Genomic DNA, 124,131 nt, shown 5'->3' on the forward strand with positions numbered 1-124,131 from the left:
TACTGTTGTGAAGAAGTTTAAAGCCGGATTTGGATACAAAAATATTTCCCAAGCTTTAAACATCCCAAGGAGCACTGTGCAAGCGATAATATTGAAATGGAAGGAGTATCAGACCACTGCAAATCTACCAAGACCTGGCCGTCCCTCTAAACTTTCAGCTCATACAAGGAGAAGACTGATCAGAGATGCAGCCAAGAGGCCCATGATCACTCTGGATGAACTGCAGAGATCTACAGCTGAGGTGGGAGACTCTGTCCATAGGACAACAATCAGTCGTATATTGCACAAATCTGGCCTTTATGGAAGAGTGGCAAGAAGAAAGCCATTTCTTAAAGATTTCCATAAAAAGTGTTGTTTAAAGTTTGCCACAAGCCATCTGGGAGACACACCAAACATGTGGGAGAAGGTGCTCTGGTCAGATGAAACCAATATTGAACTTTTTGGCAACAATGCAAAACGTTATGTTTGGCGTAAAAGCAACACAGCACATCACCCTGAACACACCATCCCCACTGTGAAACATGGTGGTGGCAGCATCATGGTTTGGGTCTGCTTTTCTTCAGCAGGGGACAGGGAAGATGGTTAAAATTGATGGGAAGATGGATGGAGCCAAATACAGGACCATTCTGGAAGAAAACCTGATGGAGTCTGCAAAAGACCTGAGACTAGAACGGAGATTTGTCTTCCAACAAGACAATGGTCCAAAACATAAAGCAAAATCTACAATGGAATGGTTCAAAAATAAACATATCCAGGTGTTAGAATGGCCAAGTCAAAGTCCAGACCTGAATCCAATCGAGAATCTGTGGAAAGAACTGAAAACTGCTGTTCACAAATGCTCTCCATCCAACCTCACTGAGCTTGAGCTATTTTGCAAGGAGGAATGGGAAAAAATGTCAGTCTCTCGATGTGCAAAACTGATAGAGACATACCCCAAGTGACTTACAGCTGTAATCGCAGCAAAAGGTGGCGCTACAAAGTATTAACTTAAGGGGGCTGAATAATTGTGCACGCCCAATTTTTCAGTTTTTGATTTGTTAAAAAAGTTTGAAATATCCAATAAATGTCGTTCCACTTCATGATTATGTCCCACTTGTTGTTGATTCTTCACAAAAAAATACAGTTTTATATCTTTATGTTTGAAGCCTGAAATGTGGCAAAAGGTCGCAAAGTTCAAGGGGGCTGACTACTTTCGCAAGGCACTGTATCTAATTTACAGACATATGCCACTTTGGAGAGGTTTTGCCACTTGGAAATGTCCAGTGACCAAATCTGACACCACTTACTAAAACATCTGCCCATTTCTAGTTGTTAGGTCTATTCTGATATTGTTCACATGTTGTGTAAGCCATCTGATATGTTTTCAGCTATGGGCATCAATAATTTACTTATAGCTTGTCAATGAAAGATTACTTTCAAAATTATTTTGTGTGTGCTTGATCTTGTGTATTCTGAACTATCTTCTGATCATTTCCTCATAATATCCCAGATGTCTTCTTTCTAAATATACCAAGTTTTGGCATGTCAGAATCATGTAATTAGACATGAATAGCAGTTACATATGGGTATGTCTATTTAGGCGAAAATTACATTTTTGCCATTACATCTAAGAGGAAAGCGGGTACATTTTGCTCAGAGCTAGGAAAAAAATTGGAGGGAACATTGCTCAGCCTCCCTCACTCTCACTCACTCATAGCAGAGATGTGTCCTGATATACAGTTGAATATGATGCACCTGACATTTAACATTTACATTTAAGTCATTTAGCAGACGCTCTTATCCAGAGCGACTTACAAATTGGTGCATTCACCTTATGACATCCAGTGGAACAGTCACTTTACAATAGTGCATCTAAAACTTAAGGGGGGGGGGGGTGAGAGGGATTACTTATCCTATCCTAGGTATTCCTTAAAGAACAGGGATGTTTTTGGATTACACCTGCAGGGAATTCTAATGAGTGGCAGCGACTTTAAGATAGCTGGGAGAGAAAACACTCACAAACAACAACAGACTCTCCAGTGTGCCACAAGTGTTAATTAGCATGTACAGCCATATTGTGGTTATCTTTGACATTCTGTCCATGTACAAGAGTTGGCTTGTGTGTGTGTGTGTGTGCGTGCGTGCGTGCGTGAGTGAGTGAGTGAGGTAGGTAGGTAGGTAGGTAGGTAGGTAGGTAGGTAGGTAGGTAGGTAGGTAGGTAGGTAGGTAGGTAGGTAGGTAGGTAGGTAGGTAGGTAGGTAGGTAGGTAGGTACCCACCCACCCACCCACCCACCCACCCACCCACCCTGCAGGGCAGTATCAAAAGATACCATTTGAAAATAAACAGCATTTCTTGTCAGGTTTCCAAATTACGGTATTTATCCGCCTTTAGAAACAGTTTCAGCATGGACCCGTTGTTTTAACCTTCTCTGCCAGCTGCTTGCTGTTGAAACATAGCAGTGTTTTATGTGAGTTTGTATTTCATGCATTTATAGGCAGCCTCACATAGCCAAGCAGAATCCCACTATCTGAATGAAATAGGACACCAAAGTGGGAGAGAGGGAAATGGAGGGATAGAGAAATTGTTCCTTTGGCATACTGACCTCTCATACATATATATACACAGACGCACACCCACATACCCAGGCCTGAGTGCTAGTCAGACAAATGGGCAGAGAGATACAGTGTGACAGGCTTTTGAGCCCTGAGCAGCCTTAATGAGGCTTTGAGCCAATGGGGACTCACTGGAGTAGGTACCAGTATGTTCCTATTACTATTCCAGGCCCACTACAGACTGCCCTCTGACTGGGGTATAGGGGGACTAGTGACACAGGCCAGACTCCCCCTGTGAGGGTACTAAAGGATGTTGAATGGAGCTGGCTGGGGGCCGAACATGGAGATGGTAGTGCCCTACTGCCAGGAAAAACTGTGGACGACACTATAATAATCTATAGCTAGGGCCCAGAGTGTTTCCTGGTGAGGATATGTAGTTAGCAAAAAAAAAACGTTGCGTCCTAAACTGTATGGCACAGAGTTTATCAAGTAACCAGTAATAGTGTGTGGCTAGAATCACTGGGGCAGCCAATCCAGGAAAAAAAAGCCATATTACAACCTATGTGTTGTGATAATTGCGTTGTTTGCTCTATAACCTGTTAGTTCATATGCCTTGAAACTTTGATATATAGACCTAACGCCGAGACGATAAGAAGACATGGAGGCAGAATGAATTCAACCACATATTTGTTTCATCGCAAACAAATATGCAACATCTGTTCGGTGAAGTCCACTAAACATATTGCATGTAACAAACAGTTACATGGCATACAGTATGGTCAGGCAAGGTCATTTTTCAATCATCAATGATTTAGAACCACGGCGAGTTACCGAAAGTCGCAAAGAAAACAGGAGCTGCCTCCACTATTCCAGCACTATTTCAGCTTCAACATCATCTAATCACCCATGCTAATACAGTGACAACTAAAAGATATCAAAAACAATTTTGTCCAATCAACCTAAATGTGATGTGGCTGTCCATGGTACTGATTTCTGTGTATGTACAGTGCATTCAGAAAGTATTCAGACCCCTTGACTGTTTCCACATTTTGTTAGGTTACAGCCTTATTATAAAATGGATTAAATATTTTTTTCCTCATCAATCTACATACAATACCCCATAATGACATAGCAAAAACAGTTTAGACATTTTTGCGCATTTATTAAAAATAAAAACTTAAATATAACACTTACATAAGTATTCAGACCCTTTACTCAGTAATTTGTTGAAGCACCTTTGGAAGCAATTACAGCCTCAAGTCTTCTTGGGTATGAAGCTACCAGCTTGGCACACCTGTATTTGGGGAGATTCTCCCATTAATCTCTGCAGATCCTCTCAAGCTCTGTCAGGTTGGATGTGAAGCGTCGCTGCACAGCTATTTTCAGGTCTCTCCAGAGACGTTCGATCAGGTTCAAGTCCGGGCTCTGGCTGGGCCACTCAAGGACATTCAGAGACTTGTCCCGAAGCCACTCCTGCGTGTCTCGGCTTTGTGCTTAGGGTCTTTGTACTGTTGGAAGGCGAACCTTTGCCCCAGTCTGAGGTCCTGAGCGCTCTGGAGCAGGTTTTTATCAAGGATCTCTCTGTACTTTGCACCGTTCATCTTCCGCTTTATCCTGACTGGTCTCCCAGTCCCTGTTGCTGAAAAACATCCCCACAGCATGATGCTGCCACCATCATGCTTCACTGTAGGGGTGGTGCAGGTTTCCTCCAGATCTGAAGCTTAGCATTAAGGTCAAAGAGTTCAATCTTGGTTTCATCAGACCAGAGAATCTTGTTTCTCATGGTCTGGGAGTCCTTTAGGTGTCTTTTTTTGCAAACTCCAAGCGGGCTGTCATGTGCGTTTTACTTCCAGTTAAAGGGCTTGGCTGAGAGGCCTCAGGTGGTGGCTCCTCAATTTCCCCTGGCTCCTTGATCTTATTTTCTTCACCCTCGTCTTCTCAGAGTAGCTCAACCTCAAGGGCATCTTCCTCTAAGAAGGCCATGCCTTCATGGTCCTCCTCATCCAGCAGGCCTTCCGCAGCAATGACCCATAGCTCAGCTGCTGTCAGTGTCCTGCTCAAGGACAACTGCATTATCCTTTGGTACATTTCTAAAACATAAAGACAAAGCATGAAAATTAACATTTCAAATGTAAACCAGTGACAGCCCCTCCAAAGAATAGCCCAGGAGTGACAAAAAGTTATATTCATAATACATTTCAGTACATACAAATGAGAATCATCAATGAAAGTGAATAGTGTATCCACAAGTTATCAATTGCATATCTGATCATCTATAACTGAAATAATCTGCCTGTAAGTAGCAAAATCACTAACCAGCTAGACCAGGATAATTTAGTTGCCAAGCTGACCACCACTAAGGCATTGTTTATAAGCTTTTATCATAAGGTTTAACCTATAACGTTACATTCATTCTTGCAATCAACAGCCACAATGCTTAATATTTCATAGGAATAATATCACATATAAACAGACGAGGGAATATGACTAACTAGTAAAATATAGCCATCCAATTTTCCTTCACAGCACCCTTCTCTATTTTGGCTGGCTAGCTAGAGACTAAATATAATCACTGGCCAGTATAAGGGAGTATAACTCCCTTATTCTTTGCTTGAAAAATTATTATTTTTACTTAAAACAAAAAAATACCCTACCATCTAACCCTACACACCATCCTACTCCACTATTTAAATCAAATTATTCCTACTTCAGGCCAACAGCTTGAAAGGATGGGACACCACCACTTAACACACCCTGTAACTCTTCTGACATCATACAATCTTACTGAAACATATATCACTTGTTGGGCTATCCTTCTGTACTGGTACAATTCTACTACTCAAACCACTCTTCTCAGGATCCCTGAGCATACGACAACTTCTGCACTACTCTAATCCTGGAAACCTCAACCTGCCTCACTCACACCAGACATTTCTGATCCCCAGCCCCGTGGGCACCCCTACAATTAACACATACCACTACTTTTCCCTAATGCAACACATTCCTTTGTCTCATGCCCTTCTGCACAATTCTCACACCTATGAACCTCCATCCTACACACTGCTGCCACATGCCCATAAGCTTAAACCCTGTAACAGCGTAATGTATTCGGTACAAAAGCTTGTACGAGATAACTTATACATCCTAACATCCTTTTGTTGGGCAAAGATTCAACATCAAAACTCAAAATGACAGACAGCGACTTGTGTTTCACCATTCACACCACCCTGCCTGCGTTGCACCAAACAGCGAGCATCACAAACACAGGGAATCTTCCCCTTCAGTTGGTCAACTTTCATATTTATCCCTACCCAAGTAATCACTCCTCTCAATAGCACCCTTTCCTTGAGAGTGAAAAAATTACCTCTTTTGTCCCCATTCTTTTAACGTGGAGCACCTCCTCACTCTGACCAGCAGAAACAAAAACAATTATCACAAGACCACTTCTGGTTACCTTCACTGATTCCACAGCACCTGTTTTCACCCACCCTGAAACCACAAATTGATCAACCAAAAGGCAAGGGTATGCTTTTTGCAAAAAATTGCACTCTTACTGTCACAGACTCATCTTCTTCCTGACCTTCAGTGCAAGCCTCGGGCTCTGAGAACTTCACCAAACCTACCAGCTCTGATACTTTGCCCTCATTCACTTCCATTTCTCCTCCTGGCTTCAATCTGGCATACAGATCACTCTGCTTACACTTTCTACCATGCTTCTTTAACAAATCATCTCTCTTTACTCCGTAATTTTTTACAGGCTCAAGTTCACCCTCTTTCTCCATCTCTCTCTTCGACCTCCTCTATCTCACTTTTTCCCTCCATTCCTCCTCTGTATTCCAAATATGCGTCTCCTTATAATAATATTGCACTTCTCCTGACATAGTGTATTCGGACAGTATTCAGAACACTTGACTTTTTCAAAATGTAACTTTACAGCCTTATTCTAAAATGGATTTAATATTTTTTTCCTCATCAATCTAAAAAAACAGAAATACCTTATTTACATAAGTAATCAGACCCTTTGTATGAGACTCGAAATTGAGCTCAGGTGCATCCTGTTTCCATTGATCATCCTTGAGATGTTTCTACAACTTGATTTGGAGTCCACCTGTGGTAAATTCAATTGATTAGACATGATTATGAAAGGCACACACCTGTCTATATAAAGGTCCCACAGTTGATAGTGTATGTCAGAGCAAAAACCAAGCCATGAGGTTGAAGGAGTTGTCTGTAGGGCTCCAAGACAGGATTGTGTCGAAGGTACAGATCTGGGGAAGGGTACCAAAACATTGGCCTCCTTCATTCTTAAATGGAAGACGTTTGGAACAACCAATACTCTTCCTAGAACTGGCCACCTGGCCTAACTGAGCAATTGGTGGAGAACGGTTCTGAATACTTTCCAAATGCACTGTATGCCCCAGAAAAGTTTTATTATAATTCTATAAAGTGAGAATGGATGAAAGTTTTGAACCACTTCGTGCTACTCCTTCAAAAGGTCACTGGCTTTATTAAAACTAAATAACTTAATTTTTCTGTTCCATAAATCGGGGGCCTCAAGGACAGAGTAGCCTGAGGGAAGAAGAGAGGCAGAGAAAGAGAGAGGAAAAGATATTGAGTGCAGATGATCAAATAAAATCAAATGTCATTTGTCACATGCGCCCAATACAGGTGTGGACCTTACCATGAAATGTTTACTTACAAGCCCATAACCTCTCTAGGGTAGGGGGCAGCATTCGGAATTTTGGATGAAAAGCATGCCCAAATTAAACGGCCTGCTACTCGGGCGCAGAATATTTGATATGCATATAACTGGTAGATTTGGATAGAAAACTCAATATTTTTAAAAACTTTTAAAATAGTGTGAGTATAACAGAACTGATTTAGCAGGCAAAAACCTGAGAAAAATCCATTCAGGGAGTAGTTTTTGGTGGTTTTCTAGTTTTCTATTCAATGCCATTACAGTATCCATTGACTTAGGACTCCATTTGCAGTTCCTATGCCTTCCACTAGATGTCAACAGTCTTTAGAAATCGTTGCAGGCTTGTATTCTTACAAATGAGGGAGTAAGACCAGACTGAACGAGTGGATCCTAAAGTGACGCAGAGTTTTTTTCAGGCGCATGTGCATTTCTTGTTTACCTTTTATATTGAGGACGTTATTGTCCGGGTTGAAATATTATAGATCATTTAGGCTAAAAAACCTGAGGATTGAAAATAAACATCATTTTACATGTTTCTATGAACTTTAGGGATACAATTTGGATTTTTTGTCTGATTGTTTTGACTGAGTTTGAGCCTGTGGATTACTGAAGAAAACTTGCTAACAAAACGGTTTTTGGATATAAAGAGACTTCATCGAACAAAAGGAACATTTATTGAGTAAATTAATGTCTTCTGGTTGCCACCATATGAAGATCATCAAAGGTAAGGGATTAATTTAATCTCTATTTCTGAGTTTACTGTTTGTAATAATTTGTCAACTGGGCTATGTTCTGGGCTAGGTATGTTCTGGGCTAGGTATGCTTTCGCCGAAAACCATTTTATAAATATTACACTGTGGTTGGTTTAACAAGAAGTTAATCTTTAAAACTATGTAAAATATTTTTGTTTTCTGAATTTTTATAATGAGCATTTCTGTAATTGAATTTGATGCTCTGCAACCTCACTGGATGTTGGCCAGATGGGATGCTAGCGTCCCACATACCCTAGAGAGAGAATAGATTTTTAAAATAATAATAATCATAAATAAATAAACTAAAGCAACAAAAAAAGTAACGCAATAAAATAACAATAAGGAGGATAGAGTGCCTTGCGAAAGTATTCGGCCCCCTTGAACTTTGCAACCTTTTGCCACATTTCAGGCTTCAAACAAAGATATAAAACTGTATTTTTTGTGAAGAATCAACAACAAGTGGGACACAATCATGAAGTGGAATGACATTTATTGGATATTTCAAACTCTTTTAACACATCAAAAACTGAAAAATTGGGCGTGCAAAATTATTCAGCCCCCTTAAGTTAATACTTTGTAGCGCCACCTTTTGCTGCGATTACAGCTGTAAGTCGCTTGTGGTATGTCTCTATCAGTTTTGTATATCGAGAGACTGACATTTTTTCCCATTCCTCCTTGCAAAACAGCTCGAGCTCAGTGAGGTTGGATTGAGAGCATTTGTGAACAGCAGTTTTCAGTTCTTTCCACAGATTCTCGATTGGATTCAGGTCTGGACTTTGACTTGGCCATTCTAACACCTGGATATGTTTATTTTTGAACCATTCCATTGTAGATTTTGCTTTATGTTTTGGATCATTGTCTTGTTGGAAGACAAATCTCCGTCCCAGTCTCAGGTCTTTTGCAGACTCCATCAGGTTTTCTTCCAGAATGGTCCTGTATTTGGCTCCATCCATCTTCCCATCAATTTTAACCATCTTCCCTGTCCCTGCTGAAGAAAATCAGGCCCAAACCATGATGCTGCCACCACCATGTTTGAAAGTGGGGATGGTGTGTTCAGGGTGATGCGCTGTGTTGCTTTTACGCCAAACATAACGTATATATGCCATTTAATAATATAATAACGTATATATGCCATTTAATAATATAATAATATAATAATATAACGTTTTGCATTGTTGCCAAAAAGTTCAATTTTGGTTTCATCTGACCAGAGCACCTTCTTCCACATGTTTGGTGTGTCTCCCAGGTGGCTTTAGGCAAACTTTAAACGACACTTTTTATGGAAATCTTTAAGAAATTTCTTTCTTCTTGCCACTCTTCCATAAAGGCCAGATTTGTGCAATATACGACTGATTGTTGTCCTATGGACAGAGTCTCCTACCTCAGCTGTAGATCACTGCAGTTCATCCAGAGTGATCAGGGGCCTCTTGGCTGCATCTCTGATCAGTCTTCTCCTTGTATGAGCTGAAAGTTTAGAGGGACGGCCAGGTCTTGGTAGATTTGCAGTGGTCTGATACTCCTTCCATTTCAATATTATCGCTTGCACAGTGCTCCTTGGGATGTTTAAAGCTTGGGAAATCTTTTTGTATCCAAATCCGGCTTTAAACTTCTTCACAACAGTATCTCGGACCTGCCTGGTGTGTTCCTTGTTCTTCATGATGCTCTCTGCGCTTTTAACGGACCTCTGAGACTATCACAGTGCAGGTGCATTTATACGGAGACTTGATTACACACAGGTGGATTGTAATTTATCATCATTAGTCATTTAGGTCAACATTGGATCATTCAGAGATCCTCACTGAACTTCTGGAGAGAGTTTGCTGCACTGAAAGTAAAGGGGCTGAATAATTTTGCACGCCCAATTTTTCAGTTTTTGATTTGTTAAAAAAGTTTGAAATATCCAATAAATGTCATTCCACTTCATGATTGTGTCCCACTTGTTGTTGATTCTTCACAAAAAAATACAGTTTTATATCTTTGTTTGAAGCCTGAAATGTGGCAAAAGGTCGCAAAGTTCAAGGGGGCCGAATACTTTCGCAAGGCACTGTACCTAATTTAAGTAAGTATTGTCTTGTAATCAACATCGGAGAAGGTGTGTTTGCAGAGGGACGTGGTTTATATAGCTATAAAGCTACTCTACTGGTGCAACAAATTTAACTGTAGGTGTCAGCAAATCTAATTAAAAGTTTACCCTATTCATCTATGGATACCGATACTGTATGTTTTCCCTTTCATCTGTGTCTGGTGTTTGCTAGTTACTGGCTAGCTAGGTCTTCAGCTAGCTAGGTCTTCAGCCAGCATGGAACAAAAGGGTGGGAATTGGCATTAAAAACTCCAATGCAGTTGTCATCATCACAAGAAAGATATCAATGTTGTTTAATCAGCTTCTTGATTGGCCACACCTGTCAGGTGGATGGATTATCTTGGCCATCGAGAAATACTTAATGACAGAGATGCAAACAAATTTGTGTACAAAATTTGTCAGAAATAAGCTTTTTGTGCATATGAAAAACGTCTAGAATCTTAATTTCAGCTCATGAAACATGGGACCAATACTTTACATGTTACTTTTATATTTTTGTTCACTATACATACAGGGGTGTTACATGGCTGGTGGCGTTATAGAGGAGCTTCAAAGAGGTGCGCTAGGCCGACATATACAGGAATATTATATCACAGCTAGAGGTAAAGCTAGAGGTAGTGGGGTATTACATCATAGTAACATTCATCATAGATGTGAGTCCTCTAAAACAGGGGTATTCAACTCTTACACTACGAGGTCTGGAGCCTGATGGTTTTCTGTTCTACTTGATAATTAATTGCACACACCTCGTGTCCCAGGTCTAAATCGGTCCCTGATTAGAGGGGAGCAATGAAAAAATACAGTGGAACTGGCTTTCAGATCAGTATATTTCAGGGATAATGTATATTTTAATTATTTCCCTCTAGAAAAAAGCAGGACTAGCGGGCCACACAGAACTAAAGCAGCCCACATGGTCAAAGTCCAGACACATCCCTTCTGCCTGTCACCACAAAATGAATAGGTCATTAGCTCGGAGCATCTTGTTCATGGTGCCTCTGCTAGAAAGTCTCCTGTAGCAAGTCCCAACGCAGCAGAGGGAACAGGAGGTGCCAAGAAGGCCTTTTCTCAGCCTTAAGCATTGCCTGCCTTAGCACCCGAGCCCTTCCTGAGCCCTCAACCAATGGGTTGCAGACCAGATACAGTATTACACAGGGAGCCAGGTAGGTGACACCTTTCTCTAAAAACAAAAATGCCCCGCGGCAAAAGACAGAAATGGAGAGCGAGAGAGAGAGAGAAAGACATAAGATGAGTGTTTTTAGCCTCTACTGTCTGTCTGACGTCACGCACAATGTCTCTTTCACAGGTTTCAATCGCACCGCCAATGCCAGTTTTAATGAACGAGTCAAAGGCCTTTTGCGAAACGAAGGAGTCTGGGATCGATCGGACCGGCATGTCGGATAATCTACACAGGCACTACAAGTCCATTTCATTGACAACGCCCCACTCCCCTTTTGGAAATACATTATTTGGGATTATGCATGGGGTAAAACTAAACTGTCAACGTCTTTGTTCACAGACGTAGAAACCTTATAATGAGAAAGAGATGAGAATAGAAGAAAGGAGAGAAGGCATGAGAAGAGAGAGAAGGTGAGGCGAAGGTAATGCAGTGCTCAATGGGGCAACCTGAGAGACAGAACACTACTGGCCCTGTCTGGCTGAGATCTGAACTGCTGTGAAACAATAGATCAGGCAAATCTAACATGTAGCAGAAATTATCCTTTAGGTGGCTCTTCTCTCTAGTCACTCTTTTACTCACACAATCTTCTCTTTCCATCTATCCTAAACCTCTTCTTCTCTTCTCCTCAAACCACTTACGAAATGTACATACTTTCACATGTAAAATCAAAATTTTACATTGACATTTTAGTAATTTAGCAGACGCCCTTATCCAGAGTGAATTACAGTTAGTGCATGCATCTCAAGATAGCTAGGTGAGACAACCACATATAAAATCAAAGTTTATTTGTCACGTATGCCGATACAACAGGACCTTACAGTGAAATGCTTACTTACAGGCTCTAACCAATAGTCATAGTAAGAACATTTTTACTCAATCAAGTAGACATCAGCAAAGTCAGTGCTAGTAAGATAAGACAAGTGCGTGTTATTCCCTTTTTTGTGGGATTTAATCAAGATACTTTGTGAAGAGTTATGTTTTTGGAAGATGGACAGGAACTCTGCTATCATAACATGAGGGGAAGCTCATTCCACTATTGGGGTGGCAGGACAGAGAACAGCTTTGACTGGGATGAGCGGGTGCTGGATAATCTATTCTAAATCGTAATCCCAAATAAATTACACATTCATTCCAACACTTGAACCAAATAATGTTATAGTACTAAATGTTCCATTCAGCAGCTGCACATATTTGACGGAAAGCAGATTTTCCTGCAGTTCAATTTTGGAATCAGTCCTTACAACACAACATTCAGATTTTTAGCTCTAATTCCCCTGGTGAAGTCAGGAGGCCTCCAGAATGACAGAAAGTAGAGCCTAGATACCTGAGGCCCCGTAGTCTCCTAGCAACCATGGCAAGGTAATACAGCTTCCACAGAGAAGTAAGACTGTCCTAGTAGAATGATTTAGTCTGTAATAGTTAATATGTCTAGTGCCCCTAGAATCTCTGCTGGCAACCAATCACAAAATATTGTTCTGTTTGTGGTGGTACACAGTACAAATTACAGAGTCAATTTTACTCTAATTGAAGAAAATGTTGCTCTGCCACAGATAACATTTGGTCCCATGCTGTCTAAAAAGAGTCAAACGTACTCTGGCTACAGAGTTATTTTTTCAGAATTTAGTGTTGATATTTAACTCTGCGTAATTGCGTTTCACTCTGTATAGTATTAATTGACAATAACTCTTGCTTTTAACTCTCTGCTGTGTTGTTCAGTATTCTAGAGTTAATGATTTAGAGTAATGTTTACTCTCACAATATAATCGCAAGAGTTAATTCAACTCCTGTGGAGTCAAACTCATCACTATTTTGGGGTTTATATGGCCCTATTTAAAGGTGTGAAGTAATTTACGTATTCCTTAATGTTTCATGTTAAGGTGCCTTGCAGTGTGTTATCCAATCTCTATTGGTATCCATTTAAGAGGGAGGATTGTCCAGCAATTTTACATCACACACAACTTACATTTAGAATGCATGTCAGAACAGAGAGTACTTCTTCTTCTTCTTTACATTTGTATTGGCAGATTGCAGCGAGAGGTGGATACATCGCTACCTACGGTACTGGAGTGTCACGCCTCCCTATTTATCAATTTCTCTTTTTTAGCCCTGTGTTGCCACCTACTGTTCTGGAGGGTAATTTCATTACACTTTGTGACACAAAAAGGGGAGAAAAAAACAACTAACCATTCACCCTGTAAAATATTCCACTACTTGGCCCTATCTGATACTACACCGGGCCGGAAGCCTGGGAGGACAGGACACTAATTGCATTCTAAATAGGGTTGCACTGATAAGACATTTTTGGCTGATACAGATATCCAATATTTTCCTTGCCAAATAAAACTATACTGATAACCGATATTTAAGCATTCTAGTACAGTTAAATAGTTAACACACACACACACACACACATGGACGCAGCAGTCTAAGGCACTGCATCTCAGTGCAAGAGGCGTCACTACAGTCCCTGGTTAGATTCCAGGATGTGTCACATCCGGCCGTGATTGGGAGTCCCATAGAGAGGCCCACAATTGGCCCAGCGTCGTCCGGGTTTGGCCGCCATTGTAAACAAGAATTTGTTCTTAACTGACTTACCTAGTTAAATCAAGGTTACACACACACACACACTCACCACACACATACCACACCACACTGACCAAACAGTTATTTTGTTGGCATTTAAGTATCTCCCCTTTACCAGTTTAAACATAATCAAAATCTTTTTCTTTACTTGCTGTGCTGTTTCATTGTTCATTTGTTCAGGCTCAACCAGGATTTCATCAACATGTCAAGCAGTGAAGTTTCAGCTCTGTCTGTCCGGGGCCTCTCTTAATTGGCGCACACTGTCACTGTGTCCGTTTCCATCTTGTCCAGCTGTGTATGAAACATTTCACGTAAACCCTGTTTCTTGTCTGCATCGAAGTAGCGGTCCTTGTACCTCGCATCGAGCATGGTGGCGATACAGTAAAGAGGCTCAGAGAGAATGACGTTTTCGCGTTATGAGTTCATTTCGGTAGCACATCCCCCATATACGAATATCAGCTTTTGTCAAAGTATCCGTACGACATCAGTATAACACCATTTAAAGTATATTTGATTTTAGAAAATGTCACATACTTGTTTTGCATACTCAAACAGCTTAGTATTTAGGACACAAGTACGGGTATTCGGACACGGCCACTGTCTCTGTTTACTCTTAATGGATTTAAAAGTACTCAGTCCCAATCAACTTAAGTTATCAACACTCAATTTAACTGTAAATGTTTTTACTCTGTGATTTCCACTCTCCTTGATTTACTGTGTACTTCAAAGTGCCATTCTAATGTTTGTTACTGTCTTTGGGGTTCTTGTGTTCTGTTGTTTCTGAGAAAATTGGGTTGCTGGCAGTGGGAGAGTCATACTTCTCCCACAGTATACATGGGTTCAATAATGTACCATTTGATAGTATACCGTCTGCTGGTTTTTTGTTGAAACATTTTTTCACAGTCAGTAGGATCTAATAGAGACATTGAATTCCCCCTCCAATTTCAGATGTTGAACTTGTTTCTTGTGGCCAGAGAATGTAAAAGGAAAATGATACTGCATGACAGTATTTTCTGTAAAGTACATGGCTCACTGCTCCACTCATTATTTACCTCTTCATCTCTCTCTCTCTCTCTCTCTCTCTCTCTCTCTCTCTCTCTCTCTCTCTCTCTCTCTCTCTCTCTCTCTCATACAATCATAAGAAATCTTACAACCATTGCTCTTTCATTGTAGATTTGATTAGATTTTATTTTTCATTTCCCCAGCATGTCGGTTGTTAAACCTAGAAATAGCTAGGGTTTTTAGAGTTCACTTCCCACTGTGAAAGATAATTGTGTGAAAGATAATTGTATAAATAGCCTCCATGCTAAGCTTCCATCCTCTGAAGTCTATACAGGGTCTGAAATGGCACCATATTCAATATATAGTGTGCACTACACTGTACCAAATTTATGTAAATACACAGTAAAAAAATACAGTTATATACTCTAAATTGCAGCACAGTACTGTAAAGAGAGATGCATTATGGGGGCTCAGTGGCATTCTGCAAATGTTCCAAAATAATTTTACAGAAAGTATTGTATTACATGTTTTGCTGCATATTTACAGCAGCGTTCTGTAAATGATGGTGCATTGTGTAAAACATTTTTGGGAGGGGAAGAATCACTTGCTCATTAACATATACAGTACCAACAACGCTGGTTTCTCTTTATTACACACAACCCTGCGTGGTGGAGATTTTCTGTGGTTGTGTCCCTCTCTCTACCCTCTCTCTTCTATCCTTTTCTTTGGACGGACCAGAAGGCAACAACGGTGTCAGTGTCTTGACAGCGTCATGCGCTGTCTTTCTGGTCCTGCGGATAAGGTCAGAACCGCCTGAAGGACTGGGGAACACAGAAGGTTAACAGTGGCCCGATCTGACTCCCCAGTCCATGGACCACACGAACACCTCCTCTGCATCCAGAACTAGTACCGGACCAACTGCCTGAGGAGGAAACGACGGACTGCAGGCCATCGAGGCTAGTAGTGCTTCCAAGGTGAGCCTTACTCCCTCTACCCTTGGCATGCAGCCCTCTTCCACCTCATTTTTTTCCCATCTGCCCTCCTCAGGCCACCACCAAAAAATGCCTTCCTCACCATCTTAAATAAGCATGCCCCATTCAAGAAATGTAGAACCAGGATTAGATATAGCCCTTGGTTCTCTCCAGACCTGACTGCCCTTAACCAGCACATAAACATCCTGTGGCGTTCTGCATTAGCATCGAACAGCATCGAATCGAATATGCAACTTTTCAGGGAAGTTAGAAACCAATATACACAGGCAGTTAGAAAAGCCAAGGCTATCTTTTTTCCAGCAGAAGTTTGCTTCCTGCAGCACAAACTCAAAAAGGTTCTGGGACACTATAAAGTCCATGGAATAAGAATAAGAACACCTCCTCTCAGCTGCCCACGGCATTGAGGATAGGAAACTCTGTCACCACCGATAAATCCACTATAATTGAGACTTTCAATAAGCATTTTTCTACGGCTGGCCATGCTTTCCACCTGGCTACACCTACCCCGGTCAACAGCACTGCACCCCCCACAGCAACTCGCCCAAGCCTTCCCAATTTCTCATTCACCCAAATCTAGTCAGCTGATGTTATGAAAGAGCTGCAAAATATGGACCCCTACAAATCAGCCGGGCTAGACAATCTGGACCCTTTCTTTCTAAAAATTGATCTACCGAAATTGTTACAACCCCTATTACTAGCCTGTTCAACCTCTCTTTCGTGTCATCTGAGATTCCCAAAGATTGGAAAGCAGCTGCAGTCATCCCCCTCTTCAAAGGGGGGGACACTCTTGACCCAAACTGCTACAGACCTATATCTATCCTACCCTGACTTTCTAAGGTCTTCGAAAGCCAAGTTAACAAACAGATTACCGACCATTTCGAATCCCACCGTACCTTCTCCACTTTGCAATCTGGTTTCCGAGCTGGTCATGGGTGCACTTCAGCCACGCTCAAGATCCTAAACGATATCTTAACCGCCATCGATAAGAAACAATACTGTGCAGCCGTATTCATTGACCTGGCCAAAGCTTTCGACTCTGTCAATCACCACATCCTCATCAGCAGACTCAACAGCCTCGGTTTCTCAAATGATTGCCTCGCCTGGTTCACCAACTACTTTTCCAATAGAATTCAGTGTGTCAAATCGGAGTGCCTATTGTCCAGTCCTCTGGCAGTCTACAAGTAAAACTAAATGCATACTCTTCAACCGATCGCTGCCTACACCTGCCCGCCCACCCAGCATCACTACTCTGAACGGTTCTGACTTAGAATATGTGGTCAACTACAAATAACTAGGTGTCTGGTTAGACTGTAAACTCTCCTTCCAGACTGACATCAAACAAATTGGATGCAGTCTATCACAGTGCCATCCGTTTTGTCACCAAAGCCCTATATACTACCCACCACTGCGACCTGTACGCTCTCGTTTGCTGGCCCTCGCTTCATACTCGTTGCCAAACCCACTGGTTCCAGGTCATCTACAAGATCCTGCTAGGTAAAGTTCCACCTTATCTCAGCTCGCTGGTCATCATAGCAGCACCCGCCCGTAGCATGCGCTCCAGCAGGTGTATTTCACTGGCCAATTACTCATTTGGTCACGCAATGAAATGATAAGACCTGGACCCACCCAATAACCCATCATCATGACCCTGAAAACAAACTCAGAAGAGAAGGATTTTGCTCAGACATATGTTCATGGTTCCCTTCCCACTAGGAAATTCATCTATCGATGGCACAAGGTACATACAGAGAACTGCCCTCATGGAGGCACTCGCACTGAACTCACCCACCAACTGTTTGTGAGTGCTCTGTGACCAGGTGGGTCTGGGCCCTGTTTGTTCCCTCCAGCCTCCAGCGTCCACACTTGCCACCACATCGCTCCTCCTGCACCACCAGCCCAGGCCGATGGACATACCCTCCATCACCCCTACCCCCCTGCTCCCTCTACATCACTTTCCCCATTCCTCCCTCAACACTTATCCCTCTCACAGAACCAGAACCAGAACCAGACCAGAACCAGGCACCATTCATCACCATACCAGAAGTGGCGTGGAGGAGGGACCAAAGATCAAGACATATGCCCGGAGAGAGCAGGCCACAGGGGAGTACTATCATGCTAGTTCCTCAGGTTGTCCTTCCTTCCCTCTGCAGATCCAACACCAGTCCCAGTTCTAGCACTTGACCCAGTCACAGCACTAGTCACAGAACCAGACCACCAGAAGAGGCACAGAAGAGGGACCAAAGACCACATCTTCATCCAGAGTGAGCAGGACATAGGGAAGTACCACTATAGACCTCTGGATCTGATCTTCCTCCCCTCTACAGACCCAGATCCCAACTCTGACCCTGTCAGAGTTCCTGGTTCCCAGTTCCTGTTTCTCCCATTTGATTTATACAACATGCCTACCACTTTGAAGATGCAAAATATTTTTTATTGTGAAACAAACAAGAAATAAGACAAAAAAAACAGAAAACTTCAGCGTGCATAACTATTCACCTCCCCAGTCGAGACTTTGTAGAGCCACCTTTTGCAGCAATTACAGCTGCAAGTCTCTTGGTGTATGTCTCTATAAGCTTGGCACATCTAGCCACTGGGATTTTTGCCCATTCTTCAAGGAAGAACTGCTCCAGCTCCTACAAGTTGGATGGGTTCCGCTGGTGCACAGCAATCTTTAAGTCATACCACAGATTCTCTATTGAATTGAGATCTGGGCTTTGACTAAGCCATTCCAAGACATTTCAATGTTTTACATGTACATTTTGGTAATTTAGCAGTGCATTAAACTAAGGTAGATAAACATAAACAAGTCATAGCAAATAGAAAGATTATATTACCATTACTGAGAATGTTGTTGTAGTTAAGTGGGCCACTTGCATGCGTCTTTTTGTATTAGAAAATAAGAAGTAAATGTACTATACTGCATAAAATATAAACGCAACATGTAAAGTGTTGGTCCCATGTTTCATGAGCTGAAATAAAAGATCCCAGAAATGTTACGTAAGCACAAAAAGCTTATTTCTCTCAAATGTTTTGCACACATTTATTTACATTCCTGTTAGTGAGCATTTATCCTTTGCCAAGATAATCCATCCACCTGACAGGTGTGGCATATCAAGAAGCTGATTAAACAGCATGATCATTACGCAAGTACACCTTGTGCTGGGGACAATCAAATGCCATTCTGAAATGTGCAGTTTTGTCACACAACAATGCCACAGATGTCTCAAGTTTTAAGTCATCAATTGGCATGCTGACTCCAAGAATGTCCGCCAGAGCTATTGCCAGAGAATTTAATGTTAATTTCTCTACCATAAGCTGCAGTGCGTCCAACCAGCCTCACAACTGCAGATCATGTGTAACCACGCCAGATCAGGACCTCCACGTCTGGCTTCTTCACCTGCGGGATCGTCTGAGACCAGCCACCCAGACAGCTGATGAGTAATTCTGTCTGTAATAAAGCCCTTTTGTGGGAGAAAATGTATTCTGATTGGCTGGGCCTGGCTCCCCTGTGGGTGGGCCTATGCCCTCCCAGGCCAACCCATGGCTGTGCCCCTGCCCAGTCATGTGAAATCCATAGATTAGGAAATTTATTTAAATTGACGGATTTCCTTATATGAACTGTAACTGAAATTGTTGCATGTTGCATTTATATTTTTGTTATATATATAATTAAACTGATTACAAAATACATGAATTGTACTGCAGGTCAGTAAAATTACAAAATAGGAATTAAAACTATTGAAATACTGATCCTGCTTTATTTGAAGTGCATCTTATGAAGGCTTCATAAAGCATTCATATAGGCTTTATAAGCACTGCATAAATGGGTCACAAATCATCTATAACCGTGTTTCATGCTCTATAAAATATGAATTAATGTGAACAAATAAATTGATGGTTATGTTACACAGTTTTGCCACATTATTAATATTTATCGAGCATGATCTATGTTTATAGAGGATTTGTGAAGAATCTATGTAGTGCGTATGAAGCCTATATGAAGGTGCACTTCAAATAAAGTGGGGCCGAAATACCTACATCAAATCCATGTAACAGAAATACTGCCCATCGTTGACGCTATGCAACCTGCAATTTAATTTTGCAACAGTAATGCAATGCATGGTTCGTTTACTGTCTGTATGTTACCACTTTGTCAAATTGTGAGAACCACAGACGGGTGGTTCAAGCCAAGTCAGATGAAGGTCTCTTTGTTTTCCTGTAAGAACCTTCCTGTCAGTGCTGTGTGTGGTTCTGCTAACAGACTAGAGTGTGTTATATTTTAGTTCCAGTGGCCAATTGTGGATGACATAATTAGCTCTCAGGCTTTGGCTAAGTGCACCTCTGAAAGCCCTTTTAAATCAGTTTCTTAGCATAACTCGTTATGGAAGTCTCCTTGCCCCTCACACACACACACACACACACACACACACACACACACACACACACACACACACACACACACACACACACACACACACACACACACACACACACACACACACACACACACACACACACACACACACACACACACACACACACACACACACACACACTCAAAGAGAAACACATGCCAGCATGCAAACACACACTCAGAAACACATGCACACACGCAAACACGCACACGCAAACAGACACACTTTACTTCAGGCCCTCCCTCCCGTAGCATGCATATTTTATAGACAACCTTTCACTGTGATCCCAGCTCTGAACCCCATGGGGTTATTCTGGGTAAAAGTCACATCGAATACGCAAACATTTTCTTCTCGACTGCCGAGAACTCAGCAGGATGTGCCATAAACCTCCTTCAATGTTAATCCTGCCATTTATACAGCAACTGTCATAAAGGATCGGACAGTTGCTGTGTGTGAAATGCCACACCAACAGAGGGTTGATATTCTCACTGACTTCTGAAATTAAATATTGACTTCGAGATGTCAATCAAGATGGGAAAATGAGGAGAGATTGAAAAAAATGGTATGATGAGGCTATGAAACTAGTTGGAAAATAACTGATCGATCGCATTTTCAAGGTAGTTTTAGAACTGGAGGCAGGGGAGTTTCGTCATTTAGAAACTTTTCTATTACCCCTGGACTTCCCAAAGCTCATCCAGACATTGGATGCTTTTCTCCCTTGAACAATAAGAGAGGGAGGGATGGGACAAATATAAATGTATTAAAGGAGACAAATGCGATGTGAGGACGTTCACACCATTACTTTAACTTCCACGTAAAAGTTTACTGTTATGACGTTGTTGACCTATTCTCCAAGTCCTTCATCTTACTGGAGTTCTGAAGTTCAGTCAACAAGAACAAGGCAGTTATAATGAAGTCCAACTACCTTCCCTATTCAAGAACACACACACACACACACACACACACACACACACACACACACACACACACACACACACACACACACACACACACACACACACACACACACACACACACACACACACACACACACACACACACACACACACACACACACACACACACACACACACAGACAAGGGCTGTCAGAGGCTGAGAGGAGCTACAGACTAGGCTACAGTGGAGATGACTGAAATAGATTGGCTTGTGCTTTGTGTGGAGTGTGAATGAGGTGGATGTGAGCTGCTAGTGCTTCACAAGCTGCAACACACTCACACTGGTGACCCAAAAATAGCCTTCCATTATTTTCCAACACCACTCTCACTTGTTGATATCTCCTCCCCATTTTTTACTTCCTCTTGTTATCTCAACTTTCCTTTTCTGCTTTGTTCTTGCCTCTCAATTGCTCTTCGTCCCTGTTTCCTCACAATCCCTTCTACTTTCTACTTTCAAGGCCAAGACTTGGATATCCCTAATCCAGATATTTAAAATGAGTCTCAGGTGAAGAGTGAGACAGGGAAGATCACTGTCATGGGTCGTCCAATGTCTTTCTCCTTCCCAGGAACTCTCACCTGGAACCTGGGGAGATGGGGTGAGAGGATTCCTGGTGTTGAAAATACACCAGTGTTTCCCTGTTGTTGTTGTTGTGGAACAGAGGCCTGAGGCTGCCATTGTGAATGTTACACTCTTAGAAAGAAAGGTGCTAAGTGAAACCATACATGGTTCCTAGGTTTGTCCCCATAGAGGATCCTTTTTTGGTGCTGGGTAGATCCCTTTGCAGAGGGTTCCCTCTGGAACCCTCTATGTATGGTTCTTCAAGCTGTGCTTATGGTCGTTGTCCAGTTTTAACGGTGAACCTTCGCCCCAGTTTGTTGTCCTAAGCACTCTGCAGCAGGTTTTCATCAAGGATCGCTCTGCACTTTTTCCATTAATCTTTTCCTCGATCCTGACTGGTCTCCCAGTCCCTGCTGCTGAAAAACATCCCCACAGCATGATGTTGCCACTACAATGCTTAACCATAGGGATCATGCCAGGTCTCCTCCAGACGTGATGCTTGGCATTCAGGCCAAAGAGTTCAATCTTGGTTTCATCAGACCAGAGAATCTTGTTTCTCATGGTCTGAGAGTCTTTAGGTGCCTTTTGGCAAACTCCAAGAGGGCTGTCATGTGCCTTTTCCTGAGGAGTGGCTTCCGTCTGTACACTATCATAAAGGCCTGATTGGTGGAGTGCTGCAGATATAGTTGTCCTTCTGGATGGTTCTCCCATCTCCACAGAGGAACTCTAGAGCTGTCAGTGTGACGATTGGGTTCTTGGTCACCTCCCTGGCCAAGGCCCTTCTCCCCAGATTGCTCAGTTTGGCCAGGCGGCCAGCTCTAAGAAGAGTCTTGGTGGTTCCAAACTTCTTCCATTTAAGAATGATGGAGGCCACTGTATTCTTGGGGACCTTCAATGCTGCAGAAATGCTTTGGTACCCTTCCCCAGATCTGTCGTCGACACTATCCTGTCTCGGAGCTCTACGGACAATTCCTTCGACCTCATGGCTTGGTTTTTGCTCTGACATGCACTGTCAACTGTGGTACCTTATATAGATAGGTGTGTGTAGGGTTGCACATTTTGGGGATTATTCAGAGGTTGAAACTTTTATGTCAGGTTGAAACGGTTATGTCAGCAGACCAGACGTGATGGATCAGCGGGGCTCCGTGTCGGCAGCAAAGGGTCCAGGCCAATTTTGGCAAAAGAGGTACTGAAGCCCAGGAAATGTCTGATGGATCTCTTCGGCTAGCCAGTAGATGGGCCTAGGCTAACTGATGCTTGCTTCGGGCCAGAGACGTTAGCCAGGAGTAGCCACTCGGATAGCAGCTAGCTAGCTGCGATGATCTGGAGTAAAGGTTCAGAGCTTGCGGTAGGAATCCAGAGATGTTGCAGAGAAAAACCAGTCTTATATGCTCTGGGTTGATATTGCGTTGTGCAGACTGGTAGGAATTGACCGGGCTGAGGCTGGCTGGTGTTCGTGTTAACGGTGATGACCGCTAACTGACTGCTAGCTAGTAGCGTGTTAGCTGGCTAGCTTCTGTAAGCGTTTCAGGTTATAAAGTATAAAAAATAGCAGATCCAAACCACATTGGGTGAGGCGAGTTGCAGGAGAGTATGTTCAGTCGGTAGATGGAAATTGAGATTAAAAATATATACGAAATATATACGAAGAAAAACAATATATACAAAGGACGGGAAAAGACAAACAAAACAGACATCCGACTGCTACGCCATTTTGGAAGATGACAATGTCTTGGATACAAAAGCAAAGTGCATCATGACTTTTTTGGACAAAAACCCATCACCTCAATATTTCCACTGGAGAGTAACATGTTTAGGGGGCATATCTCCCTCTCTCGCTCTCTCTCCTTTTTTTCACTCTCTCCTACTCTCTCCTTCCTTCCCTCCCTCCCTGCCTATCTCTTCCTCCCTCTCCCTCTCTCTGTGTAATATTCTATTAAAATAAGTCAAATGTGGGCCTCAAGGACAGTTGGCCACAACAGACAACCTGCTGTGAGAGAAATTAATTGTATTTTCTCCAACAATCAATATCACACTGTGGGGCAGGGAGTGGACTGGGAGAGGAGCCATAAGGAGAGGGCCGTGGGGTGAAACACACACACAGTGGGATGAAGAGACACTTTGCCTCTTATCTGACATGAAACTGTCCTCACAGCCAGCCAAGGGTCACTTTTGTTTGTGTGTGTGTTTGACAATTTTTTTGCAAACTTTGGGCAAATAAATGGAACTTTGCTAAATCAGCCCTTCTCACATCTGTCTCTGAGTGACCTACAACAAAGTAATCTGTCCACGAGAGAGGAAAATAAATGTATGTTTTCTCGCTCGATGTGCAAACTCATTAATTCACTAACGGCCATCAAGGATTTTCAAGGGCGTCCTTGTCAACAAACAATGACAAGTCCGCAGGAGCAAACATTTTATAACTAATCATTATGTAATTTATACGTTTAATGAATAATTCATTCATTAATGCTGATGGCATGCTATCCTCAAATATTATTTCTGTGGTGTCACACTAACAAGTAATGGAAATTGCAACAATGTGTGTGTTGCATTCTTATAAACACAGCAACTTAACTCCTTAACTAGAGCCCATTCAGAGCAGAGAAAAATGCTAATTTGACTAAATCATCACCATGATACTCCAGGTGTGTGTAACGGCTGTTGTAAGGAGTGGAGGACCAAGGTGCAGCGTGGTACGTGTTCATCTTTAATATTTGAACTGAACACTGATTAACAAAAATAACAAAGCGACTGAACAAAAACCGAAACAGGTCTGTCTGGTGCAGAAAGACACAAAACAACTACCCACAAACACCCTGTGGAGAAAAGCTACCTAAGTATGGTTCTCAATCAGAAACAATGATAGACAGCTGTCCCTGATTGAGAACCATATCAGGCCAAAACAAAGAAATACAAACACATAGAAAAAGAACATAGAATGCCCACCCAAATCACACCCTGACCAACCCAAAATTAAAGACATAAAAAGCTACGGTCAGGGCGTGACAGTGTGATTGGAAAACATGGAAATGTGTAGCTTATTAAAGCATAGTTTAGCACCTTGATTGAAGTGTGTGCTATTGGTATGTAAGCTTATGTGTATTGTCTGAAGTTTATATTATTATTTATATTTTCATTCAATGATGTTCTTGCTCATTTATGCCTAATGGAATATCCCATGGTGAAATGCATTATGGGTCAAATGCATTACTGAGGCCTGGATTAAGTCCGTGCTATGACTTGTTGCTCTTCATCCTGTTTATAATTTTGTAAATATTGTAAGTAGTAGCCTATGTTTGGATGTTTGGTGCCTATTTATTTTTCCACTTTTGTTAATAACCGCCTCGACTAGAGCAGATTTTTTGTAAAATATGTCTGCCTCTTCACTGCTACATCCAATGTGACTGCCTACCAAACATTGTATTGATGCAGCCTTAAATAACAAATGTGTATTCTAATACTAAGGCTCATCCTCCTGAAAATTCATGAGCCTTAGTATTAGAATACCCATTTGTTATTTAAGACTGCATCAATACAATGTTTGGTGGATCTCACAAACACAGTTCGGGAAAATATACAGAAGGGGTAAAGGTTTTTGGGGCGGTAGGAGACTTTGAGAAGTTTTAAATGGAGATACTAACAGTGGAACTCAAGAAACTGCTCGACCTGAATATGAAACATTACTCATACTGGGCCTAAAGATAGAAAACTGCTCCCAACTCCCTAATCAGGCCCTCTTTTTCCCAAATGTCACCATATTCCCTATGGTCCCTGATCAAAAGTAGTGCGCTATATAAGGAATAGGTTACCATTTGGGACACATCCTCACTACTGAGTTCCTGGGAACCAATCGGAATTTGTCGTCATTAAAGCTACAATCTGAGATTCGTATTTCAGCCAAATTGCAGCGCCGGCACTTATTTTGGTATTCATCTGAGAGAAGGGGTTTAGGTGGGAAATGTAACCCTTCTCAAATTCAAAGACATCACTCTAGATCCAAGGACTGTGCTAATCTCATGAGTCATGAGGCATATATTTTGTTATAGTATTCAAGAATCAATGGGTTTTGGCTAAGAATTGTAAAGATTCCCAGATCCCAGACTGTAGCTTTAAGATATTTTAAGCTGGTGTGTGAGATAGTGTCTGCCTCACAAATGTCACCCTATTCCCTACAAAGTGCACTACTTGACGAGAGGGCTAAGTAGTGCACTTTGTAGAGAATGGGGTGCCATTTAGGAGACAGCGGTGATTAATTACAGAGAAGAGAGAAAGTGACCGACTCCAATGAGAATCACTGTGATAGAAGCATGTTAAGGTTACTACAAGCTCCACTCTGTTGATCTACGTGCATGCTTGCACGTGGGAGGAGTGGGATTTTTGGAGTAGCGAACACCTTTTGGTAACATGATATCCTCACCGGTCCCATTCCCATTCACAAAGGGGTGATAGCAATGTTTTTTTTCATTCTGTAAACAACAAGGAAGCGTTGACTTCCTTTGCTAGTAGTATCCAGCCAGTGAGTCATTAATAAAGAGGGAGGAAGGAAGGAGGGAGGAAGGAAGGAGGGAGGAAGGGGATAGAAGGAGAGAGGGGTTGTTCCCATAATCTCTATTTTCTCCTGAAGTATGCACTTGTTTCTTACCTTCATGGATTTAAAGTAAATGACTGGTATGACTGGAGATCTTTATGGGCTATACTCGGCCTTGTCTCAGGTTAGTAAGTTGGTGGTTGAAGATATCCCTCTAGTGGTGTGGGGGCTGTGCTTTGGCAAAGTGGGTGGGGTTATATTCTTCCTGTTTGGCCCTGTCTGGGGGTATCATTTGATGGGGCCACAGTGTCTCCTGACCCCTCCTGTCTCAGCCTCCAGTATTTTATGTGTCGGGGGGCTAGGGTCAGTTTGTCATATCTGGAGTACTTCTCCTGTCTTATCCGGTGTCCTGTGTGAATTTAAGTATGCTCTCTCTAATTCTCTCTTTCTCTCTCTTTTTCTCTCTCTCGGAGGACCATGCCTCAAGACTACCTGGCATGATGAGTCCTTGCTGTCCCCAGTCCACCTGGCCGTGCTGCTGCTCCAGTTTCAACTGTTCTGCCTGCAGCTATGGAATCCTGACCTGTTCACCGGACATGCTATCTGTCCCAGACCTATTATTTGACCATGCTGGTCATTTATGAACATTTGAACATCTTGGCCATGTTCTGTTATAATCTCCACCCGGCACAGCCAGAAGAGGACTGGCCACCCCTCATAGCCTGGTTCCTCTCTAGATTTCTTCCTAGGTTTTGGCCTTTCTAGGGAGTTTTTCCTAGCCAACATGCTTCAACACCTGCATTGCTTGCTGTTTGGGGTTTTAGGCTGGGTTTCTGTACAGCACTTTGAGATATCAGCTGATGTACGAAGGGCTATATAAATAAATGTGATTTGATTTGTATGGGAAGTCCCCCAAGTCTAGACCATGCCTACACCAATCAAATACTTCTAAATGTGTGCAAAGTAGTGAACAAGTGTTCACTTCACAAAGAAGGAGAGATTATTGGGATGCGCCCAGAGAGAAAGACAAGCAGACAGACATTAAGAAATAGCGGAAAGAAGCTAAAGGAGACTAGAAGAATCAGTATTTTGAACATCAGGTGAAACTGCACCTGAGGAAGAGAGCGTGGTGAGAAGATGGAGTAAGAAAAACAGAGGAGATATGAGGAAAGGTGGGAAGAGAGGGAAGTGAGAAGAGCTGGAGGAGAGAGAGAAAGAGAGGAAGGGGAGAGTTGAGGAGAGGGGAGGAGAGGGGAGCGGATGAGAAGAAATTAAGATATGTTTTATGTTTGCATATAGCACCATCTGGTGGCATTTGAAACAACTGCAGATACAAAATATGTATAGTATAAAAATCTAATCAAATCAAATGTATTTGTCACATACACATGGTTATCAGATGTTAAACGTGAGTCTAGCGAAATGCTTGTGCTTCTAGTTCTGACCATGCAGTAATATCTAACAAGTAATATAACCTAACAATTTCACAACAACTACCTTATACACACAAGTGTAAAGGAATGAACACGAATATGTACAGAAAATATATGAATGAGTAATGCCCGAACGGCATAGGCAAGATGCAGTAGATGTTATAGAGTACATTGTATACATATGAGATGAGTAATGTAGGGTATGAAAACATTATATAAAGTGGCATTGTTTAAAGTGGCTAGTGATACATTACATCAAGATGGCAAGATGCAGTAGATGGTATAGAGTACAGTATATACATATGAGATGAGTAATGTAGTATTCATCTATCCACTGTACCTTCAACAACCTACAGTAAATGCATGGAACATAATAGACATGACATATTTCCATTTTTTAATGAATTATAAACATCAAGGATTAACCATTACTTTCTATTAGGCTACTATTACTACTTTGAATTGCACTGAATGTATAATTGTATAATGTTTGACCCTGCAGCTTTGTTGGAATAAAAGTGGAATCAATTTATCATACTATTATGATTATTTACTTTTTAACTTGAGGTGTTCTTCAATGTGCTTTTCAATGTGCTTTTCACATTGAATAAGGTGTAATTATTACAAAATATAATTAGCCACAATATTTCTTAAAATGTAAGTACATCGTGCACTCTTCCATGGGGCAGAAGTCAGCGTGTTGTTGTTGTGATTCTGTATGATAGCAGCAGGTAGTAACAATTACAAAAATCTGCAATGTGGGGAATCGTAGGTGAAATAAAAATATAGCATACACGTTGTCAACAACCCAAGCCATAAATTGTGCATGCTAAACAGCCAACCCCTCTGTGGATATAATTTGTAAAATCATACTATAATTAAATTAGGCCTCCCTGTTTAATGTCTCATATATCTGTCCATATCAATTAAATCTGAATAAAAAATGGTTTGTAGTGTAATATCAGTGTAATATCAGGAGGAGCTGTTACATAAGCTAACATAGTCCTTACGGTCATTGGTCAACTTTGAGAGTTAGGCTATGTTCCTTTACTGTTCCTTTAAAATAAAAAGCTGACCGAGGTGGAGAGGAAGGGGTGCTAGAGACCGTGCACTGTTTGCTTGTGTCAGTTCTGTGTGTGAATACTGCTGAAATCAATAGAATTAGCTAATAGCTACTAGGAAAACTAGCGAAACTGGTGGACATTTAACGCGTACGAGCGATTCAACCATAACCAGGTAAGTTGATGTCCTGATATATCTTGAGCGGACAGCGACAGTTCCGTGTGACGACAGAGGTTGTTGAGGAGCACAATACAAAGGTTTTCTTCGCAGACAAATGCCGGTTGTTCAGAAGAGGCCCGCAAGTATCTTATTTCTCAAGACAACGAATAGGTTCAATGAGATTTCCTTATACATTTTTAAATGCATATCGTTTTTAGTGAGAATATATTGTCGAGTAAATCGTGTCCGTTGAGAAGACGACAACGTAAAGTGAAGGTTTGGAAGATCAGTGGCCGGGTAGCGAAGGAACATTGGTTGGTCTGCGGTGTCTCCTAGTGATACACACCGGCCATAAGTGCAGCCTGGGCCGCTAGAGGGATACGGGGACTGCCGGGGGTGGCGTTGCGACAACCGATGTATTGAGGTACGGAGAGAATGCCCTCGACGTCCGTGAATGATTTTGTTGGAAAGAACCGTCCTATTTATCAGGTATAGCCTTATGCAGACTAAGTTAATGTTGTCACAGGTAAAGTTCAATTTTAATAAATCATTTTTGGATCCAGTGTGAAGTCGTGTTAAATTATGTATGATGATGATGATGGCCATCACAATTTGGACAGATTGTCGTCTATTTTGACTTTCTACCGTCATACACTGGCTGTACATTGACTCATATATCCCAGTTCTATTCGTGTATCCCATGATATTGTGAAGTGTTATTTAATTAAACAGTAGCCTAGGCTTGGTCTTCGAGCTTGCGGCCCTTCCTCGGCGGTTTACTGCAGCCTTGGAAGTCGGCAACGTTGTTTATCATTCATTGGTAGGCTTCAGACAGTGGGAGATACAGTATGGCGGGTTTGAGTATCGCGCTACACATTACAGCCCCTCCACCTGCTGCTAGCTTAATACAGTGTATTTGTGCATGCCATAGTCTCTGTAGAATAACCCTAATTGGTTGAGTTAAATTATAAGCAATTCATATTCTGGCAGATTTGGGTGTTTTTTTGTTGTTGCCAATTTCGGCCTATGCCCTTACTGCATTGCTAAGGCTCTAAAAAACATTGTAATAATCATGATATTCAATAAAGGAGCATTTCAGCATTAATGTGATGTAGTCATTTTTATAGGTCCATAGTCAAAATACAATGATAGCCTATAGCTTACAGTAACTATCTGAACCATATACAGTTGAAGTCGGAAGGTTACATACACGTAGGTTAGAGTCATTAAAACTTGTTTGTCAACCACTCCACAAATGTCTTGTTAACAAATTATAGTTTGGTCGGTTAGGACATCTACTTTGTGCATGACACAAGTAATTTTTCCAACAATTGTTTACAGACAGATTATTCCACTTATTATTCACTATCACAATTCCAGTGGGTCAGAATATACATACACTAAGTTGACTGTGACTTTAAACCGCTTGGAAAATTCCAGAAAATGATGTCATGGCTTTAGAAGCTTCTGATAGGCTAATTCGCATAATTTGAGTCAATTGGAGGTGTACCTGTGGACGTATGTCAAGGCCTACCTTCGAACTCTGTGCCTCTTTGCTTGACATCATGGGCATATCAAAAGAAATCCCCCAATACCTCAGGATTTTTTTTTTTAGACCTCCACAAGTCTGGTTCATCCTTGGGAGCAATTTCCAAACGCCTGAAGGTACCACGTCCATCTGCACAAACAATAGTACGCAAGTATAAACACAATGGGACCAAGCAGCCGTCATACCGCTCCGGAAGGAGACTCGTTCTGTCTCCTTAAGATGAATGTACTTTGGTGCGACAAGTGCAAATCAATCCCAGAAGAACAGCAAAGGACCTTGTGAAGATGCTGGAGGAAACGGGTAGAAAATATCTATATCCACAGTAAAAGGAGTCCTATATCGACAACCTGAATGGCTGATCAGCAAGGAAGAAGCCACTGCTCCAAAACCACCACAAAAAAGCCAGACTACGGTTTGCAACTGCACATCGGGACGAAGTTCATACTTTTTGGAGAAATGTCCTCTGGTCTGATGAAACAAAAATATAACTGTTTGGCCATAATGACCATCATTATGTTTGGAGGAAAAAGGGGGAGGGTGGCAAGTCGGAGAACACCATCCCAACTGTGAAGCACGGGGGTGGCAGTGTAACAGTATAATTTTAAACCGTCCCCTCGCCCATACCCGGGCGCGAACCAGGGACCTTCTGCACACAACGACAACAGTCACCCTTGAAGCATCGTTACCCATCGCTCCACAAGAGCCGCGGCCCTTGCAGAGCAAGGGGAAACACTACTTCAATTTCTCAGAGCAAGTGACGTAACCGATTGAAACGCTATTTAGCGCACACCGCTAACTAAGCTAGCCGTTTCACATCCGTTACAGCAGCTTAATGTTGTGGTGGTGCTTTGCTACAGGAGGGACTGGTGCACTACACAAAATAGATGGCATCAGGAGTCAGGAAAATTATGTGGATATATTGAAGCAACATCTCAAGATATCAGTCAGGAAGTTAAAGCTTGGTTGCAAATGGGTCTTCCAAATGGACAATAACCCCAAGCATACTTCCAAAGTTGTGGCAAAATGGCTTAAGGAAAACAAAGTCAAGATATTGGAGTGGCCATCACAAAGTCCTGACCTCAATCCCTTAGAACACTTTTGGGCAGATCTGAAAAAGCGTGTGTGTGCAAGGAGGCCTACAATCCTGACTCAGTTACACCAGCTCTGTCAGGAGGAATGGGCCAAAATTCACCCACTTCCCACTTATTGTGGGAAGCTTGTGGAAGGCTACCCAAAATGTTTGACCCAAGTTAAACAATGAAAAAGGCAATGCTACCAAATACTAATTGAGTGTATGTAAACTTCTGACCCACTGGGACTGTGATGAAAGAAATAAAAGCTGAAATAAATCATTCTCTCTACTATAATTCTGACATTTCACATGCTTAAAATAAAGTGGTGATCCTAACTGACCTAAAGACAGGACATTCTTACTAGGATTAAATGTAAGGAATTCTGAAACTGTGTTTTAAATGTATTTGGCTAAGGTGTATGTAAACTTCTGACCTCAACTGTATATAAAGAATGTTGTATGATATGCATACAAAAGCTGTATTTTGACCCCTTCTCGTTTCTCTTTGTTTCAGATGTAAAAATGTGAGTATTGTCAGAGGCAGATGTGCTCCCACCCACCCCAGCACCACACTAGAATGTACTTGATGAACGTGCCTCCAGTTGCGGCTATTCACACAGAATGGAAGTCATCGTGCGGCGGTCCGCCCGGAGGCTTTAGCGGTCTGCCCATCTGCTTCAATGACTCTGACAGCGACTTGTCCACCACTGGAACACCCATCCCAGAGAAGGTCCAGATGATCATAGAGAGCCTAAGGAGCACCCATTCCTCACTCGACATGGGCAATGAGACGGAGGGGAACCAGTTGCTGTCAGGACAACCAGGACAGGATGTCGGAGCCCGCAGCTCCCAGGGCCAGGGCTTCAAGGCCCGGAGGGGGCTTCCTGTGTTGATGGGGCCAAAGCCCAAATTCAGAGGACCTCTTCCTGCCACTCACATTAATAACTTGCTGGCAGTGCCAGAAGTTTCCTCAAATGTTGATTCGGAGAGCCAGAGTTCTGACAGCGATGACTCGGTGGATAGAGGGATTGAGGAGGCCATACAGGAGTACCTGAAGGAAAAGGACGACCACAAACGCAAGGCAGAGCCAGAGCCATCCACTAATATTCTACAGCCACCCAAGATGCCGCGGAGGGAGCCTCCTCCAACCGTTCCAGAACCTCCCAAACCACAATCTGACAGCAATAAGGTTTTAACTGCCAGCAACCAGGTCCCGAAAAGTGTCAAAACAGAAACGCAGGACACCACACCCCCAGCCATGAAAAAACGTGTAAAAAGTAAGACACCCACCTGCAAAGAGAATCCCTTTAAGAAATTGGGCACAACAAGCAAAGCAGCGGTGGTCCAAAAACTGTCCTCTTTCGAACAGAAGAGAGGCCCCTCTATTTCGAACCCTCTTTCTGGCATACTGAAGTGTCCCTTGGTGAAAGCAGTGGAGGAACACTTGTCTGACAGTGACAGCAGTAGTGATGACGGTATAGAGGAGGCTATTCAACGCTACCAGCAGGAGAAGAAGAGAGAGAGACATGAAGGAGGAGGCAGACAGTCCTCCAAGCCCCTTATTCTCCTCAAAGAGGAGTCCGACTCCAGCAGCAGCGATGACGGAATTGAGGAGGCTATCCGCCACTACCAGCTGGAGAAGCAGAAAGAGAAAAAGAGTGTCCCCAAACTCTCTCTATCTCTACCCCCTAAACATGAGCAAGTCAGTAAAGCAGCCGCTTCCCTGTACTGTCCAGAGAGCATCAGCTCTCCAGCAGGGGCCATGAAAAAACACAAACTGTCTAAAAATAAAAAAAAGAAACCTGAGACTAGGGATGTAAAATCCTATCTACCCTCCCAAACTCCAGGTTCCTCACTCTCTCTTATCAAGACGAGATTAGCAGCTAGCAGTCCCCAGGGGAACGGCCTCATCCTGTTGACTCATGTGGAGCCCCTGCGAGAGAGAGATCAGGAGCAGCACACCACCCCAGGCCCAGCCACCCTGAAGGTGAACACTATCACTACCACCACAGCTGAGCTGATGTGTGCTGAGGCCATTCTGGACATCTCTAAAGCTGTAATTACAATTCCAGAGGCCTTTAACCCTAATGCAGTGGACCTTATCAATATCAACAGCAGTTCCACAGAGTCCTCCACTTCCCTCCTCATCTCCACAAACTGTCCTGATGATGATGATGATGATGATAATAATAAAAGTGATGATGAGAGCTCCGTTGACAGTGAGGAGGGGATAGAACAGGAAATCCGGAAGTTTCTCGAGCAGAAGGCCCAAATGCACAAACTGTTGCCTGGTTCAGCTGTTGGTACTACAAGTCAGGGTGGAACTAACACTATGACTGAACCAGAGAAAAACACCAAACTGAGTCTGGCCCAGAAGAAAACACTGAGGCTGTCTTTGACGCAGAGAAGAAAGCGCAAAGAGGAAGGCGGCAGCAGGAACGGTTCCAAGGAGGAACGAGAGACTGATCTCGGAATGAAAGAAGAGGCCGTCACAAAACCCTTGACTGAGCATGACAGAGGGTCAGGCTCATCCTTGTCGTCCCTGAAGAAAGCCCCACTGAAATCAGTGAAGGGCTCAGAGAGGAGGAGGGAACAGAGTGGAGAGAAGAGTAGCTCACTGGACAGTGACGAAGACCTGGACACTGCAATAAAAGATTTGCTCAAGACCAAGAAGAAGTTGAAAAAGAAGACTAGAGATATGAAGTTGAAGTCAAGGAAGGGCCTCAAGGATGATGAGTATTTGTCTAGAAAAACAGCATCACCGCTGAAGAAGCTCAGAACAGAGTCTGAGCCCAAGACCAGCAGTCTTTTGAAAACGACCCTTAAAGTCACTACTACTACTACTACTACTACAGCCCAAAGTGGCAACGACAACAGAGAGAAGTGCAAAGTGAGTAAGAATGTGTCAAAGCATCCACAGAGCAATAAGAAGAAAGAGCCCCTTAACCAGGCATATGAGACAGACCGGTCTGAAGGGACAAAATGTGTAGAATGCCTGTTGGGAGTTAATGACCCAGGGGTGTTTCAGATAAAGGAAGATAGTAGTTCAGTGGACAGCGACGACAGCATTGAACAGGAGATCAGAAAGTTCCTGGCGGAAAAGGCTAAAGTTTCTACTACCGCAGGGAACACGGGAGATGGAAAGGAGATTGGGAATGGCAAGGGCAAAATCCCTCTCACAGAGAAAAGCATCAAAACGGAAAATCAGCTGGCTGATATTCCAAGAATGGATGTTACCCAATTCTCTGACCCGCCTCGTCAGAGCAGTTCTGAGCAGAGAGGAGTTCCGGACAGAGGAGTCTTTCCCAACACACCTCCAGGAAACCCCACCTCCATCCTAGGAACAGCCAGGGGATCGTGCCTCCTTTCAGCCTTCACCCCCAGCTCCTATCCTACAGCCCTGGAGCCTGCTGATGGGGCTGCCAGAGCTGACAAGAGGAGTTCGGGTTCAGGAAGCGGTAATGCCCACCAGTATGCCAGCTCAGAGATGGCAAGGGGTCACAGCCACAGGTCATTTCCAAGCCCCAGCACCCACTTGCCCAGGACTGACTCGGAGCAGTGGCTTAAGAGCCAAGCGTTTGAGACAAAAGAGAAGATCCATAACCGGAACCCATTCCAGTACAGCTCACCTAGTTTTGGTGAGAAGACAGCCACCACGCATGCGTATCAGTGTGGAGTACCAGCCAGTATCTATCAACATAGGAGAGCTGAGCCTGCACCTGCATTGGACACACCTGTCTCCACCTGTCCTGATGTTGTACGGATTGGGAGGATCGTAAAATCACCACTGGTTCCTTTCCACTGCCCCTCATCCTCAGAGACAGCCGTCGTCTTCAGCTCTCCGTTCCCAAGCCTAACCAGGAGACCTGTGGAGACGGGGCCGTCCGGGAGGTACTTCCTCCAGGGTCATGGGTCAGGGCCGGGCAGCCGCTGGGGTCAACCTCCAACCCTGACCCCAGGGCCGTCGGAAAGCAGCGTGGTACACGTGGCCAAGAACCAGACCACGTTTGTCGAACTGTCTGAGAACAAGACCAATCATGTACAAGTCAGGAGCAGGGAGGTGACAGTGTTTGAGGGAAAGAAGGAAAGGAGAAGTGACTTGCCAGCAGGAGAGAAGGAAAAAGAAAGGGAGGGCAGAAAGCCAGAGGAGAGAGGAGGAGAGCAGATAGAAAGACAAGGAGAGGAGGAGTGTGTAGATGAGACCGATGTCAGCGAGTCAGAAGAGAGGACGAGCCCAGAGAAGAAGCAGGGCTTTCCTACTTTGTAAGTTCAGGCTTTTTCCTTGTAACTTCACATAGTAGCATCACATAGCCTTTTTTTTAACCTATTGCGTGTGCCCTCCTTCCTAGTGGAAATCATGTGCATTCGTTCATTTGACGGTTCCAAGGGATAGTTTGTTTGTTGATACACAAAATGAGCATAGTGCAAAGCTTATTTTTTATATGTTTGTACATTTTATACATCTATTTAAAATACTATAACACAATGTCATCAAGGATTTAAGACAAACCTTTTTTTTTCATTTGTTCTGTGAGATTCCATTTTCTGTTACGTTCTTATCATTCAAGCTCTTAAAAGCAATATGAATCACCACCCTGAAACAACGAGCCCCCGTGCATGAAGGCTCATACCACCAATGCACAGCTGTGTGTGTCTGGTCATTTAATACAGGAACTGGTTATTTTTGTCTCCCTTGACGTTTAAAAAAAAAAACTTTCAAACCCTATCAAATATATAAACCTAACCACTAAAATACTACACTAGTACTATAAAATGTTAGGTCAAATACAGAATTATAAAGACAATTTTAACAGGGAGCAGTGAGGTAGAAGTGTTTTGTAGCTCCATGGATGAATGGCTTAAGGGACTCCTTTTTATAATGCAAATACTTCATACTCTGCATTCAACTAGCCTAATATTCCCATGTGTGTGTCTGTGTTCCCTTTCCCTCTTTGTAATGTTTTAATAGACTAAAATCTTCCCTGTGCATTCTAACAGTCTTCCCCATTTTAATGACACAAACGCACGGAAACAAAAAGTATCATTGTCATAACAAGCCCTTACCATAAGCTACGTTTCTGTTCTGAAGGATCCTGTCAGCAGCGGTTAAATTAGCAAAAGCGACTAACACCCGTTCAGATGCTGTTTTTACACCTGCTTTTTGTATGTTTGCTCTGTTTTGTGTCTGAAAATATACAAATACTTTCTGAATTTGTGGCCTATCATGAAGAGATTGTCCTCTACACAATCATAGGCACATTGCCCATATCAATGGTTCATCTCCCGCTCACAAGTTGTCAACAGCACACACAAACTCATCGGGCTCTTCGGATTTCTCCACTTGCCATTTGGTGTGTTTTTTTCTTTCTTTTCTTTCTTTGTTTGCTTGTTTTATGTTCCAGTAGTTTTCTTGAATTTTCATATGTGAAAAGAATTATTTATTTTTGTTTATGGAAGAAAAGGAGGAAAAAATACTTACTGAACATGCTGTGCATCGCCAGTTTTCATAAATATTTTGCAAAAATGGAACTTTCACCGGTTTTCCCTGTCAGAGGAAGGATACTTTGACTGTATCTTTAAAGTGCAACTGTATAATAAAGAGTGAATTTCAACAACAGTGGTGCCTCTATGTGATTTAACAATTCAAGATTGATATGGTCAATATGAGTGTGTGCGTGCGCATGTAATTGTGAACCAATGAGAAAATGTCAAAAGACAATCATATGGTATTTTTTTAAATATAGTTTAAAATTAAAATGTAGCCTCAACAATATAAGAATCATAACTTGATTATTGCTCAACCGAGAAGGACCATGCATACATCACAGAAGAGCTCTTCGAGATGTACCTACCAGCTGTTACTCCTCAGGACACTTGCCCCTCAAGGAATGTGGATTGCTGTTAAACAGCCATATCTACAGTGCCTTCAAAGTATTCATACCCTGTGACTTATTCCACATGTTGTGTTACAGCCAAACACAAAATACCCCATAATGGTTTGAGACATTTTTGCAAATTTATTGAAATATCACTTCAGTATTCACACCCCTGAGTCAATACTTTTTCGAAGCACCTTTGGCAGCGATTACAGCTGTGAGTCTTCCTGGGTAAAGGCATCTGCATGCTTCCCAGCCAAAACAGTTCGGAAGAGTTCATGCATATATTATGATGACATTTTGACTGTTTTGGTGAGGATTTTTTTGGCTGTTCAAGCCCACAATTTTTTGGGTGGAGGCAAAGTTTGGAGCTGAAGTCTACGGTCCTGCACCAAACATTTTAGATGTACAATTGCACAACTAAAATCTCCTGGGCAAAAACGTTGAAAGTAATGACAGATTTCTTGAGTTATCTTAGATTAATAAATACTATTTTGAGAAAGTGTGTACTGTTTACCGCTTCCCAAAATCGACAAACGATACTATTGCCATTTTTTCTCATTATACAAGCAAAGGTCTTTAAATGGAGTATGCGAGCAGACTCGTTCCGTTCGGCTAGGCACCACCCGAACTGAAGCATAATGACGTCTTAAGTCTAAGAGCTTTCCACACCAGGATTGTGCAATATTTGCCCATTCTTTTCCAAATTCTTCAACCTCAGTCAAATTGGTGGTTGATCATTACTAGACAACCATTTGCAGGTCTTGCCATAGATTGTCAAGCAGATTAAAGTCAAAACTGTAACACGGTCACTCATTAACACTGTCTTCTTGGTAAGCAACTTGAGTGTAGATTTGGCCTTGTGTTTTAGATTATTGTCCTGCTGAAAGGGGAGTTCATCTCCCAGTGTCTGATGGAAAGCAGACTCAAGCAGGTTTTCCTCTGGGATTTTACCTGTTCTTAGCTCCATTCTGTTTTTTTTTTGTATCCTGAAAAACATCACAGTCCTTAACAATTGCAAGCATACCCATAACATGATACAGCCACCAGTATGTTTGAAAATATGGAGTGGTAATCAGTAATGTGTTGTATTGGATTTGCCCCAAACATAACATTTTATATTCAGGACAAAAAGTTAATTGCTTTGCCATATTTGTTTCTGTATTAATTTAGTGCCTTGTTGCAAACAGCATGCATGTTTTGGAATATTATTATTTGGTACAGGCTTCCTTCTTTTCAATCTATCAATTAGGTTAGTATTGTGGAGTAACTACAATGTTGTTGATCTATCCTCATTTTTTTCCGATCACAGCCATTAAACTCCATAACTTTTTTAAAGTCACCATTGACCTCATGGTGAAATCCTTGAGTAGTTTCCTTCCTCTCCGGCAACTGAGTTAAGAAGGACGCCTGTATCTTTGTAACGACTGGGTGTATTGATATACCATTCAAAGTGTAATTAATAACTTCACCATGCTCGAAGGGATATATTCAATGTCTGCTTTATTTACCCAGCTACCAATAGGTGCCCTGCTTTGCGAGGCATAGGAAAATCTTGCTGGTATTTGTGGTTGAATCTGTTTGAAATTCACTGCTTGACTGAGGGACCTTACAGATCATTTTATGTGTGGGGTACAGAGATGAGGTAGTAACTCAAAAATCATGTTAAACACTATTATTGCACACAGAGTGAGTCCATGCATCTTATTATGTGACTTGTTAAGCACATTTTTACTCCTGAACTTATTTAGGCTTGCGATATCAAAGGGGTTGAATACCTATTGACCCAAGACATTTCAGCTTTTAAATTTTAGTTACTGTGTAGACATTAAAACATAATTCCACTTTGACATTATGGGGCATTGTGTGTAGGCCAGTAACAGACAATATCAATGTAAACCTTTTTAAATAAGGGCTGTAACACAACCAAATTTGGAAAAACTCAAGGGGTTGCTAATACTTTCTGAAGGCACTGTATGTAACCCTTGCAATATTGTCCATGTACATGACTCATTTAGCTAATGTTAAAGGCCTCAGTCTCCTCCTACTTCTCCTTTCATTATCGTATCAAATCAAAGTTACTCAGCAGTGATTAGTACAGCAGTACCTTGGGCCCAGAAATGTTTTTATCAGTCAGACCGATTGGAAGACATGATTGAGAAACTTCAAGGTCTCTGCTTGATCTCTTATCATTTCCCTCTGGCAACCGCATGCAATTCTGTTCTGCGGCCTGACTATTTCGATTTCTCTAATGTTGAGATTGAGAATGATATGATCATACTTTTCATAACGTGTAGTGCATAAGCAGTCACTGTTTTAAGGAGTATGGAAATTAGGCTGTGTTCGATTATTCTTGAGCAGATTGTCCGATCTCCAAATTATAATGAGTAGTCATTGAAGATGTAGGGTGATGTGTAGGTCAGTCAGTCTGCTGTTGCCGGCTGACATGTAGCCAGTCTTAAACATGCACTGATGCTACTTCCCCTACCTTGCCCCAGGTCTCTATCCAGCGCCATTGACCCTGGTGTCGACCTCAGCCCTTACATAGCACTGAACACAGAGGAGAGGAGCAAGAGGAGAGGATTGATGTATAAAGCAGTCGCTGTAAAGCAGCCAAAGGTACAGTGACATACAGGAACAGTTAAGCCTGTTGCACACTGCCCATACAATGCCAAACAAACACCAACAGAAACTGAGTTGGCTAGGTGTGTCTATGTGTTGGGTATTGCATGGGCATTGTGCAAGGGGCTTTAGTGTGTGTTCTGATTTATCTGGAATAGGTTTGTGATGCATTGGGGTTTGTTGGCTTGGTTTGTTGACAATGGAATCTTTTCGGTTGCTTTTTTTCATTAGACCAAGATTAAAAAACCTGTCAAGAGAGTGCTCCAATTTCTACCACTGTCCAGGTACATTTTGTCAGTCTCATCTTGTCATATTTACCATACTTGATAGCACAATAGTACAATAAGGAGATAAATAAAGGAGTAGGAAATTACATGATTAGAATCTAAGGGGTTCCTTGAGTCCAATCAAATTTTATTTGTCACCTGCTTCGTTAACAACAGGTAGACTAACAGTGAAATGATTACTTATGGGCCTTTCCCAACAATGCAGAGAGAAAATTAGTGTAATGATAAAGGATTCTGCTTTGCAGGAAAAATGAATCAACTTGGAAGTGAAGCACATCTTCAAGAATTCTTATCAAATATTGAAATGTTGAACTGTTATTGTTGGTTGAATTGTTTGATTGGGAAGTATGTTCGTTGTGTTGAAATTGCACTTCAGCTCTTTGTTGGTTTGTTCAACAATATTTGTATTATTTATATTTGTTTCATATTTGCATAGTAGGCTATTTTGATTAGGTATTGATCTTCAATATTAACATTTTGAGAGTTGTTGAATGTTTTAAATATCAATAAATGTTCTTCTACATCATGTTCATATTAATGTTGAAATATAATTTCTTGACACTTTTGGTAAAAACAAGGTTATGAAATCAACAGATCCAGAAAATCTGGCTAGAATTTGACCAGAAAGAGGAATGTACAGGTAACTGCCAAAGTAAAGGAAACACTTGAGTAAATGAGGGACACGAAGTATATTGAATGCAGGTGCTTTGACACAGGTGTGGTTCCTGAGTTAATTAAGCATATTAATACATCATCATGCTTAGGGTCATGTGTAAAAATGCCCAGCTACCCATTATTTTGGCTACCATGGCTAGAACAAGAGATCTCAATTACTTTGAACGAGGGTTCTCAAAGGTACATAGGGGGTTTAAAGTATGTGTATTTTACTATACTGCTGAGTACCAGAAGTCCTCACAATTGTACACCAAGAAAGATGCTAGCAAGTGAGGACATTTTGCAGGGCCTCACAAGGAAAACAGTTACTTTAGGGTTAGAGTTTGGGGTTAAGGTTAGGGGAAATCATTTTTAATGGGAATCAATTGTTGGTCCTCAAAGTATAGAAAAACAAATGTATGTCAGTCACCAGATCTCAACCCAATTGGACACTTACGGGAGGTTCTGAAGCAGCACCTGAGACAGCATTTTCCACCACCATCAACAAAATATCAAGTGGATGGAATTTCTTGTGGATGAATGGTGTCACATCCCCAGTGGTGTATATTCATGGATGTCAAGGAAAGCCAGGCTTCCCCAAATATTAGACTAATTAACAAAATATATACAGTACCAGTCAAAAGTTTGGGCACAACTCTTTATTTGTAATATTTTCTACATTGTAGAATAATAGTGTAGAGCAAAGGAAACTGCGCCCCTCTGCCTCAGTGTGTGTAGCCCATTTATCTGATGCTGTCTGGATTAAAATAGTATGACATGTTGCCACCGTAGCATTTCATTGATTGAACAAGCGTTTGGCCTCTGATTGATAAAATAGTTTATATAAAATAATTAGCCAATCAGCTTTCAGCTGAGTTCAACTGTGGGTTGTCCTGCTGCAGCACCCCCCCCCACCCTTCACAACAATCAAATCACATCCGTCAATAACGTGTCTGTTTCTGGTCTGCTTGTGTTGATGTCCTGCAGTAGCTAGCTTGCTAAATCAACCATTTTCTAAGCCATCGATGGAGATGTGGATTTGGACTTGTGGTTTTGAGGTTTTGACTTAATTATCTGTACAGGAAAATGATTATGATGGCGATTCTGATCTAACCATGGATTAATATTGGCTTGAGACGATTGAAGTTCAATATGTAGCATAGATGTAGACTCACATAACTAGCTAGTTAACATAGCTGATTAATTATTGCCCATGCGAAGAAGTTAGGCTAGCAAGCATTTTAGCTTCGTAGCCTATGACAACAAAAACTAAAAGTGTACTGTATGACAGAGCCATAGACCGTTTTGCCAACATGAAAGAGGAGGATGGCATTGGCGTTCAACTAGTCTAGAAGTAGAGTCAGTCAGCTTCCTATTTCGCAACAAAGCATCCTTCACTCATGCTGCCAAACATACCCTCGTAAAACTGACCATCCTACCGATCCTTAACTTCGGCGATGTCATCTATAAAATAGCCTCCAACACTTTACTCAACAAATTGGATGCAGTCTATCACAGTGCCATCCGTTTTGTCACCAAAGCCCCATATATCACCCACCACTGCGATCTGTACGCTATCGTTGGCTGGCCATCGCTTCATACTCGTCGCCAAACCCACGGGCTCCAGGTCATCTACAAATCTCTGCTAGGTAAAGCCCCGCCTTATCTCATCTCACTGGTCACCATAGCAGCACCCACCCGTAGCACGTGCTCCAGCAGGTATACAGTGCCTTGCGAAAGTATTCGGCCCCCTTGAACTTTGCGACCTTTTGCCACATTTCAGGCTTCAAACATAAAGATATAAAACTGTATTTTTTTGTGAAGAATCAACAACAAGTGGGACACAATCATGAAGTGGAACGACATTTATTGGATACTTCAAACTTTTTTAACAAATCAAAAACTGAAAAATTGGGCGTGCAAAATTATTCAGCCCCTTTACTTTCAGTGCAGCAAACTCTCTCCAGAAGTTCAGTGAGGATCTCTGAATGATCCAATGTTGACCTAAATGACTTAGGATTAGGAATTGGCCACCTTTCCTTCCAGTTCTCTGCTGCCAATGACTGGAACGAACTGCAAAAATCACTGAAGCTGGAGACCCATATCTCCCCCACTAGCTTTAAGCACCAGCTGTCAGAACAGCTCAGAGATCACTGCACCTGTACATAGCCCATCTGTAGACAGCCCATCCAACTACCTCATCCCCATACTGTATTTATTTATTTATCTTGCTCCTTTGCACACCAGTAGCTCTACTTGCACATTCATCTTCTGCACATCTACCATCCCAGTGTCTAATTGCTATATTGTAATTACTTCGCCACCATGGCCTATTTATTGCCTTATACCTCCCTTATCTTACCTCATTTGCACTCACTGTATATATATATTTTTTTTTCTACTGTATTATTGACTGTATGTTTGTTTATTCCATGTGTAACTCTGTGTTGTTGGTTGTGTCGAACTGCTGTGCTTTATCTTGGCCAGGTTGCAGTTGTAAATGAGAACTTGTTCTCAACTAGCCTACCTGGTTAAATAAAGGTGAAATAAAAAATGTAATAAAAGTCAACTTGTTTTTGTTTTTTATTACTTGAGCACGAAACAAATCATTACCATGGACAACAACAATGATTGGACTAAATCGTTTTTGGTATCTTTAAGTTTGTTTTCACGTTATTAAACTAATGATATATAGCCTTGTTGATTTGATGATGATGAAATGATGCTGGAATAGCGGAGGCAGTGCTCCTGTTGTCTTTGTGCTGATTTGCTGGTAACTCTGTGGGTTCTATACTGAATAAAAATCTAAATGCAACATGCAACAATTTCAATGATTTTATACATTTAAATATATTATTATTTACAGTTCAAAAATATATTTACAGTTCATATTGACTGACTTTGTTGTCAGTCAATTAAAATAAATAAATTAGGCCCTAATCTATGGATTTCACATGACTCGGCAGGGGCACACCCATGGGTGGGCCTGGGAGGGCATAGGCCCCCACCCACTGGGGAAGCCAGGCCCAGCCAATCAGAATGAGTTTTTCTTTAAAAAATTGGCTTTATTACAGACAGAAATACTCATCAGTTTCATCGGCTGTCCGAGTGGCTGGTCTCAGACATCCCGCAGGTGAAGAAGCTGGATGTGGAGGTCCTGGGCTGGCGTGGTTACATGTGGTCTGCGGATGTAAGGCCGGTTGAAAGTATTACCACATTTTTGTAAACTACGTTGGAGGTGGCTTATGGTAGAGAAATTAACATTCAATTTTCTGGCAACAGCTCTGGTGGACATTTGTGCAGTCAGCATGCCAATAGCAAAACTTGAGACATCTGTGCTGTTGTGTGGCAAAACTGCACATTTTCAAGTGGCCTTTTATTGTCCCCAGCACAAGGTGCACCTGTGTAATGATCATGCTGTTTAATCAGCTTCTTGATATCCCACACCTGTCAGGTGGATGGATTATCTTGGCAAAGGGGAAATGCTCACTAACAGGGATGTAAACATATTTGTGCACAACATTTGAGAGAAATACGCTTTTTGTGTGAAAGGTACATTTCTGGGATCTTTTATTTCAGCTCGTGAAACCAACACTTTACATGTTGCGTTTATGTTTTTGTTCAGTATGGTTGTTTAGGAAACAGTTAAAAACATTAACTTGTTTGATCACGCTGTAGGTCTAACTGTTTTTACATGCAGTATTTGTTTTGTGGACCTCACCTGACAGATTGCCCCGGTTATGTGATTAAACAAAGGTATGTGTCATTCAATTTATTCTGCCACTGTGTGACAGTTGTCTTTTTGTTGTCTCACGGTGGCTAATAAAGGGATGCAAACAACACAATTATCACAAACTAACTTGTAATATGGCTTTTTTACTAGCTTGACTTCCCCAGTGATTTTACACAGGCACCGCTACTGCACATCTCACAAATGGAGTTGAAAACACTTGTAGAATATACGCCAATGCGCATTGATGCTGTTCTGGCGGCTCGTGGTGGCCCTTCGTGCAATTTAAGATGCTTTATGTAGGTGTTTCCATTATTTTTGGAAGTGGTGGCGGCAAGGTAGCCTAGTGGTTAGAGCGTTGGAAGTTCAAATCCCTGAGCTGACAAGGTACAAATCTGTCGTTCTGCCCCTGTACAGGCAGTTAACTGACCTGCCTAGTTAAGTAAAGGTAAAATAAAAATAATTTTAAAAATGTGGAAGTTACCTGTACATTGATTTTGTAACACATTTCAATAAAGTTTTTGAATAAACATTCAAATGAATGAGTGTTCGTGGGAGTTGTGGTCCAATAGAAATTATTGACGCTTGATCTAGCGCGCACGAAACATCCAATGGACTACAAGTACTCAGTCACATTTTTATTTGACCTTCAGTGGGAGGGTACAGAGCCGAATCAAGCATGGCAGCCGGAGTTTTTACCAAAGGTACAGTTTATTTACATTATACAATACATTTATGTACGTTGGTTATGCTTCTAAAGAAAATAGGCGTGGGCCTGATTTCTTTGTCTCGCTTCCGCCCGCACCCTCTGGCTTTCTGTCCGACTCCCACCCACTACCGCAAGGATTGTCCAAAGCCCGACCCAGTCCCAGCAATTTTACACCCTATAGGCAGTAACAAATGCGCAAAAATAATTTAAGAAATTGGTTAAATTACCCGAGATTCTCAGGTGGCCCATTATTTTAGGCTATCTGTATTACTGGGCTACAGTATACTAGTATTTGACATGCACAAGTACGGTGAAATGACTTAATTGCAATCTCAAAACCCAACAATCCAATAATCAATAACAATGTATTACTAGAAAAAAAGACGACGAATAGAAAATATGAAATACACAAAGCAAGTAAGTAAGCAAGCATACAATATACATGAAATATTTAAAAAGTCAGTTCCAATACCATATTTACATGTGCAAGGATACTGGAGTGATGGAGATACACATGTATAGGGGTAAGGGGACTAGGCAACAGGATATAAGAACAGTAGCAGCAGCTTGTATGTGAGTGGGTGTGTAGAGTCCGTATAAATTTAGGTGCATATTATGTGTGAGTGAGCAAATTATGCAGGGAGTGTTGGAGTGACAGTGAGTGCATAGGGCCCTGTGAGTGTGCATAGAGACAGCGCAAATATTGAAATAAAAGGCCAATAAAGATACAAGGTAAAGAGTCCGTGTAGCTCTTTTTTTATAGCTATTTATCAGTTGTATTGCTTGGGGATGAAGCTATTCAGTAGCATTTTGGTGTCAGACTTGATGCACCGGTACCTCTTGCCATGCTGCAGTAGAGAAAATAGTCTATGGCTTGGGGTCTTTGACAGTTTTACAGGCATACTTTTCACACCGCCTGATGTAGAGGTCCTGGATGGCAGGGAGCTCTGTCTGCACATAAACTCAACAAAAAAATGAACGTCCCTTTTTCAGGACCCTTTCTTTCAAAGATAAATCCAGATAACTCCTTCATTGTAAAGGGTTTAAACACTGTTTCCTATGCTTGTTTAATGAACCATAAACAATTAATGAGCATGCACCTGTGGAACTGTCGTTAAGACACTAAGAGCTTACAGACGATAGGCAATTAAGGTCACAGTTATGAAAACCTAGGAGACTAAAGAAGCCTTTCTACTGACTCTGAAAACACCAAAATAAAGATTCCCAGGGTCCCTGCTCATCTGCATGAACGTGCCTTTGGCATGCTGCAAGGAGGCATGAGGACTGCAGATGTGGCCAGGGCAATAAATTGCAATGTCTGTACTGTGAAACGCCTAAGACAGAGCTACAGGGAGACAGGATTGATCGTCCTCGCATTGGCAGACCACGTGTAACAACACCTGCACAGGATCAGTACATCCGAACATCACACCTGCGGGACAGGTACAGGATGGCAACAACAACTGCCCGAGTTACACCAGGAATGCACAATCCCTCCATCAGTGCTCAGACTGTCCACAATAGGCTGAGAGAGGCTGGACTGTGGGCTTGTAAACCTGTTGTAAGGCAGGTCCTCACCAGACATCATCGGCAACAACGTCGTCTACGGGCAAAACCCACCGTCGCTAGACCAGACAGGACTGGCAAAAAGTGCTCTTCACTAACCAGTCATGGTTTTGTCTCACCAAGGGTGATGGTCAGATTCACGTTTATCATTGAAGAAATGAGCGTTATACTGTACTCTGGAGCAGGGTCGATTTGGAGGTGGTGGAGGGTCCGTCATGGTCTGGGACGGCGTGTCACAGCTTCATCGGACTGAGCTTGTTGTCATTGCAGACAATCAACGCTGTGCGTTACAGGGAAGATATCCTCCTCCCTCATCTGGTACCCTTCCTGCAGGCTCATCCTGACATGACCCTCCAGCATGACAATACCATCAGCCATACTGCTCGTTCTGTGCATGATTTCCTGCAAGACCGGAATGTCAGTGTTCTGCCATGGCCAGCGAAGAACCCAGATCCTCAATCCCATTGAGCACGTCTGGGACCTGTTGTATCGGAGGGTGAGGGCTAGGGCCATTCCCACCAGAAATGTCCGGGAACTTGCAGGTGCCTTGGTGGAAGAGTGGGGTAACATCTCACAGCAAGAACTTGCAAATCTGGTGCAGTCCATGAGGAGGAGATGCACTGCAGTACTTGATGCAGCTGGTGGCCACACCAGACTGTTACTTTTGTTCAGCGACATATTCCATTACTGTTAGTCCCATGTCTGTGGAACTAGTTCAGTTTATGTCTCAGTTGTTGAATCTTGTTATGTTCATACAAATATTTACACATGTTAAGTTTGCTGAAAATAAACGCAGTTCACAGTGAGAGAATGTTTATTTTTTTGCTGAGTTTATATCAGCCAATATGCAAGATGTAGTTTGAAGAGCGCAGAGTTGGGAAGATTTTCAGACTGAGTAAACTATAGCCTAATCGTATTTAGGAAGTACATTTCCTTGGAAAGATGACTGCCCCGTGCTTCTCCGCCCATGCATTGGCTATGTCTTTCTCTATTTAATTGAGACCACACACGCACCTACACTCTCACGTATGGCTACTGAACTTAAAGCAACAAGAATGATGACAGCAACACTTGCTACGTTTTGCATATAGGATATCATTTAAATTTGGGAAAATATTCAGACTCCTTCCCCTTTTCCACATTTTGTTACATTACAGCCTTATTGTACAATTCTCTTTTCTCTCCTCAATCTATACACAATTTACCCCAAAATTACAGATACATTATTTTCATAGGTATTCAGACCCTTTGCAATAAGATTCTAAATTGATCTCCGGTACATCCTGTTTCCATTGATCATCCTTGATGTTTCTACAACTTGATTGGAGTCACCTGTGGTAAATTAAATTGATTGGACATGATTTGGAAATGCACACACCTGTCTATATAAGGTCCCACAGTTGACAGCGAATGCCAGAGCAAAAACCAAGCCATGATGTCGAAGGAATTGTCCGTAGAGCGCCGAGACAGGATTGTTTCGATGCACAGATCTGCGGAAGGGTACCAAAATATTTCTGCAGCATTGAAGGTCCCCTAGAGTGGCCTCATCATTCTTAAATGGAAGAAGTTTAGAACCCCCACAAGACGCTTCCTAGAGCTGGCTGCCCTGCTAAACTGACCATTCGGGGGAGAAGGGCCTTCCAGAAGGACAACCATCACTGTAGCACTCCACCAATCAGGCCTTTCTGGTAGAGTGGCCTGAGGAGTGTAAGCCACTCCTCAGTAGGACTAGGTGATATGGCCCAACATGTACACTCTAAGTGATTTCAGTGAGTCTTTCTGATTGTTTTACACTGTTCAATTCAACCAAAACAAATTTCAGCACTTATCATTTCTGCATTTACTGCACTCAATTGCAGTGGTGGAAAAAGTACCCAATTGTCATACTTGAGTAAAAGTAAAGATATGTTAATAGACAATTACTCAAGTGAAAGTCACCCAGTAAAATACTACATGAGTAAAAGTATTTGGTTTTATGTATACTTAAGTGTCAAAAGTAAATGTACTTAAGTATAAATCATTTCAAATTCATTATTAAGCAAACCAGATGGCACCGTTTTATTTTTCTTTACGGCTAGCCAGGGGCACACTCCAACACTCCGACTTAATTTATTAACAAAGCATTTATGTTTAGTGAGTCCTCCGGAGCAGAGGCAGTAGATGACCATGGATGTTCTCTTGACAAGTGTGTGAATTAAACCATTTTCCTGTCCTTCTGAGCATTCAAAATGTAACAAGTACGCTTAGGTGTCAGGGAAAATGTATGGAGTAAAAAGTACACTATTTTTTTTAGGAATGTAGTTTAGTAAAAGTTGTCAAAATTAGTAAAGTACAGCTACAAAAAAAGATGAAAGTAGTACTTGAAAGTATTTCTACTCAATTGAGAGAATTTCCACACTGCCACGTAGCGCTCCACGATATGGGCAAATAATCGAGGACTTCTTTTTAACCGAATGTTGCAATTGTGATTTGACTTGCGAATTAGAGCAAAACTGTTGGAATCATGGAAATAGAATGACTATTCTAATTCTACTGTTATAGTGAACACTTTAAATACAGTGTTTGAGATGACAATTAATGAAAATGCCAGGGATAAGTTATTGTGACATGGTAGGAACTAAAGTGTAAAGTGTTTCCTAGGGGACCCTTTAAGCTTTGGCTACATTGCATGTTTTCTCTTAGCTACTTAATATGGCTAACATATTCTTGCTTTGCATATTCCTCTTTGATTTAGAAGATACTGTTGCACAAACAACATTCAGATTTAGGTCTACACCATCACTGGTATTATCAGGCTGTATTAGCTAGCTAAGTTTGCTCTTACTCAGTACATTTATTTGCTGGCTATTAGCTTTAGTGGCTAACAATTAGCATCTCACAAGATTTAGGGCAACTTGCTAAGAACCTGTTTTTGCTTTGTCATTATGGGGCATTGTGTGTAGATTGGGGGGGGGACAATTGAATCATAATATAATATATATAATATACATCATCGACCTAGACCAGACAGTAGAATCAATTTCAGAATAAGGCTGTAACAATGTGGAAAAAGTCAAGGGTTCTGAATACTTTCTGAATGCACTGTAGCCTACCTTTTTAGGAGGATGAGTGGCAGGCAGAGACAAATAAATGAGTAATTAATACTTATTGAAAATGAAAACACTTGCTCACCATTGTAGCCTAATCAATGAGTTCTGCCTTTTCAGTTTTACATATTTTTTTTTACTGCACCTCGACTGACGGTTGATTTCCCTACACTTTCCGTTATCAATATTTATTTACAGGCACTGTAGTAAACTACAGTCTAATCATATGTAGTTAATTTCATATTTAACTGCCACTTAATTCTCCGCCCATGTAGGCAGCCTACTCTATTCCAATGAGACCAGACATACTAGGCACACTTGAACTTACATACCCAACTATAGAGGAGAGGTAGGCTACTGAAGTTGAACCAGTGTGTGAATAATGCAACAACAAAAAAGTGTTTTTAATACAATAGGTAGGCTTAAAATAATGCATGCAAAGCAGCAAGACACATTTTCAAATAATCTGCAGGACAATAAATATTTTAATGCCAAAGTCATCTGTCTGACTGCCCGCTCCTGGCGCACCGCAATGATCTCTGTCGGGTCCATCGGGAATGCAGCCCTCTACATCACACATTCAAATCAAGTGGGATGGTCAGCGTTACAATGTAATCGCTTATATGTTGTAGTTTAGCTACTGTCGTAATTTTATGACTGCTAGCTAACTTTATGCCGGTGTGTTCCTTAGGTTTGTGCGGGCTCCACCACCCCTGGCTTGTTGCAGCCGGATATTCCTGTAGTGGACCGCTCTGTGCGACTGCTGCAGCCGTCAAAACACTCCCCTTGCAAACTGAAAGCACAGGTAGGCAGTTGTCAGTGACATGTACATTTAGCTGTCTTACAGTAGTTATAGGTATGGCTATTAAGTTTCACACTCATTCACAAAAATTATCTACTTCACCATCACAATGAGATAATCTCTTCTCTCTTTTTTTTTGTAGAGGTCACTGACAAGATCCTGAACCTTCCCCTTGAAATGCCAGATTTCTTCCGCTTGTCAGAACTGTTCTCCTTGAAAGATCTGTTCGATGCCAGAGTTCACCTCGGTCACAAGAAAGGCTGCAGACACAGGTGTGTTGACTATGATTTCCATATTTCATCCAACAGTTGCATATGATTTTTTGTCAACTTGTCATTGTGCTTCACATTAGACTTATGACTGATCTACCATCTTGGATCAGACAAGTAGAATAAAGAATCTTCATTGGACAAAATGTTTGTCAGCTTTCAGATATTAGAGACAACATGTAAGTATAAACAGGCTGACGTTCTCACACAAACAATCTCTGATTTCTCTCTCTCCTTTGCTCCCGCTCTTTCTCCCTCCCTCTCTTGTAGGCTGATGGAGCCCTACCTGTTCGGCAGTCGTCTGGACCAAGACATCATCGACCTAGACCAGACAGTGGAGCACCTCCAGAGCGCCCTAAACTTTACTGCCCACATCGCCTACCGTGGCGGCGTCATCCTCTTCATCTCACGCCGCCGCCAGTTTGGTCACCTGGTGGAGAGCACGGCGCAAGACTGCGGAGAATATGCCCACACACGCTACTGGCAGGGCGGCCTGCTCACCAATGCACCCATCCAGTATGGCCCGGGGGTTCGGCTGCCTGACCTCATAGTCTTCTTCTCAACGCTCAACAACGTCTTCCAGCAGCACGTGGGGGTCCGTGATGCGGCCAAGATGAATATACCCACAGTGGGGCTGGTGGACTCTAACTGCAACCCCAGCCTGGTGACTTACCCGGTGCCTGGGAATGACGACACACCAGCCGCTATGGAGTTGTACTGCCGCCTGTTCAAGATGACCATCAACCGAGCCAAGGACAAGAGGAGACAGATGGAGCTGCTGCAGGGTCAATCAGCAGTGGGCCTCACACCAGGCTCCTAGTGAGCGGCAACAAGGGGGAATGAAGGGCCCCTGTTTGAGTTATTTGAAAATGCATTCTTCTTTACTCCCTTCCTTGAAGTAATACCTGATCTAAAGTAACATGATAGGTGAAATCTTTAACTTTTGGCTAAGATAGTAGTATCTGGAGGCAAGTGTTCCACTTCTTAGTTTGCCCCAACATATGGATATCAGATTATGGATTTATGACAAAAAAGAGAAGATAGAGGATTCATTTTCAGTATTTGAACATGGACAAGGACATTACTGCTAAAATACTCTGAATACTCTATGAAGCATCATGTTTCGGCACCAGATTTGGTGAATTTGTACAGAATTGCTGCTCTTTTTCTAGATGTATCTGGAGAAACTGGTGTACAAAATGTGTAATTCCAATGTTTGTTCCATCATCAACTGATCCGGGTTTGATCAGCATGTTTCTATATTATTGCTAAATCTCAGCTTGTTTTTCATTGTCTGGTCAAATTCAATAAAAAAATAGCATTTCTGTATCGAATGACATGATTGCACTACACTCATTCTATTTATCAAGTAAACTTTATTTTCACTAAATTTGTTTGGTCTCTTTTGTATGCATTTTTCTACACGCACATTTAGTGGATTTTAATACTGGGCTAAAATCTTAGTGTACAAGTCATGTCCAACTAGTGCAAAAAAAAACTATTACTTTGGCAATGACTAAATTCATGCATGTTTATTATTACATATGAAAACATGAGACTTACACCAAGCAGAGTGATCATGGTGACTCCAGTGGAAGGGTTATTGCACCCACTGTATAGCAATCAACATATCAGATGTCTTCATCATAGCTTCTAGTTTTGATCAACTTAAACCATGTTTCCATCCACAGTTTTTATGTGAGTAAAGTCATATTGTATTTTAAAAAATCAGGACAGCTGTTTTGAAAACATGAAATTTAAGTTGAATTTTATGAGGACAGATCATTTGTTCAACATGGGATCTTTTTGTGTCTAAAGTTAATGTGTGAAATGGCAGTGGAAACACCTTTATGCGCAAATATTGATATAACCATCCTATCGTAGTAAATTTGGAGTGGTGTTAATATGTGTGTTTCTCCCACTACGACTCGCGAGACCATGAAGTTTATTAGGCTACAGATTAAATATAGTAAATTATGATGAACTTCACAGGATGGTGAAGGTGCACTGTGATCTTGATGCTCCTTTCCAATAAATATTGTGGGTCTTATTCTAGTGACATGATTGATGCTTGACTGCCGTTTGACAAACACAAATATTCTCACTCGTATCCATAATCTCATGTAGATCAGGAATGGGAAACTTTAGTGGGGGTGGGGGCCACAAAAAACTGAACTCACCATGGGGGCTGCAGTGGCTCTGCGTACCCCACCCCTGCCCTCCCCTCTGTGAGCAAAACATTTTATAGCCCCCCTCGTGCCAGCGAAGAGAAAATAATGCCTACAATTTTGCCATGTGACGTAGAGAAAATGTTACCATTTTAAAGCAAGTTTGCTGCAATTCTACTCATTTCGCCATGGAGAGGATAGAAATAATTGCAGTTTTACCGGTAATTTCCTACAATTCTACAATTAAAAACTGTTTGCGATCAATGGGCCACACCCTGGTCGGTAATTCGACCATGCTTACTACAAGTTTAGATAGCTGGCCTCTAGACTAATTTACCAATCTAAATACATTTAGCGGCTGCTGATGCGCAACCAAATTTCGAAATTGCACCTTGTGTATTATATTATGCTGACTCTCAACAGTAGGTTGAGACCCAGACAGTTCCTAAAAAATAAATACATTGGGGCCACGGCGTCAACAGCCGACCAGCACTGTGAGCTGTTGGTTAGAGCAGGGTTTCCCCAAAGTCGGTCCTGGAGGTCCCCTCCCCTGTGTGCACGTTTTTTTTTTGCCCAAGCACTGCAAAGCGGATTCAAACAATCAAAGATTGATGCGTTGGTAAGTTGAATCAGCTGTGTAGTGCTAGGGAAAAACACCAAACATTCACCTGGGGGCCCAGGACCGACTATGGGAAACCTTGGGCTAGAGTGCACATGCCAAGGCCAGAGTTCGTATATTTGCTATTGAATTAATAGTTAATTAATAGTTTTAGTGGAAAAAACTATCGGTAGAGTTGAAAATGCGATGGAAACATATTGAACTATAAGCTTTTTTTTTTAGCTCACTGATTTTGATCCGCAAAAAGTACATTTGGTTGAAACCCCACTGGTGTGGAAAAGACGCGTATTTACTTTTTGCTTATTCTGCAGTATTTACTTAAATCTGCCGCCAATTGGACGGAAACCTAGCTGGTCGACCTGTATGCGATTGAATGAAACCACTCGAATGCATATTTGCTTGCCTTAAATTGTCCTTCAAAGATTCCGTAGGTGATCCTTATAAATAGACACCACCCCGTTTTTCGTTCTCTTGTTCTCACTCAGAAGTCTGAGCATGGTGAGTAGCAAATTTTGGTTTACGTGTTTTAGTTTCAGGCCAACCTACTGTAGTACATGTCAAACATGAGTATTTGAGTACTTGTTGTCTAGTGCAGCAGCGTGTGTTTGTGTGTGTGTGTGTGTATATATATGTATGTTTTATTTCCACTCTAAAATTGAGTTGTAACCATACGCACGTGGTTCCGTACCACTGTACAGATCGTTTCTGATACGGTTGGCAAGGATGTTTCGGGAACGTCCGGAGAAATATTTGAAGTAACATGTTGCTGATTCAATTAACTCATGTAACTTAGTCTGACATTGGTTGTTGTTAATTAGAGGCGTTGCAGGCTCTGTTTGTGGCGTTTCCGTTTATTCGATTGCGGTGGCCACGTGGGCGCGCACATATTTTGTGGCTTTACATTTATGTAGGTGTACATGTAAACTACTAAAGGGCAATTCCTCCACTTTTCAACCTCATTCATTGTATCCAGCACCAAACCAATGTCTACATATGCGAAAACGTTACTTTTCTGTGGTTAAAAGATAAAGGTCCTAAATGCTTCTAACATCACGGTAGGCTTAGAAGTAAGAGACTGTTTATTATATATGTGAGTAGCTTTTAACCAGAGGGAGTCTATTTTCTTCCTCCCCATGATGACCTGCGAATATCAGTGTTTGAAAATGAGTCTTTAGACTTTTTTACTTTTGTCATCTGCTAAAACCTAGCTGCCATTTTCACATGTCGACTGTTTTAGTGCTGTAGATCGTGAATATACTTGTGGCGGAGTTGCTCTTTTTTAAGTGTTAAGAATCATTAATGTCCTGTTTTATCTTTTATAGTCTCCGAGATTAAGAGTACAATGAGGAACATTAGATGCCACCATGACCTATTGGTGTCACTGTCCAAGCAGATGGCACATGAACGTAGCAGGAAGGCCTGCCTTTTCTCCCTGAAATAATATAGTGGTAAGCTACACCAGGTGGTATTTGGAACTCTGTCCAGTCTTTCAAAAAGTAAAGTCTAATTGGTCTGTGACGAGAAACTATGCACCACGCTGAACTTGTGATGGATAACCTCTACCACATTATCTGAGACCTGCACAGACATGGTTACAAATAAATGCTGGTTCATAAGGCTTGGTTCCAGTTTCCCTGACATGGATTAAGCCTACTTCTGGGCTAAAGCTATTTCAATGGAGAATCCATATAGGCCCCTACTAACAGTTTCATGGGCTTGTTTCTCAGAAGACCAGTTACCAATGGTACATCTTCGTGGTTCTTGCCCTTTGTAATGTAACTGTCTACAATGCCACTGTTACAATGACTGAAACTAACCAATGAGGGCATGGCTGCCCTGTTCAGTGGGCATAGAACCAGCCTGATATGCCCAGGTACATCCCCCTCACTGAGAGGACAGGATATATGACTTAATCAAGCACATTTGATCTTGGTATGACTAATGCTTTAGAACAGGTGTATTGAACACTTGCTATAGGACAGGGTTTCCCAAAATGTCTGGTTGAACCCAAGAGGTTATATGATTATTTAAATCAGGCCGCTGATTTAAATAATCAACTGGTCATCAAGCTTAGATTTGAATCAGTTGTTGGTGCAAAAACCAAAACGCCACCCTTTGATGTCTGGAGCCTGCTGGTGTTCTGTTCTACCTGATAATTGCACCCGCCTGGGGTCCCAGTGATTTTAGAGGCAACCAACTCTGGAACTGGCTTTGAGGTCAAGACTTAGGGCTGTTGCACTAGCAGCTACCTACTTGGACTAACTACTTATTATAGCTACACTTTGACTATTTGTTGGCTTTTTTTTGCCTTGCTCAGTTTCCTTAACTGTTACCATCTTGTTACTTTCAGATCAAGGATGCTCTGGTGGCGCAGCAGTGTTGACTTACTGGTTAGTGGGTCATGACGTGGCGCCACAAGCAATGGTAAGTCCTTGCCTCAATTGATTATGCACTGGCTAAATGTATTGTTCTCCTAGAAATCTGCCCCTTGAGGTGTTGCAGTCCGACTGTACGTGTTGAGCCTGTGTCATGAGGGGCGGAGAGTGACAGGGCTATGTCTACGCCAAGGACCCAGAACAGTGGGTACTTGGAGTGATCATAGCGGCAACAGTGTATGAAATGTAATGCCGGTGAATGCCTGGTTCATATCATACATTTAACGTTCTGTTTTCTCTGGTTGTCCTTAGGATGTGAAGCGAGCCAATGCGAAATTGGTATACCGCTGGTTGGTGTCCTAGCGGCTGTGACCTGGAAGTAGCAGAATGATTGCCGCCTTTCCTCCCTGAAAGAATGCTGTGCAGTGTGCACATGACAACGGTAAGCAGCATCCATGGCATTTAAACTTTTAAGCATTTAAACTCTTAAAATAAATGTGTAATAGGTCTGTGATGAGAAACCATGCACCACGCTGAACTTGTGATGGATAACCTCTACCACATAATCTGAGACCTGCAGAGATATGGTTACAAATAAATGCTGGTTCATAAGGCTGGGTTGTGAATGCTTGGTTCTGATTTCCCAGATATGGATTAAGCCTACTTCTGGGCTAAAGTAATTTCATTGGAGAATCCATATTCCATACCCCTAACTGTTTTAATTGGCTTGTTTTTCAGAAGACCAGTTACTAATGGTACTACTTGGTGGTTCTTGCCCGTTGCAATGCCACTGTGACAATGAGCGGGCAGACTGACACTAACCAATGATGGCACGGCTGTCCTGTTCAGTGGGCATGGAACCGGGCCTGATTGGCCCAGGTATCCATCCCCCTCACCGGGAGGAAATGATATGTCTATGACCTATTAATCAAGCACATTTGCTCTTGATATGGCTGATGCTTTAGAGTAGGGGCATTCAACCCTTGACCTATGACAGGGTTTCCCAAAATGTCCTCTTGACCCCAAGGGGTGTACATTTTGCTTTTGTTGAAGCACAGCTGATTTAAATTGACTAATCAAGCTTTGATCACTTTAATCAGTTGTTGGTGCAAAATCCAAAACGCTACCCTTCAAGGTCTGGAGCCTGCTGGAGTTCTGTCCTGCCTGATAATTGCACCCACCTGGGATCCCAGTTTTAAATCAGTCCCCGGTTTAGAGTAAAACTCAGTGGAACTGGCTTTGAGGTCCAGACTTTGAGGGCTGTTGCACTAGCAGCGATCTACTTGGACTAACTTAATAGATCTACAATTTGACTATTTGTTGGTTTTGTTTTTGTAACTGTTACCGTCTTGTTACTTTCAGATAAAGGATGGTCTGGGGGTGCAGCAGTGCTGACCTACCAGTTATAGTGGGTCTGACGTGAAGCCACAAGCCATGGTAAGTCCTTGTATCGTTTGGTTATGCACGGTCTAAATGTATTGTTCTCCTAGCAATCTGCCCCTTGAGGTGTTGCAGTCCGACTGTATGTGTTGTGCCTGTGTCATGAGGGGCGGAGAGTGACAGGGCTATGTCTACGCCAAGGACCCAGAACAGTGGGTACTTGGAGTGATCATAGCGCCAACATTGGCAGCAGTATATCAAATGTAATGCGGGTAAATGACTGGGGTTCATATCATGCATGTAACGTTTAGTTCTCTCGTTGTCCTTCGGATGTGAAGCTGCCAATGAGAAATTGGTATATTGGTGTCCTAGAAGATGTAACCTGGACGTAGCAGAATGATTGCCGCCTTTCCTCCCTGAAAGAATGCTGTGCACAGAACGGTAAGCAACAGCCATGGCATTTTAACCTTTTAAGTCTTAAAAGAAAATGTTTAATAGGTCTGTGATGAGAAATCATGCACCACGCTGAACTTGTGATGGATACCACATTATCTGAGACCTGCAGAGACATAGTTACAAATTCACACAAGGCTTGTTATTGCTACACTGGGCAAATGAACAGTTTGGTTTCATGAGATGAAATAAAAGCTCGCAGAAATCTTCCATGCGCTCAAGAACCTTATTTCTCAAATGTTTTGCACAAACTTTTATACCTGGTTAGTGAGCATTTTCCTTTGCCAAGATGATCCATCCACCTGATGTTACATAAGCTTCTTTATTAAACAGCATGATCATTACACAGGTACACCTTGTGCTGTGAAAATTAAAGTATGCTGTTTTGTCAACACAATGCCACAGATCTCTCAAAGTTGAATTAGCATGCCGACTGCAGGAATGTCAACCAGAGCTGTTGTCAGATTTGGATATTAATTTCTCTACCATAAGCAGCCTCCCAACATTTTAGAATTCGTCGGGACTTCTGTATTTTCACCTATAGGATCTGAGGCCGCTACCCGGACAGCTGAAACTGGGATTGCTCAACATTAATTTCTGCACTAACTGTCAAAACAGTCTCAGGACACTTGTTGTCTTGACCTGACTATGCTCACCTTTGCTGGAGGAGTTGGGACGCGAGGAGACTGAGTGTGCCCTTCACAGGTGTATCCCAGTTTCAACTGTACTGGGTAGATGGCAGGCAGCGTCCAGTGTTGTGGGTGCGCGGATTACTGATGTCAAAGTTGCGACGAGTGCCCTATGGTGGCAGTTGTGTTACGATATGGGCAGGCATAAGCTATGAACAACTACATACAAATTGCCGTCGATAACATGTGTTCGAGGTTCTGTGATGAGATCCTGCCGCCAACTCTCACCTCGTGTTTCGGCGCTAATGCATGGCCCTATGTTGGAATGATCTGTACACAATTCCTGTGAGCTGAAATGTCCCGTTTCTTCCATGGCTTACATACACCGAGCATGTTTATGATTTGTATAATTGCATGTTCCTGCAATATCCATCAACTTCACACAGCCATTTTAAGTGGAACAGGCCACACTCAATTATCTGATCAACTCTATGCGAAGGAGATGTTGTGATGCCTGAGGTAAATGGTTGTTGCGTGAGCCTTTATCTGTTACCAAAATCTATTCCCTGTCATGTGAAATCTATAGATTAGGGCCTACTGGATTTAGGACCATAGCCTAAATACCTTGTGACTTAACTCTGAAAATGTGACATTTGTTTGGTATAGATTAAACCTACTCGTGGACTAAAGCTCTTTCACTGGAGAATCCATGTAGGCACCAATGTATAAAAGGTTTGTTTTTCAGCACATATTAACGTATTAATGGTGTTTCCTACCCCTTGATGTAGTTGTGGCTCCAATTGCATGACAAACTGACCCACAATGACTTGACTGCCCGCTTTAGTGGGAAGCAGGTACTGCACGGTCCCATGTACCCAGACCCTCATCAGGAGGGCAGAGTGTCCTAACCTATTAATCACGCATGTTTGGTGCAATACTCAAGAACTAGCATCAATGTATTTGGACCCACGCTACTTAATGTGTATGCTGTTGCCTTGATATGTTGCACTTCAAACTTACCGGTTACATCTTTATTTTCAGAGTCTAGCAGTGTGGGGTTGACATGGAGCCACACGTCATTGTAAGTCAGCCTCATTTGGTTACGCACTGGCTAAATGTATATTGGTCTCATCGAAATCTGCCCCTTGAGGTGTTGCAGTCCGACTATGTGTTGAGCCTGTGTCATGAGGGGCGGAGAGTAACAGGGCTGTGTCTACGCCAAGGACCCAGGACAGTGGGTACTTTGTGTGACTATGGTGCCGATATTGGGACCCATTTTAGACCAGTAGACAAATGTTATCTTCTAGTGCTTGAACAGGTGGCTGAGTGCTTGATCTAAGCTCCCTCAGTAGTTTAGCTTGTTTTGCCAAAACCACTTACTACTGACTGGTAATTTCCATTGGGCCAATACTTAGTTGATTCAACTAACCTGAGGTTTTATGACTTGGTCACTGTTTTTAAAGGGTTGCCAGGTTTTTTTGACATTAATTCTCACCAATTTCCTGATTCATTGCTAGATGGGGCAGGTGCTGAAGAACGATTGAAGATTGTGGCCTGTTTCAGTTGAAGATGAAAGGTGGCAGTAATGGGTTGTGCCTTAGAAGAAAGCAGATTGTTCAGTTGCCGGTCCTAGACTAGGGTGCCGTTTGATTTTGGTGCTGATTGATTTTGCAGCTGCCACTATTATAGCCATTAGATGCCGTTAAACTTAAACTGAGCTCGCTGTGATTGAATCTGGTTATCACACGAAAACCCTTCACTTGGTGTGAGATTGGCTCAACAAATACTAATTAAACAATGTACTTGCCCTGTTTGATTTGAATAAATGTATTGCTTTCAAAATAATTCTAATAAACTCAAGCTGATCTCAGTTTTTTTGTTTCTTTTAAGCTGTTTTCTTCAGATGCCTTTCACTGACAACTACAGAACTGAATGTTGATGTGTGAACTTACTGAATTGACAAACCAGTGTGAAGTCACAGGTCTGCTGGAATGGATGGATAAACTACACAATGGTAAAAGGATTAAAGGTCGGCAGATTAATCGGAATAGCAATGTCAAGTTTTCATAACAATCGGCATTTTTGGACGCAGATCCTGGTCGACGCGATTTCAGCAAGGAGCTAGCATTAAACGCATGTTTTATAAGTCGTAACATTGTCACTAGTTATTTAATAAGGGGATTTGTGAAAAGCACTGTATACCTAACCGTAAACACCTTTTAAATCCATACAAGTACGTCTTTTTAAACATCAATATTTGGTTAATATTGCCTGCAAACATGACTTAACTAGGGAACTTGTCACTTCTCTTGTAACGTAGTCAGGGTATATGCAGCAGTTGCGAACTGTGAAGATGTCTTTTAGGAGGAAATGAATCATCCCGTTTGAAGTTAAACAAGCGTATTTGTGAAAATGAGCACAATACCTACCTATAAACATCAATGCACATCTAGTTAAAATAAATTTGTGATAGCAGGCACTAAACTAGCGAACTTGTCACTTGCAACAGTTCGAGCTAGTGATTCAATAGTTGACGTCACTCAAACCCTTGCTCTGCGAAGCAATGGGTAACGCTGCTTCGAGGGTGGCTGTTCCTGGTTCGAGCCCAGGTAGGGGTGGAATGGATACTGTTATTGGCAATAAAGTGCCTCTAAGAACATCCAATAACCTAACTTACCTGGGAATATTGAAGACTCATGTTCTGTGCAAGCAACATTAAACATTAGCTTTTTTTTTTTACATGGGACATATTGCACTTCTCCACTTACTGCATTATTTAAACTAAATTGAACCTGTTTCATTAGGCTAAATTGATTGTAACAAGTGTTCAGTATTGGTGTAGTTGTCATTACAAATAAACTTTACATTTTTAACAGGATGGCTTTCAAAGTTCCCCATAAGTGGCTGTATATTGGCCATTGTTTGGAGTGCAGTCTACTTGTTCCAGATATGGTCATGAGAAATCCTTTATGCCCCTAGCTGTCTGAATGGATCATATTCTGGACAGGAAATGTATAGAAACTCACCATACAGGTACATCAGATATTTTCATGGCACAAGTTTATTCAGTACGACTTCTCTTAAAAGTAGAGTAGTTAAATTATCATCGCAAGGCCCGGAGCATACAACCTTCCAATTGAAGTTTTCAGCATGGCTCTACGAAAAGTACAAGTACCTCTAGTGTAAATGACGTAGAGTTTGGACATGCTTCCCTTATCGGCAGGTCCTGTAGTTTTGCCCTGGTTAAAGTTCTATTGGTGGAACTTCAGGGTTGTATTCATCAGGGCACACTATCAACAAAGTCAAATTAGCTTTATATAAATTATGTACAATGACAGCAGACACGGGCCAATTGTGCACTGCCCTATGGGACTCCAACCAGGTTGCCTAGTGACCTCCCCTCCCTCCAGCACAGATGCTGCGCCACTCAGGAGCGCAGCGTTCCTGACTAGATGTAACAGTAAACAAATCTAGGACACGCCAGGCAAAAACAAGGTGGCTGGGTGTGCGTATAATGCTAATGTCCAAATACTTAGCATAACTGCCACCTGGCTAACATTGGACTCAAATTGAAATTTGTAACATGAAATAGATGGACATCCACAAATTAATGTTCGGTCTACCCGAGTCAAGTTCTCTAATGAATATGACCCAGGTCTGAGGCAGGATCCTAGTATCTCTGGTCCTCAGGAGTACTGTGTGTTGGAGATGGTCTTCCACAGCAGGGTCTTGAGGTTGTTGAGGACCAGTGAGTGGTGCACCTCCATCTGGCTGGCCAGGCTGCTGAGCGTCACACAGGTGCTGAGCTGCTTCTCCAGGTCTGTACGGAGGTCCTGGGGCGCCCCGAACAGCAGGTAGTCTTGTAGCAGCACACACACCTTGGCCAGGTTGGGCTGGACCACTTCCGTGTTACACTGCTTCACCAACCGATCGCAGGTGGCCGTGCAGTCACTCCCGAAGGTGCAGTCAGCGTTGGTCTCGCAGTGACGCCCCCGCAGGAACCCGCGGACCGCCGTCTCAGACGCCACACTGCGCAAGTCGGCCATCTTGCAGTCGTACTTGAAGTTGTAGCCCACATGGCGCGGGCTGGCATCACACATCAGGAAGCTGCCATATGCCCCGTGGAACACCTGTTGATGTGGGATATAATTAGTTAACTATGAATCACACATTAACTGACCTTTTTCTAATCCCAATGGTTGTATTTAGTCCCTGTAATTGTCTGTCCTTTGTCTATGTTTTATGCATGCACAAAGCTGCAAAACAAAATGTCATGGGGATAATAGAGTGGTCGCATCCGAATACCTATTCTAAATAGTAGACCGATTGAGTATGTGAAAATCGAGTATACTTTAAAATGCCAGATGTCATACTGATTTCGGCTATGACAACAGTTGATCAATAAGATATGGGGATGCGCTACTGAAATCATCGAATAACGGGAAACAACGCAATTGCGCATTACCAGTATGCGAAAATAGAAAGCTTCATAGTATGCGAATTTTTGAAAATGGAGTATGGTTTAAATGCCCGGATGTATACTCATTTTGGCTCTTCATCTGGTAAAATAAACTCAGCAAAACAAGAAACGTCTTATTCAGGACCATCTTTCAAAGATAATTTGTAAAAATCCAAACAACTTCACCGATCTTCATTGTAAAGGGTTTAAACACTTCCCATGCTTGTTCAATGAACCATAAACAATTAATGGACATGCACCTGTGGAAAAGTCGTTAAGACATTAACAGCTTACAGAAGGTAGGCAATTAAGGTCACAGTTATAACAACTTAGGACACTAAAGAGGCCTTTCTACTGACTGTCTGGGGTGGTGTGTCACAGCATCATCGGACTGAGCTTGTTGTCATTGCATGCAATCTCAACGCTGTGCGTTACAGGGAAGATATCCTCCTCCCTCATGTGGTACCCTTCCTGCAGGCTCATCCTGACATGACCTTCCAGCATCACAATGCCACCAGCCATACTGCTCGTTCTGTGCGTGATTCCCTGCAAGACCAGAATGTCAGTGTTCCGGGCTAGGGCCATTCCCCCCCCCCCAGAAATGTCCGGGAACTTGCAGGTGCCTTTGTAACGGATGTGAAACGGCTAGCTTAGTTAGCTGTGGTACGCGCTAAATAGCGTTTCAATCTGTGACATCACTTGCTCAGACCTTGAAGTAGTGGTTCCCCTTGCCATGCAAGGGCCACGGCTTTTGTGGAGCGATGGGAAACGATGCTTTGAGGGTGACTGTTGTTGATGTGTGCAGAAGGTCCCTGGTTCGCGCCAGGGTATGGGCGAGGGGACGGTCTAAAGTTATACTGTTACACCTTGGTGGAAGAGTGGGGTAACATCTCACAGCAAGAACTGGCAAATCTGGTGCAGTCCATGAGGAGGAGATGCACTGCAGCACTTAGTATCTGGTGTGGCCACCAGTTGCATTGACTGTTACTTTTGATTTAAGACCCTAATCTGTGGATTTCACATGACTGGGATTACAGATATGTGACCCGTTTCAGGAAAGTAGAGGGTCACTTGTATGCCATCTGTAAATACAATTGTCAAATTAAGCCACAGAAAAAGTGAGCAACCTTCCCGCTAGCCATGATTGGCTGAGATAATTGTAATTTTACCTTTATTTAACTAGGCAAGTCAGTTAAGAACAAATTCTTATTTTCAATGACGGCCTAGGAACAGTGGGTTAACTGCCTGTTCAGGGGCAGAACGACAGATTTGTACCTTGTCAGCTCGGGGGTTTGAACTTGCAACCTTCCGGTTACTAGTCCAACACTCTTAACCACTAGGCTACTCTGCCGCCCCATAATGAGTGGGCTGGACATGCTGAGAGAGGAGTTTGGATTGGTCTTCCATATAGCACACTTCTGTCTATTTGAGCTGGTCAGTATGTGTAGGTAATCATGTCTTAAAGAGGCTTTTTATGAAATGTATCACGTAGTAAAACAAAAGACTCCACTATGCAAGTATCCATTTCAATAGAATTTCACTGCAACAACTATTTCAGAGCACTCTCGTCAGTGTGCCAGAGCGCAGAAAAAAATGATGAATTTACGAAGGCTCGAACACCGGTTGAATATAGCTGGTGTCAGTAAATGTTGGCAAAAAAAGCGTAATTAAATTGTTGCCAGGAGCACAGTTAGTCACCAACGCTTTGGATAACATGAAAATAGCCTAACCAGCTCTGCTAGGGCGAGTAAAATGGTCAGAGTTTGGATGGGGGCTAAAGCTTAATATGATTCTTATGGCATTGCACACGGTCAGTGTGAACCAGAGTGACTTGACACAACGGGCCATTGATCACAGATACCTTAAAAACAAAAAAAGTAGGGGCATGGATCAGAAATCCAGTCAGTATCTGGTGTGACCGCCATTTGCCTCATGCAGCGCGACATCTCCATCAGGACGTTGTTTGTGGCCTGTGGAATGTTGTCCCACTCCACTCCTCTTCAATGGCTGTGCGAAGTTGCTGGATATTGTCAGGAACTGGAACACGCTGTCGTACACGTCGATCCAGAGCATCCCAAACGGGCTCAATGAGTGACATGTCTGGTGAGTATGCAGGCCATGGAAGAACTGCCATTTTCTATGCGACATGGGGCCGTGATTTTATCAGGCTGAAACATGATGGCAGCGGATGAATGGCACGACAATGGGCCTCATGACCTCATCACTTTCTCTCTGTGCATTCAAATTGCCATTGATAAAATGCAATTGTGTTAGATGTGCCTGCCCATACTGTAACCCCACCGTCACCAAGGGTCACTCTGTTCACAATGTTCACATCAGCACATCGCTCGCCCACATGACACACGTTGTCTGCGGTTGTGAGACCGGTTGGACGTACTGCCAAATTCTCTAAAACGACGGAGGTGGATTATGGTAGAGAAATGAACAATCAATTATCTAGCAACAGCTCTGGTGGACATTCCTGCAGTCAGCATGCCAAGTGCACACTCCTTCAAAACTTGAGACATCTATGGCATTGTGTTGTGACAACTTCACATTTTAGAGTGGCCTTTTAATTGCCCCTAGCACAAGGTGCACCTGTGTAATGATCATGCTCTTTATTCAGCCGTGGCATACTGCATACCTTTTACTAAATGGTACGTGCTAAATAGTATGCAACATTGAGTACATGGTATGTAGTACGGTATATGGGCATTCAGACACGGTCAGTATCTTATCTTTACCTCTTCTATGAACTCCAGCAGGCCGATGGTGATGCGGGCCCTCCGGGGCCACGCCGGGGCCAGCCACTGGTTCATGCTGGAGCTTAGGGCCTCCGGGACTAACGCTTGTAGGTAGCTGGGGACCTCCAGCCTGTAGAGGGAGCTGTGAATTGAATGTTATTTTGGGTTAAAAAAATAAAAAAAGATATGCACACACAGTACCAGTCAAAAGTTTTTACCATTTTCATCATTGTAGAATAATAGTGAAGACATCAAAACTATGAAATAACACATATGGAATCATGTAGTAACCCCCCCAAAATGTGTTAAATCAAAATATATTTTATATTTGAGAAACTTCAAAGTAACCACCCTTGGACTTGATGACGGCCTTACACACTTTTTTTTTTTGAATTATGTCAAACAGTTTCATGAGGTAGTCACCTGAAATGCATTTGAATTAACATAACATATTTACAATGACAGCCTAGGAACTAACTGCCTTGTTCAGGGGCACAACAGATTTTTACCTTGTCAGCTCGGGATTCGACCCAACAACCTTTCCGTTGCTAGCCCAACGCTCAAACTACTAGGCTACCTACTGGGTGGTATACAGAAGATAGCCCTATTTGGTAAAATACCAAGTCCATATTATGACAAGAACAACTCAAATAAGCAAAGAGAAACAACATTCCATCATTAGTTTAAGACATGAATGTCAGTCAATCCGGAAGATTTCAAGAACTTTGAAGGTTTCCTCAAGTGCAATTGCAAAAACCATCAAGCGCTATGATGAAAGTGGCTCTCATGAGGACCGCTACAGGAAAGGAAGACCCAGTGTTACCTCTGCTGCTGAGGATAATAAGTTCATTAGAGTTACCAGCCTCAGAAATCAGAAATTAACTGCACCTCAGATTGCAGCCCAAATGCTTCAGAGTTCAAGTAAAAGACACATCAACATCAACTGTTCAGGGGAGACTGCGTGAAATCAGGCCTTCATGGTAAAATTTCTGCAAAGAAACCACTACGAAAGGACACCAATAATAAGAAGAGACTTGCTTGGGCCAAGAAACACAAGCAATGGACATTAGACAAGTGGAAATCTGTCCTATGGTCTGATGAGTCCAAATTTGAGATTTCTGGATCCAACCGCCGTGTCTCTGTGAGACGCAGAGTTGGTGAACGGATGATCTCTGCTACACTCGCAATAACATCTGCTAACCATGTGTATGTGAACAATAACATGTTATTTTATTTGTGTGGTTCCCACTGTGAAGCATTGTGGAGAAGGTGTGATGTTGTGGGGGTGCTTTGCTGGTGACATTTACCATAATTTCCGGACTATAAGCCACTACTTTATTCCCACACTTTGAACCTCACGGTTTATACAATGACGCGGCTAATTTATGGATTTTTCCAGCTTTCACAAGATTCATGCCGCCAAAAAACTGAGCACCGTCACATAAATCGAGCGCACTCCTGTCACCTGTAAACATCATTCTGATTACGGTAGTAATTTTGTCACCCTCATCATGGCAAAGACACTGAGAAATGCATATGATGCAGCTTTCAGGTTGAAAGCGATAAATCTGGCTGTTGGAAAAGGAAATAGAGCTGCTGCATGGGAGCTTGGCCTTAATGAGTCGATGATAAGACGTTGGAAACAGCAGCGTGAGGAACTGACTAAGTGCAGAAAGACAACAAAAGCTTTCAGAGGGAAGAAAAGCAGATGGCCCAAAGTATTTGCAGCCACTCGACATCAGTGTAAATCGTGCATTTAAGGTGGCGCTCCTTGTTCAGTGGGAAGCTTGGATGACAAGTGGGGAGAAATCCTTCACTAAAACGGGCCGCAGGCGAAGAGCATCTTATGGTCAAGTCTGCCAGTACGTCCTGACAGTGTGGAGCATTATCAAAAAAATCTACTATCATCAACGGGTTTTGAAAGGCTGGACTGCTGCGTGTTGAATGGGCAGCATGAGCTCAGCGGGGTATTTGCCTCCGGATGAAAGTGATGAGAGCGACAATGAAAACGATCCAACATCGGATGAAGCAATTCTGAGGCTATTCAACTCCGACACCAGTGGTTTCAGTGCACAGGAGGAGGAAGATAGTGACCAATTACTTTCTTGGTAGGCTACTGTTTTAATTTTTGTTACAAGCCGTGTTTCGTTAAAGCCTATTTATTTTTGATACAAGCCGTGTTTCGTTTAAAGGCTGTGTAAAGTTCATTTGTTTCAATGTACCGGTAGGCACCTGTGGCTTATAGACATGTGCGGCTTTTTTATGTACAAAATACATATTTTTAAATAATTCAGTGGGTGCGGTTTATATTCAGCTGCGCTTAATAGTCCAGCAATTACGGTATTTAGAATTCAAAACACACTTAACCAGCATGGCTACCACAGCATTCTGCAGCGATGCGGCATCCCATCTGGCTTGCACTTAGTGGGACTATCATTTGTTTTTTGTTTACAAGCAAATGTCAAGTTGGAGGGATGCATGCACATCCTTACACCAAAGCTCTAGCAGGGTAGCTAACTGATGTCGGGACCTTGATAAACTTAGCAGTGAGTTAGTGATGACCATGAGAACACGCAAGTCTGATGGCTATGTTCAACAGGTCTATTATGCTTTATCGAGCTCTATTTGTGATATTGCACCTTGCTAATTTGCTCGGTAATCCATCCTCCGATGACATCGGTTATGTATGTAGACAATAACCAACAGATAACCATCTGATTACATGTTTGTTAACTTGCGCGAGCTGCATTTGAAGTCAGAGGATTCTGTATCCACTCCCATGAATGTAAACTAAACCCTTTCTGATTCGAAACGGCGAGTGCAATTTTTTGATGATGCGGCCGGAAAATGAGTCTACATAAACAAGACGTGCACTTGATCCCAGAGGATATCACTTGAAAGCATAAATTAAAACATAAATTGGACTGACTTGTTGGTCACAAAGCCAAGAGAAAACCGGAACAATATTTGTTGCATTGTAATAAAGCATTCCGATTCCAAAATGGTCCTCACCTGTGGCTCACGCGCTCAGTAACGTACAGGTCCCCGCAGAAGCCCAACAGTTTAGGGGTATGCTCCTTCTCCTGCAGAGCCACCATCAGCAAGAACTCGTTAATCTGGAGGAGAGCCCACACAGACTTGGCCTCGGCCAGGGACACCTTGCCGTCCTTGTTGACGTCAGCCAGGGTGATGACACGCCCTACCAAGGTGGTGAGAGAGGGCTGCTCCCCTAGGTTAGACTGCAGGGAGGATGGAGAGAAGAAAATATGAAGTGAGTAAATGTTTACAGGTGACAGGAAAATTTCAAACCTTGCAATAGCTAATGTTATACTTTCCGTCAACTACGCAAGGGGGGTAAGTATCAGCCAGTTAAGACTAGAAAACAAGTTTAAATATACACTGAATGTACAAAAATTACAAACACCTTCCTAATATTGAGTTGCACCCCGTTTTGCCCTCAGAACTGCCTCAATTCATCGGGGCATGGACTCTACAAGGTGTCGAAAGCGTTCCACAAGGATGCTGGCCCATGTTGACTGCAATGCTTCCCACAGTTGTGTCAAGTTGGCTGGATATCTTTGGGTGGTGGACCATTCTTGATACACACGGGAAACTTTGGAGTGTGAAAAACTGAGCAGCATTGCAGTTCTTGACACAAAACGGTGTGCCTGGCACCTACTACCATACCCCGTTCAAAGGCACTTAAATATTTTGTCTTTCCCACTCACTCTCTGAATGACACATATACAATCCTTGTCTCAACTGTCTCAAGGCTTAAAAATCATTGAACCTGTCTCCTCCCCTTCATCTACACTGACTGAAGTGGATTAAACAAGTGACATCAATAAAGGGATCAGAGCTTTCACCTGGCCAGTCTGTCATAGAAAGAGCAGGTGTTCCTAATGTTTTATACACTCATTGTATATAATACTATGTAAAGAGAGAAACTAAAACAAGTCACTTTTTAGTTCATAGAGTCATACACACTATAATAAAAACAAGACTGTGGCATGATTGAAATGTGCTGTATTTCTTCCATGTGACTTCCATTAGATAATTGGCAGGGGGTGACACTAATATGATTCGATCACACTACAGTTGGGTGGAGCCATTGTGCTGAAAATGACTGCTATTTCAGCACCTTGTCTTGCGCTATATTTGACACACTCCATGGGATATTTGACACACTCCATGGGAGAATATCGATTGCATACTCGTGTCCTCTTTCCTCGCCTCCTTCTCAAAACCCATTGGACGAGAAAGCCAGAGGTCCCTACCCTCTGACATTCTCCTCCAATGGGGTTTGAGAATGAGGTGAAAAGAGAGGACACGAGTATGCAATTGAGATTCTCCCCCTACGTCTACTGCCTCCTTCCATCGCACACTCTAACCCCGCCTCCCTCTTTTCTCTTTCTTTTCCCATCTCACTCTCTCTGGGGAGCCAGCAGCATTCTGACAGCACACACACTAGTAATAAGGTCACTCTGCCCTGCCTTTGTTCATTTCCAGCACCAACTACATGAAGCCTGTCTACAGAGGAATTGTCCCTCAGAGAGACTCAGCTTCACAGTGATTATCAGTTACCATGTTATGTTAGCTTCCAACTCAATATACTGTATCAACATACCCTAATTTCCCTCCGCCACAAGGTCAAACTAATTTCCAATTATGGTCCTCACCTCACTTTTCTATTATAGCAATGAGTAAATTACAGTACATTTTTTTACATCTGTAAAATTCCTTATAATACTACAAGTAGCATTATTTTGTGTGATAGTATTGTATTGAAATGTGCCTGTCTGTAATACTGCCTGTACTGCCTGACCAAAAAAACACCAGTTCTGTTGTGGAAAGTTATTATATCAAATCAAACTGTGAGGACTGAGATGACGGGAAATGAGCAGCCAGACCTTCAGAAAGCTGTGCAGCATCTCTCTGAACTCGTCCATGGAGGTCCCACGGGTGGGCTTGTCAAACAGGGTCATTTCCTGTCTCAGTACAGAGTCAGGAGCACCGTCTCCCTTCAGAGGCTCCTCCAGACCACACTTAATGACCACAGGCCTCTCCTTCCACACACCACTGTACACCTACAAACACAGATTTTTTTTTCTTCATTTTTAAAATGTAATCTCAGTTAAGAACAAATTCTTATTTTCAATTACGACCTAGGGGTTAACTGCCTTGTTCAGTGGCAGAACGAGATTTTTACCCTGTCAGCTTGGGGATTCCAACGCGCTAACCACTAGGCTACCTGCCGCCCCAGATAGACAGTCATTAGGTAGTAGTGTGTGTGGTTTTGTCAAGTGGTATGCGTGCATATGTATATGTTTACTGAAATATACTCCGGCTACCTTTATACCAGCTGTCAAGTCTGGCGAGCAAGATTAGCCTGTGTAAGGTGGTTGTACCTTGTGAGGTGTGGTTGGCAGCTGGTAGGGCTGTGTGTGCATATTACCTGATGTGTGTGTGTGTGTTACCTACCTGATGTGTGGAGGAGGTGGACATGCATCGCTGCAGGGTCAGAGTCCTTTCCTCACATAGGGCCTTGCAGGACGACCCTGAGACAATGCCACTTCTGTAGTGGTCACACTGGCACAGACAGACATGAAACCATAAATACATTAATCAACAGGAAGAGGACCCAAGGATCCTACAATCTCTTGCTCATATGTACTATGGCCCAAATCCCAACCGCATGCAAATCTTGTATACTGTAGATGTCAATTGGGAATTTCAAGATTCTCACATGGATGTAAAGTTAGGATTTTTTTATTTTCACCCTGTGAGATTCTCTGTTCTAGTGAGTTATGGATGGGTTAGCTGTGCTTCCATGGGGCAGAAGCCAGCATGCTTTTGTGATTCTGAATGGCCTGATTGCTAGCAAGAATGACAACTGGGGAATCGTAAGTGGCTCGTTTCAGCTCATTTCTTCTTGTTCTTGATACCATGTCTATTTACTATTTACCAAGGCTGTTTATCTGTATTTTTTACAGCTGGACATTTACCACCACAAACCGATGCAGGCACTAAGACCACACTCAATGAGCTGTATAGGGCCATAAGCAAACAAGAAAAAGCTCATCCAGAGGCGGCGCGCCTAGCGCCCGGTGATTTTAATGAAGGGAAACTGAAATCTGTTTTACCTCATTTTACCTGCATGTCACCTGTGCAACTAAAAAGGGATAAAAACACTAGATCACCTTTACTCCACAGACAGAGACGCATACAGAGGGCCATAACTCTATCCTCCTGATTCCAGCTTACAAGCAAAAACTCAAACAGGAAGTACCAGTGACGCACTCAATACGGAAGGGGTTCAATGGAGTGGACGCTGAGCTACAGGACTGGAATATGTTCAGGGATTAATCCGATGGCAGTGAGGAGTTCACATCAGTTACCGGCTTCATTAATAAGTGCATCGACGATGTTGTCCCCACAGTGACCATACGTACAGTGGCTTGCGAAAGTATCCACCACCCTTGGCATTTTTCCTATTTTGTTGCCTTTCACCCTGGAATTAAAAGGGATTTTGGGGGGGTTTGTAATCATTTAATTTACCCAACATGCAACATATTTTTATTGTGAAACAAACAAGTAATAAGACAAAAAAAACTGAACTTGAGCATGTGTAACTATTCACCCCCCCAAAGTCAATACTTTGTAGAGCCACCTTTCGCAGAAATTATAGCTGCAAGTCTCTTGGGGTGACTCTATAAGCTTGGCACATCTAGACACTGGGATTTTTTCCCCATTCTTCAAAAGCAAAACTGCTCCAGCTCCTTCAAGTTGGTTGGGTTCCGCTGGTGTATAGCAATCTTTAAGTCATACCACAGATGCTCAATTGGATTGAGGTCTGACCTTTGACTAGGCCATTACAAGACATTTATAATGTTTCCCCATAAAGCACTCGAGGGTTGCTTCATCAGAATGCTTAGGGTCATTGTCCTGCTAGAAGGTGAACCTCCGTCCCAGTCTCAAATCTCTGAAAGACTGAAACATGTTTCCCTCAAGAATTTCCATGTATTTAGCGACATCCATCATTCCTTCAATTATGACCAGTTTCCATGTCCCTGCCGATGAAAAACATCCCCAGAGCATGATGCTGCCACCACTTTGCTTCACTGGATGATCGTCTCAGGGTGATGGGAAGTGTTGGGTTTGCACCAGACATAGCGTTTTCCTTGATGGCCAAAAAGCTCAATTCGAGTCATCTGACCAGAGTACATTCTTCCATATGTTTGAGGAGTCTCCCACAGGTGAACACCAAACATGTTTGCTTCTTTTTTTTCTGGCCACTCTTCTGTAAAGCCCACCTCTGTGGAGTGTACAGCTTAAAGTGGTTCTATGGACAGATACTCCAATCTCTGCTGTGGAGCGTTGCAGATCCTTCAGGGTTATCTTTGGTCTCTTTGTTGACTCTCTGAGTAATGCCCACCTTGTCTGGTCCGTGAGTTTTGGTGGGCAGCCCTCTCTTGGCAGGTTTGTTGTGGTGCCATATTTTTTCCATTTTTTAATAATGTATTTAAAATGGTGCTCCATGGGATGTTCAAGTTTCTGGTATTTTTTTATAACCCAACCCTTGATCTGTACTTCTCCACAACTTTGTCCCTGACCTGTTTGGAGAGCTCCTTGGTCTTCATATTGCCATTTGCTTGGTGGTGCCCCTTGCTTAGTGGTGTTGCAGACTCTGGTGCCTTTCAGAAATAGTGTATATAGACACTGAGATCATGTGACACTTAAAGTCCACTTGTGTGCAATCTAATTAATTGTGACTTCTGAAGATAATTGGTTGCACGAAATCTTATTTAGGGGCTTCATAGCCAAGGGGGTGAATACATATGCACGCACCACTTTTCCATTTAAGTTTTTTTTAAATACAATTTTAAACAAATATTTTTTTTTCCCAGTTCACCAATTTGGACTACTTTGTGTATGTCCATTACATGAAATCTAAATAAAAAGCCATTTAAATTACAGGTTGTAATGCAACAAAGTAGGAAAAACGCCGAAGGTGTTGAATACTTTTACACAGCACATATCCCAACCAGAAGCCATGGATTACAGGCAACATCCGCACTGAGTTAAAGGCTAGAGCTGCCGTTTTCAAGGAGCAGGACATAATCCGGACGCTTAGAAGAAATCCTGCTACGCACTCCGACAATACAGGACTAAGATCGAAGTCTACTACACCGGCTCTGATGCTCGTCAGATGTTGCAGGGCTTGCAAACCATCACAGATTACAAAAGGGAAACCCAGCCGAGAGCTACCCATTAACGCAAGCTTACCAAACAAGCTAAATGCCTTCTATGCTCGCTTCGAAGTAAGCAAAACAACAATGCGTGAGAGCACCCTCTGTTCCGGACAACTGTATGCTTACACTCCGTAGCTGATGTAAGACCTTTAAAACAGGTTAACATTCAGAAAATGGCAGGGCCAGATGGATTACCAGGACACGCACTCAGAGCATGCGCTGACAAGCGACTTCACTGACATTTTCAACCGCTCTCTAATCCGATCAGTAATACTTACATATTTCAAGCAAACCACCTAACACCAAGGTAACCTGTAAATGACTACCGCCCCATAGCACTCACATCTGTAGCCATGAAACGCTTGAAAAGCTTGTCATGGCTCACGTCAACACCATCATCCCAGAAAACCCAGGACCCACTCCAATTCGCATACCGCCAAAGTGGTAAGTGCTCAGTCCCCTCCTGTACTCCATGCTCAACCATGACAGTGAGAGGACGTTTCTTTTTTTGCTGATTTTAGGTCCCAAAGTGCTCTTCCAAATGTTGGAGGTGAGCGGGCATCACTCGTGTCATCTATTTAATATTTTTGTATTTCCCCTGCATGCTTGCGTTCAGTTTCCCAAATATGTCTGTTACATTGGCAAGGAGACACATTTTCTTTGTCAGTCTTTTTTTTTTTACATCCATTGTGAATAACAGTTCCTCTCTCAATTAACAAAATATTTCCAACTCTCCTCCTCGATAACCACTGAGCCTCGGTGTGAAATAGCAAAATGTCATGCTCTGATCCCATATTGCCACACAATTTTGCAAACAGGCGTGCACACAGTGAATGAGGTTTGCTCTTGGTGTATCATACAATGCGTCCATATAGCAGGGGGAGACAAATGCATAACTAGAGTGTAGAGACCTGACCACCGTCCCATCATAAATGGAGCCCACTCTGCAAAAACCCACCATTCTATCCCACTAGCCCATGGTGGTCCATTTTGCAGCAGCTTAGCAGGCCTAGCGATTCACTGTGATTCAAGTGCGGCATTTTCCTTCGATCTAAGTGCGCACTCTTGTTGGTTTAATTTAATTATTCTTTTAGATTTGAATAATTTGTATTTAAAGTTAACAACATTACAATGATTTTGAGATATTTATGTATTTCAGCAGGCTTTTGGAAATTTTTCCCGCAATCCCATTTTCATATCGGGTGATCCAACATAGGGTCATGACCCCTAGTTTGGGAAACGCCGCACTAGACTCTACCCACACATATTGACACTTCACACACGCTATTCTGCTTATTATATATATCCTGATTTCCTAGTCACTTTTACCCCTACCCACATGTACATCAGTGGCGTTCGGTCGGTGATGTTTAAGATGGAGGACAATACTTTTTTTAATGAGCATGGCTTTATTTCTATTACACCATATTGGATGACTATTCTATTCACCCAGCTCAATGAAACATCAATAGGTTTAGGCTACTACATGATACTCTAATGTTCCCTATACCCATGACGTTGCTACAACCTAGCCTATGAATGAAAGTTTACAACGTAGGTGCACAGGTCAACAGAAACATGAGTAATCAATGTGGCAGCCATTGACACTTTCATCTAGCTTTCGTTGACACTTTCATTAATACCATTTAAATGTAGATGTTTTTTTGCATAGGATATATTTACCATGTATGGTGACAGAACCCTTATCATAAGCAGACAATTGCAAATGATTAAATCCTTCCAATATGAATTTAAAAAACTATTTAAATGTCACGGTTTTCATGTGGTGAAGGAGAGTCGGACCAAACTGCAGCGTGTATATTGTGATCCATGTTTATTTACACAACGTAACATGAATCCAAAACACAAACTCTACAAAACAATAAATGTAGTGAAAACCGAAACAGCCTTAACTGTTGCAAACTAACACAGACTAAGGACATTACATTTACATTTTTACATTTAAGTCATTTAGCAGACGCTCTTATCCAGAGCGACTTACAAATTGGTGCATTCACCTTATGACATCCAGTGGAACAGTCACTTTACAATAGTGCATCTAAATCTTAAGGGGGGGTGAGAGGGATTACTTATCCTATCCTAGGTATTCCTTAAAGAGGTGGGGTTTCAGGTGTCTCCGGAAGGTGGTGATTGACTCCGCTGTCCTGGCGTCGTGAGGGAGTTTGTTCCACCATTGGGGGGCCAGAGCAGCGAACAGTTTTGACTGGGCTGAGCGGGAGCTGTACTTCCTCAGTGGTAGGGAGGCGAGCAGGCCAGAGGTGGATGAACGCAGTGCCCTTGTTTGGGTGTAGGGCCTGATCAGAGCCTGGAGGTACTGAGGTGCCGTTCCCCTCACAGCTCCGTAGGCAAGCACCATGGTCTTGTAGCGGATGCGAGCTTCAACTGGAAGCCAGTGGAGAGAACGGAGGAGCGGGGTGACATCAAGACACTCAGGACAATCACCCACAATACAACCAAAGAATATGGCTGCCTAAATATGGCTCCCAATCAGAGACAACGATAAACACCTGCCTCTGATTGAGAACCACCTCAGACAGCCATAGACTCTCCTAGAACACCCTACTAAGCTACAATCCCACTAAGCTACACACCACATACAAAAACCCATGTCACACCCTGGCCTGACCAAATACATAAAGAAAAACACAAAATACTTTGCCCAGGGCGTGACATTAAATGAGTGGACTCTTCATATGGGATGATTTCACTGAACAACAAAAGTGAATATTGAATGATCCATTGCATCTCCGAAAAACATTGTCAACATACATTTGTAAAATCATAGTCTAGAAACTAAAACTTTCATCGTCATCCTCTTAGGCTTCCATGTCTTCTCCCTGGACCTCCTCAATGTCCACCTCCTGAACATCAGACTGAGGCCTCATCTTCCCTGTCACTTTCCAACCTTGTTAAAGATGGCTCGTTGTCAGGCTCAAAAAGCTTCAAATTTGCCCGGATGGCCACCAATTTTCAACTCTTGTATTGGTCAGCCTGTTGCATGCTTTGGTGTGTGTGTTCCCAAACAAGGACCAGTTGCGCTCCGAAGTGGCTGGTGTTGGTGGGATTAGGAGGATGGAGGCAACAGTGGAAAGAGCCTCAGATCCACAAAGTCCCTTCCACCAGGTGGCTGATGAGATATGTTGGCAAGACTGCCATATTGCATCTCCATCCCAAAGCCCTTGTACTTCGCCAGACTGCCAAGAACCTTGCCCTCATCCAGGCCAAGGTGGCGAGACACAGTAGCAATGACACCATAGCATTGTTCACAGCATTGTCTGTCACCAGTGCAAATACCTTCTGTGGTTCAAGGTCATTGATGACTGCCTTCAGCCCATCTGCAATGTAGAGACCAGTGTGTCTGTCCCTTGTGTCTGTGCTCTTGTAGAATACTGGTTGAGGGTTGGAGATGATGTAGTTAATTATTCCTTGCCAACAAACATTTCGACCACCCATCAGAGATTATTGCAATACAGTCTGCTTTCTCGATTATTTGCTTGACCTTCACTTGAATTCTGTTGAACTCTGCATCCAGCAAATTAGTAGATAAATGTCATGTCTGGTTGGAGGGGTGTATGCTGGGTGAAGAACATTCAGAAATCTCTTAAAATATACATTGCCTGTGAGCATCAGAGGTGAACCAGTTGCATACACAGCTCGACATTCATCAGCATTTCTGACTACGTTCCTCCATTGAGTCAAAAAAACTTCTGATTCCAGGAGGACCATGAGCTGTTGCTATCGATAAGGTGTCTGATTTATAATTTTCAACTCATAATAGAGGTAGAAGGACTTTTGTCAGACTGCTTGTTGTGAGCATTGAGGGAATTTTATGCACTTGGCCAGAAGATTATGCACCTTTGTTGCATTCTTCACATATGATTTGGCACAGTATTTGCAAATGTACACAGCTTTTCCTTCTACATTAACTGCAGTAAAATATCTCCACACATCAGATAGTTCCTGTGACATTTTCCTGTAAAGATTAGGGAAAAAAAGAGTAAAGAAATACAATTCCATGTACAGATAAATAGTTAGATTAAAAACTCCTTTGTAAGATAAACGTTTTAAAATGAAACGTGTATGGAAGCACGTAAACTAACACTCAGTTAGCAGGCTCAAGCAAGTTAAAACCCACATGGTAGCAAAAAGTTGCAGAAATTGTTAACATGTTAGAAATGATTTAAACACACTTTTCTGTAGGCTACTATTTACTAGTTAACAAAAAAAACAGTGCAGTAGTGTGGGTTCAATAGCATCTCATTAGTGTGCAAGATCTTGAGAATCAGCTGTACATGTGATGGAAGAGTACAGTGCACATGTGATGGAAGAATGCACTGTGCATGCAGAGGAATGCACTGTGCATGCAGAGGTTTGCAATGCCATTGAATTGGGGATAGTTTAACCAAAATATGCCACAAGACCTATAATTGCCTTGTGTATCCCACAAAAAAAGGTTCACAGTTATACACTACATTTTTTGATGATTTTAAGAAAAATTCCCCAAATTCCCAGGCTTAACTTCCCATGGAAAATGTCCAGAAATTTACCGGAACCTTTCTAACCTTTTGCAACCCTAACCACAGAATAGAATAGCTGTGGGGTGTGAGATAATCTTGTTTGGGAAACATCCAGGCACCCTGCCAGCCTGGAGCTAACTCCACTGTTCTAAGAGCTAGCTCCAGTAAAAGGAGATCCACCCAAACAGCATGAATCATACCAAACAAAAAGAAAGACTAAAGACCATAGGCTGTGACCTCCTCCACTGTATGGTGGTTGCTATGGTAATAAGACTTCATTTTGGACACTTTGGATTGCGAGCAAACCAATTAAAGGACTTTTTAAAAGTATTTGTTTATCTTCCTTTTGAGGGGGGGGGGTTAAATTCTGCAGGCCCAGCTACTGTCCTTAATGTCGCAGTAATGTGCAGATTACCCTGGGAGTACGCACAAGATTGCCAACACTCTTACACACACACGGAATCCCAAATTACCCCCTTATCCTCGGCCCTCGCCTCAGCCATATGCACAAGTGTCCACAAAGCTATGGGAGTGAAAATTAGGGAAGGTGTAGGGGATAATTAGACCCTCCAATAACAACTCAGACCGAGCCGGCTCCAGAACAAAATGGAATCCCAGCACTGTTATTTGAGTTTGTGCAATTTCACACAAAATAAATGGAAAAGCATGCCTAATTACATGCATTTGTTTGTCAGATTGAGACTTCACATATGTAAAACATGAAACACCTCCCAAATTAAAATGTTACTGTGGTTTATATCTTGTAAAATGACAGGGGGATTTGTTCATTAGAATGTCATGTTATATTTTTTTGAAAGTGGAATATGAATTGCATCATTCAAGTCAAGTAGCCCAACCGGCCAGACGATGGCTCTATTATTACTTCTACGTAATTTGTCATCTGCATCTAACCGGAATGTATGCAGCCAGCTATACACGTGTCCCCTGGTGACAGGCTCGTACATAAAACATTTTGCATTCAGGCTGCAAGGGCATCAATTTCCTCCTTAACTAGCTTTATTGGCAAGCCACCGAACAAAAAAACATGTGTACTGTCTTAATAAAAAATAGAAATCCACCACCAAGTGTCACAGGGTTGAGCCAGGGGTAAACAATAAGACTGCTGCAACCGGAATGGTTGAACATTAGGAAGTACTATTAGCCACTCTGGCATTTTGGTGGAAAATTGTGCTTTTATGAAGACCGTATGCTTATTTTTCCTTATTTAAAAAAATGCCCGCTTGCCATATTCGCGGAGGACGTTTTATGTACAAGACGGTATTTGATAGCTGACAAATTAAGCTTATTGATCAGACCCAAATTGGCCCTTTTAATTTATAGGATTCACATAATATTCAACAAATATAGTATCCAGGTGAGAAAGGCACCTAACCCTAATTGCTCCAGTAAGTCGCTCTGCATAAGAGCATCTGCTTAATGATTCAAATGTAAATGTACTTACAACTGCTGTAGCCTAATGGTTTGCTTGTTCACCAGGGATGGTCTAACTAATCCAGATATTTTTGAAGGGAATAAACCCCACAGAGTGGCCGATTCCTTGACACAGATTAAACCTAAGAGAAGGACAAACTGATTTGCTTTCACGGAGGACTGGCTTGAATGAGGATGACCCCAATTTATTTTCATCATGAGAAAAAGCTATTGGTTTTCTGCTCAATGTTGGGTAGAGGTATCCATTTAATAAAACACAAGAGACCAGCAAAATGGAAAAGGACGTGGCAATAGCAGAAACAGTGGCATATAGTGAGCAAAACCTAGTACTTCCACACTAATATATGGTAAATATGTGACTTCAATGGCTAATTTCTTTGAACAGCGAAAAAACAACAACATATTCACAGGGAATACATTACAAAGGATGAAGGAGAAAAACTCCTTGCCACTGCACCACACTACTTTGTGTAACGTTCCCTTGTGTAAACTTCAATCTAATATCATTTGGGGTGGGAATAGAGTGGGGTATGGAGGGTCCGTGGTTGGCTTTTGAGCATTTTATTGGATTCCGCATGTCTTACTCATTGATAGGAAGAATTATGTTCCAAATCGGATGTCCGGTACTATATTTATTGAAGATTATATGAACCTTATAAATTAAAATGGCCAATTTGGGTGAAATTAGATTTATTTCGCAGAGATCAAATTACATTGCAACAAAATACTGTTAGAATACCGTCAGAATACTAATGTCAATGTTTCTAACTACAGAAACAAACTCAGCACAATCTGAGATGGTGGGGGGTCGAAATCTTTTTTGTGCTTTGAGGCAGAACAATCCTCCTTCCCTTCCTCTCATCTCATCTTGTTTCTTCTCTCAGACACTGTTTTCAATGTCTTGTATGTCCCGAGAGAGCCGGCCTTCCTCTCGCAGCACAAAGAAGAGTTGGGCACAACAGTGCTGCCGTATTCATCACAATACAAAGATAGAGAAACCAAAACAGGACCACCTCAGGCTGTCCATTAATCTTCACACTTAGTCTCTTTTTCTCTCATGATCCTTTACTACTGCAATGTGTGCGCTGACAGTTGAGCAACAAACACAAGCACTCCCAACCACTTCTGAGAGCCTTCAGAAAGAATTCACACCCCTTGACTTTCCATAATTTGTTCTATTACAGAGTGATTTTTTGGGGGTCACTGGCCGACACAATACCCCATATAACAAAGTGGAATTATGTTAATCAAATATTTTTTTATATGAAAAATTAAATGCTGAAATGTCTCGAGTCAATAAGTATTCAACCCCTTTGTTATGGCCTAAATAAGTCATTATTTGCTTAAAAATGACATGTTGCATGGAATCACTGTGTGCAATAAGTTTTTAACATTATTTTTGAACAACTCACTCATCTCTGTACCCAACACATACAATTATCTGTAATTATCTGATTCAACCACAAAGACCAGGGAGGTTTTCCAATGCCTCATACAAAAGGGCATCTATTGGTAGATAGGTAAAATAAAATAAAAAAGCAGACATTGAATATCCATTTGAGCATAGTGAAGTAATTAATGGATGGTGTATCAATACACCCAGTCACTACCACAATACAGGCGTCCTTCCAAACTCAGTTGCCGGAGTGGAAGGAAACCACTTAGGGATTTCACGATGAGGCCCATGGTGACTTTAAAACAGTTCGAGTTTAATTAATGGCTGTGATAGGAGAAAACTGAGAATGGATCAACAACCTTGTTGGTACTCCACAATACTAACCTAATTGGCAGAATGAAAAGGAAGCATGTACAGAATAAAAATATTCCAAAACATGCATCATGTTTGCAACAAGGCACTAAAGTTATACAACAACAAAAATGCGGCAAAGCATTTGACTTTTTGTCCTGAATACAAAGTGTTATGTTTGTGGTAAATCCAATACATTACTGAGTACCACTCTTGATATTTTCAAGCATAGTGGTGGCTGCATCATGCTACGAGTATACTTGTAATCGTTAAAGACTGGAGAGTTTTTCAGGATAAAAAAAAATAACAGAATGGAGCTAAGCACAGGCAAAATCCTAGAGGCAAACCTGGTTCAGTCTGCTTTCCACCAGACACTGGGATATGAATTCCCCTTTCAGCAGGACAATAACCTAAAGCACATGGCCAAAAATACACTGGAGTTGCTTACCAAGAAGACAGTGAATGTTCCTGAGTGGCCTAGTTACAGTTTTGACTTCAATTTGCTTGAAAAATCTATGGCGACCTGAAAATGGTTGTCTGGAAATGATCAACAAACTATTTGACAGAGCTTGAAGAATTTTGAAAAGAATAAATGGGCAAATGTTGCACAATCCAGAAAGACTTACAGCTGTAATCACTGTCAAAGGTGCTTCTACAAAGTATTGACTCAGGAGTGTGAATACTTATGTAAATATTTCTGCATTTCATTTCAAATACATTTTCAAACATATCTAAAAACATGTTTTTTACTTTGTCATTGTGGGGTATTGTGTAGATGTGTGATTTTTTTGTTGTTGATTTAATCCCATTTGAATTCAGGCTGTAAAAACAAAATGTGGAATAAATCAAGGGGTATGAATACTTTCTGAAGGCACTGTAATATTTGCTTATTTCTCATCACTGATTATCAGAGGGAACAATTAATCTAGAGGAGTCACACTTCTTTTATGGCAGGGCTATCAGACAAGCCAGAGATACAGGCTGCCTCTGAAATGGCATCCTAATCCCTATTCAGTGCACAACATTTGACCAGAGGGAATAGGATGCCATTTCGGACACAGTCACTCTGTTACATCACTGATTTCTCATCCAGTGTTAATTACTCTTGTCAGGCATTCTGTTAATTACTTTTAACTGGTCCCCATTTGCTACAATATTATAAAAGGAACCACCTTTCCCTCAGCAGCTACTGACACATACAATGCAGATTCCCTTTTCCTCTTTAATGCTTTCCATCTGGCAGTTTCCGTCACCATATAAAGGGTGGATGCACCTGTGAATAATCAAAGGTGTGTGTGTGTGGACAGTGTTGGGAAGTAACGGATTACAAGAAAACTAATCAGTTACCAGCTAAAATATTGTAATCAGATTACATATACTTTAAAAAAGTGATGATTCCTTTTAAATTCAGAATGGATGTTTGTGCAAAAAATAATTTGACATCTTTTGGTTTTGTCAAAGTTTTATCCCTCCGATGTCAACAACTACAGACCAGTATCCCTTCTTTCTTTTCTCTCCAAAACTCTTGAACGTGCCGTCCTTGGTCAGCTCTCCCGCTATCTCTCTCAGAATGACCTTCTTGATCCAAATCAGTCAGGTTTCAAGACTAGTCATTCAACTGAGACTGCTCTTCTCTGTATCACGGAGGCGCTCCGCACCGCTAAAGCTAACTCTCTCTCCTCTCATCCTTCTAGACCTATCGGCTGCCTTCGATACTGTGAACCATCAGATCCTCCTCTCCACCCTCTCCGAGTTGGGCATCTCCGGCGCGGCCCACGCTTGGATTGCGTCCTACCTGACAGGTCGCTCCTACCAGGTGGCGTGGCGAGAATCTGTCTCCTCACCACGCGCTCTCACCACTGGTGTCCCCCAGGGCTCTGTTCTAGGCCCTCTCCTATTCTCGCTATACACCAAGTCACTTGGCTCTGTCATAACCTCACATGGTCTCTCCTATCATTGCTATGCAGACGACACACAATTAATCTTCTCCTTTCCCCCTTCTGATGACCAGGTGGCGAATCGCATCTCTGCATGTCTGGCAGACATATCAGTATGGATGACGGATCACCACCTCAAGCTGAACTTCGGCAAGACGGAGCTGCTCTTCCTCCCGGGGAAGGACTGCCCGTTCCATGATCTCGCCATCACGGTTGACAACTCCATTGTGTCCTCCTCCCAGAGCGCTAAGAACCTTGGCGTGATCCTGGACAACAAACTGTCGTTCTCAACTAACATCAAGGCGGTGGCCCGTTCCTGTAGGTTCATGCTCTACAACATCCGCAGAGTACGACCCTGCCTCACACAGGAAGCGGCGCAGGTCCTAATCCAGGCACTTGTCATCTCCCGTCTGGATTACTGCAACTCGCTGTTGGCTGGGCTCCCTGCCTGTGCCATTAAACCCCTACAACTCATCCAGAACGCCGCAGCCCGTCTAGTGTTCAACCTTCCCAAGTTCTCTCACGTCACCCCGCTCCTCCGCTCTCTCCACTGGCTTCCAGTTGAAGCTCGCATCCGCTACAAGACCATGGTGCTTGCCTACGGAGCTGTGAGGGGAACGGCACCTCAGTACCTCCAGGCTCTGATCAGGCCCTACACCCAAATAAGGGCACTGCGTTCATCCACCTCTGGCCTGCTCGCCTCCCTACCACTGAGGAAGTACAGTTCCCGCTCAGCTCAGTCAAAACTGTTCGCTGCTCTGGCTCCCCAATGGTGGAACAAACTCCCTCACGACGCCAGGACAGCGGAGTCAATCACCACCTTCCGGAGACACCTGAAACCCCACCTCTTTAAGGAATACCTAGGATAGGATAAAGTAATCCTTCTCACCCCCTCCCCCCTTTAAATATTTAGATGCACTATTGTAAAGTGGTTGTTCCACTGGATGTCATAAGGTGAATGCACCAATTTGTAAGTCGCTCTGGATAAGAGCGTCTGCTAAATGACTTAAATGTAATGTAAATGTCAATGACATTGAAAATAGGCACAAATTTAAGTTTGTTCTTCCTGAGCGAGTCTGACCACAAATCAGAGACCACTGTGATGACACACCAAATGCGATTCATGGATTGCGGGAAACTAACAGGAATATGCTTTTGTAGGCTACAGGTCCAAGCTATGTCTTCCAATGTTGCGACTGCTGTAGGCATCCAAAGTGAATAACTGCTTGGAAGTAAGGACAACAGCAATGGTACGTAGCCTACGGGCAATAGTGATGTAAATTATTATTGATATCTAGGCTACATAGTGCCTTATGGACTGTGGTTGTTGTGGATGGCTGTTGACAAATGTATGTGTACTTTACAAATGACGATTGAATTGAAGAAGTTCAAGCTGCCTATCAATCATTGTTTTGGCAACCAGGGGTGTATTAATTACAGAAACTGTTTATCATTTAAGTGTTCCCTTTATTTTTTTGAGCAGTGTGTATACAGAAAAAAACTGAGGAAAACAATATTTACAAGGTAAAGGACGGCTAGACAAAACACACGTCCGACTGCTACGCCATCTTGGAACTCTGCACTATGTAAAATCACTGTGGGGATGATGTCATCGTTGCACTTATTGATGAAGCCAGTGACTGATGTGGTGTACTCCTCAATGCCATCGGAAGAATCCCAGAACATATTTCAGTTTGTGCTAGCGAAACAGTCCTGTAACTTAGCATCTGCGTCATCTGACCACTTTATTGACTGAGTCACTGGTGCTTCCTGCTTCCTTTTTTGCTTGTAAGCAGGAATCAGGAGGATAGAATTATGATCAGATTTGACAAATGATTGGCGAGGGAGAGCTTTGTACGTGTATCTGTGTGGGGAGTAAAGATGGCTGCACATTTAACATGCTGGTAGAAATGAGGTAAAACGGATTTAAGATTCCCTGCATTAAAGTACCCGGCCACTAGCAGCACAGCCTTTGGATGAGCGTTTTCCTGTTTGCTTATGGCCGTTTACAGCTCATTGAGTGCGGTGTTCGTGACAGCATCAGTTTGTGGTGGTAAATAGATAGCTACGAAAAATATAAATGAACTACAAAAATATAAATGAACATCTTGGTAACTGGTGTGGTGTACAGCTTATCATGAGATAGTCTACCTCAGGTGAGCAAAACCACGAGACTTCCTTACAATTAGATTTCGTGCAACAGCGGTTTCCAAATACACACAGTTCACCACCCCTTGTCTTCCCGGAGAACGCAGTTCTGTCTTTCCGATGCAGCATAAACCCCGCCAGCTGTATGTTATTCATGTCGTCGTTCAGCCACGACTTGGTGAAAGATAAGATATTACAGTTTAATGTCCCGTTGGTAGGATATTCGTGATCGTAGTTCGTCTATTTTGTTATCCAATGATTGTACGTTGGCTAATAGGACTGATGGTAGAGCCAGATTACACACTCGCTGTCGGGTCCTTACAAGGAAATTGCTCAATTGCACTGTCTCTTAAGGACAAGACTTGTCAACCTGCTTAAGATGCATTAGAAGTAGAGGTCGACCGATCATGATTTTTCAACGCCGATACCGATTTATTGGAGGACCATAAAAGCCTATTTTTCTTTGTTTGTAATAATGACAATTACAACAATACTAAGTGCAATATGTTCCATGTAAGTAAAAGTGAAAGTAAAAGTGCAATATGTTCCATGTAAAATATGTGCCATGTAAGAAAGCTGACGTTTCAGTTCCTTGCTCAGAACATGAGAACATATGAAAGCTGGTGGTTCCTTTTAACATGAGTCTCCAATATTCCCAGGTAAGAAATTTTAGGTTGTAGTTATTATAGGAATTATAGGACTTTTTCCCTCTATACCATTTGTATTTCATTAACCTAAACGTCCTAAACGATATCTTAACCGCCATCGATAAGAAACATTACTGTGCAGCCGTATTCATTGATCTGGCCAAGGCTTTCGACTCTGTCAATCACCACATCCTCATCAGCAGACTCGGTAGCCTTGGTTTCTCAAATGATTGCCTCGCCTGGTTCACCAACTACTTCTCTGATAGAGTTCAGTGTGTCAAATCGGAGGGTCTGCTGTCCGGACCTCTGGCAGTCTCTATGGGGGTGCCACAGGGTTCAATTCTTGGGCTGACTCTTTTCCCTTTATATCAATGATGTCGTTCTTGCTGCTGGTGATTGTCTGATCCACCTCGATGCAGATGACACCATTCTGTATACTTCTGGCCCTTCTTTGGACACTGTTAACAAAACCTCCAAATGAGCTTAAATGCCACACAACACTCCTTTCGTGGCCTCCAATTGCTCTTAAATACAAGTAAAACTAAATGCATGCTCTTCAACCAATTGATGCCCGCAACCACCCGCCCAGCGACACGACTCTGGACGGTTCAAACTTAGAATATGTGGACAACTACAAATACCTAGGTGTCTGATTAGACTGTAAACTCTCCTTCCAGACTCACATTAGGCATCTCCAATCCTCGTAAAGCTGAGTATTCTATCGATCCTTAACTTTGGCAATGTCATTTACAAAATAGCCTCCAACACTCTCGTTGGCTGGCCCTCACTACATATTTGTCGCTAAACCCACTGGCTCCAGGTCATCTATAAGTTGTTGCTAGGTAATGCCCCGCATTATCTCAGCTCACTGGTCACCATAGCAACACCGACCCGTAGCACGCACTCCAGCAGGTATATTTCACTGGTCATGCCCAAAGCCAACACTTCCTTTGGCCAACCTTTCATTCCAGTTCTCTGCTGCCAATGAAGCTGGAGTCTTATATCTCCCTCTCTAACTGTAAGCATCAGCTGTCAGAGCAGCTTACCGATCACTGTACACAGCCAATCTGTAAATAGCACACCCAACTACCTCATCCCCAGATTGCTAGTTATCTTCTTGCTCCTTTGCACCCCAGTATCTCTATTTGCACATTATCATCTGCATATCTGTCACCACAGTGTTAATGCTAAATTGTAATTATTTTGCCCCTATGGCTCATTTATTGCCTTACCTACCTAATGTTCTACATTTGCACAAACTGTACATAGATTTTTTTATTGTGTTATTGACTGTACATTTGTTTATGTATAACTCTGTGTTGTTTGTGTCGCACTTTATCTTGGCCAGGTTGCAGTTGTAAATGAGAACTTGTTCCCAACTGGCCTACCTGGTTAAATAAAAAATAAATATAAATAAATAAAAACATACCCCAAACAGAGGCCATGGATTACAGGCAACATTTGCACTAAAGAGTAGTGCTGCCGCTTTCAAGGAGTGGAACTAACCCAGACGCTTATAATAAATTCCGCAATGCCCTCAGATGAACCATCAAACAGGAAAAGCATCAATACAGGACTATGATTGAATCGTACTACACCAGCTCCGACGCTCTTCGGGTGTGGCAGTGCTTGCTAAATATTATAGACTGCAAAGGGAAGCATAGCCATGAGCTGCCCAGTTACACGAGCCTACCAGACGAGCTAAATTATTTTAGCTCGAGGCAAACAACACACGCATGCACGAGAGCATCAGCTGTTCCGGACGACTTTGTGATCACGTTCTCCGTAGCCGATGGGAGTAAGACTACTTGCATTGGCTATATTGTAAAAATGTAAGGTTGTTAGGCATTAGGGTTAGCAGCGTGGTTAGGTTTAAAATCAGATTTTATAACTTTGTTGCTCTGTCAGATACTAACCTGCGCCTCTTTCGGGGAAAGTAGTCTAAAAGTAACAGAAGGTAATCCAAAAGTTACACTACTGATTCCAATTTTGGACAGGTAACTAATAACTGTAATGGATTACATTTAGAAAGTAAGCTATCCATTCTTGTGAGCACACTCATACTTACAATGACCATGTGGCAGACATGTCCTCGGCAGAGCTCAGAGTAGGAGGCATACTGCATATAGAGGACCCAGCTGGCCACCAGGATACCCAACCAGGCCAGCAGCAGGTACTTCACTTTTAACACCGGGAGACGACTCTACATGGGACAGAGGAAGAGACCATGGTCATTCAGCAGATGCTTTTATCCAAGGCAATTTACAGAAGTGTCAGCATTGTGTGGCCCACACGGGAATCAACTTATTGCCAGCAGCATGCTCTAACTTACAGAGCCATTGGCACCTGTATTTACTGTTATCTGTTGTGCCGTGCCAGTACACATTTTGTTTAACAGATTCCCTGTTGTTGAACCATCTCATGTGCAAAGAAATCTGCAGCCACCCAAGCCGTAGACTGTTCTCTCTGCTTCCGGAAGGCAAGCGGTGTATCAAGTCTGACACCGACAGGCTCCTTAACATTTTCTACCCCCAAGCCATAAGACTGTTAAATAGCTAACAAAATGGCTACACGGACTGAGTTCACCCAATTTTTTTTTTCACTGTTTTTATGCACACTGACAGGGCCCCTACACACTCACTCCAACATAATATGCACATACATTAATAATGGCTCTACACACACGCACTCACAGAATCATCCTCTACGCTGCTGCTACTCTGTTTATCATGTATCCTGATGGCTCGTCATCTTACACACACACACACACACACACACACACACACACACACACACACACACACACACACACACACACACACACACACACACACACACACACACACACACACACACACACACACACACACACACACACACAGTAAATAGGTTACTGAAACTGACTGCCCCTGTATATAGTATGCTTACTTACATTCTCATGTTCCTTATTTGATATTTTTATTTCTCCTTTGTTATTTTTAGTATTACAGTGTTAAAGTTTAGAGCTTTCAAGAAAGGCATTTCACTGTACTTGTGCATGTGAAATTAAAAACGTGAAACTAGTCTTGCCATTCCTGGCACCATTCTTTTACTCCTCAAACAGCTTGATTGTCATATGAATATGACATATGAACAATAACTTTTGATACATAAGTGAAGTAGGCCTATGGGCAGCCATATGCTCTGGGGGTAGTAACTTGTCTCGATTTTCATGCAACTTGCCAAGCCACCATTCAGTTTCTGCGCCATGACCGCAGCCAAAAACGGAGGCTATATCACTCAATTCTTTCCACATTGATATTCAATAGCACCTCATTGTCCACAAGTCAAATAACCTGTTTTTACCTTTGTTCAGCCAAAATAAAATTCACACACTGGTTTATGATGTTATTGGGCCTACCTAATTATGCAGAGAGAGCTCTTAAAATGGTGATTATCTGATGGCCTAAGGCACAAAAATGCAGCCAACTCATAAGTACTGGTCCCACCTGCAGCCCCTTCGACAGAGGGCAAAACAACACCAGGTGCACGAGTCTCCGTAAACCTCTGTGCATCATGAGTGATTAGGACGCGCACGGGCTGGAATGGCAAATCACTGAACCGTATTCCCGTCGAGTCACATCCTTGAGACCAGCATTTCTCGTCTGAGCACAATAAACTGACATCACTCGTTCAACCCCATAGCATTCAGTATTGTGCGCATTTGTCGTGCGATATTTGCATGAGGGGCAAAGATCTTTTGTGAAACAAAATCATAAACAGTCCAGAGCGACGGCGATGAGTCAGGTCAGCGAGACAGAGGACATCGTTTCATAATCCTATTTAACAAGAACGTCATTATTTTTGCAGAAAATAAAAACCGATCCAAAGGGTTCACCCGTCCTTGGGGAAAAATACGAAGTGCAGCGATATTTCGTTCAGATCATGCAGAATGACATTCTGGCCACACGTTTTCAGCTGCCGAGGCGCAATCGATTAGGACAGCAGAAAAATCCTGTCCTGATCCTCTATTTCAACAAATAATGTATAACGTTAGATAACCTGTTTTCCAAATATAGTAGCTTTCTTATATGCTACACCTTCCGACTCAACCGACCAAACCTCGTTCGTTACAGCGCTGTTGTAGCGATTCGTGTGAGCGCTATTTTAAAAGGGGAAGTTACAAATCTCATCTGGCTTCGCAGTTTTTAGACCGCCGGTATAAATAGACGCCCCCCCCCCCCTTTATATGAGGAGAAGAGAAAAATAATTTAAAATCACAACTGAATTCAATATGCCCAAAACTGATAGATGCATAAGCAACACTAAATGTATACGGTATTATCTGGGCTCTTGTCCAAAACCATACAATTATATTGTATTTAACTAGGCAAGTCAGTTAAGAACAAATTCCTATTTACAATGCTGGCCTAGGAACAGTTGGTTAAGTGCCTTGTTCAGGGGCAGAACGACAGATTTTTACCTTGTCAGCTCAGGGATTCGATTTGGCAACCTTTCAGTTACTGGAACAAAGCTCTAATCACTAGGCTACCTGCTGCCCCACTAGTATCCCTAAATATAAATCAGCCATTTACTTCCTGTGAGGTTTCTTTCAATCATATCACTGCAACTATTTACATCAGATTACTGCACCTAATGATTTTATAAAAACTATACAATGTTGACTGTGTAAATAATGACAGTGAAAGACAATCATAATGAATCAATGCTGTGTTTCAATGCTGTTGAAACTGCTGTTTTTTATTTTATTTTTCTAGTTTTTTAAACTAGGCAAGTCAGTTAAGAACAAAACCTTATTTACAATGACGGCCAAACCCGGACGACGCTGGGCTAATTGTGCACCGCCCTACGGCCGGTTGTGATACAGCCTGGATTCAAACCAGGGTGTCTGTAGTGACACCTCAAGCACTGAGATGCAGTGCCTTAGACCGCAGCGCCACTCAATCTAAACCTTCAGTCAAAAACTACAGGTTTTGATGGAGTAGAACAGTAGTAGTGGTACAACACTGCAGTCACTCAGGGATTAATTATCTGGCATCGGTCCAAAGCGTCTAGTTAACAAACAGCAGATACACCGGTCTGAGACCTGAGGTGCCGGGCAGGGCTGGATTACACTCCTAGATTATCACATCTAATCCTGTTATATCTGTAGTCTAAATCTGGCATATTGACTCCTGAACAACTTGATTTATGAGAGGGATAAACGTGACATGTCTATTCACGGTCAGAAATGATGAAATCTGGTAAAGCTTAGACCACAGTTGACAAGGATTTTATTGTACAAGCGAAACAAACAATACACATTTTTTTTGCTTACCTCTTTGCACTGAAGACGTCAAACCATCAGGTCCATTTCGCTGAATGTATTGAGTGCAGGTAGGGAGTCCACCAACAAGCCTTTCAGTGTCCTCAGCACAGTCCAAAATGTGAGTCAAACGTGATCGAAATCAAAGTAGATGTTTCTGTATGAGAGGAAATGCACAACATTGTATGAATGTCTAATGCATTGTTTACTTCAGATATTGTATGTACGGTGCATTTGGAAAGTATTCAGACCCCTTGACTCTTTCCACATTTTCTTAAATTACAGTCTTACTCTAAAATGGATTATTAGTATTTTTTTCCTTCATCAATCTACACCCAATACCCCATAATGATAAAGCAAAAACAGATTTTTAGAAATGTTGGCAAATTTATAAAAAATGTAATATCACGTAAGTATTCAGACCCTTTACTCAGTAGTTTGTTGAAGCACCTTTGGCAGCATTTACAGCCTTGAGTCTTCTACAAGCTTGGCACACCTGTATTTGGGGAGCTTCTCCCATTCTTCTCTACAGATCCTCTCAAGCTCTGTCAGGTTGGATGGGGAGCATCGCTGCACAGCGATTTTCAGGTCTCTCCAGAGATGTTCAATCGGGTTCAAGTCCGGGCTCTGGCTGGGCCAGTCAAGGACATTCAGAGACTTGTCCCAAAGCCAATCCTGAGTTGTCTTGGCTGTGTGCTAAGAGTCGTCCTATTGGAATGTGATCCTTCGCCCCAGTCGGAGCTCCTGAGCGCTCTGGAGCAGGTTTTCATCAAGGAACTCTGTACTTTGCTCAGTTCATCTTTCCCTTGATCCTGACTAGTCTCCCAGTCCCTGCCGCTGAAAGAAATTCCCCACAGCATGATGCTGCCACCACTATGCTTCACCGTAGGGATGGGGCCAGGTTTCCTCCAGATGTGATTCTTGGCATTCAGGCCAAATAGTTCAATCTTGGTTTCATCAGAGCAGAGAATCTTGTTTCTCATGGTCGGAGAGTCCTTTCGGTGCCTTTTGGCAAACTCCAAGTGGGCTGTAACGTGCCTTTTACTGAGGAGTGGCTTCCATCTGCCCACTTTACCATAAAGGACTAATTGTTGGAGTGCTGCAGAGATAGTTGTCCTTCTGGAAGGTTCTCCCATCTCCATAGAGGAACTCTGGAGCTCTGTCAGAGTGACCATCGGGTTCTTGGTCACCTCTCTGGCCAAAGCCCTTCTCCCTCGATTGCTCAAATTGGCCAGGAGGCCAGCTCTAGGAAGAGTCTTGGTGATTCCAAATGTCTTACATTTAAGAATGATGGAGGCCACGGTGTTCCTGGGGACCTTCAATGCTGCATAAATGTTTTGGTATCCTGTCTTGGAGCTCTAAGGACAATTCCTTTGACTGCATGGCTTGGTTTTTGCTCTGACATGCACTGTCAACTATGGGGCCTTATATAGACAGGTGTGTGCCTTTCCAAATCATGTCCAATCAATTGAAATTACCCCAGGTGGACTCCAATCAAGTTGAAGAAATCAATGGAAACAGGATGCACTTGAGCTCCATTTTGAGTCTCATAGCAAAGGGTCTGAAAACTTTTTTACTTGTAATAAATTAGCAAAAATTTATAAAAACCTGTTTTCGCTTTGACATTATGGGGTACTAAGTGTGTAGATTGATGAGGGGGAAAAGGTATTTAATCAATTTTAGAATAAGGCTGTAATGTAATAACATTTGGAAAGAATCAAGGGGTCTGAATACTTTCCGAATGCACTGTATATATCTCCTGGACAACAGAAGACAGCAGAGGGAGCACGCCCCCATCCACATTGACAGGGACTCAGTGGAGAGGGTCAAAAGCTTCACATTCGTCGGCCTGCACATCACCGACAACCTAAAATGGTCCCTTCACACAGACAGCGTGGTGAAGAAGGTACAATAGTGCCTATTCAACATCAGGAGGCTGAAGAAATTTGGCTTTGTGAAGTTCTTGCCTAAGACTCTCATGAACTTCTACAGATGCGCCATTGAGAGCATCCTGTTAGGCTGTATCACCACCTGGTATGGCAATTACACCATCCGCAACCACAGGGCTCTTCAGGGGGTGGTGCAGTCAGCCCAACGCATCACCAGGGGCACACTGCCTGCCCTCCAGGACATCTACAGCACTGGTGTCACAGGAAGGCCAAGAAGATCATCAAGGACCTCAGCCACCCGAGCCACAGCCTGTTCACCCCGCTACCAACTAGGTGCATCAAAGCAGGAACCGAGAGACTGAGAAACAGCTTCTATCTCCAGGCCATCAGACTGTTAAACAGTCACCACTAGCCACGAGAGAGAGAGAGAGAGAGAGCAGGAAAGGGAGAGAGAATGATATGCTGCACAGCCCAACAAATATCTCATGAAGATGTTAAGAGGCTCACAAATAACTTGAGTTTGAACTTTAGTTTGGCCCCAGGCATCAACAGCAATAATGCATTTTTCAATGTGCCGCTATGTTTTCCTTTGGAAATATATTTGTAATCAAATCAGAAAATGTGGTAGCTGCTTTGTTTTGGAAACACATGCCTAATAAACACTGGGGCGGCAGGGTAGCCTAGTGGTTCGAGCGTCGGGCCAGTAACCGGAAGGTCTCAGACCGGTATATCTGCTGTTTTTTAACTTGCATATATTTTCTTTAGGAATGTAGTGAAATGAAAGTAGGCAAAAATATAAATAGTAAAGTAAATTACAGATCCCCCCCCCAAAAATACTTAAGTAGTACTTTAAAGTATTTTTGCTTAAGTACTTTACATCACTGCCAAAATGGGGGGGGGGGGGGGGAGACAATGCAAGAGACAAACAACTAATGCATTCATCTTAAGATAGCTAGGTGAGACAACAACATACCAATCGTACATTCAATACATATTAAGTACATTCAACAAAGTATTTATCAACATTTTTACACATACTTTTATATTGAATTATTTTAGGGGATGCTCTTATCTCACCGATCCATAGTGCTATCAGACTTCTGATACCAATGCAGTTTGAAAGGTGGACCACAAAATGGGAACTGCTGTAAAACATTTTTTATAGTAAAGTAGTTTGTATTTTGAAAATACATTGGAGTATAATTCAGCCCAGTGTAACTTGAATGACAAAATAAACAGAAGTAATTCAAATATGTATTTAAAAATAATGTAACAGGAATAGAGTACCACAGTATGAATCATAATACCCATAAAACATAGCTGTCAAACAAGGAAATGGTTCCAATCGTTTTTCCATCATTCATTTTTCCCATATGGGATATTAGAAAGACTTCAAATAAGGGCTGTGTTTCGTGTTGACTATCCCAGGCATGACGTTTTGATAACCGTGTAGATCTCTCTATGACAAGGTGAGTTCTATCAATACATTCACCTGTATTTACCCCCCCCAAAATGCAAATTAGCAGCTAATGTGGCTGCTAATCATTAGCTGCTAATTGTAATGAACTACTAATGGTAGTGGTATTCCATTATATCTGGACGAGACTGCAGAATCAAGGCAAAGGTAAGAATCTCTGCATTAACTATCTAACATTAGCTAAATTGTTTAAAACATTAATTGACAATTCTGTGAACTGTCTTGTGCAAGTTTTAAATTGACACAATACATGTTATCAAAAGTGTCAGCTAGAGATGATGTGCAGGAGCTTGCAGGAGCTTGCAGGGATTTGTAGTCTTGCATGATGTCTACTTTATGCTAAGCATTTTTGAATCTGAGAGTAAATAGAGCTGAATAGATTGATAAAACTCACATTGTCAGAGAGACTTACATGGTTATCAAAATGTCACGCCAGGATAAGTCTACACGAAACACAACCCTTTATTTTAAGTGTTTCTAAAATTCCCAATGGGAGAAATTAATGGTAGAAAAACGATTGGAACCATTTCCCTAATTGCCCGCTAGGTTTTATGGGTATTATTACAACTCCACTGTGGCGCTTTATACTGCCCATCTCTGCAGAGGAACTTAAACGCTTGTGCCACCGGAAACCGTTGAATTTCATATCGGAACCACTACACGAGGCTGCCTGCACCATCGTCGACTGAAAAGTGTTGTCATATTTTGTCGTTCACGGTCGCGTTATTTTAACCCAGAGAACGAGCTGTGCACCACCGGTGTTGGCCTTGGAAGTTGAAATGTCAGCCGGTGCCACAGTGTCGCTCACGCTTTCTCACTAGCCACGGTAACGTCAGCTTTTGCTGCCAATATCCTCGCAGGAATCAGTATGGATGCGCTCTGGGTATTCCTAATGCTGCTGGTCCCACTTCTGCTATGGACTAGCAGCACCTTTGTTTTTTATTTCAAAAACGGTTTCTACGTGGCTTATATGATGGTTTTGGGTGCGATTGCGATTCCGCTTAGTATTCTGAAATGCGGAGGCAGGGACGTTGAAAACATGAGGTAAGTTCCAGGTTGCACAACCGCGCGAGCGATGTTTTGCTAGCGAACGGTTCGTTTGCTCATTAGAATGGAAGATGGCTAGCTTGCCAAATCTTGTAATGTTACAAACACAGCATCAATCTGTGGCTTTACCCTAATTTATCATAAGCCATTTTGCTGATATTTTTCAACGGTTGGTTGCAACATTTTTATAACGAAATGCGAGGTAGTTATCCAGCAGTGGAAATAAAGCACATTTACGCTAGTTAGCTTCAAATGCATTGCCAGATGTTTGGGACTTTCTGAACCAGGCGTCTAATACTAGTTAGCTTGCTAACGTTAGCTTCCCCTCGCATCCGGACATGGCCTCTGGGTCCGACATTTTCGTCGCTGTAAACCAGTTCGGAACAACATCCAACAGGCGTGTGTTTTGCACAGATGTAAAACTAACAATAGATTGCAGAAAATGCCACTTTAATCCATGCATTTTTTTGTTGTTGCATAGATTGTGTCAAGTCCTAACAGGGCCAAGAAAAGAGGATGTTTGGTTTCATCAGTTGGTTTAATGTCAACTGAATTCCTTTCAGTGTAGAGTCATGACCCATACTAGCTATAAGAATCCGACTTTTCGTTAGTTTTTTCTCGCTATTCGGAACATTGCCTAGTCTAAAGACTTGTATTTGATACCAATTATTGGTATACAATCAAAGAATCCACTGCACTTTTGTGGACATTTTCCTTCCAAGCCAGCATGTTTGAATGTAATTTTATTAAATTGACCAGTTGTCATTCAGCTGCTCGAAATTTGAGACTAAATATTTTGACTTAAATATCACATATTTGTCACATTAAAATGTGATACCTAGCGTTTGAGTGGTTAACTACTGGAAGTCTAGTCGATTCCAAGGGGTTTCTTTAGCTAGTCTAGTATACTGTTAAAAAGGCAGGTAAGATTTTTTTTAAATTAAATCTTCTCGAAGTATCATATGGGATAAGTAAGAGTAAAGCGCTATCTCCTATCCCTGGATTGAGGTACGTTTTCCTGATCATGGCAGCCTGTCATTCTAATCTTACAGGGAAGATGTAGCCTACTTACAGTGACCGTAAGGTTTGATTCTTTAGGCTAGCCCCACATATTAGACATGTCTATGAAATTGTCATTCGGGTAATTTGTGGAAGGCTAATGCAAGCAAATCAAAATGTCAATGATTTTAGTCTAAATGAAACCAATACCACTTCCATGTTGGAATCGATAATTCAATCATTTTACAGTGTTTAGGATGGTTGCCAAGTTCCAACTGCCTATTTAATTGAGGAAAATCCCACCTGGCATTCTCTACACAAGAAACGTACATTGTACACCTCTCTTCTTACTGGGTCAACTTCCGCCTAATACTCACCTTGGTGGAGTTAAACTACACCTGTGTCAATGTGCAACTCAGTCCACTTGTCAATAGGCCAGAGGGATTGGGTATTGTACTGTGGACAGAGACGTGGCCTATTGGACACAAGTCACTATATTATCGGATAATTACTCAGAGAGGAGTGGGGGTCAGATAGAACTGAATTTCCCTCCTGGTTGGGGTCATGTTACTGACTGGGTATGTCTTCCGAAAGGTCCCCTAGAAATCAATGGATGGCCTCCCCCAGCCTGTGCTGCCTGTTGTCCTTGTTAGTTTAGTGCCTTGTCCTGTGTTATCAGACTGACCTGGCTCAGACTCAGTGCTCTTGGAATAACTGAACTGTTTCACAGCCAGGCGTGCAGATCAGTGGTGTCATGTTGCGCCAGGCATCATTCTCTCTCACCCTAAAGGGTGTCCGGCGTAGGACCCTATTCACTGTCGTTAATGTGTGTGTTGTGTGAGACAGACAGAGAGTGAGTGTGCAAGATGAAGAAAGCAATAGGGACCCAGACACAGTGACACAGAGGGGGACAGGCCATATTAGAAAGGGTTCACTGATTTTAACATTATTATTATGAAATAAATTGACACCAGGAAATCCTCACTGGGAATTTAGTTTGGGTAATCTGTATGGGGTCAATTTTACACCATATGTATTGAATACAATATCAATTGTGAATATGAAAAATAAAGTTGAGAATGTAAACATTTTCTATTTGAGGACAGGTGAAATAATGGATGTTGATATTAAAATTTAAAAAAAACTATTGAATGCCAAATGTATAAAATTGTAACAGATAAGGCATTAAAAGCAAAACCCCAGAACTTTTAAGCAAATCATTTTAAACTCTATGACAAATGATTTATATATATATATATATATATATATATATAATATATATATATAATGCTCAAAAAAATAAAGGGAACACTTAAACAACACAATGTAACTCCCAAGTCAATCACACTTCTGTGAAATCAAACTGTCCACTTAGGAAGCAACACTGACAATACATTTCACATGCTGTTGTGCAAATGGAATAGACAACAGGTGGAAATTATAGGCATTTAGCAAGACACCCCCAATAAAGGAGTGGTTCTGCAGGTGGTGACCACAGACCATTTCTCAGTTCCTATGCTTCCTGGCTGATGTTTTGGTCACTTTTGAATGCTGGCGCTGCTTTCACTCTACTGGTAGCATGAGACTGAGTCTACAACACAAGTGGCTCAGGTAGTGCAGCTCATCCAGGATGGCACATCAATGTGAGCTGTGGCAAGAAGGTTTGCTGTGTCTGTCAGCGTAGTGTCCAGAGCATGGAGGCGCTACCAGGAGACAGGCCAGTACATCGGGAGATGTGGAGGAGGCCGTAGGAGGGCAACAACCCAGCAGCAGGACCGCTACCTCTGCCTTTGTGCAAGGAGGAGCAGGAAGAGCACTGCCAGAGCCCTGCAAAATTACCTCCAGCAGGCCACAAATGTGCATGTGTCTGCTCAAACGGTCAGAAACAGACTCCATGAGGGTGGTATGAGGGCCCGACGTCCACAGGTGGGGGTTGTGCTTACAGCCCAACACCGTGCAGGATGTTTGGCATTTGCCGGAGAACACCAAGAGTGGCAAATTTGCCATTGGCATCCTGTGCTCTTCACAGATGAAAGCAGGTTCACACTGAGCACATGTAACAGAGTCTGGAGACGCCGTGGAGAACGTTCTGCTGCCTGCAACATCCTCCAGCATGACCGGTTTGGCGGTGGGTCAGTCATGGTGTGGGGTGGCATTTCTTTGGGGGGCCGCACAGCCCTCCATGTGCTCGCCAGAGGTAGCCTGACTGCCATTAGGTTCCGAGATGAGATCCTTAGACCCCTTGTGAGACCATATGCTGGTGTGGTTGGCCCTGGGTTCCTCCTAATGCAAGACAATGCTAAACCTCATGTGGCTGAAGTGTGTCAGCAGTTCCTGCAAGAGGAAGGCATTGCTATGGACTGGCCCGCCCGTTCCCCAGACCTGAATCCAATTGAGCACATCTAGGACATCATGTCTCGCTACATCCACCAACGCCACGTTGCACCACATACTGTCCAGGAGTTGGCGGATGCTTTAGTCCAGGTCTGGGAGGAGATCCCTCAGGAGACCATCCGCCACCTCATCAGGAGCATGCCCAGGCATTGTAGGGAGGTCATACAGGCACGTGGAGGCCACACACACTACTGAGCCTCATTTTGACTTGTTTTAAGGACATTACATCAAAGTTGGGTTACATTTACATTTAAGTCATTTAGCAGACACTCTTATCCAGAGCGACTTACAAATTGGTGGATCAGCCTGTAGTGTGGTTTTTCACATTAATTTTGAGTGTGACTCCAAATCCAGACCTCCATGGGTTGCTAAATTTGATTTCCATTGATAATTTGTGATTTTGTTGTCAGCACATTCAACTATGTAAAGAAAAAAGTATTTAATAAGAATATTTCATTCATTCAGATCTAGGATGTATTATTTTAGTGTTCCCTTTATTTTTTTGAGCTGTGTGTATGTATATATTTGAAAAAAGGAATGCAAAAATCATTTTCGGTTCAACTTTCACAGCAACCAATCCTATTGAATACATTTTGCCTACGATCTTTCCTGCATGTATGACCTTTTGGTTACGCTACTCGTTTCTTTGCTTTCACTGCCAGTCTTTTTGAGGGTGAGTTTTGGCATTCTTTTTTTCTGTGAAGGGTGGGGTTTAGGGCGAGGTGTAGACAATGAGTCTATTGGTTTGCTGGTTTTGAAGTGGCGGTCCTGAAATGTTTACATTCTCAACTTATTCATGATTTAATTTTCAATTCAATACATATGGTGTGAAATAGACCCCATAAATCTGTTCTCAAGTATTTCCATGCATAATTGAGAGATGTGATCAAATATCAATGTAAACAAGGTTTGAAAGTGTTTTTGTCAAATATTATATCTGTTTGGGTTTCATGCCGTCAATTTGCAGTCTACCAATTATTTGTAATTATGTTCCAGCCCTCCACCACCCGCTCAAGAAAAAAAATCAACCCACGGCTGAAACTAGTTGATGATCCCTGCCATATGTTGTGCTGCGGAGTGTTAAGATTTCAGACGGTCACCCATATTGATCAGGATTTACCTTGCCACATCCACCAAACAGGTTTAAATGGAACTTAAAGGCTGTTGAAGAATATTGTGCACCGTTTTGTGGAAAACTGTCATTCAGTACGAACCGTCACGCAACGTAGCAAACATTGAAGCGAACTAAAGTGTCACTTCAGCCTCAGCTGGAACAGGGACGGAATTGTCCGATTTATCTTATTTAATTATTTTTTTCTATATTTTTTTTGTCCCCTGTCTGACGTTCCAAACAAATCGTAATGCTGCTGTCAACAGTCGCCAAGATTCCATCATGAATTTTCACACTGAGTTTTGGGATGAAAACAAACAGGAGATTTAGACCCTAACTAACCCGTCTCCTAGCTGCTCAAGGGGGGTGGCTTATGATGCGAAGTGCCAACAGTATTACAGACCTGTCGGTGTGTTTGTGAACCATGACATGCTGCTGTGTAGTGTGTTCTTGTCAACCCTTCTCACTGGGGTATGTTAACTCTCTCCTGAATAGACTCAAATCCCCCTCCACTGTCAGCCTGCTCCTGTTTCCATGCCTGCTACAGCCTTGTCCAAACAAACCCCTGATTGTTCAGTTAGGTTTGGAACCTTTACACTTTTTGTCTGTTGTAACTCAAACAATGCTAAAAAAAACAACTTGGTTCGATCCGAGTGAGGGAAGTGGCAGAAAAACACATTTTTGTTAAACTGGAGCCATGGAGAAAGGGGGAGAGGCACAGCGCGATCAGCTGAAGGATATTAGGGAGCGGAGGCCGTGCAGGTGCATGTGAGTAAGACATGGAAAGCTCAAAGCGCCAGCGCAGGCATGGTGGGAGAGACCGCAACCACTTATTTCTTGCTAGACTTACTTCTTGATAGGTACTATGTAACCGGATGGGATGATAAATAACTATCTTGACTGCATCAAACTGAAAGACGCTAGCTAATTGAGGCTAGCAATAACGCTACTGTGCTTCTCACCGTCCTAGTTAGCCTACACAACTCTATTCGGGTTATAATGTAAATAGCAGCCAACCTTCTGGCTCTTCATTCTCATTTCATTTTTAATTCCACCTTCCATTGACAAGCAGAGCAGCGATGCAATTCTTTTTCTCTCCATGGCAAGCACAAGGATCAGAGCGCATGCCTTTTATTGAAACTTTTCCCAAATACTCAATCTAGTCCCACCATACAGCCCCTTATGTTTTGATTTTTATGAAGTTTATAGGCCTATCACAACAAAATAAATAATGGATTTTTATTGTGACGTGTAGGTTATATGAAATGGATTTATTCTACTTTTTAAAATGTAGATGTTCCTAGGGCGCATGGAAGCCCGGAGATGCTAAACATGTTCGTTAATTAACGGTCAATTACCGTGAGACTGGCAGTCTCTGCATTCTAATTACTGGTGGACAGAATTTCATGACACCACGACCCTATATATGCCCACACCATTCCAACAGAAAGCTTAATTCCTAGGTATACCATTGGCTGGTCAAGTCATATCGACGAGTTGTTGTGTAGATGGGGAAGGGTGTTATAAAAAACTATAGTAGTTCAGGCTCTGGTCATGTTTCATCTTGATTTACTGTCTGTTAATATGGTCAACTGCAGTGAAGAAAGAGGTAGCAAACTGCAGCTAGCTCAAAACAGAGCAGCATGGCTTTCCCTTAACTGCACGTACAGAACTATCATCAACATGCATGCCAGGCTTTCCTGGTTGAGGCTTGAATAGAGATGAACTGCTTCTCTTTTATATATTTTTTGTTTAAATATTACTGTGACAAATTCAATTGCATGATCAAATAACATTTATTTCAGATACCCATACATGCCACCACAGGTTTTTTCAGTCTCGAATTTCAAAACAAATTCACGGCAATGAATCTCCAATTACTCAACCAAACAGCAAAAGTACCTTTAAAAAAAACAAACAATTTAAACAACTCATTGAACGCTGGGACTGTGAGGGGACACGTGCACTAGAGGTCGACTGATTATGATTTTTCAATGCCGATACAGACTATTGGAGGACCAAAAAAGCCGATACCGATTTTATATAAAAATATATATATATTTCAAAAAATGTATTTGTAATAGTGACAATTACAACAATACTGAATGAACACTTATTTTAACCTAATATAATACATCAATAAAATCAATTTAGCCTCATGTAGATAATGAAACTTGTTCAATTGGGTTTAAATATTGCCAAAAGAAAGTGTTGGAGAAGAACGTAAAAGTGCAATATGTGCTATGTAAGAAAGCTAACGTTTCAGTTCCTTGCTCAGAACATGAGAACATATGAGTCTTCAATATTCCCAGGTAAGAAGTTTTTGGTTGTAGTTATTATAGGACTATTTCCCTCTATACCATTTTTATTTAATATACCTTTGACTATTGGATGTTCTTATAGGCACTTTAGTATTGCCAGTGTAACAGTATAGCCTCTGTCCCTCTCCTCGCTCGAACCAGCAACACAACGACAACAGCCACCACATGTAGAGCAAGGGAAACAACCACCCCAAGGCTCAGAGCGAGTGAAGTTTGAAACGTTATTAGCGCACGCTAACTAGCCAGACATTTCACTTCGGTCACAACAGCCTCATCTTGGGAGTTGATAGGTTTGAAGCCATAAACAGCGCAATGCTTGACGCACAACGAAGAGCTGCTGGCAGAACGCACAAAAGTGCTGTTTGAATGAATGTTTACGCGCCTGCTTCTGCCTACCACCGCTCAGTCAGATACATAGATGCTTGTATGCTCAATCAGATTATATGCAACACAGGACACGCTAGATAATATCTAGTAATATCAACCATGTGTAGTTATCTAGTGATTATGATTGATTGTTTTTTTATAAGATAAGTTTAATGCTAGCTAGCAACTTACCTTGGCTTACTGTATTTGCGTAACAGGCAGTCTCCCAGGTCGTTATTGCATTGGACTAGTTAACTGTAAGGTTGCAAGATTGTATCCCCCGAGCTGACAAGGTGAAAATCTGTCTTTCTGCCCCTGAACGAGGCAGTTAGCCCACCATTCCTAGGCCTTCATTGAAAATAAGAATGTGTTCTTAACTGACTTTCCTAGTTAAATAAAGATTAAATAAAGGTGTAAAAAAAAAAAAAAAAAAAATATGCTCCCAAAAATACTGAACTTGAAATCGGCCCTAATTAATCGATCGGCCTCTAACGTGCACACACTATCACTATTTTTGAGTTGTAATTGTTTGTATAATATTTTTGTATTTTAATGTGGCTGTCCTTGTCTTCCAGTATTTTGTTACTTGTCATGTTTTGTGGACCCCAGGACAAATAGCTTCTGTAAAAGTTAATGGAGTACAAATAAATAAACACAGAAAAGCTGCACTTTGACACTCCATTACCTTATTTTTTTACCATTAATTATAGGTCGTATTTAATAAGAATCTGAAAACACTGGACATTTTCAATTTCCTGCAATTCTACACATTTTACCATGACATATGCCATGTACTTATTCTATCGGAATCACTCAAACGTTAAAAACAAAATCAATGAGGGTCCCATGTCATGACGTCTTTGGAAATGTCTAGTTTTTATTTGGGTCTAGTTTTTATTTGGGTGGTTCTCCAAAGATGAGCTCATTTAAACATGTGTATAGGGCCAGTATATTTTCTACATGCTTTATCTGGTTTTAGTCTTAAGTTTACACAAACGTTTTATCTTCCATAAATAAATAAAAAATGACTAGGGATTGGCGGCCATGATTTTTATTGCTTTCCTGACAGGGCACAGAGAGCCTAACCCAAAGAGAGCCATTTCCTTCCCCTTATTGTGGTTGGGTAAGAACAGCAGACAATGTTCTACATCTAGCCTAAACATGTTTTGAATGTCATGCCAACAGCAGACAACATTCTAGTCATGTTATTGAATGTAATGGTACATGTGATGCCACCAGCAGACAATGTTCTAGCTACGTTATTGTAGAGATGAGTAATAGGTTTGTCACCCGTTTTGAGTACTCAATCTTTGAACCAGAGATTTAAAAAAATATTTTTTTAAAGAGTTCTGTAAAACTATTTTGGTGGAATGCGCTTGTGGCTTGTTCTTGGAAGAAAATAAATTGTCTTGAAAACATTCATTTGTTTTGACTCTAGTGTTCCATTTGTACATGTGCATTTGCGAGCCACACAAAAAAGAAGCCAAGGCAAGCATCACACAGTTCTTCTCCCTAAACTCCCTTTCCTCTCCATGTCTCACTCGTGTTCTGACCGCTCCCTCTACACACACACAGGCCGAGTTCGAGCACAAGCTCCCATTAGGCCTAAAGAAATGCATGCCTAAAAAACTTCACAAGGGGAAAAAAAGTATAAGTGTTAATGAGTATATGTGACTGTGTTCCAACAACTAGCTGTAACTTTTGGAATAATTGCATCCTGTCTATTTTCTGCTAGTTCCATTTAGAATTGGTTAACCTAGGCTATAACCCCCCACCCTAAACATTGACAGGTTCCACACTGAAAATATGCAAAAACAGTAGTTTGGTAAAGATGGGTTTTTTCATCAGAATCATTCGGTGTAGGCCTATAACTCATCCAACAGATGCTGTGGCTGTAATTAATCACTGTGCCGTGTTCAATGTGGAATTGTTAAACCACTTAGAAAATTCCACAGAACAGACAGAATAAACTACATCTGTTGGCCTATATCGAAAATAAGACATTTTGTTTTGTAGCCATGAAAAAAAGATGATATTTCAAAGTGCCAAATTAAGCCCCGTTTCAAAAACTGTTTCAGACGTGCATCACTTCGCACTGGCAATTTTTTTTGTCATTTGGAACAGATTTTTTTATTTATTCTGTTCTACATTGTTGTTTTTTCTATAAATTGGGTGTCTTGACTGTGTTAACGCTCTTATTTCCTGAGTCCTTATGTCTGCGTAATATGATCGCCAGTGTCAGAAAAACATTCCCCACACCATTACACCACCACATTTACATTTAAGTCATTTAGCAGACGCTCTTATCAAGGCAAAACATTTCAAATATATGTTAGGTTACTTATGGAGTTCAAAGAAAAGAGATCTGCACACTGCTCTTGCTCGTGTCACTTGTTTAATTACAGCTAACGTGTTGGCCTCTTTAACCTTAAACCTTAGTTGAAGGTTGCTTTTTGAGCACATTTTGTTGAGTCCAACGTACAAGATTTGTCTGTACGTAGCTGTATTTTCTCACCGCCTTCGTTAGAGACGGTCGCAGTGTTTGAGAGCATTCATTATACTCTGTTGCTGATCGCTGACCGAGCAGATTTGATTCTCTGAAACACTGTCATGGATGCATTGGTGCTTTGTTTGAACTCAGATCGTTTTAACACGCATGGTTTTCAGATCAAGGTTGAATTGAACATTGCTGTGTTCTTTCCTGTCTCCAGGGTGGTCCGTGCTCTGGTTCGTCATGTTAAGTACTTCCTGGGTCTGCGGTTCGATGTGAGTGGCTTGGAACACCTGCAGACAGAGGGACCCTACGTCATCATCTCCAACCACCAGAGCTCCTTGGATGTTCTGGGTATGGGATGCACACACACAAATGGTTGGTCGGTCGGTTGGCTACACAACCAGACAGCAAGGACGGACACGCGCTCACACCACATACATACGCACACAGAGATGGATGTGCCTGCACACACAGATGCACATATGCGCTGATACTCACATTTTAGTCATTTAGCGGACGTTCTTATCCCCAGAAGATAAGATGTGCATATTATTATTAGATCTGGATGGAAAACACTCTGGAGTTTCTAAAACTGTTTGAATCATGTCTGAGTATTACAGAACTTATTTAGCAGGCAAAACCCCGAGGACAAACATTCCAAATTTTTTGGGGGGTCACTCTCTTTTCAATGGGTTTTCATTAGGAATACAGATTTCTAAGGGACCTTCTTGCTGTTCCTATCGCTTCCACTGGATGTCAACAGTCTTTAGAAATTGGTTGAGGTTATTCCTTTGTGTAATGAAGAAGCATGGCCATCTTGAGCAAGGGTCACTTGAAGTGTATTGTTAGAGGCGCGTGACCAGAGCATGCTACAGTTTTTCTTCCTGTATTGAACACAGATCATCCCGTCTTCAATTTTATCGATTATTTACGTAAAAAAATACCTAAAGTTGTATTACAAAAGTAGTTTGAAATGTTTTGGGAAAGTTTACAGGTAACTTTTGAGATATTTTGTAGTCACGTTGTGCAAGTTGGAACCGGTGTTTTTCTGGGTCAAACGCGCCAGGTAAATTGACATTTTGGATATCTATTGATGGAATTAATCGAACAAAAGGACCATTTGTGATGTTTATGGAACATATTGGAGTGCCAACAAAAGAAGCTCGTCAAAGGTAAGGCATGAATTATATTTTTATTTCTGTGTTTTGTCGTGCCTGCAGTGTTGAAATATGGTTTCTCTCTTTGTTTACGGAGGTGCTATCCTCAGATAATAGAATCGTTTGCTTTTGCCGAAAAGCTTTTTTGAAATTGGACATGTTGGCTGGATTCACAAGTGTAGCTTTAATTTGCTATCTTGCATGTGTGATTTAATGAAAGTTTGATTTTTATAGTAATTTATTTGAATTTGGCGCTCTGCATTTTCCCTGGCTAGCGTCCCACATATCCCAGAGAGGTTAAGATAGCTAGGTGCGACAACCACATATCACAGAAGTGCAAGTTCTTGTTGTCTCTCCTCCCACTAACTTCACTTTACCCTCCATAGCTCACGTCCTAAGGGAATCTTCTAGTAATGGTTTGAGTGCAGTCACAGGGTACTCTATTCTGAGAGAACAGTATAATGGGGCTACACTCATGGTTTCAGTGGGTACAGACTGATAACTGCCAGTTGGTATAGCATCACACAAGATGTGATCACTGACATGGCTGTCTAAGGAAGTTAGGCTACAGTCCAAATCCAACGGAGACTAACTGGGGTGGCAGCCTAGTGGTTAGAGCGTTGGACTAGTAACCGGAAGGTTGCAAGTTCAAACCCCCGAGCTGACAAGGTACAAATATGTCGTTCTGCCCCTGAACAGGCAGTTAACCCACTGTTCCTAGGCCGTCATTGGAAATAAGAATTTGTTCTTAACGCTCTTGCCTAGTTAAATAAAGGTTAAAATAACTCTAGGACAGATTGGTGCATGTAATCAATCAACAGCACTATTTTATTTGACTGTAGCGAAAAGCCAGGATCAGTATGAAATGCATTATGCTTTTTAATGTTTAATTTCACCTTTATTTAACCAGGTAGGCCAGTTGAGAGCAAGTTCTCATTTACAACTGCAACCTAGCCAAGATAAAGCAAAGCAGTCCGACACAAACAACAGTTACACATGGGATAAACAAACGTACAGTCAATAACACTATCGAATAATCTATGTACATTTTCACACACTGTAGTAAGATTAGGGAGGTAAGGCAATAAATAGGCCACAGTGGCGAAATAACTACAATTTAGCAATTAAACACTGGAGTGATAGATGTGCAGACGATGACTGTGCAAGTAGAGATACTGGGGTGCAAAGGAGCAAAAAAACAATATGGGGATTAGGTAGTTGGGTGGACTATTTACAGATGCGCTGTGTACAGGTGCAATGATTGGTAAGCTGTTCTAACAGCTGATGCTTAAAGTTAGAGAGGGAGATATGTTTCCAGCTTCAGAATTTTTTTTAAAATGTAATTGTATTTTTGTAAAAAAAAATATTAAAAAATCGTTCCAGTCATTGGCAGCAGAGAACTTGAAGGAAAGGCAGCCAAAGGAAGTGTTGGCTTTGGGGATGACCAGTGAAATATACCTGCTGGAGAGCGTGCTGCTATGGTGACCAGTGAGCTGAGACAAGGTGGGACTTTACCTAACAGAGACTTATAGATGACCTGGAGCCAGTGGGTTTGGCGACGGATATGTAGTGAGGGCCAGCCAAAGAGAGCATACAGGTCGCAGTGGTGGGTAGTATATGGGGTGTTGGTGACAAAACGGATGGCACTGTGATTGACTACATCCAATTTGCTGAGTAGTGTTGGAGGCTATTTTGTAAATGACATCGAGGCAGTCAGGGATTGATAGGATAGTCAGTTTTACAAGGGTATGTTTGGCAGCATGAATGAAGGATCATTTTTTGTGAAATAGGAAGCGGATTCTAGATGTAATTTTGGATTGGAGATTCTCAATGTAAGTCTGGAAGGAGAGTTTACAGTCTAAACCAGACACCTAGGTATTTGTAGTTGTTCACATATTCTAAGTTAGAACCGTCCAGAGTAGTGATGCTAGATGCTAGGGCGGGTGCAGGCAGCGATCGGTTGAAGAGCATGCATTTAGTTTTACTTGCATTTAAGAGCAGTTGGAGGCCACGGAAGGAGTGTTGTATGGCATTGAAGCTCGTCTGGAGGTTTGTGAACACAGTGTCCAAAGAAGGGCCAGAAGTATAGAGAATGGTGTTGTCTGCGTAGAGGTGGATCAGAGAATCACCAGCAGCAAGAGCGACATCATTGATGTTTTCAGAGAAAAGAGAATTGAACCTTGTGGCATACCCATAGACTGCCGGAGGTCCGGACAACAGGCCCTCCGATTTGACACACTGAACTCTATCAGAGATGTAGTTGGTGAACCAGGCGAGGCAGTCATTTGAGAAACCAAGGCTGTTGAGTCTGCCGATAAGAATGCGGTGATTGACACAGTCGAAGCCTTAGCCAGGTTGATGAAGACTTCTGCACTGTATTGTCATTTATCGGTGGTGGTTAAGATATAATTTAGGACCTTGAGCGTGACTGATGTGCACCCAGTCAAACAAAGGCTATTTGAGGGAAGGGGGCAGAGAATGAAGCTATGGCAGAAGGCCGGGGCTGTTCATTACAGGATTGGGATCAGCAGATGTAGCAGTAGTTCATATCTATGATGGGCGGTTGGTAAGGGTGTGCTTTCCCTTTCAAGACGATTTGATAATCATCTAGATTTGATTTGATTTGAGATACATATGCTGCTGATGGAGCTTGTGAGCTGGACCTCTGTGTGTGAGTGATTCAGGGGGTGTATGTGTGCATATATATATCTATATCTTAGAGTACAAAACATTAGGAACACCTTCCTAATATTGAGTTGCACCCCCCTTTTGCCCTCAGAACAGTCTCAATTCATCAGGGTGTAACCGATGTGAAATGACTAGCTCGTTAGCGGTGGTGCGCGCTAATGGCGTTTCAATCGGTGACGTCACTTGCTCCGAGACCTTGAAGACTCTACAAGGTGTTAAAAGCGTTCTACAAGGATCCTGGACCATGTTGACTCCAATGCTTTCCACAGTTGTGTCAAGGTGGCTGGATGTCTTTTGGGTGGTGGACCATTCTTGATACACAGTAAAACCATTGAATGTGAAAAACCCACCAGCGCTGCAGTTCTTGACACACTCAAACCGGTGTGCCTGGAACCTACTACCATACCCCGTTAAAGGCAGTTAAATATTTTGTCTTGCCATTCACACTCTAAATAGCACACATGATGATGGCGCCGGATGGTAGGGCTGCCATCTTATCGGCTCTTAACCAACCATGCTATTTTGTTTGTTTTTCCGCATTGTTCGTAACTTGATAATGATGCTGCTACCGTCTCTTATGACCGAAAAGAGCTTCTGGACGTCAGAACTGAGATTACTCGCCTCAAATTGGAAGAGGAGGAGTTCTTCAATGAGTCGAACGCGAGGGATATACTACGGACACCCAACCAGGCCCAGATCCCCGTGATTGGCTGGAAAAGGAAACTTAGGTTTCGTGGAAAGAGATCAGGATGCCTTGTGAGGATCAGGAGACGAGTGGCTAATCTGCTCTTGCTTTCTGTTCTGCTAGCTAACGTTCAATCGCTGGAAAATAAATGGGACGAACTGAAAGCACGTATGACCTACCAACGGAACATTAAAACTGTATCTCATGTTTCACCGAGTCGTGGCTGAACGACGACATTAAGAACATACAGATGGCGGGTTAAGCACTGTATCGGCAGGATAGAACAGCAGCCTCTGGTAAGACACTGGGCAGGGGCCTATTCAATCTTGTAAACAGCAGGTGCATGATATCTAAAGAAGTCTCGGGATTTTGCTCATCTGAGGATGGAAAATGATGTGGATATATTGAAGCAGCATCTCAGGACATCAGTCTGGAAGTTAAAGCTTGGTCGCAGATGGGTCTTCCAAATGGACAATGACCCCAAGCATACTTCCAAAGTTGTGGCAAAATGGCTTAAGGACAACATAGTCCAAGTATTGGAGTGGCCATGACAAAGCAATAACCTCAATCCTATAGAAAATTTGTGGGCAGAACTGAAAAAGCGTGTGCGGGCAAGGAGGCCTAGGAACCTGACTCTGTTACACCAGGAGGCATGGGCCAAAATTCACCCAACTTATTGTGGGAAGCTTGTGGAAGGCTACCCAAAACGTTTGACCTAAGTTAAACAATTTAAAGGTAATGCTACCAAATACTAAGTGAGTGTATGTAAACTTCTGACCCACTGGGACTGTGATGAAAAATAAAGCTGAAATAAATAATTCTCTCTACTAATTATTGAGATTTCACATTCTTAAAATAGTGGTGATCCTAACTGACCGAAGACAGTGAAATTTTACTCTGATTAAATTGGAATTGTGAAAAGCTGAATTTAAATGTATTTGGCTAAGGTGTGTGTACACTTCTGACTTCAACTCTACATACAACTCACTACAAGGCATGGCTTCCTGACCCAGGACCAAATACCATTACGGATCGCTTCAGCCACCACACAAATAAATGACATATTTCACTAGCTTTACCTTCACAAGGCCAGTATGAGAGATGATAGTAACAGACCAAAGCTCATCCCAGATACAGTAATGATGTAATTGTCTTGAGTAGATCAGGGTCCCCCATTTTATAAACGTTGCGTACTTAGATAATATAATATACCCCAAAATATGCGTGTGCCAGTTTTCCCGCTAAAGTTGCGACTGTCTTTACCTCCATGCAAAATGTAGACCATGCGTAAGCACGTTTATAATACACAGTAGAACAAACAGGTGAAATGACGGTTGCTCTTTAACATTGAAGTATGCGACTGTAACTTTATGGCCTCCATCCCTCTCCTCGCCTCTACCTGGGCTTGAACCAGGGACCCTCTGCACACATCGACAACAGCCACCATCGAAGCATTGTTACGCTTCGCTCCATTAAAGCCGGGGGAACAACTACTTCAAGGTCTCAGAGCGAGTGACATCACCGATTTGAAACGCTATTAGCGCGCACCCTGTTAACTAGCTAGCCATTTTACATCGGTTAAACTACCACTAAGTACGCCTACTGTAATATTTTTGTTGTTGAGTAGCCTACATTATTTCAGAATTCCGGGCAGTCCAGCATTTAGGCTGGGGGCTAAAGTCAATGCAAAACATTGTTGAATTAAAACGTTCAGCTGACAGGTCCACAACCATTTGCCTTTTTCTCTTTCAGAAGCGGTCAGTCCTTTGCCAAACCCGGCATCATTTTTACTTTCTGCCAACTCCTTCAAAAACATTTTTGATAAAATCTGTCATTGTTCTTTTCTTTTAGTTTTGACCGTGGCCTAATTTCAATAGTTCCAAATTGTAAATAAAGGGCGTTATCACCTTTTTAAAAGGTGTATATGATGAGTGTTTTTTCTGGTCGAGTTATAATACGCGCGCACAGTTTTTTAGGAGGGCATGATTTAAAACGAGTGCTCCAAGCGTTGTCTCACGTCAGATGGCGGAACACTCATCCCTCAACCGATCTCTTGTAGGATGAGCAACTCCTCTCTAAAAATAAAGATTTTGCTCATCCGCCTTACACTAGTTCCTAATTCTGAAAACCACTCGGCTCTCTGACGCACTGGCTACTACGGCAAACAATGCGCCGGCTAGCAACCTCGTGCAAGCTTGTTTTGAATGGCCATACTGTAGCCAGTTTGCCAGCTTGTTGATGATGTTCTGACAAGTTATGGGACTGTTCTCATAAATCAGCATATTTTTTTGTTGAATTTTTACCCCTTTTTCTCCCCAATTTCGTGGTGTCCAATTGTTGTAGTAGCTACTGTCTTGTCTCATCGCTACAACTGCCGTACGGGTTCGGGAGAGACGAAGGTTGAAAGTCATGCGTCCTCCGATACACAACCCAACCAAGCCGCACTGCTTCTTAACACAGTGCGCATCCAACCCGGAAGCCAGCCGCACCAATGCGCCGGAGGAAACACCGTGCACCTGGCCACCTTGGCTAGCGCACACTGCGCCCAGCCCGCCACAGGAGTCGCTGGTGCGCGATGAGACAAGGACACCCCTACCGACCAAGCCCTCCCTAACCCGGGCGACACTAGGCCAATTGTGCGTCGCCCCACGGACCTCCCGGTCGTGGCCGGTTACGACAGAGCCTGGGCGCGAACCCAGGGACTCTTGATGGCACAGCTGGCGCTGCAGTACAGCGCCCTTAACCACTGCGCCACCCGGGAGGCTAAATCAGCATATTTCTGACAGCTGGCACTGTGCCTCGTTTCTTTGTAACACCACAGTGCAATTAGCTGCACTATAGAACTCTGCGCACTAATCACGGCAGAACGGATATCGTAACTCAAAACTTCACTACACTTAGCTTAAGGGAGTGTTCAGCATTGAGTGAGTGAACTGGCATTGTTAGCATGCCTTTTCATATGGATTGATTTGATACGGGTTCAGCCAGGAAGCAGACACTACATTTTTTTGTGCAAATTTCCAATTTCATAAGTTCTGATTCTACCACCACAACACCTTAGCTAGATGTAGAATTAGGTGGTGAAAACTTGCTCATGAAAAGAACTTGAATATTAGCTACAGGTTCTTTTTGATGAAGAAAGAGTTGAGTGGACAATGTCATCATCTTGGTAACATTTTCAAATGTTAGGACAGCATATTGTGGCCAAACTTCTCTTTAGCTAGCCCATGAGTGTTTGCTAGTTAACACGATGACTGCCATCTGCACTGATATCTGACAGGACAAATGTGCGCCAGGTTAAGAAATTGCTCAGATATTTAGTGTGGAATTTACACAATGTTTACAAATGAGGCCCCAGGAGAGAGACTCTGTGCACCATTCAAGGTCATAAAAATGTCCTAAAGTCTCATTCCAAATCATTCAGTGGTGTCAATGGAATCTGTGTGCAAATAAATCCGTTAGATTCAACCCCACATGACTGGGTTCATACAGAACATAGAATATCAGAGTGATCAGTTCTAAAAGATCCTCTAAAGGATCTAATGGGCTTGAGATCCACTAACAGATCCCCTTAGATAATTTTCAGCCCCCCGGTCTAACAGATCTTCTCCAATCCCCAGGTCTAATGGAGGTTCTCCCAGATCGTTGCACTATGATTGCCAAGAAGGAGCTGGTGTACGCGGGCACAGTGGGCATTGTGTCCTGGCTGGGCGGTATCGTCTTCATCAACCGCAACAAGACCAGCGATGCCAAGAGCGTCATGGCCGACGCTGCCAAGACCATGCTGGACGACCAGGTAATTCTACAGGAATAATCTACAGGGCCGCATGATTATACATGTAGCCCTCTGCTGTACTCGGGGCTTTGCCAAAGTCATGATTAACTCCAACCTGATTGCCAATTATGCCAGATAGTGAGAACACTGAGGCGACTGATTTTGAACGTTCCCAAGCCAATATATACTGAAACTTAACCCATTCAAGTTTGAACACTTGATATTTGTGTTTTTCTATCTAATTTCTTGCTGAGCATCTAGTAGAGGTCAACCGATTAATCGGAATGGCCGATTTAATTAGGGCCGGTTTTAAATAAATAAAATAAAAATTTATTTTTTAAATGATTATTATTTAATTAAGATTTTTTATTTTTTTTTACATGTACACCTTGTCAGCTCGGGGATTCAATCTTGCAACCTTACAATTAACTAGTCCAACGCTCTAACCACCTGATAACATTGCACTCCACGAGGAGTTTTGCACTCTACGCCTTGTTACGCGAATGCAGTAAGAAGCCACGGTTGCTAGCTAGCATTAAACTTATCTTAGAAAAACAATCAATCAATCAATCATAATCACTAGTTAACTACACATGGTTGATGATATTACTAGTTTATCTAGCGTGTCCTGCGTTGCATATAATCGATGCGGTGCGTATTCGCAAAAAAGGACTGTCTTGTTCCAATGTGTACCTAACCATAAACATCAATGCCTTTCTTAAAATCAATACACCGAAGTATAGATTTTTAAACCTGCATATTTTGCTTAACGAAATCCAGGTTAGCAGGCAATATTAACCAGGTTAAATTGTCACTTCTCTTGCGTTCATTGCACGCAGAGTCAGTGTATATGCAACCGTTTGGGCCGCCTAATTTGCCAGAATTTTACGTAATTATGACATAACATTGACGGTTGTGCAATGTAACAGGAATATTTAGACTTATGGATGCCACCCATTAGATAAAATACGGAACGTTTCCGTATTTCACTGAAGGAATAAACGTCTTGTTTTCGAGATGATAGTTTCCGGATTCGACCATATTAATGACCTAAGGCTCGTATTTTTGTGTGTTATTATGTTATAATTAAGTCTATGACTTGATAGAGCAGTCTAAACTGAGCGATGGTAGGCACCAGCAGGCTCGTAAGCATTAATTCAAACTGCACTTTCGTGCATTTTGCCAGCAGCTCGTCGCTGTGCTTCAAGCATTGAGCTGTTTATGATTTCAAGCCTATCAATTCCCAAGATTAGGCTGGTATAACCGATGTGAAATGGCTAGCTAGTTAGCGGGGTGCACGCTAATAGCGTTTCAAACGTCACTCGCTCTGAGACTTGGAGTGGTTGTTCCCCTTGCTCTGCAAGAACTGCGGCTTTTGTAGAGCGATGGGTAACGCTGCTTCGAGGGTGGCTGTTGTTTGATGTGTTCCTGGTTTGAGCCCAGGTAGGAGTGAGGAGAGGGACGGAAGCTATACTGTTAACACTGGCAATATTAACCTGTTAAGTCGACCCTCTACCTTTTCGAACATTCTGTTAAAAATCGCGCAACATTTCAGCACCCTGCTACTCAGGCCAGGAATATAGTATATGCATATGATTAGTATGTGTGGATAGAAAACACTCCGACGTTTATAAAACTGGTTAAATCACGGCTGTGACTATAACAGAACGTGCGTTTCATCGAAAAGCGCAGGAATATCTGATCACTGAAAATGGAAATAAATATCCATCCGCGACTTCAAGGAATTGTTCAAAGTGAATCGAATTAAATGAGGCTGAGGTTGCAGTGCCTACAGCTTCCACACGTTGTCTAGAGTCTTGTCATTTGATTCGCAATTGATTCATCCGACCGGATGTTTTGGTCGAGCTCTCTAAGACATTTTTTCGAAACAGACACCTATAGAATTGACATCGCCTCCTGATTAATTTTATCGCTTATTAACGTGTACTAATACCTAAAGTTGCATTACAAAAGTATTTCGAAGTGTTTTGTGAAAGTTTATCGTCGACTTTTTGAATTTTAAAAAATGCCGTTACGTTATGAAACGCTATTTTTTTCCCGTTTGTCACACAGTCTTCATAGATCGATATGTAGGCTATATATGGACCGATTTAATCGGAAAAAAAGACCCAATAGTGATTATGGGACATCTAGGAGTGCCAACAAAGAAGATGGTCAAAGGTAATGAATGTTTTATATTTTATTTGTGCGGTTTGTGTAGCGACGACTATGCTAATTATTTTTGTTTACGTCCCCTGCGGGTCTTTTGGGGTGTTACATGCTATCAGATAATAACTTCTCATGCTTTCGCCGAAAAGCATTTTAAAAATCTGACTTGTTGCCTGGATTCACAACGAGTGTAGCTTTAATTCAATACCCTGCATGTGTATTTTAATGAACGTTTGAGTTTTAACTAATACTATTAGCATTTAGCGTAGTGCATTTGCATTTCCAGAGCTCTAGATGGGACGCCTGCGTGCCAGGTAGGACCAAGAGGTTAAAGTGCCTATAAGAAAATCCAATAGTCAAAGGTATATGAAATACAAATTGTATAGAGAAAAATTGTCCTATAATAACTACAACCTAAAACTTCTTACCTGGGAATATTGAAGACTCCTGTTAAAAGGAACCATCAGCTTTCATATGTTCTCATGTTCTGAGCAAGGAACTTAAACGTTAGCTTTTGTTTTTACATGGTACATATTTGACTTTTACTTTCTTCTCCAACACTTTGTTTTTGCATTATTTAAACCAAATTGAACATGTTTCATTATTTATTTGAGGATAAATTGATTTTATTGATGTATTATATTAAGTTAAATTAAGTGTTCATTCATTATTGTAATTGTCATTATTACAAATAAATATAAATATTTTAAAATCGTCCGATTAACTGGTATTGGCTTTTTTTGGTCCTCCAATAATCGGCATCGGTGTTGACAAATCATAATCGGTCGACCTCTAGTATCTAGGTCCATCTCCAACACTGATATTGACATACTGTGTCCATGCTTCCTCGTGGGCCTCACCTTTTGACCCCTGACCTTTGCCCCCGGTAGATCCGGCTGTGGGTGTTCCCTGAGGGCACACGGAACCAGAGGGGCGACCTGCTGCCCTTCAAGAAGGGAGCCTTCCACCTGGCAGTGCAGGCACAGGTGAGCCACATGGCTGTGTCCGTTTATGTCCACGCCTCTATTTCAATGGTCACTCTATTTGGAAGCAGTTGGTGTGTGTGTGGTGATCTGGATTTAGATTTTGGTGTTTACTGGGTATTGGGACTCTGGTAGTATGGGGTTGTGGTCGTGGGTATTATACCTATTTAGGACACAAGGGGGAGCTAACAACCTAACGTGGTTACTGATGAACATGATCTGATTTTCAGATGATATTTTCACTACCTTTGTCAGAGAGAGAAAGAAATAGCCAGAGAGACAGAGAGAGAGGGATGGAGGGATATGGAAAGGGTTTGAGGTAACCGAGAGAGGGTGATAGGATGAGGGTTGATGTGAGAAAGACACAGGTAGGTTTTCTGAGGTGAGAAGAGTGGGGGATACACAAAGGATTAGGCTTTAGTGTTGCTACTTCAGGGCCAAGCTTTCAATCTCTCAGTTCAAAAGCTGCTGTCGGTACTGAAGGTCGGATATCTCTCTCTACACTATTGTTCATGCTCTTGTCTCTCAGTGCCAGTCAGTGAGGGAATGACGGCGGGGTGGACAGAGGGGAGGTAGATGTGTGTACAGACAGTCTGTGCAGCTGGGTCAGCCATGCATGTTATTGTCTGTATCTGATTGTTCATGTTTGTATTTGTCTTGCCCGAGGAAAGGAAAAATCATTGAAAAGATTAAACTTATCTTGGAAAAAATAATGGTATTTCGGTACCCAAGGCTTGAATCGAATGTGGAACGAACTGTCATGGTAACTCTCGCTCTCTCCCTCAATTTGCTTTTTCTCACTCTCTTCCTCTCGCTCCTAGGCTCCTATCATCCCCATTGTGTTCTCATCCTACAGTAACTTCTACCTACGTAAAGAAAAGCTGTTCAACTCGGGTACAGATCAGTTTTAATTCATAATGAAATTGCTCATACACAGCTACTCTTGAAATGAACTGCTCATGACATGCATAGAAAGATGTCTTTTGGTTGCATGCAAACACGTTGATGATGAATGAGGGATGTGCTGATATTGATGGTTGGACTGATGATGCTATGCTCAAACCAGGGACCATCAAGTTGAAGATCCTTCCGAAGATTGAGACGAAGGGCATGACGTCAGACGACGTGGCCGGCCTCTCCGACAAGTCCTACGACCTCATGCGCTCAGTCTTCCTGAGCATCTCTGGCTTCGCCCCCATAACCCAGCGCAACGGGCCCCCCTCACACCACTGAACATTTCCCATGTCCGAGACACCAAAACCTACCCCATCTATTTTAAAATGTTTATTTCTCCCCCATCCTCCGCATCGTCCCAGCTCCCTACCTACGTACCTACTGTTTCGGTCAAATATATTGGCACCCTTTAGGTGCAGCATGTTCCATTTTCTCTTTTCAAAACTGTTTGAATGGACCTGCAACTTACCACAGGTGTGAGATAAATTACACAACGAGATATTGCCTCTAAGAGTCCAGGACATTTTTCTTTGAAATGTGCAGTTGTAAACACAGTTTTCAATTTCAACTTGTTTTTGAAGAAATAGAGAATTGTGCAAGCGTGCCAATATATTTGACCACATCTGTACCAGGATACAACGCACACACCAGGCCTCTGTCATGAACTCATCTGTTGTTTTGGCCTGGTATAGTTTGGTTCTGGTTGGCTCCTGCTCTGAGCCAGCCCCCATACAGTGCAGTCCTGACTCCACACGACAGAAGACCTGTTGGCTCTGCAGGTTATGAGTAGAGTGACGGACCGACGGCAAGCAAAACAAAATACATTATTAATGTGCGTTCATCATGCATGCTTGGGGATACCTTTTTTTTCTACCTCCACCTTTTTAAAAGAGGCTTTATTGTTATTGTCTTTTTTATTTAAAAAACAATTGTTTACCGTTCAGTGGTGGTACTTTTGCTTTTTCCCCTTCCTTCTGGCTCAACTTTTGTTTTTTCATATGTTGACGGTGGATATTTTTATTTTCCTCTGGTGCTGCCTTAACTTTTTTTCTTAATGTGCTATGAAAGACACGCACAGCACACGACTACCCTGCTTTAACACACGCAAACCACTCCCACCGCTAACACACACGCACAACACACCACGGTACTCCCTCCCCCAACTCCCCACCCAACCCCAGTATATCATCCCCTGTTCTGTTGTGCATACCAGCCTCTTGCATCTTTTGAAGGAGTAGGGAACCAGGGTCTGGACCATGGGTCTTGAGGGGAGATGGAGGGCAACAGAGCGAAAGGAGAGGTCAGTAGTTGACCAGGGATTTGTTCTTCATCTGTGTCTCAACTCTATCGTTACATGCAGTGCATTCGGAGAGTATTCAGACCCTTTTCCACATGTTGTTACGTTACAGCCTTATTCTAAAAATGATTAAATCGGTTTTTCCCTTCAATCGACACACAATGCCACGTAATGACAAAGCAAAAAGAGGTCTGTTAGAAATGTTTGCAAATTTTATTAAAGAAAAAAAAAGCTCTGCAGAAATGTTTTGGTACACTTGCCTAGATCTGTGTCGACACAGTCCTGTCTCACAGCTCTACGGACAATTGCTTCGACCTCATGGAATGATTATTGCTCTGACATACACTGTCAACTGTGGGACCTTTTAATATTGACAGGAGTGTGCTTTTCCAAGTCATGTCCAATCAATTGAATTTACCACAGGTGGACTCCCAAGTTGTAGAAACATCAAGGATGATCCATGTTAACCTGAGCTCAATTTCAACTCGCATATCAAAGTGTCTGAATACTTATGTAAATAAGCAATTTCTGTTTATTTTTGATGAAGTTGCAAAAATGTCAACTTGTTTTTCACTTTGTCACAATTAGGGAATTGTGTGTAGATGAGGATTATTCTTTTTTTAAACCGTAACAGTGAAAAAAGTCAAGGGGTCTGAATACTTTCTGAATGCACTGTACATACCACACTTGCTTCTCAATCCATGTGCTCAAAATAGCTCAATGACATACTGCGACGACACCAAACAACAAGCTATACAAAGTACAACGACGACAACAATCATCAGTGAATTCATGGACTCTAGTGGACTCAACGATTTACAAACACTGTGCATTGTTGGTGTACTAGGCTGGCAGGTAGCCTAGTGGTTAGAGCATTGTGCCAGTAACCAGACGGTCACTAGTTTGAATTCCAGAGCCAACAAGGTGAAAAATCTGTCTGTGCCCTTGAGCAAGGCACTTAAACCTAATTGATAATGGCAGACACTGGCCGTGACCTCTCTCTGAGGGTGTCTCGGGAGTTGGGATATGCAAAAATACACATTTCCACACATGTATTAATACACATTGTACATGTGTGAAATAGGACATAAATAAGCACCCACCAAATTATTAATTATTTTCCCCCAACAGCTTAGAAATAACATTGTACAAAAAGTGTATTTTCTTCAGCTGTGTTATATATTTTGCTTTATATATATTTCTACATATGATTGTTTATTTCGCTTGTTTGTAATAAAACAACGGGCTCATTTGGTAGAGGGTGACGCTTATAACACTAGGGCTGTGGGTTTGATTCACTCATACGTAACATGTATGCAGCCATGACTAAATCGCTGTAGGGTAAAAGTGTCTGCTAAATGGCCTACACTTTTTTTGTCTTCTGAAATATCACTCTATTTAAAGAAGTGTCAGATGATTTCATGAAGTTCAAGATTCCGTTTTGTGCCATGTCAGTGCAAGTGTTAGAAACGTTACACAGTGGAGAGGTTTTACTGAAGGGGAGTGTTTTTAAAACTACCACTGGGGAGTGATCTAGATGTTACAGTACAACGTGTTTTAAATGTAACAAGTGATCTGTTAGTGATTGGAAACCATGAAAAACGATCAATGACAAATCTGTTACTCATCCTCGCTGCACTGCAGTGAGACAGTCGCCAGGTTTCACATTTCAAATCGATTGTTTGACACAAAGTTGTTTTTATGGTCCTCTTAACTAGAATTTATTACTAATGGTGCATTTCCAATGAGGATTTACCGCAGTGATTTACCCAAGGCTCACACTTTTCAGTTTCTATCTACGTGATCCAGCAGCTGTCTCACTGGGCCATGGCTCCGGCAGACCTGCTCTAACTTGGACGCAAGGCCCTGGGAACTTTTCCGCTGGCATTTACATAGCAATGGCTAACTGAAATGTAACGCCTTCCCACGAAACAACTGTCTTGAATGATGCAGATGTTTTTGATTCTGCACGTTCCAAGTCACTCTTGATGTAAACACAATTACACTAGAGCTTCCATTTAACCAACACTGGCAACCCATTGGTGTGGGGGTTAAGTCTTAATGGAAAAGCACCATAACTAACTACTAATAAACTCTGCTCGTTTCAGCCTAGCCCAAAAAATACATATCTGAAGAGGTGAAATAGGAATCAAATGCTCCTCAAACTGAACACCACAAACCTGTATTTTGCTAACCCCTGTGATACCCGTAGTTAAGAAGTAAAATATAGCCTAATTGAGCAATTGTTTTAGAGCAATTGACAATCTTGGCATCGTAACAGCACAGTAACGACTCTTGTAAGTCTTTTGCTTGGCCAAATGTTCCCTATTGGTACCTGGTAACTAGGAGGGCTGCTGTCCGAGTGATTACCTTAGCTTTATACTTGAGAAACGGGTCCTGTTGATACTATAGATGAATGAGGAATAGGGATATGTGTTAAGGGAATGTCTCAACACCTACTGTAGTTTTCTGACCAGTTTATGATGCGCAAAACTGAACTAAGAATACATTTATTTTATCCTGATGGTGTATGATATGTAAAGTCTGACTGCAGTTTAGAAGGCTTGGGCTATTTTAAAAAAAAAAAGAAGTAATTGGCTGAGATTTGTGACTTTTTAGCCTTCTGTCAAAAGGTGGTACAGTAATCATCAAATTTAGGATTGTGAAGTAATTCAACTTGAGGTTTATATTTTGTAATTAATAGACAGATGACGTCTTACAGTACATTATTGCTACTTTTTATTTATGGCAATACAGTTTTATCAATTGCGTAAAGATCTTAACATTTTTGTATTTGCTGCTTTTACTTTACAGTTTGATCAAATGTCGCTTGCAGCTTTTTGCCTGTCAAAAACGCCAGTGTGAGAATGTATTTCAGCATTCATCATTTATTTGTGTGCTACTCTAAACGCTGCCCACTTCTTATATCATGCCCAATTATTGGCAAAAGCTGATCTGATTTGGTTGAAAGACCAATTAGTAAAAACGTATCAGAATTGTGCTACCTGTGTATATGCAGCCTTAATTGCATGTAACTTTTATTTTTTCTTTCAAGTATAACATATTCCAATAGAATGTTATCTTGCATTAGTGTTGGTTTCTGACACTGCAAAATGTGTCTGAAATATATTTATTTGAAAGTAAGTGTTAAATTAACCTCTGGAATGCATTTTCTTTTATTTCTTGTGCACCTAAACTTCCTGGGTAACAGGGTTTGTGGTCAATCAATTCAGAAAATAAATTGAATTTACAGATCCAATTATCCTTAATTCTTATATGTCACAAATATGGAATTAGAATTTGTTTACTTCCTGAAATGGTATTGATAAATTGCTCCCGTTTGTAGGAGCGAAAACATTGTTTGTCTGGCAATAAACCTGTATACTACTACGCCTCTTCATAGTCAAGTGGCTGCAAGAGCTTTAGTGTCACCTGCTGGACTCTTGGCTTATACTTGGCTCCTAGGAGTAAATCAACTCGGCCCTCGGGCTTTCCTCATCTTTGTTATTGAAGACCAAAAACACCATTTAAGTTAAATACATACGCCAGTCGGTCCCGATACATAAAATTAATCTGTGACATTGTTTTTGTTCACAGCAGAGAATATTTATGAGTTTTTTTTTTGTTTTGTTTTTTTGCTTATCCTCATGTGGGGGTGTTACATTTGTTTAATCCTGCAACAAAGATGTTTTGAATGTTTAAAGATGCTACCAATTTGGCACTATAACCAAATGTAAACTGTCAATGATTTTAGACAATGGTCAAGAGTTGGCCTATGATTATTTTCATGGGCGTTTTTTATAGCTCAACTTCCTAGTGTGTCAGCTAATAGCGTCATCGACTCGATGACCGTAATAACTCGACAGGCTCCGCAACACAACCTTGTTGGTTGATCTGTTGTTGTTTTTTTTTACAATTTAAATTGGAGAAATATTTAAAATATTCATAATTATTAATTAAGCACTTCATGGTGAGTTTGGGTGGTATATAAAAATGATCTCAGAATATTCTATGAGTTTCACCAAAGCTATTAAAGTGTAATCTGTTCGTAGCTTAAGATAACTATGTTCAACTGAGCTCGCCAAAGTGTCTTGTCTTATGACATCCTGGTGAGGCTTGTGTGTGATGTTTGATGAATGCCTTGGGAAATGATAAATAAATGTCATTTGTTTCTTTCTTAAAGAGCTGTTACTTTATTGCCGTGTGTGTTATTTCATTTTAAATTATCATTTTATCCTTGGACACTCAGGCTTTGCAGATGAGATTAAGGATGGCTCCGGCAATACAATTTATTTTCTAACTCTCCATTGAATT

General features: G+C 42.1%; 4 protein-coding genes, 1 long non-coding RNA gene and 3 other non-coding genes across 18 annotated transcripts; 7 read left to right on the forward strand and 1 right to left on the reverse strand.

The window, feature by feature from the left end:
* Window positions 1-28,759: 28,759 nt before the first annotated feature.
* On the forward strand, window positions 28,760-40,872 carry LOC124007195 (protein phosphatase 1 regulatory subunit 26-like). 3 transcript variants are annotated; one of them, XM_046317588.1, is made up of 5 exons: window positions 28,760-28,951; window positions 32,072-35,820; window positions 39,932-40,052; window positions 40,287-40,339; window positions 40,588-40,872. In XM_046317588.1, the coding sequence occupies exons 2-5, from the start codon at window positions 32,102-32,104 to the stop codon at window positions 40,610-40,612; spliced, it is 3,918 nt and encodes a 1,305-aa protein (XP_046173544.1). In that variant the 5' UTR covers window positions 28,760-28,951; window positions 32,072-32,101; the 3' UTR covers window positions 40,613-40,872. The 3 variants fall into 3 exon arrangements, with proteins under 3 accessions (XP_046173544.1, XP_046173542.1, XP_046173543.1); XM_046317586.1 differs by lacking the exon at window positions 40,588-40,872 and having other exon boundaries at window positions 40,287-40,552; XM_046317587.1 differs by lacking the exons at window positions 28,760-28,951; window positions 40,588-40,872 and adding an exon at window positions 29,026-29,360 and having other exon boundaries at window positions 40,287-40,552.
* Window positions 40,873-45,322: 4,450 nt separating this feature from the next.
* On the forward strand, window positions 45,323-52,548 carry LOC124007332 (28S ribosomal protein S2, mitochondrial-like). 2 transcript variants are annotated; one of them, XM_046317819.1, is made up of 4 exons: window positions 45,323-45,430; window positions 50,779-50,892; window positions 51,032-51,161; window positions 51,429-52,548. In XM_046317819.1, exons 1-4 carry the CDS (start codon window positions 45,406-45,408, stop codon window positions 51,976-51,978), a joined length of 819 nt encoding a protein of 272 aa, XP_046173775.1. In that variant the 5' UTR covers window positions 45,323-45,405; the 3' UTR covers window positions 51,979-52,548. The 2 variants fall into 2 exon arrangements, with proteins under 2 accessions (XP_046173775.1, XP_046173776.1); XM_046317820.1 differs by lacking the exon at window positions 45,323-45,430 and adding an exon at window positions 48,608-48,770.
* A 1,278-nt stretch (window positions 52,549-53,826) lies between these two features.
* Window positions 53,827-60,663, forward strand: LOC124007320. 7 transcript variants are annotated; one of them, XR_006833906.1, is made up of 8 exons: window positions 53,831-54,443; window positions 54,644-54,700; window positions 55,268-55,393; window positions 56,296-56,369; window positions 56,633-57,757; window positions 58,039-58,141; window positions 59,824-59,863; window positions 60,300-60,663. It is a non-coding gene; the product is annotated as an uncharacterized LOC124007320 (long non-coding RNA). The 7 variants fall into 7 exon arrangements; XR_006833903.1 differs by having other exon boundaries at window positions 53,827-54,443; window positions 54,644-55,393; XR_006833904.1 differs by lacking the exon at window positions 54,644-54,700 and having other exon boundaries at window positions 53,832-54,443.
* On the forward strand, window positions 56,426-56,557 carry LOC124007582. The gene has a single exon (XR_006833962.1). It is a non-coding gene; the product is annotated as a small nucleolar RNA SNORA17 (small nucleolar RNA).
* On the forward strand, window positions 57,814-57,945 carry LOC124007580. The gene has a single exon (XR_006833960.1). It is a non-coding gene; the product is annotated as a small nucleolar RNA SNORA17 (small nucleolar RNA).
* Window positions 59,920-60,049, forward strand: LOC124007581. Its single transcript, XR_006833961.1, has one exon. It is a non-coding gene; the product is annotated as a small nucleolar RNA SNORA17 (small nucleolar RNA).
* Window positions 60,664-61,825: 1,162 nt separating the features above from the next.
* LOC124007428 (divergent protein kinase domain 1B-like) lies at window positions 61,826-90,863 on the reverse strand. Of its 2 annotated transcripts, none has more exons than XM_046317976.1 (7): window positions 90,195-90,863; window positions 88,775-88,909; window positions 71,467-71,574; window positions 70,896-71,072; window positions 68,998-69,224; window positions 65,986-66,127; window positions 61,826-62,912 (listed from the first exon to the last, which is right to left on the reverse strand). In XM_046317976.1, exons 1-7 carry the CDS (start codon window positions 90,261-90,263, stop codon window positions 62,469-62,471), a joined length of 1,302 nt encoding a protein of 433 aa, XP_046173932.1. In that variant the 5' UTR covers window positions 90,264-90,863; the 3' UTR covers window positions 61,826-62,468. The 2 variants fall into 2 exon arrangements, with proteins under 2 accessions (XP_046173932.1, XP_046173933.1); XM_046317977.1 differs by lacking the exon at window positions 90,195-90,863 and adding an exon at window positions 89,639-89,780.
* Window positions 90,864-95,974: 5,111 nt separating this feature from the next.
* On the forward strand, window positions 95,975-119,705 carry LOC124006936 (1-acyl-sn-glycerol-3-phosphate acyltransferase alpha-like). The gene is made up of 6 exons (XM_046317124.1): window positions 95,975-96,421; window positions 106,327-106,460; window positions 114,260-114,435; window positions 117,474-117,569; window positions 118,388-118,460; window positions 118,633-119,705. Exons 1-6 carry the CDS (start codon window positions 96,246-96,248, stop codon window positions 118,797-118,799), a joined length of 822 nt encoding a protein of 273 aa, XP_046173080.1. The 5' UTR covers window positions 95,975-96,245; the 3' UTR covers window positions 118,800-119,705.
* The last annotated feature ends 4,426 nt before the right edge of the window (window positions 119,706-124,131 follow it).

This window comes from Oncorhynchus gorbuscha, linkage group LG20 (genome assembly GCF_021184085.1).
Source record: "Oncorhynchus gorbuscha isolate QuinsamMale2020 ecotype Even-year linkage group LG20, OgorEven_v1.0, whole genome shotgun sequence".
Taxonomy (NCBI): Eukaryota; Metazoa; Chordata; class Actinopteri; order Salmoniformes; family Salmonidae; genus Oncorhynchus; species Oncorhynchus gorbuscha.

Bases quoted from the DNA above. Each gene is read 5' to 3' on its own strand.
- LOC124007332 (XM_046317819.1), top strand. From the start codon at position 45,406: ATGGCAGCCGGAGTTTTTACCAAAG. The intron at 50,893-51,031 runs GTAGGCAGTTGT...TTTTTTTTGTAG, and splicing joins CTTGCAAACTGAAAGCACAG to AGGTCACTGACAAGATCCTG. The intron at 51,162-51,428 runs GTGTGTTGACTA...CCTCTCTTGTAG, and splicing joins AAGAAAGGCTGCAGACACAG to GCTGATGGAGCCCTACCTGT.
- LOC124006936 (XM_046317124.1), top strand. From the start codon at position 96,246: ATGGATGCGCTCTGGGTATTCCTAATGCTGCTGGTCCCACTTCTGCTA. The intron at 96,422-106,326 runs GTAAGTTCCAGG...TCCTGTCTCCAG, and splicing joins AGGGACGTTGAAAACATGAG to GGTGGTCCGTGCTCTGGTTC. The intron at 118,461-118,632 runs GTACAGATCAGT...TGCTCAAACCAG, and splicing joins AGAAAAGCTGTTCAACTCGG to GGACCATCAAGTTGAAGATC.
- LOC124007428 (XM_046317976.1), bottom strand. From the start codon at position 90,263: ATGATGCACAGAGGTTTACGGAGACTCGTGCACCTGGTGTTGTTTTGC. The intron at 71,073-71,466 runs GTAGGTAACACA...CTGTGTTTGTAG, and splicing joins CCACCTCCTCCACACATCAG to GTGTACAGTGGTGTGTGGAA. The intron at 62,913-65,985 runs GTAAAGATAAGA...CCACATCAACAG, and splicing joins TGCTGGAGTTCATAGAAGAG to GTGTTCCACGGGGCATATGG.
- LOC124007195 (XM_046317586.1), top strand. From the start codon at position 32,102: ATGTGCTCCCACCCACCCCAGCACCACACTAGAATGTACTTGATGAAC. The intron at 35,821-39,931 runs GTAAGTTCAGGC...ACCTTGCCCCAG, and splicing joins AAGCAGGGCTTTCCTACTTT to GTCTCTATCCAGCGCCATTG. The intron at 40,053-40,286 runs GTACAGTGACAT...TTTTTTCATTAG, and splicing joins TCGCTGTAAAGCAGCCAAAG to ACCAAGATTAAAAAACCTGT.